The sequence below is a fragment of the Triticum aestivum genome, chromosome 4D (assembly GCF_018294505.1).
Source record: "Triticum aestivum cultivar Chinese Spring chromosome 4D, IWGSC CS RefSeq v2.1, whole genome shotgun sequence".
Classification (NCBI taxonomy): domain Eukaryota; kingdom Viridiplantae; phylum Streptophyta; class Magnoliopsida; order Poales; family Poaceae; genus Triticum; species Triticum aestivum.
In genome coordinates, this window is record NC_057805.1 from 499,496,535 (window position 1) to 499,639,043 (window position 142,509).

General features: G+C 48.0%; 9 protein-coding genes and 1 pseudogene across 10 annotated transcripts; 5 read left to right on the forward strand and 5 right to left on the reverse strand.

Moving 5' to 3' along the window:
• The first annotated feature begins 20,498 nt into the window (after nucleotides 1–20,498).
• On the forward strand, nucleotides 20,499–25,362 carry LOC123099018 (phenylacetaldehyde reductase). The gene is made up of 6 exons (XM_044521127.1): nucleotides 20,499–20,790; nucleotides 22,606–22,775; nucleotides 22,862–23,050; nucleotides 24,207–24,369; nucleotides 24,644–24,833; nucleotides 25,071–25,362. The coding sequence occupies exons 1-6, from the start codon at nucleotides 20,628–20,630 to the stop codon at nucleotides 25,213–25,215; spliced, it is 1,020 nt and encodes a 339-aa protein (XP_044377062.1). The 5' UTR covers nucleotides 20,499–20,627; the 3' UTR covers nucleotides 25,216–25,362.
• Nucleotides 25,363–30,288: 4,926 nt separating this feature from the next.
• On the reverse strand, nucleotides 30,289–31,398 carry LOC123100583 (uncharacterized). Its single transcript, XM_044522491.1, has one exon. The coding sequence runs from the start codon at nucleotides 31,396–31,398 to the stop codon at nucleotides 30,319–30,321; it is 1,080 nt and encodes a 359-aa protein (XP_044378426.1). The 3' UTR covers nucleotides 30,289–30,318.
• A 2,516-nt stretch (nucleotides 31,399–33,914) lies between these two features.
• On the reverse strand, nucleotides 33,915–35,679 carry LOC123100584 (GDSL esterase/lipase At5g37690-like). The gene is made up of 4 exons (XM_044522492.1): nucleotides 35,391–35,679; nucleotides 35,181–35,311; nucleotides 34,792–35,034; nucleotides 33,915–34,596 (listed from the first exon to the last, which is right to left on the reverse strand). Exons 1-4 carry the CDS (start codon nucleotides 35,644–35,646, stop codon nucleotides 34,102–34,104), a joined length of 1,125 nt encoding a protein of 374 aa, XP_044378427.1. The 5' UTR covers nucleotides 35,647–35,679; the 3' UTR covers nucleotides 33,915–34,101.
• Nucleotides 35,680–47,724: 12,045 nt separating this feature from the next.
• On the forward strand, nucleotides 47,725–48,329 carry LOC123100585 (uncharacterized). The gene has a single exon (XM_044522493.1). It carries the CDS (start codon nucleotides 47,778–47,780, stop codon nucleotides 48,210–48,212), a length of 435 nt encoding a protein of 144 aa, XP_044378428.1. The 5' UTR covers nucleotides 47,725–47,777; the 3' UTR covers nucleotides 48,213–48,329.
• A 17,111-nt stretch (nucleotides 48,330–65,440) lies between these two features.
• On the forward strand, nucleotides 65,441–69,080 carry LOC123099020 (uncharacterized). The gene is made up of 6 exons (XM_044521130.1): nucleotides 65,441–65,622; nucleotides 66,497–66,614; nucleotides 66,706–67,077; nucleotides 67,633–68,086; nucleotides 68,352–68,433; nucleotides 68,760–69,080. Exons 1-6 carry the CDS (start codon nucleotides 65,443–65,445, stop codon nucleotides 68,961–68,963), a joined length of 1,410 nt encoding a protein of 469 aa, XP_044377065.1. The 5' UTR covers nucleotides 65,441–65,442; the 3' UTR covers nucleotides 68,964–69,080.
• Nucleotides 69,081–69,518: 438 nt separating this feature from the next.
• Nucleotides 69,519–70,021, forward strand: LOC123099022 (uncharacterized). The gene has a single exon (XM_044521131.1). The coding sequence runs from the start codon at nucleotides 69,639–69,641 to the stop codon at nucleotides 69,894–69,896; it is 258 nt and encodes an 85-aa protein (XP_044377066.1). The 5' UTR covers nucleotides 69,519–69,638; the 3' UTR covers nucleotides 69,897–70,021.
• A 433-nt stretch (nucleotides 70,022–70,454) lies between these two features.
• Nucleotides 70,455–72,794, reverse strand: LOC123099019 (uncharacterized). 2 transcript variants are annotated; one of them, XM_044521129.1, is made up of 4 exons: nucleotides 72,363–72,794; nucleotides 71,975–72,260; nucleotides 71,118–71,795; nucleotides 70,455–71,047 (listed from the first exon to the last, which is right to left on the reverse strand). In XM_044521129.1, the coding sequence occupies exons 1-4, from the start codon at nucleotides 72,623–72,625 to the stop codon at nucleotides 70,712–70,714; spliced, it is 1,563 nt and encodes a 520-aa protein (XP_044377064.1). In that variant the 5' UTR covers nucleotides 72,626–72,794; the 3' UTR covers nucleotides 70,455–70,711. The 2 variants fall into 2 exon arrangements, with proteins under 2 accessions (XP_044377064.1, XP_044377063.1); XM_044521128.1 differs by having other exon boundaries at nucleotides 71,975–72,266; nucleotides 72,363–72,791.
• A 4,632-nt stretch (nucleotides 72,795–77,426) lies between these two features.
• LOC123097147 (uncharacterized) lies at nucleotides 77,427–79,407 on the reverse strand (annotated as a pseudogene).
• Nucleotides 79,408–95,749: 16,342 nt separating this feature from the next.
• Nucleotides 95,750–116,242, reverse strand: LOC123097148 (uncharacterized). Its single transcript, XM_044518895.1, has 5 exons — nucleotides 115,977–116,242; nucleotides 115,629–115,896; nucleotides 114,910–115,542; nucleotides 114,601–114,820; nucleotides 95,750–95,850 (listed from the first exon to the last, which is right to left on the reverse strand). The coding sequence occupies exons 1-5, from the start codon at nucleotides 116,240–116,242 to the stop codon at nucleotides 95,750–95,752; spliced, it is 1,488 nt and encodes a 495-aa protein (XP_044374830.1).
• Nucleotides 116,243–123,541: 7,299 nt separating this feature from the next.
• On the forward strand, nucleotides 123,542–124,567 carry LOC123100587 (uncharacterized). The gene has a single exon (XM_044522494.1). The coding sequence runs from the start codon at nucleotides 123,649–123,651 to the stop codon at nucleotides 124,324–124,326; it is 678 nt and encodes a 225-aa protein (XP_044378429.1). The 5' UTR covers nucleotides 123,542–123,648; the 3' UTR covers nucleotides 124,327–124,567.
• Nucleotides 124,568–142,509: the final 17,942 nt, after the last annotated feature.

Consider the following 142,509-nt stretch of genomic DNA (forward strand, 5'->3'; position numbering starts at 1 on the left):
GTTGAGGCGGAGGTGGAGCACTTGAGGAAGCACCTGCTGACTCAGAGGTGCGATAGCGCTTTGACGTTGGACGTCTGGGGTTGACACGACAGACTTGCTGCTCAGGATGTTCATCACCTGGAACCAAACACACGAGCAGAAGAAACAACACAAAAGAAAGAGCATAATCCTCCAAACAAAACAACATGGATCAAAAAGTGGTAGGAAATGATGGAATTGGGCATCCAACGGTAGTACCACGACCCAACCGCGGCAGTACCGCTCGAGCGGTAGTACCGCGCAAGATGAGCGGTAGTACCACTCTAGACAGGGAACGGCGGTTCCCTACTACCGTGGACAGATCCGGCACTACTGGGGATGCCAAATTCAAAAATAAACCTACCAAACATCAATCCAAAAGGCCTAGATGCCATATCCATCCTACTCAAGCCTCGACTTAGCCAAAAATCGAGAAAAGCAATGCATATTGCCCCCAACAACTAGATGTGAGACCTAGGCAAAGAGAGAACGGGAACGGGGGCAGTACCGGCATCCATGGCAAGAGGACGCGGTGGGGATCGACTCCACCGGAGGAACTGGAGAGGGACGACACGTAGACGGCGGCCGGCCGAAGCCCTCCTGCGGCGAGACATCGCTGGAGCGACGAAGAAGACGAGCAAGTGGAGCGAATGGGTATGAGGGAGAAAAGCAACTCCCCCTACCCCAACATAACCCCCCATCGCCTGCCCCGTAGCGGTAGTACCGCTGGGGTGGGAGGTAGTACCGCTTGACGATCATCAGCGGTAGTACCGCGCACCCAGCGGTAGTACCGCTCAGCCGCAAAAAGACTGGCCAACACGGCTTATCTCAAGAGAAGAAACCGACTAGAAAACGAGAGCAAACACACACGCAAAACCAACACAAAGAGGACGAGAAACACACACCTCTCCAAGAGAGGGCGGTGGCCGAGGCCACCTATGTTTGAGTCTGGAGGTATGGTGCCGCGAAGATTTTAACCTTGGGCCCATGACCAAAACTCATCTTTGAAGCACAAGTATCATAAAAAATGGCTAATGTGAAAGAGTTTGATTAGTTTATGCATAATGGGGGGAGGGAAAGTTCATTGAGAGAACAACACCCCCCCTATGTCCATGCCTACATCTAAACTAGACATCAAGTTGAGTGTGGTGGGGTGTGCAAGGGTTCAAGTCACATTGCTCGAATCAATGATATTTAGCTCATGCCTTAACTCGCGAAATCTTGCTTCATCCAAGGGCTTCGTGAAAATATCTGCAAGGTTATCATGAGTGTTGACATAGTTGAGCTCGATGTCCCCTCGCCTAATATGACCCCGAATGAAGTGATACCGAATCTCAATATGCTTCGTCTTGAAGTGTTGCACCGGGTTGAGAGAAATTTTGATGGCACTTTCATTGTCACACCAAAGAGGCACTTTGTCAGAAATGACACCGTAATCCTTTAAAGTTTGCCTCATCCATAGGAGTTGTGCACAACAACTACCGCCTGCCACATACTCCGCTTCGGTGGACGAGAGAGACACACAACTTTGCTTCTTGGAAGACCAACTCACCAAAGAGCAACCAAGAAATTGGCACCCTCCAGAAGTGGACTTCCTATCCACTTTGTCTCCCGCCCAATCAGAGTCCGAAAATCCTACCGGCTTGAAGTTTGCTCCTTTTGGGTACCATAAGCCAAAGTTTGGGGTATGAGCCAAATATCGAAAGATTCGCTTGACCGCCACAAAGTGGCTTTCCTTAGGTGCGGCTTGAAACCATGCACAAATCCCACACTCAACATGATATCCGGTCTAGATGCAGAAAGGTAAAGCAAGGAGCCAATCATGGAGCGATATACCTTTTGATCCACCGCTTTACCATTGGGATCAATGTCAAGTTGGCACTTGGTGGGCATTGGAGTGGAAGCCGGCTTGACATCACTTAGCTTGAATCTCTTTAGCATGTCTTGAGTGTATTTGGCTTGGTTGATGAAGGTTCCTTCTCTTCTTTGCTTGACTTCGAACCCGAGAAAGAACTTCAACTCTCCCATCGAAGACATCTTGAACTTTGAGGTCATGAGAGCGGCAAATTCCTCATTGAAAGCTTTGTTAGGGGAACCAAAGATAATATCATCAACATATAGTTGGCACACAAACAACTCCCCTTTGACCTTCTTAGTAAAAAGAGTGGGGTCGATTTGCCCAACTTCAAATCCACGATCTTGCAACAACTCGGTAAGGTGGTCATACCACGCACGTGGGGCTTGTTTAAGGCCATAGAGTGCCTTATCGAGTTGATACACATGATCGGGAAGTAGGGATCCTCGAACCCGGGGGGTTGCTTGACATATACCAACTCATTAATAGGACCATTAAGAAAAGCACTCTTCACATCCATTTGTTGCAACTTAAAGTTGTGATGAGAAGCATAAGCAATCAACAAACGAATGGATTCAAGGCGAGCAATGGGAGCAAAGGTTTCACCGTAGTCGATACCCTCGACTTGGGAGTAGCCTTGTGCCACCAATCTTGCCTTGTTGCGAACGATTGTCCCATGAGCATCTTGCTTGTTCTTGAATATCCACTTGGTTCCAATGACATTGTGGTTCCCCGTTGGCCTTGGCACCAATCTCCACACCTTGTTGTACTCGAAGTTGTTGAGTTCTTCATGCATGGCATTGAAGCCAATCCGGATCTTCGAGCGCCTCATAGACCTTTTGGGGTTCAACACAAGAGACAAACACGTGATGTTCACAATAGTTTGCCAATTGTCTACGAGTGCTTACCCCCTTTTGAATGCTTCCAAGCACATTCTTCATGAGATGACCCTTGGTAGAGAGCTTGGATGCAATCTTGGCGGCACGACGCTCCAATTCCTCCTCGGGGGTGAGTTGAGGAGCGGTCACTTGATCATCTTGAGCGCCGTCTTGAGCTTGTTCTTGATCTTGAGCTTGCTCTTGATCTTGAACTTGCTCGGAGGAGAGAACTTGACCTTGGGCATCACTTGGTGACAACACCGTCTTGAGGTTGATCTTGCCCTTGGTCTTGTTCATGAGGTTGAGGGCCTTCACTTTGTTCTTCGGAAGCGTGTGGGTCTTGGGTTGGTGATGGTTCCACTTGAGTGGAACATTGTCCTTCTCCTTCGGCCACAAGGGGTTCCTCAATGGGTAGGATGAACCAACACCCATTCTTCTTATGGCTTGGGGAGGAATTTCATCACCTACATCACAAGTACCACTTTGCTCCACTTGGGAGCCATTATTCTCATCAAACTCCACGTTACACGTCTCCTCAATAAGTCCCGTGGACTTATTGAGAACACGGTAAGCATGAGAGTTTGTAGCATAACCAACAAATATGCCCTCATAAGCTCTAGCCTCAAATTTAGACAAACGAACACCTTTCTTGAGAATGAAACACTTACACCCGAACACCCGGAAGTACTTGAGGTTGGGCTTGTTACTGGTGAGAATCTCATATGGAGTCTTGTTCAAGCCTTTGCGGAGATAGAGCCGATTGGATGCATGACATGCGGTGTTGATGGCTTTGTCCCAAAAGTTGTATGGAGACTTGAACTCCGCCATCATGGTCCTTGCCGCATCCATCAACGTCCGGTTCTTCCTCTCCGCTACACCATTTTGTTGAGGGGTGTATGGTGCGGAATATTGATGCTTGATCCCCTCATCACTAAGAAACTCATCCAAGGTGTAGTTCTTGAACTCGGTGCCGTTGTCGCTTCTTATAGTCAAGATCTTTGCATTGTGTTGACGTTGGGCTTCATTCGCAAAGTCAATGACGGTTTGTTGGGTCTCGCTCTTCCTCTTGAAGAAATATACCCAAGTGTATCTTGAATAGTCATCCACAATCACCAAGCAATACTTTCTACCCCCAAGACTATCAAAGGATGGAGGCCCAAAGAGATCCATGTGAAGGAGCTCCAGAGGCCTCTTCGAGTAAATGATAGTCGTGGGAGGGTGAGCCTTCTCATGTAGCTTTCCTTCGATACAAGCACTGCAAGCACGATCTTTAGCAAAACTAACATTTGTTAGTCCACGAACATGGTCCCCCTTGAGAAGACTTTGCAAAGATCTCATATTGACATGGGCTAGACGGCGATGCCAAAGCCATCCCACGTCAACTTTAGCCATTAGGCATGTCGCGGTCTTAGTGGGTCGCTCCGAAAAGTTAATCACATAGAGACCGTTCTCGACATGCCCAACAAAGGCTACTTTAAGAGTCTTGATCCACAAGAGGGCCACGGTATCAATATCAAAGAAGGTGGCAAATCCCATGAGTCCAAGTTGACGAACGGAAAGTAAATTGTATGCAAGGGACTCAACAAGCATGACCTTCTCGATCGTGAGATCATGAGAAATGACAACCTTGCCGAGTCCCAATACCTTGGACGACGAGGCATCACCCCACTCGACATTGGTGGGCATAGATGGAATCCTGTGCACGTCCACCACCAAGTCCTTGCTTCCGGTCATATGATTTGTGGCTCCACTATCGAGGAACCATGATCCCCCACCGGAAGCAAACACCTACAAGAGATCAATGCTTGGTTTAGGTACCCATTTTGTAATGGGTCCTTTGATATTAGTGACAAGGGTCTTAGGAACCCAAATAGACCATTCAATGTACTCATAAGGAGAACCAACAAATTTGGCATAAACATGCCCATCACTAGCACGGCACAACACATAAGAAGGGTTAAAGTCGCCGGCTTTGTTGGAAGGGGTGACATTGCTTCTCTTGGCACCACCACCCTTCAAATTATTCTTCTTCTCCTTGGAAGCACCCTCTCCCTCCTTCACAAAGGTTTGCTTGAGAGGGGGAGGTCGTTTGGTCTTGTCATTCTTCTTCTTGTTCTTGGGCATGGGTGCAAACCCAATCCCTTCCTTGGCCACAACTTCCTTTTGATTACTCAAAAGGTCGTTGAGGTTCTTCTCACCTTGTATGCACGACACAAGGCCTTTCTCAAGTTGCATCTTCAACTTGGCATTCTCCTCAATAAGATGCACATGCTCACAACATGGGTTAGTAGCATTTGCATTATCAATCAAAACCATATGAGGAAAGGTGGCTTTCTCCTTAGTTAGCTTCACTTAGAGTTGATCGTGAGACTCTTTAAGACTAGCATGAATACCTTTCAAGGCTTTATGGGCCTTGTCAAGTATATCAAACTCTTCCTTGAGTCTAGCAAGATCGACTTCAAGTTTGGCCTTCTCGGAATTTAGCACACGAGATAAGACACAAGCATGATCAAGATCTTTCTTTAATTTAGCATGATCATCGTTGTGTGACTCCTCAAGAGCCAAACAAAGACCACACTCTTCCTCAAGAGCATTAGAAAGATCCGATATCTCATCAGCATAATCACAACTATGCCCCTCCATCTTATAGATGGTCTCTTCGTGAGCCTCGATGGTGTCATTGGCTTCACCAAGTTGTTCCAAGAGAGCAACAAAGTGCTTCTTGGACTTACCCTTGAGCTTACTCATAAAGGAATCAAAATCATTTTCTTCCTCATTAGGCCCCACATTTTCATCAATGCAATTCGTCAAGGAAGGATTAGTAATGATGGTAGTTTTGATGTTGGGGGTTACCTTGTTGGTTGCTTTAGCCATGAGGCACTTGGCGATGATGTTCTCATTGGGTGAGTCGAAGAGGGATACCCGAGGAGTTGTTGCAATGGCCACGGATGCCATAGCAACCAAGTCACCGCCTTCATCATCATCGTCATCCTCATTGTACTCTTCTTGTGCAACCAATCCCTTGGGAGGAGTCCTCTTGGTGAAGTTGCTCTTGTTAGGGAAAGACTTGGCTTTGTCCTTTCGAATGAGCTTGCCACCATTGTCTTCTCTCTTCTCATAAGGGAATTCCGCAACAAAATGGCTCACATTTCCACAATTATAGCAAGTCCTCACGCGTTGCTTGACCTTGTTGCCACTTGAGTTGTTCTTATTGAAGTTGGGCCTTGAGTTCTTCTTACTCCAAAATTTCCGTGAAGCGAGAGCCATGTGCTCATGATAATCATACTTTGTGTCTTCGGGGTTGCTCTCCTCTTCTTCCTCTTCTTCTTCTTCTTCCACACTAACCTTGGCCTTTAATGCAAGGTTGGGCTTCTTTGCTCTTTGAGAACGTAGCACCGCATTGTCGGCGGTCTTGTCCAGGATGCTCATAGCCACAAACTCATCCAACACTTCACTTGAGGACAAGATGTGGAAGTCCGGCCTTTGACGAATGACGGAGGACATGGCCTTGTGGTAAGGCATCATTGCCTTGAGGAATTTGCGCTTGATCCAATTGTCATCCGTGTCCTTGCTCCCGTGATCTCAGAGTGAGACCGCGAGTTTGGTACTCTTCGATAAAGCTCACGAGGTTCTTAATCTTCTTTCATTGCAAACTCATCAGCTTCATCTTGCACCACTTCATAGTTGGAGTGTTGAATGCTTGCGCTACCCCGGTAGAGGGAGACAACACAAAGCCATGCATCTTTGGCCAAGGCGAAGGGCCGAAGATGAGGGAGATCTTCGGGTGGAATTGCATCTTGGATGATGAAGAGAGCATTCTCATTGAATTGATTATCCGTGGCTTCTCTAGGGGTGAAGTTGCTTGGGTCATGCGGATAGAAACCTTCTTCAATGATTCTCCAAATATTAGTATTCACATGATTTAAATGACACTTAAAGCAATAAACCCAAGAATCAAAGTCCTCATTTTTCACAATCTTAGGGGGAGAACCGGCATGATTCAAATGAGTAGAAGGAATCGGTCCACCATAAACAAGTGGAGGTTCCACATGGGCAAAGATGCTGGTGCCAATCTTACCACTAGAAGAAGGAGCTTTTTCACTAGTAGCTTCCCCCTTGTCGGAGTTAGCATCCGTCACCTTGTTAGTGGGATCACCCACTTTCAACGGTGCGGTGGATAGTTTAAGCCCTTCAATGAATTTATTAAACATGCTTTCAACCTCGGTCATCATGGAGGTTTTCAATGTGTCCAAGGCCACATTGAATTCCTCACGAGAGACCGAGGTTCCCCCATCGCCCGTAGATGAGACCGGATTCGCACCGGAGTGCTCCTCCACACCGTCTACGATGTCAACCATACTCTTCGGACGACAAAGTCCTTAATAAAGAGACGAGGCTCTAATACCAATTGAAAGGATCGATATAGTTGACTAGAGGGGGGTGAATAGGCAACTAACAATTTTTAGCCTTTTCTTTATCAATATAAAGTTTGCATCAAAGTAGGTTGTCTAGATATGCAACTAGGTGAGCAACCTATATGATGCAACAACAACAAGCACACAAGCAAGCAAGAGATGCAACACAATATAGGCTTGCACAAGTAAAGGTACGAAATAACCAAGAATGGAGCCGGTGAAGACGAGGATGTGTTACCGAAGTTCCTTCCCTTTGAGGGGAAGTACGTCTCCGTTGGAGCGGTGTGGAGGCACAATGCTCCCCAAGAAGCCACTAGGGCCACCGTATTCTCCTCACGCCCACACACAATGCGAGATGCCGTGATTCCACTATTGGTGCCCTTGGAGGCGGTGACCGAACCTTTACAAACAAGGTTGGGGCAATCTCCACAACTTAATTGGAGGCTCCCAACGACACCACGAAGCTTCACTACAATGGACTATGGCTCCGCGGTGACCTCAACCGTCTAGGGTGCTCAAACACCCAAGAGTAACAAGATCCGCTAGGGATTAGTGGGGGGAATCAAATTTCTTTTGGTGGAAGTGTAGATCGGGGCCTTCTCAACCAATCCCGAGCAAATCAACAAGTTTGATTGGCTAGGGAGAGAGATCGGGCGAAAATGGAGCTTGGAGCAACAATGGAGCTTTTGGGGGAAGAGGTAAGTCAACTTTGGAGAAGAAGACCCCCTTTTATAGAGGGGGGAACAATCCAACCGTTACCCCCAAAACAGCCCCGCAGAGGGCGGTACTACCACAGGGGGCAGCGGTACTACCGCTGGGAGTAGCGGTACTACCGCTACCCCTTGCGGTACTGCCGTGCAGTCTGGGAGGGCTAGCGAATGAGTAGGAGTCAGACCCAGTGCGGTACTGCCGCGGTGGTAAGGCGGTACTACTGCTCTCGGGCGGTACTACCGCTTCTACTGCCGCTGCTTAGTGCCGCACAATCCGACACGAGAGGCGACCCCCTCGAGTCGACGTGGTAGGAGCCCAGTACCGTAGCGGTACTACGGCTGAGGACCCATAGGCGGTACTGCCGCCTGTGGCTCTTGAGCGGTACTACCGCTGGGCACCGCGGCACTACCGCTGGGACCAAATCATACTCAAAAAGGAAAGGGAATGAAACCTCCATCGAAGCGGGAAGGCTCAGAGGGTGTGAAAAGGATGTGTACGTGTTGATTCCACCCTAGCCTTACCAAAGCGGACCCCCTCTTGATAGTATGGTGACTCCTACGAAACAAGTCCAGCAAAACAGAAACGAAAGAGCTACACCGTCTTGATTAAAACTCCGAGGGGAAAGAATCGTCTCGTGCCAAAGGATGAATCTCTGAAATGCTCAAAGCACACGATTAGTCCGCAAACATGTTGCCATCAATCACCAAAACTACATCGAGAGACATATGCCTTAACAGATAGTGCTAGGTGTGCCCACACAGAACACGCATCGCACGGACAAGGCGGCGGACGCCAGCGTGCGATCCGCCGGTTGAAGCCGAGCAGCTCCCATATATTTCTGGTATTGTAGATGTTGATATTTTCTAATATATATTTGGTCAAACTTTACAAAGAATAATCAGACACAAATTTAATACGCAGAGTAAGAAGGACCGAAGGGAGTATTCTTTACTATAAAATATATCATGGTATTGATTGTAAAAAAGGATGAGAGCCAGGGAGAGGATGGGGCTCCCAACGGCTCCTGTACGGTCAGGCGCTGCGGGCGTCCCTGGCGATGGTGGAGGCGAATCCGCGCCTGGCCTCGCTCCCCGTGACCACGGCGCCGGCGCTCTGGTCTCGGTGGGAGGATGGTTGGCGGCTTCCTCGACGGCGTCCAGGCGGGCCGCCGGCCCTTCCCAGGGAGCGGCAAGGTGGTCGGGGAGCCATTTCTGGGCTCTGGCAGATGAGGATTCTGGCGACGAAGAGGAGGTTGAGGCGTGCGACGAGGCGGGGTCAAAGGAGGGTGGCCATGCGGCCTGCTCCATTGGTGACTTCGTGTCGCGCACGGAGGAGCTTGGGGGATCCTTCAAGGTCGGGCACCGGCGTGCTTTTGCGCCCGGAGGCCGTGGTCCAAGGCGGACCGCGCTGGCCGCGGGCAGGGTGCCGCGCGCAACTCCTGGGCGTGAGGGCCGTGGCAGTCCTGAAGCCTCCGACGCGGGTCTGCTCCTGCTGCCTGCACAGGGCCAGCTCTGCCCGGTGCGGGCGGCCCCCGCGGCGGCGGTGGCGGCGCAGGCGGAACCTGGTGCTGTGCGGCCTAGGGTTGGGGATGACCCGCCTGGGGCTGTGCTGGGCCAGGCTGCTAGGGTGACAGGCGGCCCAACTTCGGGGCCAACGCGTGCAGCGGCCCAGTCTCGTGCAGAGCCAGTGGCGCAGGGGGACTCGCCCGCTCTCGGGGCCTAGCCCGGCCCACTGGTGGAAGCCCAGCCCACGCCTGCCCGTTCTGCGCAGCCATATAATGGCTCTGGCGACCCCATGGAACCCTAAACATCTCGCTAGGGTTTCCGGCCTCCAAATCGGAGGTGCGGCGCTTCGGCCACTCCGCTCGCTTTCTCTCACCCACTCCTTCCCCTCCTCCTTTGCTGCGCTCTTTCGCAGAAGTGGTGGCGATGGGATCCAAGCAAGACCGCCGGGGGGAGAAGCCGCCCATGGAGCCGCCGTGGGACCGCAACCGCGGGCGGGCCGATGACGAGGGCGGATGGGGGCCGCCGCCCGCTTGGTGGCTCAAGGAGCAGGAAAGAAAGAAGAAGAAGAAGGAAGAGTACAAGAAGCGAGGTCTCGAGCTCAAGCGCAAGGGGTAGCAGTCATCTCAGGGCGGCGACCGCGTCGGTGAACCTCATGCGAAGAAGTAGAAGTCCAAGTCTGCGGGGGCGGCGGCTTCCAAGCCGCCCCTCCCGCCCAGATCTGAGGCGCCTGCCTCGTCCAAGGGCACGGAGGAGGAGCCGATCCCCATTGAAGAAGCCGAGGCCCGGAGTGTTTCAAATGCGGCCGCACAGGTCACTTCCAGAACCTGTGCACCTTCAAGCCGTTGTGCATGGTGTGCACCAAGGAGGGGCACACTTCGGCGCAGTGCCCGACCAGCGGCAAGCCCCTGCTCCTCCAAACCATGGGGCACGCCATCTCCGGCGAGGGCTTCTTCTGCCTCCAGTACCCGGAAGATGCGCGGGAGGAGCCGCAGATCCTTCTGGGGTCCAACATGGCGGTGCTTTCCATGTCTTCTGGTGCGCTCACGCAGGAGATCTTGGAAGTGGAGCTGCCGCACCTATTTGAGAGAGCTTTGGACTGGCAGATCTCCCCTCTTGAAGGCGGGCGCGTTCACGGTGGTGTTCCCAGATCCAGCGATGCTCCGGATGGCTACGCGGAGCGGCAAGCTTTTCCTCTCCCTCAACAATCTCATGGTGGATATCCGTGATGCGGTCCTCGACGCACCCAAGGGATTGGAGATGCCGGAGGTGTACGTGGGTCAAGTTGGCGGCGTCCCACCCAAGCACAGGCGCTCCGACCGGCTCATGGCGGCCACCACTATGCTCGGCAGACCCCTGCTGGTCGATGAGGAGTCGCTGATCCATCCGGGGCCGGTCCGCATGCGTTTCGCCTGCCGCAACCCACGCAAGCTCCGCGGACTGGTTCAGATTTGGTTTAACGGTGAAGGTTTCAACATCTCAGTCGATCCTGAGCTTCCCCCGGAGCAACTCGCGGTGCCCGCCCTCCCTTCCCCACCCCTCCTCCTCCCAACCATAGCAAGGGCCCGGACGGGACGGGGCGTGACGATGACAAGGATGGCGACAAGGAGCTTGATGCTAGCATGGAGGACGACTCCATCGATATGGCGGCGTGGGAGAAGCTGGGCATCACCGACAAAGGCGGGGCGGTGAATCGTGTGCAGCAGCCTATGCTGGAGCAGTCACTTGCGGGGAGGTCAACGGAGATGGAGCTCTCAATCCCGAACCAATACGGCTCCAACCTGGGGTCGGTCACGTCCCCCCCGGTGAGGATGGTGGCGACGGTGGTCTCAGACCAGATGGAGGAGCCGCTGGACGACGCGCGCACCCCTATCGCGGTGTCTGTGGACTCGCTGCAGCTGCCTCTCTCCTCGCGCTCTCCGACCCAAGGCGGCCACAGCAGCAACAAGCTCGACGCGGTGAAGCAGCTCAAGAAGGTGGCGGTGCGCAAGGTCAGCGTGGAGGCCGGGCGTGCAGCGGAGCTCTTAGGGGCCTCGGCGATGCCGCGCCAGGCAGTGATGGCTCTGGCAGTGCCCGCCCCCGTCCTGCTTGCTCAGGAGACGTCCAAGACGGCGCCCTTCCCGAAGGCCAAGCGCTCCAAGGCCGTGGTGGAGGGGCAGGTGGCTTCAGTGCGGGTCAGTGCGCGTGCCAAGGGCGCCAAAGGAAACCTTCCGTCGCTCCAATGCGCCCAACTCCTACAAGCGCAGAAGAACCTGGAAACCTCAGGTAACCCCTTGCCCCGTTTTACGATTCTGGACTCCTTTTCAGACGATCATTTGAGTGAGGTATTGGGGGAGAGTGGGGTGGAACCGATGGGTGAGGGCTGGGTGAGTGAGCTCATCTCGTTGATTCGTGTGAAGGAGATGGCGCAGGCGGCGCTGGCAGCGGCGGCTGCTCAACATGCGGACCGTTTGGCAGTTGAGGCTGAGCCCTCGGCGTCACTAGCGATCCGGCCCGATGGGGAGACAGCAACAGAGGTTGCTGCTCCTCCCTTGCCTCGCTGCGGCAAGGTGAGGCGCGTGGCCAAGACGATCACCTCCAGGGGGTGCGCCTGCGAAACCGCGTCATTTAGATGCGTGCAGTTTTATGGAACATTCGTGGCTTCGGCCACTCGGGTCGGCGCATCCAATTAAGAGAATATATTAGGAAAGAAGCTATATATATCGTAGGGCTCCAGGAAACGATCAAGTCAGAGTTCCGGCATCAAGATATCTTAGCTATAGACCCCCTCAAGCGCTTTGTTTGGCACCATAGCCCGGCAAATGGCCATTCGGGTGGCATGCTGCTCGGTTTCTGCAGCTCCACGTTCGAGGTGTTGACCTGGGAGGTTGACACTTTCTTCATTGCTGCCAACATCCGCGTGCGAGCGTCGCTTCGCGAGCTCGTGATCGTGCAAGTCTATGGACCAGCAGATCACTCACGCTCGACCGAGTTCTTGGGAGAACTTGAAGCCAAGGTGATGGCGGTATCTACATCACAGATCCCTCTAATGGTGGGTGGTGACTTTAACCTGATTCGTTCGGGTGCAGATAAAAACAACGACAACATCAATTGGCCAAGGGTGGCCATGTTCAACAACGCTATAGCGTCTATGGCACTTAGGGAAGTGGCCAGAACTGGGGCGAGATATACTTGGACTAACAAGCAACTAGCCCCGGTGCGATCCGTCCTGGATCGTGCTTTCATGTCTCTGGACTGGGAAGTGGTGTTTCCCTTATGTTCGCTCCTTGTTGAAACAAGGATCAGATCGGACCATGTTCCCCTCATCTTATCTTCAGGGGAAGATAGGATTCACCGTAGCCCGTGTTTCTTCTTTGAAACCGCGTGGTTTGAGGTTCCTGATTTCGACACCATCTTTAGGGAGAGATGGATGCGACGTGTCCAACTCACAGGCCAGCAACGCGGCCCAATGGAGTTTTGGATCGCTGTTGGGGGTCGCCTCCTCGCAAGCCTAAAGGGGTGGGGCGCGAACCAGGGGTGTGACGACAAGGTCCTCAGGGCGAGGCTCCTCGACGAAATAGAAATGCTCGACAACCAAGCAGACACGCGACCATTCTCTGAGCAACAATGGGCGCATCGATATGCCTTGGAAGGGCAAGTCGAAGCACTGCTGCGATCCGAGGAGGAATATTGGAGGCGTACGGGAGGCCTCAAGTGGACGCTCAAAGGCGATGCGAACACTAAGTATTTCCACGAGTACGCGAACGGCCGGCGCAGGAAATGCTCAATTCTTAGGTTACAGACAGAGCAGGGGCTACTTCTATAGCAATCGGATATTACCCAGATATCTACGACTTTTATATTAGTCTGATGGGGACCGACGAGGCCCAACGCGCGCGTCTGAGAGCGGACGTCTGGCTCCCGTCTCAAAAGGTCCTAGATAGCGAGAACGAAGAGTTGGGGCTCGCGTTTCTCCCTAAGGAGATAGACGATGCACTCCTTAGCACGAAATCAGACACGGCTCCGGGGCTGGATGGGTGGCCGGTGGCGATGTTTAAACACTTTTGGCCATTGCTGCGCGACCCCATATACGATGTGTGTAACGGCTTCATGCGTGGTTTCGTGGACATCGCTAGGCTAAACTACGGCGTGCTCTCGTTAATCCCGAAAGTGTCTGGGCAGACAACATTCGCCAGTACAGACCCATCGCGCTCATTAACATACCGTTTAAAATCTGTGCCAAAGGCTGCGCCACAAGGCTCACGCCGATCGCACACCGCACCATAAGTCGTTCTCAATCTGCGTTCATACGTGGTAGACACATTTTTGAGGGCCGTTAGCTTTGCAAGAGACCCTTCACGAGCTTAAGCGCACGCACGAACCTGCGATTCTCCTCAAATTAGATTTCGAGAAGGCCTACGACCGCGTCAATTGGGATTTCCTCCGTCAGATTCTCACCAGTCGAGGCTTCTCGCCGGTGTGGGTGCATCGAGTCATGCAATTGGTCTCGGGGGGCCAAACTGCGGTCTCGGTGAATGGAGAAGTAGGGCACTTCTTCAGGAACAAGCGCGGCTTGCGCCAAGGCGATCCCATGTCACCGCTCTTGTTCAATTTTGTCGCCGACGCGTTGGCGGCTATGCTGCGGAAAGCCATGGAGGCAGGGTGTAACGCCCCGGATCCGATGCGCCAGGTGTCTGCCAGTTATTCGCTGTCCTTGCCTTGTCATCTGCTTGCGTGTTGCATTTTTGCCACGTCATCATCTGCATTTCATATCATGTCATCATGTGCATTGCATTTGCATACGTGTTCGTCTCATGCATCCGAGCATTTCCCCGTTGTCCGTTTTGCAATCCGACACTCATATGTTCCCCGGCGCCCCCTTTTGCCTCTTTTCGTGAGCGAGTGTCATACGTTCTCGGAATGGACCGAGTCTTGTCAAGTGGCCTTGGTATACCACCGGTAGACCACCGGTCAAGTTTCGTTCCATTTGGAGGTCGTTTGGTACTCTAACGGTTAACCGGGTAACCGCAAAGTCCGTTTGTGTGTTGCAGCAAAACCCCCTTTTCAAACAGCCCCAAAACACCTCTAAGTCTCCGCCATGCTCTCGGTCATTCGATCACGATCGCGTGGGCGAAAACCGCACCCCGTTTGGACTCTCCTAGCTCCCTCTGCCTATATATATGTGTGCCCTCCCGAAATTCGCGGATGAAACCCTAGCGTCTTCCACCTCGCGCCGCCGGACAAATTCGTCCGCGCCGGACATGTCCACCCGCCACCTCACTCCAGCCAATAGCAAGCTGCCACGTCGCCTTCTCCGCTGCCTCAGCCAACCGGCGCGCGCCACCTCACCCCGCCTCTCTCTCCTCCGCCGCCGCCGGCCCGCGCGGCCCGCAGCCGGCCCGTGGGGCCCGAGTCGCCGCCGCCGCCCGTGGCCGAGCTCCCCGCCGCCGCTCCAGCCCCACCGCCTCCTCGCGCCGTCGCGCCGCCGCCCGCCGGCACCGCCCCGCGCCGTGGCCGCCGCCGCCTCACCACCCACCTCGGCCGCCGCCGCCGCGGAGCCCGTCCCCGCCGCCCGCGACCGCCTCGACCCCGCCGCCGGCGCCCGCTCTGCCGCCGGCCATCGCCCCGCCGCCGCCTGGCCTGGCCTCCCCTCCACTCCGGCCGCCGCCGCTTCGGATCCGGCGAGCCGGCGCCCGATCCAGAACGACCCCGCGTTGACTTCGTCCCCCCCCCTCGAGGTCGTTATTATTTCTAAGTCCCAGATTCTTCACAATATGTGCACTTGTTTGACCTGGTGTAACTTTCTGCTCGTAGATCCATTATGCATGTATGATATGTCAAATTGTTCGTCTCATGATGCTCTTTATTTTGTTCAATTGCACCATGTTCATTAGAGGTCATCTTAATGCCCAAATCTCTGTTGCAAGAGGGCTAGTTGCTGTTATCTTCTGGTTCTTAGCAGAACTTGGTGATCTGTCATTTTTGTATCATTTAATTTGTGCATCTTATGGGCATGAGCTCTACATGTGTTTTGAAGTATGCTATGCCATATTCCAAGGGTGTATGACATGTATTTTTGTGGTCTCTGTGGTGACTAGCACAAGCATGCAAAGTAGGCTCCGTAATGTTTCTGATTTCAGAGACAGTAATTTCTCCAAGTCTGACTGCTGTTATTTTGTTGCCATGTAAACTCGATGCTACAGTGAGATCCATGCACATTCTGGAGATGTTCATTAAGGATGTTTTGTATCTATTATTGTAATTGATCCATTCCTGCCCTTGTTTGCAATTATGGAGTGCCATAGCATGACTCAATCTTGCTCTACTTTTGCTATAAAATATTTCTGGCAGATTCTTAACATGATATGAAATTTTGCCAAGCTTATTGTAGTTGATCCATTCATGCTATGTTCTCGCTCTTGCCATGGATAGCTTCATAAACATGCCATCTTGCTGTAGGTATGCTTGTTTTGTCATGCATTGCTTTGTGGTGAGTGCATCAAGCTCACCAACATGCCTTCATATTATTGTTTCTGCCATGCTCTGTTTTCTGCCAAGTCTGAAACCTGATAACGAAACTTGCTATGTTTACATGGTTGCCATCATATCTTCTGTTCCTTTTTGACTTATGGTCAGTAAGGGACATGTGTTATATGCTTTGAGTAGATTCATACCATGCCTTTTTTTGCTATGATCAGTTCCTGTAGCATGTTGATTTTGTGCTCTGAACATTGCTACCTGATGCTGTTTCTGTCATGTCCAGTAATTTCTATCAGTCTGTGAACCTGTTTTTTCTTTTGCAATCTTGCCATGTCCTTTTGAGCTTGTTCTAGTGATTTCTGGAGATAGCTCAGTGTTCATGTTTTGTTGTGCTTTACCTGTACATCATGTCCATGCCTTTTGTTTTCATGTTGAGTTGCGGTAGCATATTGTTTTGAGGCTTGCTTTATGCCTAGATGCTGTTTTGGACAGATTGTTGCTATGTCTTGTTTGGAGTGTGTGTTGCACCGTTGCTCCGTTTTGATCATGCTCTAAATGAAACTTGCTTAGTTTTGCATGTAGTCTCATATTATCATGTTGCATCCTTGTGTTGAGGTGTTTGCTTGATGTTTGTATGCATTTTGCATCAATGCCATGTTTATCTTGTTTTGCTCATATCTTTTTAGCCCGTAGCTCTGAATCTAATGAACTTTATATGTAACTTGACTAGAATTTCGTGTAGATCATCATGGTGCTGTTTAACTTGCCGTTTAACAACTTCAACTTAATGCTTGTTCAGTTCTGGACCAATTTCGAAATTTGCATATGAGAACTTACCGGATTTGTTATATGTTGTTTCCAGCCTCATTTAAACTTGCCTTGGTGTGTTAATCTTGTATGCATCATCCCTCGTCATGAGTAGCTTCATATAGCTTTGTCATGCATCTTTCTTGGTTGAGCATCATGCCTTGTTCATGTGTGGTGTGTTTACCTGGTTGTGTGCTTCTTCTCGATAGTTCCCGTGTCGTTGCGATCGTGAGGATTCGTTTGTCTTCGTGGCTTCATCTTCTTCATGGACTCGTTCTTCTTCCTAGCGGGATTTCAGGCAAGATGACCCTCACCTTGGATCTCATTACTATCATTGCTATACTAGTTGCTTCGTTCTATCACTTTGCTGCGCTACCTATTCACTTGCTCTTCAAGCCTCCCAAATTGCCATGAACCTCTAACCTTTGCCACCCTTCCTAGCAAACCATTGTTTGGCTATGTTACCGCTTTGCTCAGCCCCTCTTATAGCGTTGTTAGTTGCAGGTGAAGATGAAGATTGCTCCATGTTGGATTATGTTTATGTTGGGATATCACAATATCTCTTATATTATTAATGCATCTATATACTTGGTAAAGGGTGGAAGGCTCGGCCTTATGCCTGGTGTTTTGTTCCACTCTTGCCGCCCTAGTTTCCGTCATACCGATGTTATGTTCCCGGATTTTGCGTTCCTTACACGGTTGGGTGATTTATGGGACCCCCTTGATAGTTCGCTTTGAATAAAACTCTTCCAGCAAGGCCCAACCTTGGTTTTACATTTGCCTCACCACCACCTATTTTTCCCTTGGGAGTCGCTCTCTCGAGGGTCATCTTTATTTAGCCCCCCCGGGCCAATGCTTGTCTAAGTGTTGGTCCGAACTAGAGCCCCTTGCAGCGCCACCTCGGGGAAACTTGAGGTCTGGTTTTAGTTGTACGGATTGCTCATCCGGTGTTGCCCTGAGAACGAGATATGTGCAGCTCCTATCGGGATGTCGGCGCATCGGGCGGCTTTGCTGGTTTTGTTTTACCATTGTCGAAATGTCTTGTAACTGGGATTCCGAGACTGATCGGGTCTTCCCGGGAGAAGGAATATCCTTCGTTGACCGTGAGAGCTTATCATGGGCTAAGTTGGGACACCCCTGCAGGGTATTATCTTTCGAAAGCCGTGCCCGCGGTTATGTGGCAGATGGGAATTTGTTAATATCCGGTTGTAGATAACTTGACACTGGACCTTAATTAAAACGCATCAACCGCGTGTGTAGCCGTGATGGTCTCTTCTCGGCGGAGTCCGGGAAGTGCACACGGTTTATGGGTTATGTTTGACGTAAGTAGGAGTTCAGGATCACTTCTTGATCATTGCTAGTTTCACGACCGTTCCTTTGCTTCTCTTCTCGCTCTCATTTGCGTAAGTTAGCCACCATATCTTGCTTAGTCGCTGCTGCAACCTCACCACCTTATCCTTTTCTTTCCCATTAAGCTTTGCTAGTCTTGATACCCATGGTAATGGGATTGCTGAGTCCTCGTGGCTCACAGATTACTACACCACCAGTTGCAGGTACAGGTGTACGATGATCATGACGCGAGAGCGATGTTTACTTGTTTGGAGTTCTTCTTCTGTTTCTTCTTCGATCAGGGGATAGGTTCCAGGTCGGCAGCCTGGGCTAGCAGGGTGGATATCGTTTGAGTTTCTGTTTATGTTTCATCCGTAGTCGGATGTTGAGCTTATGTTTGATGTATTGATGTATTCTTGCGGAATGTGTATGCCTTTGTATGTATCCCCATATGTTATGTAATGTTGATGTAATGATATCCACCTTGCAAAAGCGTCTTCAAGATGCGCTTCTATCCTTGGTGGGACCTTCGTGTTCCTTTAGGATAGGGTCGCATCTTGGGCGTGACACATGGCACATAAAAGGGGTGTTGGGACACCTCATCCCAGGGGGGATATCACACATGCAATACGCGGACGATACGCTATTGTTGTTCCAACCCGACCTCCATAGTGTGGCCACGGTCAAAGCCCTGCTAATTAGCTTCGAACTCATGTCGGGGCTTAAAATTAACTTCCACAAGTGTGAAGTGATGCCTATGGGTCTGGAGGCGCAAGAAGGTAGGCGCATTGCGGACCTGCTCAATTGCAAACTAGGCAAACTCCCGTTTACCTACCTGGGTCTCCCGTTGGATGCCAAACGCATCACGATCGACAGGTGGGCTCCGCTCTGGACCAAGGTAGGAGGGCGGGTATGTCCGTGGAGGGGGAAGTTCCTATCCTCTGCAGCTAGGCTGGTTCTCACGAACGCGAGCCTCTCCTCGCTGCCGCAATTTGCTATGGGTTTGTTCCTCCTGGCAGAAGGGGTTCATGCCAAGATGGACACACCTCGGTCTCGTTTCTTTTGGGAAGGATCGGGACCCAAACGCAAGTACCACATGGTTAAATGGGCTGCGGTCTGCCGTCCCAAAGACCTGGGAGTCTCGGGATCACAAATACCAGAATCTTAAACATTGCACTTATGTGCAATGGATATGGAAGCTTTCGCAGGGGGCGACAGGTCTGTGGGTTGACCTGTTGCGTGCCAAGTACTTCCCGAATGGGAATTTTTTTGAGGGTGTGGCAAGGGGATCTCCTTTCTGGAACGATCTTCAAGCGGTCCGACCGTCCTTTGCACTGGGAGCCAAGTTCTCCATTGGCAACGGCCGTTCAGCCCGTTTCTGGCTAGACCATTGGGTGGGATCCCAACCCCTTTGGTCGGAATTCCACGACCTTTACGCTCTGGCTGTCAACCCGGAGCAAACTATTGCCACGGCACTTGCCTCTCTCCCCCCCCCCCCCAGCGATCCATTTCCGACGAGAGTTAACGGGGACAGAACAAGCACACCTAACAGAGTTGCTTGCTCTCACCGAGCCGGTGTCGTTGTCCACGTCCGCGGACACAGTGACCTGGGCCCTAACCCCGTCCGGCAAGTTTTCGGTCAAGTCACTTTACCGTAAGCTATGTCAGGGCCCGTCCTTTCAGGTGCCGAAGGGCTTGTGGAACTCGCGCCTCCCGCTGAATATTAAGGTGTTTTTTTGGCAACTGTTTCGCAATAGACTGCCCACTTCGGCTAACGTCGCCAAACGCAATGGCCCGTCGACCGGCCTATGTGCGATATGTAGCGTCACGGAGGATGCGAACCACGTATTCTTCCGCTGTCCGCTGGCACGTTTTGCTTGGAGCGCCGTTCGTGCAGCGGCCAATACTTCCTGGGACCCTCGGTCGGCCTCCGACCTCGCGGCCATAGTAGACTCTGTACAGGGAGGCAACAAACATGTGCTTTGGAGCTGCATCGGAGCCTTGGCCTGGGCTATCTGGCTCACTAGAAACAAACTAGCGATCGAGGGAATCTTCCCATCACACCCTGCTAACATAATTTACAAATGCAACCTTTTCCTGCAGCAGTGGAGTCCGTTGGGGAGGCGCAAGGATGCTGAGAAACTGAAGCAAGCGCAAAATCGTCTTCGCCATGTCTACGTTTTGGCTAGGGAGCCATCCGCCACTTCTATGCCGTGAAGTGGCCCTTTTGTCACGCGAGCGAGCCTGCGTACTCTATGCTCTGGCTTCGGGCCTTGTATCTGCCTCGCTGCGTGCTTTTTTTTGGCCTGTTTTAAAACTCTTGTGACTCCGCGTCGGCGTGGCCTGAGCCTCCGTGCTCGTATTCGATGTTCTATGACTCTGTTTGTTATGCTGCCTTAGTTGTGGGCTTTATTAATTTAAAGCCGGACGCTTCTAGTGTCTTCGTTCTAAAAAAGAAAATTGTAAAAAAAAAAAACCATCTTACTTCGGATGAGGCTGGCCCGGCTCGCGTTCAGGATTTCGAACGAGTGGTTGCTGCTGCTACTGGAGAGACTCTGCTAAACCGCTGCGTGGACATGGATGGCGCTTGCTTGGCACCAACAAAAACCTGCTCCTCCTCCTGTAGGTAAGGTATTCCGAAAGAGACTTGGCCATGGCAGAGAAGCAGCAACAAGGATCGAACGTGGAGGAGGGGAGCTCCAGGGCTGCGGGGAAGGTCGTCTGCGTCACCGGCGCCTCCGGGTATATCGCGTCCTGGATCGTCAAGCTCCTTCTCGATCGCGGCTACACCGTCCACGGCACCGTCCGGGACACCGGTGAGTCAAGTCTGGAGCATCTATCTATCTGTCCACTCATTCGTTGGAAAGCCTATCCTCCCACGTGCCCACACTTGCTCTCCCACGGTAGTACCTGTTTTTGCTAAAATATTTGCTAAACTTACGGTAAGATCAGAGATCCAACTCTGATCCTGAGCTCAGATGCTTTCGATAAACAGTACATTCGAATAGAATATTAAAAGATTTCTAAGAAATATTAAGAAAAGCGCACCAAAGAGGAGAGACTGCGGTGGCTTGCGCTGTCCGATGGCTGTGTGTCCGGAAGGCCATCGATGGATCTGTCGCCTCGTTCTGGTGGTTGGCCGCCGGTGGTCTCCCCGAGGTGCGGTTGACTGTGGTGGATCTGGCCTGCGGTGGTCCGGATTTGGTCACGTGCGGCGGCGGGCTGCAGTGACTCTTGCTCTGTGGTGGTGCAGGGAGCAGCGATTCACAGTCTACCGGTGCTCCTTGGAGGTGGTCTGCTCACTTGGGCGAAAGCCACTGCTCCTGCCAGAGCCGGCGATGGTGACGCCCGCGGGTGCCGCTTACCTCCTTGGGGGCATCGTTGTCATGGTGACTCCCCCTTCGAGGCTCCTGGGGAAACCCATGTTCCTGGTCTGTCCGGAACGGCCGATGGCGGCGCTTTTCGCGTCGCATTCCTTTCTGAAGGCATCAGCTTGGTCGATTGTGTGGTGGCTGCTCACTGCGGGTTGGACGGTGGTGGTGGCGCGGCCGGCTTGCGCTGGTGTGCTCGGAGAAGCAATCCGGGTGTAGACTCGGCTCCTTGATGCCCTTCGGCTTCGCCGGCGGTGCCGCTGTTGTGATGTAGACTCGGCTGCGTGTGACTCTTCGTCTGGGTGTGGACTCGGTCGCTCGTTGCCTTTCGGCTGCACCAATAGCTTTGAGGCGTCATGGATGGTCTCGGTTGATTGAAGCTCTTCGTCTACGGTGGTGTTCTCGTGCGGCTCAGGTTGATAATGGTTGCTCAAGACCCTCTCATGGTTACCGTTGTGTTGCGGCGAGCTTGGTGCTCTTTGTGTTATCTCGACCCATCTTTGCTCAAGGATGGCGCAAGATGCCTCTCAAACTGCTATTCGTTCCGTTTTTCTGTGACGGAGCCCCAGTCAAGGTTCGTGTCTGGGATGACACTCGTTGATTGTGGATGCTCCTGAGTTGTGCCATGGGGCCGGTATGCCCGCCGATGCGTTCGGCTGTTTGCAAAGTCCTGGTATTGTGATCTCTCGACGACCCCCACATCCACTTGTCTCTCATGGTGATGGTCTTATGTCTGCCAGCTAGGCCGTGCCTTGTACGGTTTTCGGCCCGGTTTCCCTTATAAACAGGGTCAATTTGTTAAGTTTTTTGATCCGGTTTTCCTTATAAACTGGATCACCACTCTGGTATTCTGCCCACTTTGAGTAATATATTCAGGTGGGGAACCCCTCCCCTCCCTGATTCTCACAAAAAAAAAGAGGAGAGACTCTGCTACGTGCTTGCAACTTTTCGTGCTTAGATGACATCCAAGGATCTCTGAGTTTTTTTTTGTACCGAGCTCTGAGCTCCACGGATGTCACACCTAGAACAATCTCTTATCTTTCATGCATAAAAAAAAAATCAGATTTTCAAATTGTTTTTCTTAATTCACCGTTCACGTGGATGCAAATGCACCAGAGCACCAAAACGCCGCTCTCCAGGAAGGTAGGGGCGAGACACATGGACAAGCTAGCTAGCTATATGTAGTGACGGTAGCAGGGATGAATTAACAGTCATATGCATTGCAGTCTACTAATATGATCTATCCATCACTTTTTTCAGCTGACCCAGATAAAACATGGCACCTGCGTGCTCTTGATGGAGCAAACGATAGGCTGCAGCTGTTCAATGCAAACTTGTTAGAAGAAGGCTCTTTCGATGCTGCCATTGACGGTTGCGAGTGTGTCTTCCATGCGGCTTCTCCAGTTTTCTTCACTATCAAAGATCCCAAGGTTAATTACTAATGTGATATTTCTTTGCATATTTAATAAACATATTTTCACTAATCATATTCTCTCATATATATTATAAATATCAGGCCGAGTTACTTGAAGCAGCAGTCAGTGGAACACTTGACGTTCTGCGTTCCTGCAAGAAAGCTTCTGTCAAAAGAGTGGTCATAACATCGTCCATGGCTGCTGTTACCTTTAACGGGAAACCAAGGACCCCTGATGTAATTGTTGACGAGACATGGTTTTCAGTTCCAGAGCTATGTGAAAAGCACCAGGTAACTACACGCCTTTATTAATTGTCCCAAAACTATTTGCGGTCTTGGTAATTCACTGCCAACTGATCTTGTTCTGCTAGTAGCATTTATGTCAGAGATCCATGTGGTTTCTTTTCTCCATAAAGGACGTTTTTATTTACTCTAATATCGTATCAAGATGATATAGTCAATGCGAGTTCACACCCAGCCTTTGCAGAAAGATGCACAACCGATACAACACACAAGGTAACATACAGAAAAATGGGTATAAAGCCGGCCGGAGCGCCCATTGATAGACTGCAAAGCCATGTAGGGTAAAAATGTTGTCGGACATCTTTCTCCCCACGCGCATAGGCCACCTAAATAGTTGGAATAGCAGACCATGCCCAGAGCCAATGTGCACATGCACTCATAGGTAACTTGCAACACAAACGAGGACTTTTTTGGGTTAAAATCCACATCATTTCTAGCCAAAGCGACCAAAGTAAAGCCGCAACCCCTCACTTAGATAAGGCTATAATGTTGTTACTAAGGCCACATAGTCAAGTGTCAAACATATTCAAGACAGTATGAGTGGATAAAACTTAGAGATCACCTCAATGATTGATCATGTAGCATGACCAAACATGCACTGAAGAAAGATATCTCTAATTGTTTCTTTTTTGACAGAGTCCTACGTGGTCAAGTAACATTTATATTATTATTTTTGTGAAAATTAATATTCATATAGTTGATTCCATCACTACTAAGCAACTGCAGTTGCGAAACAGCCTATGCACGGGTCCATTGGGGGCATGTCAAACTCGTTCTGAAGAATATATACAACTTTGTAATCAAATGAACGTTCCGATGGATACTTGTTCACTTCACTAAGAATCCCGCGCCTGCACTTATCAACATGAGCATATCATTTTACATCGGGATAAGCATTTGATTTCTTGTATCGAACATGTAAGTTTAATTAGTTGTGATTTTTGCCTTGTAGAAGAGATTTCGTGCTTTTGTCAATCTAGCTTGACAAAGTGGAGACAATACTCAAGTTTCTTGCTTTGCTTCATTTCATCATCTTTTATTTATCCTTCTCAAAATCTTCTTTTATTTATATTTGAAAATATGCATATGGGCCATATATAAGAGTTCTCACTAAAAAAAATTCCTCAACTTTGTTCTCCTTCAGCAATGGTATGTCTTGTCCAAGACCCTTGCAGAGGAGGCTGCGTGGAAGTTCTCCAAAGATAATGAACTTGAAATAGTTGTAATGCACCCAACAATGGTCATCGGTCCCCTGCTGCAGCCTACACTGAATGCTAGTGTTGAAGTAATCTTAAATCTAATCAATGGTACGTGGTTTGACCCATTTTTTGTGTTATTTTCAAAATAAAACACCAATAACTAATCTTGTGGTAACACAAACAAGATAAAATGCATTTAACGCATATTTATGTCAAGATAAAATGCATTTGACACATATTTTCAAAATAAAGCTGCCGTGTATTATGTCATGTTAATCCTATTAATTTTTTAATGGGGAATCTTTTAAGCACTTCGAATACGGGAAATACGTTCGATCTGTTTTGGTTACGGTACTCTTTTTTTCTTCTCATTTTCATGTAGGGTCATCTTCTACATACCCTAATATTGCCCATGGATGGGTAAATGTAAAAGATGTGGCACTGGCACATATCCTTGCATATGAAGTTCCTTCAGCAGATGGAAGATATTGCATTGTTGAAAGAGTTGCTCACTACTTGGAGCTTGTCAAGATCATAAGCAAGATGTATCCGAACATTCCACTCCCATACAAGTAAGTGGACATTCTTTGCAAGCAGTCTCTCAAATAATGCCCCCGTGCGTTGGTTAAGCGCCCCGGTTGTATGTTGTACAATGCTGGATATTCCTGTTGTTTATTTTAAATATTTTTTCAAGTGACTAAATATAATTAAAAAATGTCATTCCACAATACTACTATAACACCACCATAACTGCTAAAGTGGTTCATTTGCATAGCTCAGTAAATATTTTGTTTATTTCTTCTTCGCAGGCGTGGAGATGACGAGCCACTTTTTCCAACCTACCAAGTATCGACGGACAAGATAAGAAGCTTGGGTGTCGAACTGATTCCTCTCGAGACAACTATTAAAGAGACTATCGAGAGCTTAAAAGAAAGGGGTTTCTTTGAATTCTGAGTCGAGATATCAGTGGAAATATACAAATAAAATGCTTATGTTTATTTGATGAGGTTTAAATCCCTGCTATACCTACTCTCTACTAATTTAAATGTTACACTTGTTGTCTATGATGTCCCAGTTTATATTTACAATTCTATACCTCCACACTCTAGACCACCTTGGCTTGCTTTTCTCAACAACTTAATTGTGCATAACCGTATTTGATTTCCTCGATAACTGAATGTATGCATCAGAACACTTGTGCAAGTGCGTCGACCACGTCATGTGCACACACACAAGTTCTCTGACGAAGAAAAGCATGTGCACATAACGTCACCCAACTAATCACCTTATCTATGCTAGTCATCAACTCAAGTACATGCAAATGATATAATGTGTCCGATTGGTGTGATGATGCACTCAGAAGCATCCATGCTTAGAACAAAGAGTAGTGCTAGGCGCCCGACGTTTTTTCACAATACCTGGCTGACGCTAGTTAACCACCGTGGATCAAGTTGCCACTTGAAAAATGAGACACGGATCATAGTGTCGTGTGCAGGTTGGGCCTAAAAGGTTGTGTGCATAGACATTCCGTAGAACAAAATTACAGCATGCCATTGGATTGATTATCGGACATAAATTGTACTCCCTCCGTTCCAAAATAGATGACCTAACTTTGTATTAACTTTATACAATAGTTAGTACAAAGTTGAGTCATCTATTTTGGAACGGAGGGAGTACATAGAAGTATCATACGCACAGACGTTCTGATATATACTAGAAGTTGCTCCCTCCGTTCCTTTATGTAAAGTGCATTATTTTTGGCACGGTGATCAAGGCACATAATTATAGACATGTTACGATGAAATTACCCTTGGCAAATTTGTTTGTTAGTGGCAAGTAAATCAGTTAGTCCAGTAAAGTAAGCGATACATGCAATTGACGGAGAAATACTTTCTTTCTTTTGCTACAAGGAGAGATACATACAATCAGGAGAGAGATACTTTCCCTTTTTCTGGAGGGCTAACAAGGGATTATGAGGAATTAGAAGAAATGCACCTTACATTCTGGAATTTTATCAAAAAACAAATACACCTTATATAAAGGAACGGAGGGAGCAACTTCTAAAAGATGGCTGCAATATGATAGTTAGCGCAATAATTCATAAGGTTGTTGGATCAGTGTTAATTTATGATTCTTGGTTCTGTTAATATTGACAACCTTTGACTTGTGGCCCCTCATTAAACTTAACATCAACTGTCCCTTCGCAACAACACTAGTTGGGCGGGAGCTATTGCTAAAAGCGCATCCAAGACAACCATCTAAGGACAGAGAAAGCCAACCGCAGACGAGACCCAGGAGAGAGATAGAGGTAGGAGAAAGGGAAGGAGCGAAGGGGTGCGTTTAGGTGGGAGAAACGTGTGGCTAAGACAACGCTATTAGAGATAAGGAGAAGAGGGATCAAAACAGTGACGGGCCCACATAAATGTGGCGGTTACTCGAGGCGACCAACGAAACACGTGGATCGGCCAGATGATTGATACTCACTTTGTCCCGTAATGTAAGAAGTTTTTTGACACTAAAGGCGTGCACCGTCCAACCGATGCCCGAATGTACATGGTCTGTTGGAGCAACCCAAACGTCATCCATGCCATGTCAACGTTGAGAGGGCTCGAGGACGAGATGGACTACCCACAGTCAGTGAGTGGCTCATATTTGTACATTACGCTTTTGCCAGAACGAACGACCCCGGTGACCCGCCGCACTTCAACGAGACTATACTACTACTCATCTTCTCAGGCGGAGCATCTGCTGGATATCTTGTCCGAGCCTCATGACGTAGATTGGAGTTGTGGAGGGGATCGCCATGGAGTTTACGACGCGATGTCGTCCTGCTGTGAACCACAAAGTAGAACGTAAAACAGAGAAAGACACCCCCCCCCCCCCCTGCGCGCGCATATAGAGAGAGACTACGTACATCGATGGAAACTTGGGTTCAAACGGGTGTTTAAAGGAGATATACTGTATTAAAAAGTTAAGAGTGTGACTAGATCCCACTCGGCTGATACTTAACCAAGTCTCTCTGTGACATCATCATGTTTAAATACAAATAACATATAGAAAGAAAAAAAAACTAAAAAGAAATTTTCACAGATCTACATGTAAGATCTAAGGAATGTAGTAGCGACTGAGAGATAACTAAGTTTGAGTCAACTGAGATTTTGCCAAATAAAAAAACTTAAGGGTGTGACTAGATCTCAGTCGACTAATACTTAACCAAGTCTCAGTCTAGTGACATCATCTTGTTTAGATACAAATAACATATAAAATGAAAAAAGAACTAAATATAAAAAATGGCATGGATCTCTATGTAAGATCTAAGGAATATAGCATCGCCTCGGACATAACTAAATCCAAGTAAACTGAGATTTACCAAAATCAAAAAGTTAAAGGTGTGATTAGACTCAGTCAACTGATGATTGATACTTGACCATATCTCGGTCAAGTGACATCACCATGTTTAGATACAAATAACAAATGAAAAAGAAATGGGAGAAATAACAAAAAAAGAGTAAAATTTGCATGGATTTTTGTGTAAGATCTAAGGAATATAGCATCACCGAGACATAACAAAGTCTGAATCTATTGAGATTTAACAAAATTGAAAAGTTAAGGGTGTGACTAGATCTTAGTCGACCGATACTTTAACCAAGTCTCGGTCTAGTAACATCATCGTGTTTAGATACAGATAACATACAAAAAAGAAGAAAAAACTAAAACACGGATCTCCGTGTAAGATCCGAGGAGTATAGCATTAACTGATGCATAACCAAGTCTGAGTCAACTGAAATTTAGCAAATTAGAAAAATTAATTATTGCTAGACGACCGTGCCCTTCCATTTGAGGAGGTACATTCTAATCTTCACCGTTGATTCAACTTATGATGTAGTGAAGCAATAAAGCGAAAATAAACATGTCCCCAGAATTCCCTCCAACTAAAAGAAATGAACAATTGAATTGGATTGAGTTAATCAAAATTTACAAATACTTGTTCATTGCTCCACATACAAGACACATCAAATGGAACCTGTGGCGCACGCATTGGGAATCAAAAGAACGCAAACAAGCAAAGAAAACATAAACTAGGCATTCTCCATGCTGTCATGGCGGCTGGCCTGATCGGGATTCCTGGGCTGGGCCTCAACATCGTTGCCACCTCCAAAGTATTTCCTCGGCAGTAGCTTCCTGGCCTTGTTAAACACGATGTCGAACGACAACAGCACGTGCAGCGCAATGAAGACGACCACGACGGCTACGAGCGCGATGACGTAGGCAGACGTCTCCCAGTCCCTGCAGCTGCCGACGGCGTACGCGCCAAGCAGGCCGAGCAGGTCCAGCACCACGGCGGTCTGCAACGTCCGCAGCGGCGCGCCGGGCTGCTGCTTCTTCACGGTGCGCTGCAGCAGCAGCAGGATGACGACGACGGAGGCCACAAAGGAAGTCGCGTTGCAGTAGAAGAATGCTTGGTACCGTGCAGCGTTGAAGTCAAGCAGGATCGGGTTGCCGGCGACGGTGGGCGGGTGTGCCGACGGGGACGACGACGGGGACAACGACGGGGTGTCGTCGTCACCCCACGTGCCTCCGGGAGGCGCGAGACCCGCCTGGTACGTCACGCTGGCCGCGAGGATGCCGAGCAACATCAGGTACTTGCGCTTCAGGTACCTCTCGCTTTCCCGTTTATCTTCGGCGGTGATCTCCTTGCTTTTGTTCTTGCGGCCGCCACCGCCCGGCCCCGTCGACAGCGTCTCGAACAAGGACCACTTCGGAACCCATGGCAGCTCTGACGAACGGACTCGGTGTGCGGACACGTAAATTATGATCTGCAGGAAGAGGAAGGCGACCACGGCGGCCACGAGCGCAAAGACATAGATGGAGGTGCGCAGTTTCCGGCAGCTGCCTGCAGCATATGCGCCCATGAGGCCCAGCAGCCCGGTCATGATGCAGACATGGAGGGCGTTGCTCCGAATGCCCCCCTTGGACAGCGTCTGGTTCACCAAGAGGAGAATGACGGCGACGGACGCCATGAACCCCGTCGCGTTGCAATAGAAGAACCTGACCCCGTAGTAGTCGAGGAGGATTGGGTCGCCGGCAGTGACCAACTTGTTCCCGTTGCTCTTCGTCCAAAACCCACCCGGTGGGTTCAATCCGGTCTGGTACGTGACGGTGGCGGCGAGGATGGCAAGCTGCAGCAAGAACTTGCGCTTCCTCTCAAGGTCGTCAGGATTCCCGGACCCGGGCTGGGAAAGGTTGAGGCACCCAGCAACCTTCATGGACAGGCTTTGCACCCATTGAACCAGCTTGATTTGGCGCCGCTTAGCCGAGAACGCCACGACCTTGGCGATGGAGTAGACGAAGACGGCGACGGCGAGGGCGGCGACGTAGATGGTGGTGGTGGTATCCCGGCAGCTCCCGGCAACATAGGCGCCCATGAGGCCGAACAAGTCTAGTATCATGACCGTGTTGAGGGCGGCGCGCCTGACTACGGCGCCCGAGCTCAGCTCCTTGCTCTGGACGATGACGATGACCACCAGAGACGCGACGAAGGCCGCCGTGTTGCAGTGGTAGAACGCCTTGTACCTCTTGGGGTCCATGTCATGGAGAACTGGGTTCCCCGCGGTGTGCCCCGGACGCCCTTCCGGCCAGACGCCGCCGGGCGGGCTCAGCCCTGCCTGGTAGGTCACTGTCGCGGCCAGCGTCGCCAGCAGCAGCAGAAGCGACCGTGACTCCTCCACATTCTCTCCAGGCTTGGCAATGCCGGCGTCGGATGTCCCCGTTTCTCCTCCTTGTTCTTGCGGGGCATTAACAATAGCATTCTCCGGCAGCGTGTCCGGCTCCGGTGGCGGCTGGTTCTTTTCCCTATATATAGGGACAAAAAAAGGAATGCCTAGAACTCATTTAGATGACATATAATTTGGTCTCATTCACGTTGAAAAAAAACAGGTACAACCCACGTCAGCACACATTCAATGGCTATAAAAGGTGAATGAGTATCTCATCTAGATGAGTTCTAGCAAAACTGACAAAAAAAAGTGGAGATGAAGCTCGCACTGTATGTGTAGATCAACGGGGTGTGAGCTTGATTACATTTACGTACGTGTCTGGCGGCGGCAGGTCGGCGCAGGTCAGTATGCGGCAGATGCGTCGACGGCATTTCGTGAACATGCCCTTGGTGTGCCCGGCGATGACCACCTGCAGCAGAATGTAGAGGAAAACGGCGCCGACGAGGAATATGATGTACACGGTGGTGGTGATCCACCGGCAGCTCCCGGCGGCGTACGCGGCCATGAGGCCCAGCAGCTCCACCAGGACGCACACGGGCAGCGCGTAGGAGCTGGCGAGGAGCATGATGATGGCGAGGGAGGCGACGAAGGAGTTGGCGTTGGCGTAGAAGAAGGCGTGGTAGCGGATCTTGTAGGGTCCGTCGTGCAGCAGCGGGGCGCCGGCGCGATGCCCCGGCCTGGTCTCGCTCCAGAAGCCTCCCGGCGGCGCCAGCCCCGCGCCGTACGTCAGCGGCGTGGCGAAGGTGGCGAGCAGCAGGAGGAACTTGCGGCGCTCCTTGAGGCGCTTCTCCTCCTCGGGGCTCCGCCAAGCACACGAGTCCACCGGTATTTTCTTCCCACGCGTTTCCGCGTAGACGTGGACGGCGACGTAGGCGAAGACGAGGCCGAAGAGCGCGGAGACGTAGATGGAGGCGAACACGTTGCGGCAGCTCCCGGCGGCGAAGGCGGCCATGAGCGCGAGCAGGTCGAGCAGCATGGCGGAGCGGAGCACGGTGAGGCCCACGCGGTTGCCGCTGATGCGCCGGTCCAGCAGGAACATGATGACCACCAGCGACGCGACGAAGGCGGTCGCGTTGGAGTAGAAGAAAGCGGTGTACCGGCGCGAGTAGGTGTGCACGAGCACTGGATCGCCGACGCGGAACGGGTAGACCGCGGGCGCCGGGGCTGCCGGTGCCGGCGGATGCGGGTGGACGGCGCCGGCGCGGTACTCTGGCTCGTTGCCTCCATCCTCGGACCTGATGCCGCCCGGCGGGTTGAGGCCGGCCACGTAGGTGACGCTAGCGACCAGCGTGGCGAGCAGCAGCAGGTACTTGCGCCACTTCCAGAGGAACTCGATGTCCTCTGTCGGCTCCGTCGCCATGATTGCCGGTCGGGAATACAGTCACTAGGTAATGTATACTCCACTCCTATATGCTGTGCTCGTTCCGCGAATGGTGGGTTCATGGCGATGGAGTGTCCGTAGGTGTCTTCTTTTGGAAACGAATCACTGAAAGGCACAGGTTGCTTACACATTGTAGCTTCCCATAACTCCCTCTCCGCGCACAAAGAATGGGATGCTCACTCAGATAAAGCTCAATTTGGCGAGAAAGCTACATCTACAGGGGATTTGTAAGGGAATGTACGGACAATATGACATGGCAAGATTTGGTTAGAGAAGAAAAAGGAAGGGGCCCCACCCAGTGAAATCAGGGGGGGGGCATTTATGGAGTTAGAGCATCTCCAACAGCCGCGCCAAATTAGCGCCGCGCCGCAAAATTGCCCATTTTAGCACGTGCGCAATCGGTATGCTGGTTCCAGCGGGCGCGCAAAAACTGCGCGCGCGGCATATCTAGTTCAGCGCGCGGGTTGAAACTTCATCGCGCGCCGCTTATTTGCTGCGCCCGCTCCCGCGCGCTCGCTTGCAACTCTCCCCCCCCCCTCAGCCGCGGCGCCGCGCCGACCGCGCCATCCGGCGACCGTTCCGGCACTTCCCCGACCTATCCCCGCGCTGCGGCGGCTTCTCCGCCCCCCTCTAGTCACCGCCGCCCCTCGCGCGCGTCCGTCCTCCGACGAACAGCGCCCGGGTGCTCGCTGCCGCTCGGCGCCCGCAAGGTAAGAAAAATCTTGCAAGCCCAATTTTGATTTGCACAATGCTCAGGCGGCTGCTAGAAAAGATGTGGAGAGCGTTTTTAAGATTTTGCAAGCCCAATTTGCTATTGTGAGAGGACCGGCTAAATTTTGGGATCAGAAAATGCTTTGGTACATCATGCACGCTTGTGTGATCATGCATAACATGATAATCGAGAATGAGCGTGGCCAAGATGTAGACTACTCTCAGTATGAGCTCTTGGGACATCCCGTGCGAGTGCGACGGAGGGCTGAAAGGGTGGCCCGTTTTGTTGCCTCCTATCATGCCATTCGACATCCCGCAGCGCATAACGATCTTCAGAAGGATCTCATTGAGGAGTGGTGGGCATGGAATGGACGACAAAGAGCATCATGATTTATACGTTCGATATTGTATTGTTGAACTATTTGTTGTGTTTATTGCACTATTTGTTGTATTGAACGATAAACTGTTTGTTTGAGTTGTAATAACGAAATTGAACTATTTATTTTGATTTATTTTTGTTTGTGTTTGATCTTTTTGCTTCTGTTTTTGGAATGCATATGTTGTTTGTGCGAGAGTCGTGCGCGCTGCATTTTAGCACGGCTGCAGGAGCCAGCGCTGCACGCCGCGCCAAATCAGGCGATGGGCGCGCGGCAAAATAGTTTTTAGCGCGCGGCGCGTTCGACAGCTGTTGGAGATGCTCTTATTATGGAAGGCTCCGTACAATCTCTATAAACCAGATGTGGATGTAGCATTATGGCAATTTATCCTTCGGGAAATACTCTTTGATTTCTGGGTGTATATATACCTCATATGAGAAAAAAAATGAACAAATAAAATAAAAGACAAAAAAGTTTAGAAGTTTTTTTAGAATAAACTTAACTTTTTTTGCACCAATACTCCGCCCATTTACTTATACGAGGTCACTATGGAATATACATTTGCATCTATACAAGGACACCAACAGTAATTGAGGCAAAATTAATTATATTTTTCCGTATTAGCAACCTGTTTAATACTTGCATGCATGCAGTCATAATGACAATCAACTACTCCTCTACTCAGTTTCCTTGCATGCATGTGGCGTATTAATGATCCTAGTAAACGTAGAGAAAAACTAAATTGTAAAGCAGGCATTACCTTAAATTTTACATTGGTGCATGTAATATGAGTTTGTGGCCTTGTATATAAAAAAGGAGGGAATATGTAAAATTTCACGAATAAAAAACCTGCGTTGACTTCATGAAAAAAAAATGAAAATTATTGCTATTCTAGGCCTTCACACTATTTTGACCAGAAATTTTGTTTTTTCTAAAAGAAGTAAATGGGAGTATTTCTTTTTGTGGTTTTTTTCTACATGATTTTATTTTAGTATTTGTATAGGGAGAATAAGAAGGGGGTTGAGCCTTTGGATCTTCATCGGGTGGTGGAGAGCAATTTGACTTAATGCCCATTTTCCAAACGCATATCAAATAGTTGTAATCGTTTAATTTTTTTTCCTATGGTAGGATCATGTGACACTATTTAAGCATGTCACAATAGCTAGATGTACACGAAAGTAAAATAATTTCTAATCAGTTTAAACATTAAACAGTACAACCATGGATCTTGATGCAGGATGTGCTTAGGCTTATATATGCATGTAATTAAGATCGTTGCCAAGAGATGGTGTGTCAACTCCAATATGGTAGCCTGGGGGCGTGCAGCATGCATGCATGCAGCCTGGGTCTAGGTGTTGGGCATGTGTTCGTGAGCATGCACGCATGCAGCTTGTGTACGTACGTGAGTGCGGCGGTGAAAAAGTGAATGATCCCCAATTTTGTTCAGACAACTGGCACATAGCCAGTCTCATAGTATATAAGAAGAAAAAAGAAAAGAAATTACACAGATCTTCATGCAAGATCATACGAATATAATACCGACCGAGACATAACCAAGTCCTCTCTGAGCAAATTATACTAGAACACCGGATGTTTATTGTTCCATTAGGTCGGCCCCTTTCTTCTCTGCCAGCTGCTTGAAAGTAAGAGGCATGGTAAACTGCGCCGGGCCATGGAAGAACGCCTCGGCGGCCATCTTAGCGGCCCGCTGTGTCGCATGCACCCAGTCCCAGTAGACGTAGCCATCACGGTGGCGGCAGATGTTCGACGTCGGCAGGCAATCGCCCTCCCCACCGAGCCTCCCGCTCCCGCAGCACGCGCTGGTCGCGCTCACGAAGCCTGCAGCCTGCGGGTCGGCGATGAGGACTTGCCTGTGGGCGAAGCCGTCGGCGAGGGAGTAGGCCAGGCCCGGCAGCCTGGGCGCTAGGTCGGCGAGGAAGGACTCGAGGGCGCCATTGAACCCGGCCGCGAGCTCGTTTGTGCCGTCGTTGCATGCGCCGGTCGCGTCGTCCGCGCGGGCCATTGGGATACACCCAGACAGGCCCGCGTTGATGATGCCGACCTTCCTCGCGCCCATCATGTACAGATCCTGTGCATCGGAAATCAGAAATGGTTGGTGCCCATGATTAAGCATGTACTGATACCTAACGTAGCAGCTGGCTGATCTTGACATGTTGTCGCCTACGAGAGCTGGAGTGATAATGCAGCATCGATGGATGTTCAACGAGGTAAATAACTGTACTAGCAGGTTGCTCATGCCCGCTCATGCTTAATTACAAGTTACCGTGATGGTGGCGGAGTAGTTGGAGATGAGGCTGCCGTAGAGCGCGGCCACGTCGCTCTGTGTCGCCGACTTGTTCTTCGCCGTGACGAACTGTATCAGGTCGTTGCTGCCGATGCCGATGAGGAAGAAGGATTCCGCGAGCAGGTCGGTCACCACGCCGGAGCCCAGCTTGGCCTCCATCGCCGCTCTTGTCGAATGGAAGTATTCGACCTGCTTCGACAACGGGATGTTGTTTCCGGCGCCCTGCATCCGGCCGGCCACACGCACGGGCACGCCAAGTCAAATGATAATACATTGAAAGTTGCCAAAGGATAGCTTGGAAGTACGTATAAATCAATTAATCAAGGGATTAATTAGTACTCCTCCAAAGGATAGCCAGTAGTACTTACCGTTGAATCGAGAATCCCAGCTCCTCCAGATGCATAGCTTACGCCTCTGAGGAGAGCAGTCCGGATCAGACGACGATGCGATTTCAGCGACAGATAAGCCGGGGGGCTCCTCTCGAACCCCAGATTCTTGGCTGCATCCACGAGTAACATCACCAACTAACATGTCTTTGCTTTATACCAACAAATGATATGATCGATTGACGGACGTACCAATGAAGTCGGCCACATTGTAGCCATTGCTGAACCTTCCGGTGGGCCTTGGTCCTCCGGGTCCAGGGAAGTCGACGCCATGGAAGGGCTTGTTGGCCCTTGGGACACTGTTCCCCGGCAGGTAATTGTTGTTGCCCACGTCCAGAGACGAATCCCCGAGCACGTAGACCGCCGGCACAGCTCTCGTAGTCTTGCCAGGCCGGAGACCGGCGAGAGCACTGAGCACCATGACAAGGCCAGCAACAACACCCTTCATTGACTGCAATTAAGGTAGGTAATGGCAAGGGGAAACTGCTTATATTCCCAGACTAGTAGTGGTCAGCCCAACGTGCTTGTTTTGATAGCAAATCTTACCGTTGAGTGGATACACTGGTAGAAAAAAGCCCTTTAGTCCCGGTTCGCAAAGGCCTTTAGTCCCGGCTGTGCAACCGGCACTAAATATGCGCGACTAAAGACCCCCCTTTAGTCGCGTCTCTTACGAACCGCGACTAAAGGCTTTAGTCCCGGTTCTCGTGGCTAACCGGGACTAAAGGCCCGTCCACGTGGGCGCCAGGGGTCCGTCGGGGCGGAGGACCTTTAGTCCCGGTTCTCGTGGCTAACCGGGACTAAAGGCCTCCTCCGCAGGTTTAGGGTTTTAGCCCCCCTAAACCTGGTTTCTTTTTAATTTGTAGTGTTTTATTTCTTTTATATTTTATTTTGTGTTTTATTTTAATTTTGATGAAGTTTCAGTACACATATTCTACGCTATTATATACATGCATATGAAATTTCAAACAAGAAGAATTCAAGAGGAATATATAATATATATTCAATCTCGGGTGACCATATACAATTTCGAACAAGTTTCCATACACAATTAGGATGGATGACCATATACAACTTCGAACAAGTTTCAATCTCGGGTATGCATATAAATTTCTTCGTCCTCGGTATAGTGTTCTCCTTTAGGATTGATGACTTCCCTCATGAAAAATCCTGCTAATTCTTCTTGAATTGGTCGGAAGCGAGCTTCTGGACTAAGCCTCCTCCGCAAGTTATCCGTCGCGTTCCGCACGCTATCCGATGCCTTCCGCTCAGAGGTGTGTCTCCGGATGTTCTCACAAACATAGTATCCACATAGATTGGTCCCCGGTGGCTGCTTATCCACATTAACTAACCTTCTAAAATCTAGCTCATGTTTGAATTCACCGACAATTTCTTCTGAGAACCGTCTCCAAACCCTACAGGGCAAAGAAAATTAAATGAACAAGGGAGTTATTAGTTACTTGATATTAGGAAATGAACGAAAGAGACCGATCGATATAGAGCTCAAATGATTGAAAATAATTACTTTTGCAGCATTTTTTTCATGTCGGCCCAACGCTTTGGATCCGAATCCATAGAGTCCATGATTAGAACTCTGGAGGTGTGAAGTTCAATATTTAGCAGAATCCAGTGGAACCTGCGGACACGTTACATGCACAGTCATGCATAACTCATCGATTAGACATACCATGCATGGAGTAAACAAAAGAGAATGGGCACAAGAGAGAAACACTCACCCAAAATGGTAAGGAAATAGAATATGACTTTTGAGTTGATGCTTTCTAAGAAACTTGTACAAGTCTTTCTCCACGTCTTCAGGGTGATTTTGTAACACATGTCCATTAACGATATGTGGGTCAATGAACCCAACATCATGGATGTTTCTTATTTTGCATTCCCAAATCTTCAATATGCATAATAGCGTACGCAACAATATAGTTAGGACAATATATATATATATATATATATATATAGTGCAGGCAATGAAGAACGAGATGAGGTAGAAATAAATCACTTACAGAACGTAGCAACTCAGCATAGATTTGTCGAGGTCGCGCAGATTGAACAGCTGGAACAATTCACTCATATGAACTTGTACAGAGTACCGTTTGGTGTGATGCTCCTCTGTAACATCCGCATAAACATATTCTTTGCCGGCCCATGTTATGAATTGCTTGTACCAACGTAGCAGATTTCGCATTTGTGGTGGTAGACTCTTTTCCCGTGCAGGCTCGACGAGAGGCCCATTCCGCACATATTGTAATGCTATCTCACATACTGGCGCATCCTCAAGGCCTAAGAAGGCACGAAGAGTCAAACCCATCTCGGACGCTTGTTTCATGGCACTCGCTACAGTCAATCCAAGTGCTGCCGCAGCTGCTATGATCTCGGGGTCCTCTTCCGGACCGGCTTTCACTATGAGCGGGGGGATCGATTGTTTCTTCTGCATCCCGAGCTGGTCAACTTGTTTCCCGCTTTTTTTACGTTCTTCTTTCTCCTCCTTCAATATTTTTGCTTGCCTACGAAGTTCATGTCCATAGTCGTCAGGCATATTCAGCTCGGCTTGGGACGGTGTCGTCAAAAAATCCTTAGCCCACTTCTTTTGCTTCTCAGTGAATACTTGCTTGGGCTCAGGCTCTTTTATCGCCTTCATATCCGCCTTCCATTTCTCATAATCAGCAGACGCGGCCAATTTGGTTTCAGCTTCACTAAGTTCCCAAGGCCTTGGGAGGAGAGGCTTCAGTGATGGATCCGGTACCCTTGTGGTCTTAGGTACATAAGGGTCCGGGTTAATAGTCCAGGAGCGGGTTTCCTTGCTGTCCGCCTGCTTCTGCTTCTTCGCCGGAGGTGGATTGGGGGGCGTCGTACCCGCCGGAGGAGGATTGGGGGGCGTCGTACCCGCCGGAGGTTGTGGATCGGGGGACGGCGTCGAATGGCGTGAAGGAGGTGTAGGTGAACCACCACGACCACCACCACCGCCACCACCGCCACCACCACCACCACCACCACCATCGGAGGGGGGTGGACTTGCTAGCCTTGGCGCCTCGCCTGGAAACACTATGTACTTCTTTTTCCATAGAATGATCTGGCGCTTGACATCTCCAAGTCTTCTCTCCCCTTCGGGTGTAGGTTTGTCAATCTCCAGGTCCTCAAACCCTTGGACTATGTCTTCCACCGTGACACGAGCATAGCCATATGCAATGGGGTTGTTGTGGTGGAGTGCTCCAGGTGTACAGGGTAAAGCACTGCCGCTAGCTACCTTCGTGGAAACGTTCCCCACGGGATAATGCAGATCACATTCTTTCATCTCCTTTACATCATCCACGGGGTAGTGAGGCTCCGGTGCACGAATCTCGATCATCGGTGCACTAGCACCAGGCGGGGCATCCGTGGAAGCCACGCTGCTTCTCCGCTGCTGGCTTCCGCGATCCGCTTCATGATCTTCATGCGGCCCTGCAGCCGATTTTTCTTTTACTAGTTCATGCACGGTCTGCTTCAACTCATGGAGTTCCGATGCAAACTTCGCCATAAGATCTGCATCCCGGTCCGTCTTTCTCTTACGGCTTCTGTAACAGTACGGGTCATTGTCCTGGGAAAACCCTACTTTCCACGGAACTTTGCCTTTGCCTCGTACACGTCCTCCGTGTTCATCATTCCCGAGGGCTGTTGTCAGTGCGTCTTTCTCTCTGTTGACCTTGATCAAGCCCTCTTGAGCTTGGGTCATTGCGTCAATAAGGGCTTGGGTGGGAGCAAACTTTTTCTTCCTGTGAACACACACCCCTGTCTCCGGGTCTAGCGATCCCCCATGCCCGTACCACCAGCTTTTGGCCCTTGGGTCCCATCCCTCTGTACCTAGAGGGATTCCTCGCACCCTTAGGTCCTCCTCCATCTTCTGCCACCTAGGCTCCGAAAGGCGGTATACTCCTGGCCCCATAATATGATGGAACTTTTTCTTACTCGCATTATCCTTATTTTTTTCGATATTTCCTTGAAATGCTCCGATTGCTTTTGCCTCACAAATTCTGGCCAATCATCTTTCAGTTTCTCATGTTGTTCATTGAAATCCGGAGTCTTGCCCTTGTTGACATAGTCACGGGTAAAAAATTTCTTGAAGTTCCGGAATGCTTCGCCCATCTTCTGAAGAGCGAACTCTTTAACTAGCCTCCTCCTCTCACGTCCACCCGGAACCTCATTACCGAATTCATCGACTTTGTTGTATTCCGGAGGTAGAATGAAATGTTCCATAAGCTTTCTCCAGCAATCCTTTTTCGTTCTCTTGTCGACAAAACTGAAACCAAGACGTGCCTTCTTTGGCTCCTTCCATTCCTGGACGGTGATCGGGACGTTGTCTCTAACAACGACTCCGCATTGGTTGATAAACTTTGAGGTGTGCTTTAGGGGCTTGCCGGTTTCACTGACAAACTCAATGGCATATGTTTCTCCTGTTTTCATCGCCTTGGATTTGCCACGCTTTGTCGTACTCGATCCGGCCGAGGGCTAAAAAAAGAAAGAGAGTCGCGCGCGTTAATACATATGTATTCACATTTTAGTAAGTTTGTATCACGAGAGGCTCAATGTATATATATACCTCGTCGGAGGTGGTTGCTACTTGCAATTCGAGATCGTCGTTTGTTGACGGTTGACCTCCGTCGACAATGTCCGTTCCTTCACCTTCTTGATTATCGCCTTCTTGATCACCGTCAAGGTTCAGAAAAGAAGAGACTACATCCTCTTCTTGCTCATATTTTGAGCCCGGCACATAAGGAATCTCGTTGTTGATGATGCCCATTAAATAACGTTCAGCCTCCAGATCCCTAAGCGGCTCGGCTCTATCGTCCGCCATATGTCACTCCTGCATGTAGTAAAAATTCTTTAAGTATACAGGAATTAAAAAATAAGATTAAGGGGACATAGAGGAGGAGGAATTAAAAAATAAGATTATTGAGCACTCCTTTTCTTCTTCCTTTTCTTCTTCCTTTTCTTATTTTGTTTTTTCCTTTTCTTCTTCTTTTTCCTTTTCTTCTTCCTTTTCTTTTTCCTTTTCTTCTTCCTTTTCTTTTTCCTTTTATTCTTCCTTTTCTTCTTCCTTTTCTTTTTCCTTTTCTTCTTCCTTTTCTTCTTCCTTTTCTTTTTCCTTTTCTTCTTCCTTTTCTTCTTCCTTTTCTTTTTCCTTTTCTTCTTCCTTTTTCGGCGGCGGGAGGCGCGCGGAGGACGGCAGGCAGGGGCAGCGGGCGGCGGGCGCCGGGCAGGGGCAGGGCCAGGGGCGGCGGGCGGCGGGCAGGGGCAGGGCCAGGGGCGGCGGGCGGCGGGCGGTGGGCAGGGGCAGGGCAGGGCAGGGCGGCGGCGGCGCTCACTGGGGGCGGGGGCGGCGGCGCGCAGGGCAGGGGAAGTGGGGGGCGGCGGAGCTCACTGGGGGCAGGGCGTCGGCGTCGGGGCAGGGCTTCGGCGTCGATCGGCGTCGGGGCAGGGCTTCGGCGTCGAGAGGAGAATGGGAGGTGGCGGAAACTGCTAAGTGCTGTATATATAGACAGAGCTTTAGTCCCGGTTGGGGAGGCGGACCGCGACTAAAGGTACCCTTTAGTTGCGGTTGGCCACACCAACCGCGACTAAAGGGTACCTTTAGTCGTGGTCCGCCTCCCCAACCGGGACTAAAGGTTTTTGGCGCCGCTTTCGTTCCCGCGCAGAAAGAGCCTTTAGTCGCGGTTGGGGACACCAACCGTGACTAAAGGTTTTTGGCGCCGCTTTCGTTCCCGCGCAGAAAGAGCCTTTAGTCGCGGTTGGGGACACCAACCGTGACTAAAGGGTACATTTAGTCGCGGTCCGCCTCTCCAACTGCGATTAAAGGTCCTTTTTCATATAAAATAAAACTAATTCATTTCAAAATCTTAAAAATACAATTATATATCAAAAAAATCAGAAAAATAAAACTAATTCATTTTAAAATCTTGAAAATACAAATAATATATCAAAAAAATCAGAAAAATAAAACTAATTCATTTTAAAATCTTAAAAATACAATTATATATCAAAAAAATCAGAAAAATAAAACTGATTCATTTTAAAATCTTAAAAATACAATTATATATCAAAAAATCAGAAAAATAAAACTAATTCATTTTAAAATCTTGAAAATACAAATAATATATCAAAAAATCAGAAAAATAAAACTAATTCATTTTAAAATCTTAAAAATACAATTATATATCAAAAAAATCAGAAAAATAAAACTAATTCATTTTAAAATCTTAAAAATACAATTATATATCAAAAAAATCAGAAAAATAAAACTATTTCATTTTAAAATCTTGAAAAATACAAATAGTGTATCAAAAAATCAGAAAAATAAAACTAATTCATTTAAAAATCTTAAAAATACAATTATATATATCAAAAAAATCAGAAAAATAAAACTAATTCATTTTAAAATCTTAAAAATACAAATAATATATCAAAAAAATTCACATGATCCATTCAACAAAGTTTGGTACAATAAATTATTACACATCAATTCTTCCCTTGTGTCCCTGCTTGCTTACGATTGTGCCGTATCCATGGAGCATCCTCATCATTTAACTTAATGCTTGGGTCAGTGTTCACTTTGAAGGGCGGAATTTCACCAAACATATTATAATCTTCTGACATGTCTGTCTTGTCCTCCACTCCCACGATATTTCTTTTCCCTGAAAGAACAATGTGGCGCTTTGGATCATCGCATGATGTACTGATCGTTTTCTTATCTTTCCGTTTCCTCGGTTTGCTACTCATGTCCTTCAAATAAAAAACCTGAGCGACATCTTTGGCAAGGACGAATGGTTCGTCAAGGTAACCAAGATTGTTGAAATCCACCATTGTCATTCCGTATTGCTCGTCCACCTTTACCCCACCTCCTGTTAGCTTGAACCATTTGCACCGGAACAAAGGGACCTTAAAGGAGGGTCCATAGTCAAGTTCCCATATCTCCTCTATGTAACCATAATATGTGACCTTTCGCCCATTCTCGGTTGCTGCATCAAAGCGGACACCACTGTTTTGGTTGGTGCTCTTTTTATCTTGGGCGATGGTATAAAATGTATTCCCATTTATCTCGTACCCTTGGAAAATCGTTATAGTCGAAGATGGTTTCTTGGCCAACATGTACAGCTGATCTCCAACATCATCATTGTCATTCATTAAATGTTTTCGCAACCAACTGCCGAAAGTCTCCATGTGGGCCTTTCTAATCCAGGATTCAGGCTTCCCCGGGTTGTCCGAGCGTAAAATATTCTTGTGTTGCTCGAAGTACGGAGCCACCAAGCTGGAATTTTGCAGAACTGTGTGGTGTGCTTCAGTCATAGAATGACCGTCCATACATATCGTGGATTTCCTTCCGATCTTGCCTTTTCCACTTAGTCTCCCCTCGTGCCGCGATTGAGGAATACCAATCGGCTTAAGGTCAGGAACATAGTCAATACAGAACTCAATTACCTCCTCATTTCCATAGCCCTTGACGATGCTTCCTTCTGGCCTAGCACGGTTACGAACATATTTCTTTAATACTCCCATGAACCTCTCAAAGGGGAACATATTGTGTAGAAATACAGGACCGAGAATGGAAATCTCTTCGACTAGGTGGAGCAGGAGGTGCGTCATAATATCGAAGAAGGATGGTGGGAACACCAACTCGAAACTGACAAGGCATTGGACCACATCGTTCTGTAACCGTGGTAGATCTTCTGGATTGATTACCTTCTGAGAGATTGCATTGAGGAATGCACATAGCTTCACAATGGCTACTCGAACATTTTCCGGTAGGAGCCCCCTCAAAGCAATCGGAAGCAATTGCGTCATAATCACGTGGCAGTCGTGAGACTTCAGGTTTTGGAACTTTTTCTCCGCCATGTTTATTATTCCCTTTATATTCGACGAGAAGCCAGACGGGACCTTCATACTGCTCAGGCATTCAAAAAAAATGACCTTCTCTTCTTTGGTAAGAGCGTAGCTGGCACGACCTTGAAACCATTCCGGATGCCGGTCATCTGGGTCTTTCAAAAGTTGCTGGTCCTGCCGTGCTTCCTTTGTATCATTTGTCTTCCCATACACGCCCAAGAAGCTTAGCAGGTTCACGCAAATATTCTTCGTAACATGCATCACGTCGATTGCAGAGCGGACATCTAGGACTTTCCAATATTCTAGCTCCCAAAATATAGATTTCTTCTTCCACATGGGTGCGTGCCCGTCAACTCCCCGCGGAACTGATTGTCCGCCAGGACCCTTTCCAAAGATGACTTTCAAATCCTTGACCATATCAAATATCTCAGCACCAGTACGTTCCGCAGGCTTCGGCCGGTGATCTGCCTTGCCGTTGAAATGCTTGCCTTTCTTTCTTACGTTATGATTTCGGGGAAGAAATCGACGATGACCCAGGTACACGTTCTTCTTACAATTAACCAAACGTACACTTTCAGTCTCATGTAAGCAGTGCGTGCATGCATTGTATCCCTTATTTGTCTGTCCCGAAAGGTTACTGAGAGCAGGCCAATCGTTGATGGTTACAAAAAGCAACGCTCGTAGGTCAAATTCCTCTCCTTTGTGCTCATCCCAGACACGTACACCAGGTCTGGCCCACAACTGTAAAAGTTCATCAACTAATGGCCTTAGGTACACATCGATGTCGTTCCCGGGTTGCTTTGGACCTTGGATGAGCACTGGCATCATAATGAACTTCCGCTTCATGCACAACCAAGGAGGAAGGTTGTAGATGCATAGAGTCACGGGCCAGGTGCTATGGCTGGAGCTCTGCTCGCCAAAAGGATTCATGCCATCAGTACTTAGACCAAATCTTATGTTCCTTGCGTCAGCTGCAAAATCTTTGAACACTCTGTCGATCTTTCTCCATTGCGTTCCATCAGCGGTGTGTCTCAACTCCCCGTCGGACTTACGGTCCTCTTTGTGCCATCGCAACGACTTGGCATGCTTTTTGTTCATGAACAGACGTTTCAACCGTGGTATTATAGGAGCATACCACATCACCTTGGCGGGAACCCTCTTCCTGGGTTTCTCGCCCTCAACATCGTCACCAGGGTCATCGCCTCTGATCTTATAACGCAATGCAGTGCATACAGGGCATTCATTCAAATTCTCGTATTCACCGCGGTAGAGGATGCAGTCGTTAATGCATGCATGTATCTTCAGAACCTCTAAACCTAGAGGGCAGACAACCTTCTTTGCTTCGTACGTACTGGCGGGCAACTCGTTATTCTTCGGAAACATATTCTTCAACATTTTCAGCAAATTTTCAAATGATGAGTCACCTACACCTTCCTGTGCCTTCCATTTTAGCAAATCCAGTGTGCAGCCCAGCTTTTTCAGACTATTATCGCATCCTGGATACAACGACTTTTTGTGATCCTCTAACATGCGATCCAAATTCTCCCTATCCTTGTCAGTTTCGCAGCGTCTCCGTGCATCAGCAATGGTCCGACCAAGATCATCAGCGGGCTCATCATGTGCCTCTTCTTCACCTTCACCTAACCCTTCCCCACCTTCAGCATCATCCTCCATGAAAGTATCACCGAAATGATCATGATAGTTGTCATCGATATCATCCCCTTCTTCATCTTCTTCCATTCTAACCCCTCTTTCTCCATGCTTGGTCCAACAATTATAGCTTCGCATGAAACCGTGCCGAAGCAGGTGCATGTGAACGTCTCTTGAGGAGGAGTAACCCTTCTGATTCTTACAGACAGCACATGGACAGATAATAAAACCTTGCTGCTTGTTCGCATTTGCCACTACGAGGAAATCTTTCAAACCCGTAGTGAACTCGCCGGAGAGTCGGGGACCGTACATCCATTGCCGATTCATCTGCATTATTATTATATAAAGTATATAATTAACCATCATGCATTTGTTAAACTAACTAGCTAGAAATAATACAAATTAAACAATGAACTACACACATGCATATTTTATCAATGACACATGAAAGGTTCAAGTTGCTAACCGCGATCGCGGAGGAAAAATAAATGAGAAAGCTCAAGTGTGGCTCGGACACTTCATATCATGTTTGTTTTAGGCTCTCGGGCATTTCATCGAACACCTTGTGTGCATAGGAGGAACCAAAAGCAAACCCACCACCCCCTTCTGAAAATTGTGAAGTGAGCTGAGTGAAGTGAAGTGAGCTGAGTCCTATATATAGGGATGGGCCTTTAGTCCCGGTTGGCCTGGCCAACCGCGACTAAAGCCCCTCCCGTCCGCCAGCTGGATGGGCCTTTAGTCCCGGTTGGCCTGGCCAACCGCGACTAAAGGCCTTCGGGGACCTTTAGTCCCGGTTGGCCAGGCCAACCGCGACTAAAGCCCCTCCCGTCCGCCAGCTGTCGACCGAGCGCGCTGGGCCCAGATAGTTGGTCGCGGGTCTCCTCCCGAACCGCGACTAAAGACCCCTTTTGTCGCGGTTCGATTGTTTTGGGGACTAATGGGGGCGTATGGAAGCCTCTTTTTCTACTATTGATAGAAAACAAGTTTTTATCCCATTTTTGGTAAACCGGTTTAAATATGTTTTTTTGGAAACGAAACCAGTTTAAATATTTGAGCCAAATGGAAAGAAGGATCGGTGATACATAACTGACGACAAACATGGCAGTTCATCGTTGTCTGCAAGACTTCTTTAACTCAAAAGAGTTCAAATACACTGGAGGTGCTTCAACTTGTCATCCACGCTCACCTTAGTACCCAAAGTTGCAAAATGCACGAAACTAGTGCTCAGACTTGTTCAGGCATGCAAATACGGTGCCTCCATCCGTATCCAGACATACGTCCAGCCCGCGTGGCGTTGCCAGCATGGCAGTGGGACACCTGTCCATGGCTAAGAGCAGGGAAGGCGCTGGGTGGCTCGAGCGTGAGGAATTTTTTGTACAAAAACTCCCTCATATTTTATTTAATCATGCAGGAAAACCTCAACTTTTAAGTTTTATTTTCATTTTTTCAATTTCGTTATTTCTATTTTTCATATTATTTTCACCGTTGAAAACTAGAAATGCAAGAAAAAAATTACAACTTCCATAAACTTAAAGAAAGTGTTAGTGCATTTGAAAAATGTTTAGCATCAATTGGAAAATGTTTCACCTGTATTAAAAAATTATAACATGTATTTTTAAATGTTCATCTTGAATTAAAAAATTGGAAATGTGTATTTAAAAAAAGTTCGATGTGTATTCAAAAATTATTCTGTAACATTGTGAATAAATGTATTAAAAATCTCAACACAATACTTTTTAATGCATGTTGAATAGGTTACAAAATACAACGTTGTCAATTTATTAATAATTAGGTATTTTAGAAATACAATGAAGATTAAGAATAATAGTGTGCGCGTGTGGTCCTGAATGATGATACATAAATTTACACAATAATTTCTAATATAGGTTGAACTATTTCAATCCCCATAGGTTGAACTATTTCAATCCCCATAAATTTTTGGAAAAAGTTCATATATACCTCTTAAATGTACACAATAATGAAAATAGAAAAAATAACTAAAATGAAAAATAATTGCATTTAGTATTTTTTTATATGGAAAATTTGCGTCCCATGAAAATTAACAATAACTTGGAAAAAAAGATAGATAACGCATTAGGAAAATTACAGAGCGATACGTGAAAAGTGTTTATATAGCTTTCTAGCTAAGAGGTGAACGCAATGCATATTTTGGCCGAGTGGACAGATCAAGCCGTAGTAGACCAGGAGGTGCCAGGTTTTAAATCCCACCATGATGATTTTTTCCATGTTATTTCTCGTATTTGAGGTCTTTCCTATGTGATTAAATAAACATAAGGGATTTCTGTAAAAAAAAACTCACGCGCGGAGTACCCAGCACTTTCCCGCTCTCAACCACTTACAGGTGGGTCACCGCCACGCTAGCACGCCACGCGGGCTGGACGTTATGTTCGGATACGGAAGGAGGCACCGTATTTGCATGATCTAACAAGTTCAAGCATCAATTTTATGTTTTTATAGTTTTAGACATCAAACTGACCGTGTAGGACAATTCGAGACACCTCCCGTGTATTTAACTCAAAAATAAAAGTAAAAAGACATAATTGCGCCGGCAATGATGTTCCAAATAGAGATATAGTATAAATTCCCCTATTTTTCTGCGATGAATCCAGCATACATTTTCAATTGTGCTACATTGCATATTGCATACCCATTCAATTCAGCGGCTGGCGGGCTGTGCTATGCCGTCGCAACCCTTCTCCGGACTTGGTCAGAGAAGGCTGTGTGAGTATCACCATATCTTCCTTCTTCACCACTTAAGGGCTCAACAAAGCTCACATATGTTGACGAATTCAATCAAAAGATAAAGAAGTACGTAGTTCCAAACATATTGACACTCTAGAAGAAATCACCAATCTGTAGCTCTCAAACAGAAAATACTCTTATAGACGGTGATCAACATTGAAGCTTTCTCGCATCTACTACTACATGTAGCTAGCTATATATACCTTGGCCTGGCATATCGCATTCCATCACTCACGGCTAGGCAGCTCTTCCATTTCGCAAGATCGTCAACACCGCGTTACAGAAAATATAGCATCACCTGACATGGCATCCCAAGCCGTCGAGAGCCACCGTGTGGGTGCGGAGATATTCCGCGGCGACGACGCCATGTGCAGGAAGAAGTGCGTGGAGGTGCTGGAGGAGCTGGGCCTCCCCACGGGCCTGCTGCCCCTGGAGGACATGGAGGAGTTTGGGTACAACCGCGCGGCCGGCTTCATGTGGCTGCTGCAGAGGAAGAAGACGGAGCACACGTTCAAGAAGGTGAAGCAGACGGTGTCGTACGCCGGCGAGGTGACGGCCTTCGTGGAGCCGGGAAGGCTGAGGAAGATCGCCGGCGTGAAGACCAAGGAGCTGTTCCTGTGGCTCAGCGTGGTGGAGGTGTATGTTGAGAGCGTGACGGCCCCTGGTAAGGTCACCTTCAAGACCGGCACCGGTCTCTCCGATACCTTTGACGCAGCTGCTTTTGCACTTGGAGAATGAGTAGTTGTGTTGTGCTATATATAGTTGCACAAGTCTGTGCCAGATACTTATAAACCGTTGCGATGCTTGTAAGCTGTCCGTCTTGTTCCTTGCCTGAATGAATAAAAGTGTCCAGTTCCTGCCTGCCTCCTATGCAATTCAGCACTGCGAGACCAAAGGCAAATCCTATTCCCCCGAGCAAATGCACAGCACTGAGGAGCTCTCTGTGCCGGCCAGCTGTTGGGCTGCCGATTTTATTTTCATTTTATATTTCTTTTTCCCATTTTGGTTTTCTTCACAAAAAAAAAATATCCTTCCTGTCTTTTTCTTCCCGATTTCTATCGGTTAATTTCATTTCATTTTACACTATTCTTTTTTTCATTATTTTTTTATGTTCGGTATGTTCCCTTTTATTTTTTTTATATTCATGACCTTTTTAAAATACACGACGAACATTTTTTACAGTATGAGCTGAACATTTTTGTGATACAGGACGAACATGTTTCAATACACTATCCACGTTTTCCAAATACTCGACTAACATTTTTTTATTATGTGCAAAATTATTTCAAATACATAACAAAAAAAATTAGATATCAACGAACATTTTTAATACACTATTAACATTTTTCAAATATGTGATTAACATTTTTTTAAGTACATGATCAACATTTTTTCAAATACGTCATAAATATTTTTGTAAATATGCGGTGAATTTTTTTCTAAAATTTCTGACGAATATTTTCTCACTCACAAACATGCACATATTTTCATTTCTCGAAGCTGAATTCAAATTATTTATTTATTTATTAATAAAAATTGCAAACTTTTTCTCAACACGTGACATGGCCCCAGCTCTCAAACACTGCGGGGTGCACGTTGGCTCGCTATCCCCCGCCCCTATGCGGGGACTATGAGCTCTGGAGACGAGACCAAAGGTACCACCGTGCTCTTGTTTCGCAAAAAAAAAAAGACCAAAGGTGTCACCGTGCGATAAATTGGGCTCTAGTTGATCGCGAACGCTGCCGGCAGCAATGGCCGGATGTGCTTGCAGCCACTACCGCCCCCCCAAAAAAGTTGAAGAACGGCAACCTACTTTGGTACCCAGGAATTCCATTCTAACCATAAGGACAACTCTAACGGATTCCCTAAATATAGAGAAGTAAAACGGCAAAGTAAACCTTAGTGGAGTAAACCACTAAGTTTTGGTCGTTTCTAACTGATCCCCTAAACTTAGTGGAGTAAAAAAAGTTCATTTGCATTACATATTCGGCCACCGAAACATATTTCTCTACTTATTTATTCCATTCAACGACATTGGAGTACATAATTCACCAATTCTTCGCCACGAGAACAAGACCAAAGAAAATAAGAACCACAATTAGATATTTTAGAAGATTTTCAACTTCCCTAACTGCTCCCACTAGTTGGACTAATATCTTCTCTATGTCTTCATCCTTGACCTGCAGATTCTCGATCTTCAACACTTCATTCTTCTTCGATTCTAAAGAAGTAGATGTTGCTTCGCATCTAATTTGATCTCTAATCTCATGTCTAGTCTCATCTCTACCCTAATTCTAGCAACGAGTGCACGAACATTTAGTAATTTTCATGCTATTAATAGATCGATGTATTCTTCTTCACAATACCAAAACTTGCATCCATCATTCTACACACATAGATGAGCAACAATTAGCTGCCAAAATTGCGACGAATCCGGTGAAGAACCGAATCAAAACAAGCACATACCCCATCGTTTGTGCATCTGAAGAACATCATCTGGGATGTTGCGGCGTGGTAGAAACTCGGCGCACCACCTGCCGCGAGCAGGCACTATGCCAGCACCGAGCCCGGGCGACAGTCGGGCGTGTATTTGCCCGCGAACCTTCGATGGGAGAGATTTGAGTGGCTAGAGGAGGAGCCGGTACCTGCATGCGGTGTGGAGGGGTTGTCGGGGATGTGCGGTCCGCTTCTCGACCAATCCATGGCAAGGCGCAGCCCCAGGCGGCCGAAATCGCCAAATCCGGCGGCGATGGCAGCAGCCGCAGATCCACCGCTTTTCTGCCGGCCACGAGACGAGGCGGCGCAAATCCAAGCAGAAGGGGATAGCGGCGGAGCCTACTGAGTGTCCCCGACGGGGGGTGGGAGGGGCAGCGCTGGCACAGTTGCGGTGCTGGACGGGAGGGGGGCAGTGAAGAAGAGGTGCGGCTTTTAGTCAGCCGCCGAGTGGCGGAGTAAATATAACGAGATTTTATGGGTGAGGGGTACAATTTTATACCCTTACGACAAATAAGGGATCAGCTAGTCCTGTTTAGAGGAGTAAAACCGCTTTTTATTACTCTAACCGGTTATAAGGGACCGGCTAGTGTTGCCCTAAGACATATAAGTTTCCTAAATCTGAAATCACCACGAGCAGCAGCTCTTGTTTCTTTCTGGGCGGGACACGCAACATGAAGGAGCACCAGTCGCTATGCCCATAGGTGTAGAACCATGGAAGCAATCCCTCTGGATGGCAACAGATAAGGGCTCCTTTGATTCAAAGAAATTTTATAGGATTTCTAGAGGATTGAAATCCTTAGGATTTTCTCCTATGTTGGTCCTTTGATTCATAGGATTGAATCCCGTAGGAACTTTTCCTATGGAATCTTTTGTACTACATTTCATAGGAAATTTAACATCCACTCCAACCTTTTTCTATAGTTTCTTTGTTTTTCCTGTGCCATCAAACACTCATTGCTAATCCTATAGGATTCAAGTGGGCATGCCACTCCAATCCTATACTTTTTCTATTCCTACGTTTTCAAAATCCTACGAATCAAAGAGGCCCTAATGGATTCAGGGAGCTGATTGCAGAAAGGGCAAACTAGAAAATGGACCAGGCCTCCACTTGGAGGCGATCTGATGTAAAGCAACGATTAACACATTACCAACCGACAGTAAAACAGAGATGCTCCGCATAGTGTCTCTCCTCCATGCCAAGGAAAAACATCATGTAGGCCGGTCGGGACGACTAAGCACCGTTTGGTGTAAGTGTCCGTTGGTAAAGATTATTCTCATCAGTTCTGGCAAAGACAAGATCATTGATGAACAGGAGGCAAGTCATCTGAATTCCGTGGCAACGGGTTAAGAATTCAGCAATTGACTGCGTTTTACTGAATGAACATGGCCAGCAAGCACTTTCCTGTTCATCACGGACACATTCTACTGATTATGAACTCTTGCCTCCACGACCGAACGGATCATGGCACCATGGGCCCAACCTAAAGGGTGCAGATCAGGTGCAATTTCCACGGGGCTCCTGTTGTTGACACATCTGTCAGTATCAGAATGAGGCGCCATAGCCATTGCCAACGACACATCTTTTGGTTGCCAGAAAGAGGTTAAGCACTTTCGCAGGGATCAACATCGAGAGCCCCGACCAAGCTCTGATCAGGCCACTTTCTCTGGCCACCACCATCCGATTTCAAGGGCACCATTGAGAAATTTCAAATTGTGTATGCCTCATCCCCCAAGCTCAGTCGGGCGACTCACTTGATCCCAGGCGACTGAGGCAGTAGCCGTCATTTACAATGTTAAAACCCATGGAGGTAGATCCACCGAGAGCATGTGATAGATGGCAATGGACCGTTTTGATTAGAACAACCCGGTGGCTACATTCATGCCTAATTTGGGAATTTTTTCATGCAGGTTCATGTATGAACCTGACTAGTTTGTTTAGCAGGAATGAGAGACCACCCCCCCCCCCCCCCCCCCCCCCGCGCAGAAGAAAAGCAGGAATGACAGGGATGAAAATTAAGCAATGCATTGCCTTCCTCAGACTACTACCCCACCCCCTACCCCCCCCCCCCCCCCACACCCCATGTCTAGGGAATGCTTCGAGGCTCCTAACATTGGACTTACATGCACGCAAGGTCGGTATCACGAGCGAGACAGTGGTCGACCTTGGTTCCATTATGCAACACCAATAGGCCTATATTTTGAACCAGCTCGCTAGCTGGTACTCTTGTAAGTTTCAACTCCCCGTCGGCATCAGCAAGGACGTGGATTGTTATTCAGATTAGCTTCTAATCTGACAGCCAAGCAAATTACGAGCACCCGCGGACCGATCGACGTGGAGTACACGTTTAGTCAACGTCTTACGTGGCCAATCATCAAGCGATTGCACAATTACATGGACCTAAACCCACGAAAAAGATTCTTGAGGGGGCTAATCAGAGTTGAGAGAATGAAAAAGATAAGTTATGCATTAACTCTGAATATTTTTTTATGTTTAAGCCTAATAATTAGGTGTACACTCAAGAGTTTTCATAGAGTAGGGGGGCAATAGGCCCCATGAAGCCCCATGATAATGCTCGTACTCCCCTGGAGGCTGTCTTCACCGCTTGCTCGTTTATATTATATTGGGCAGGGTTGCTTAAGGAGGACGACAAGACGAAGTTTCAGGCTGGGGTGAGGAGGCTAACTCAAATAGTTCTTTGATAGTTTTTCAACTGAAAATTTTGTGAATATCTCCCTCTGTAATTGTATGAAATCATCCACACCTTTTCATTTTCCTTTTATCGCTACCATGCATACTTTCTGCACAACATAAATAGTATTCTCTTTGTCCCGAAATAAGTGTCTAAATCAAGGAACCTTATTTTGGGATGGAGGGAGTAACACATAATGCTGGGAAAAACTACATCAAATGTTGAATGGTTCAAGCAATAAATCATGTAGGGTAGAGATAAGGAAATGATAATATGATACCTCGGATTGGTCAAATCGGCGATTTACCTGTGTGTGCCTGAAGATGGAAGAGGACAGCAGTGTGGCGTATTGACTAGCGTCTCGCGATCGGGGGTCTGGGAACTGAAATCGACGAGACAACAAACTGACGATCGGAATTATAGGAGAGGCGGGTAGCCCCTTGGCCTCCGGCGGCGGCGGCGGCCACCTCGTCGGCGGCGCCTTGGGCGCTGCTCTCCTTCTTGAAGGCAGCGTTGAGGTTCACCTCCCCCTCCTCCCCCTTCCCCTGCACCCGGGTGAAAGCCCACAACTTTGGTTTGGGCGGCGGCGGCGCCATAGCGGCGTCGTTACCTTCTTGAAGGCGTCGCTTTGGGTCTGTGGGGAGGCGGGTAGGCTCCTGCGTGCTTCGGGTGCTCCCGGTGGCGGCGTCTTCTCCTTCCGGTGGTGACTCTTCCCATGGATGACCCTGTTCCCTCCTATGGCCGCCGTGCTCTCCCTCGTGTGGTCCTGTCTGTCCGGCGGATCGACGCCCACGGCCTGGGCGAGAGGGGATAGTGGTCCTCTCTTCGGCGACTAGGACGTGACGGTGGTTCTGAGATGGTGGTCGTGGCGAGCTCTGGTTCTTCATGGTGGCCGTGTTGCTCAATCAATGTCGTGCCTTCGTGGGACGCCCCTGGTCCTTGCCTTGCGTCAACGACTTGCTTCAATTGTGGGCGGCAGCTTGTGTTCGATGTTGCTTGCTGGGGTGGTCGTGCCCATTGCCTCCGCCGGCCTGACATATATGTCGAACTTGCTCTGGGGAGCAAGTTCCTCCTTGTCGACGGCGCCGCATCCCTCAAGCCTGTGCGTGAAGACTTGGCCCCGTGGTGGTGGCTTTCAATCTTGTTGGCTTCGGGTGCAAGTCGTTCCCTTTCGACTCCCCTCAAGAACTTAGATCTTCAAGCTGTAGCCTTCTTTTATGTTCGTTGCGTCTGTGCTTTCCTTTCACTCCTTGTATTGGCCGTTTCAGGGTTGCATCCCTGCTTTCTTTTTCTTTCCTTGTTGTTTGGTCTGTTGTCGTTGTAATCCTGGCCGGTTGATGGCTTTATTAATTCAAAACCGGGCTATGCTCGAACCCTGCTCGGGCTCAGGTTGTGCCTTCTCTCTAAAAAAAGAATTATAGGAGAGAGGGAGCGCGAACTCGCCAACATTATGGTGGTTGGCGGCCTGAGATGGGATCGCTGGCTCGGCTAAACGACGAACTGACGATCGTCGGAATTAGGAGAGAGCAAAGTCGCGAACAATATGGTTGTCAGCGGCAGCAGTTGGGGATCGCTAGCTCGCTGCATCTGCGTATGGAATAGCCGAATAGGAAGGACTCGGTCGCTTTCCTTTTTCTACGCAAAGGAATCAATAGCTTTTTTTACCACCTCGCAAAGCTTTATTATGTCGTCACAATGTTTACAGGGACGAATAAAATGCCATCGCACTGGCTTAACCGAACATGGCGGCCAGCACTCAGAGTTAAAGCATGCTTTGCTAAGTTGTGAGCATCAAAATTTGAGCTGCTAGACTGATGAACTACGTTACAAGAAATAAAAGAAGAAGCTTGTAACTCGATCTCCCTGACCACTGGTCCGTGTGCCGCAGTACTCCTCCTGCCGATCTCAGAAGCCACACCCTTGCAATCTGTAGCGGCCTGCACCTTTGATATGTTTAAATCTGCCGCAAGATCAAGGCCTTCTCTTACCGCCAAAGATTCTAGTGTAGCAGGATTTGTAATATGTTTGAAGATAAGAGTCGAAGCCCCGAGAGAACTACCATCTTGGTCCCTGCAGATTGCCGCAACAGCTCCATATCGGCTCCCGCGTCCAACAGCCGCATCCACGTCCAGCTTTGCATATCCTTCAGGAGGAGCGATCCAGGCCGGGTGGTGCGGGGTTTCACCCCCTGATCCTGCTCTCGTTGGGGCTATGACCTGAAATTCAAATATATAGGAGTTGATGAACCCATGCGTCGTTTGGGGCGACTTAAACAGGCCTTCATACAATGCTTTCCATCTTGCTCCCCACATGGCCCATAGTGATACTGAGAATGTTATAAAATCATCAGGTTTTAAAGCTCCCATCATCGCGAATAACCACAACTTGGGGCACACTTGTTGTTGAGAACTCAGCTGGTCCAGAATGGCCTCCGAAGAAAGCGCCCAAGTGCATCGCACCATCGGACAGTTCAGCAGTGCATGTCTCCAAGAGTCGGGTGACCCGCACAGCCTGCATGCCCCTGTCGTCGCCATGTTCCTCCTGCATAACACGTCACCCGAGGGTATAGAGTGGCGAGCAAGTCGCCATAGAAAAACCTTGATTTTGCTTGGTACCTCAACCTTCCAGATGGCTTTCCATTCCTTGCTATACCCCTCACTGGTAGATGGCGTCTCTCGTTCTTCAAGCCATCCTTCTCTATCATATTTAGTCTGAACTAGCATGCGGTATGCAGACCCTACTGAAAAATTTCCCCGAGGTTCTTCTCCCCAGGACTAGAAATCATCGATTCGTCTTGTGCATAGAGGTATTTTCAGGATTTCTTCCGCATCGAACTCAGTGAACACTGCTCGAATCATCCCCTCTCTCCATGAGGCCGTAGCCGTCTCAATAAGCTCCGACACCATTTGTGGTGGGGCTGGAACCAACGACGTGATTGGTCTCTTGTAGCTTGCTCGTGGGATCCAGTTATGGTCCCAGATCCTGGTAGAGGCTCTGTCACCAATACTTCTAATCACACCTTGAGCCAACACATCTCTACCCTCTAAAATCGCACGCCAAATCTGAGACGGATGCGACCCCAATTCTGCTTGAAGTAGTGATACTTCTGGATAGTAAGCAGCCTTCAGCAGCCTCGCACTCAATGATTCGGTCTCATTCAATAGTTTCCACGCCTGTCTCGAGAGCAATGCTAAGTTGAAAATCTCCAAGTCCCTAAACCCCATTCCTCCCATGTGCTTTGGTTTAGTCATGATATCCCACGCTACCCAAGCTGGTTTGCGTTTCCCCCTTCTGCTGCCCCACCAGAACTGACGAATCATAGATGTGATATTGTCACAAAGTCCCCTTGGCAGCCTGAAACAAGACATGGAGAATACTGGTATTGCTTGTGCTACTGATTTAATGAGGATTTCCTTCTCTGCCGCCGACAAAAGCTTCTGCATCCACCCTTTCACTTTCTCCCAAACTCTATCACGCAAGTATTTAAATGTGCCATTGTTTGACTGACCCACATCTGTCGGCATTCCAAGATATCGTTCATTGAGGGACTCATTATGAATGTTCAAATGGGTTTTCACTCCGTCTCTAATTCCCTGTGGGCATCCTTTACTGAAGAAAATTGATGATTTTTCAGTATTTATTTTCTGATCCGAAGCATTGCAATATATATTCAGTAGGTTTGGAACTCTGTCTGCAACCTCAACACTAGCCTTGAAAAGCAAGAAGCTATCATCCGCAAATAAAAGGTGGTTCGCGGCCAGGGCCGTTGGCGCCACTTTAATACCTGTGAGTAAGGATGACTGAGAACTAGATTTCAGGAGGCACGAAAGGCCCTCTGCTGCGATAAAAAATAGGTAAGGTGAGATAGGATCTCCCTGCCGAATACCTCTTGATGGATAAAAACGCTCGAGTCTTTCTCCATTAAACAACACCGAAAAAGAAACTGAAGAAACCATAGCCATTACTGTGTCAATCCAACTTGTTGCAAACCCCAATTTCTCCATTATAGCCTTCAAATAAGACCACTCCAACCTATCATAGGCCTTCATCATATCCAGCTTCAAAGCACAGAAGCTGTTATTTTTTGACCTGCTTCTCTTCATAAAATGTAAGCATTCATAGGCACATATTATGTTATCTGTGATTAGTCTGCCTGGCACAAACGCAGATCGCTCCTCTGAGACGATGTCCGGTAGAACAAGCTTTAGTCTGTTTGCAACTACCTTCGATGCAATCTTATAGAGCATATTGGATAAGCTAATCGGTCTGAACTGTGAGAGAAGGTTGGGATTAGTCACCTTGGGGATCAGCACTAACACTGTGTCATTGATACACTCCGGGCTCTCCTCCCCTTTAACAATTCTGAGAACCATTTTCGTCACATCCTCTCCGCATACATCCCAATGCTTCTGATAGAACAAGGCAGGGAAGCCATCTGGGCCAGGTGCTTTTGTGGGAAACATCTAAAAAAGCGATGTCTTTACCTCATCGCTAGTGTAAGGTGCACACAAATCTGCATTCATGGCATCGGTCGCCTTTCTAGGTACATGATCAATAACCTGCTGTATTCCTTGCACTCCTTCTGACGTATACAGATTCTGGTAAAAAGCATTCGCCATTGCCCTCAATTCAGCCGGATCATCCACCAGATGCAAACTGAGCCATCCATGGAGCATTGGCCAGCGCACGATCTAGTCTGCATCTAGTATATGTCCCTCCAACCACTCTCTTTTCAAATGTCCAAGGCCTGCCTTTGTATCCGATGTCAAGCAGCATGCATATATCAACTGTTTCCTTGAAAGCTTGTATTTGAGTATTACTCCTCATCCCAATTCCGACATGTTCACTTGCGCGTAAAACCTCGTTGAAGTCCCCTATGCACAACCAGGGTAGAGAGCTAGATGTGCTGGTGTTCTTTAGAACATCCCAAGTCCGATATCTCAGGTGTGTTTGAGCCTCGTCATATACACACGTCATTCTCCAAGCATCATGACCTTCTTCCTCTACAGACACATCCAGATGATAACAAGAATAACCCAAAATATCAATCTTTATTCCATTGTTCCAAAAGAGACCAATTCCACCACTTCTGCCTTCGCTATCAACGGCATACGCATTATCATATCCCAAAGTGCCAGCTAAATTCTCTACCCTAGATCCTCCTATCTGAGTTTCAACAATACATAAAAGGGTAGGGGCAAGCTTCCTCGCGAAATCGCGAAGTTCTTGGACTGTCGCGGTGTTGCCCACACCACGGCAGTTCCAACAGAAAGTACTCATTGGGCCCGGCGGCGGTCCTCGAAGGAGCCCGCCAAGTTCTTCACCGGGATGCTTGAGCTGTCCCTTTCATCACCTTCTGTCCTTGAACGCTTCGGGTCTCTGATCGGGGGAGGACTGACCATGCCAGCGCCCACCGGGACGATGGCGAGTGCTAACGCATTTTGCTCTCCCTTCTGCTTTTCCTTCAACAAATCGCTTTTTCCTGAGTCCTCCCTGTCAGCCCTCTTCCTACTTGGGTCATCCACAGACATATCATCCATGCTTGGTTGCAGCCCAGCTACATAATCCTCATCATTCCCGAAGTATTCCTCATCATCTCTTGGTGTCCCTCTGTTTCCTCCACCACGGCCGCCTTGCCGTCCTCCACGGCGACCTCTGTCACCTCCAGGGCCTCCTCCTCGCCTCATGGACCACGTGGCGCAGAGATCCTGGGCCATGCCCATCGGCCTTTTTTTCTTAGCACAAGCAGTATGACCGTAGCCTACCCGCTGCATAGCATACATCTGGGAGGGGACCCGGGGCGGCCGCCCCCTGCCCCCCTCACAGGGCCAGCCCTGGCACTGGCTTGATGTCCATGTCAGTACCGACGTATAGAATCAACATCCAATGTGGTTTAGACTAGTGTAGGGAACGTAAGTGATTTGATTTGCGGGCATGTTTTGTGGTTATTTCCCTGATATAAAATTCGAAATTCTTAGATCATCTACACCTTCAAAAACAAAACTGATACGAGCATTTTGGGTATTAGAGGTGAGAGATCTTTATTTTCTCTTGGAAATTTTGAGATTTTGATCAAGTGGGCAAAGGAGGATGAAATGGCAGAAACGATGCACATCATGTGAGCTTCCGTGCGTTTGATCTTGGATGAATAATGCATGACTACTTTGGAATCAGATAATGCTTTGACATATTACAATGTGAGACGAGCTATATAGAGTGTGCATTGGTGCTCTCTTACGATAACTAATAATGGAAAACACACAACTCGAGGAAAAACTATCATTTTGAACTGCACATAAATGGAACAGAAAATGTTGAGAACGAATTAGAAACAAACATGCACATGAGATGCTTGTGCTCAAAGCTTCATCTTCCCAAAGTCATAGAGACTTGCCTATGGTTTCCGACTACAAATAAATTGATTCGGTTGCATGTTTTTGGGCATAAGTTGCTCCACACGCTTATGATTTAAGACTCTCAATGTGGCATCTTGTGCTATCACAGGGGCAGGATCTCAGAGTTTCGATGTTTTGAGATCTGAATCATCTGGAAAGGGTCTATTTATTGATGGTGTTTCTGCACAGAGGGGTGAAGATTTTTGTAGGCTAGAGAGCGTGATGTCGATGGGAACTGTAGCGGAGATAATGTGGGGGCCAGTCCATCTGGATTGAAATGAAGTGATCTAATAACTGGCTAATGGGATCGATACAATACGGCTAATGTGGCGAATGGGTTTCTGCAACAACAGTACTCTCACACATCCTTTTCTCCACTCCCACCTCTACTTTATGGCGTAATCCTATTTGGCACTCCTGACTTGTCTTGTTCGAGCCGACTAGAGAGGGGGATTGGTTGCTATAAGAATGACACTCTTGCACATGTGCTCAGCTCTTCCCTGTCGGATGTATCATTTGGGCGGGATTTCATTGGTCTCCATCTTATGTTATGGTCTCATCTCTTAACCCATTTGTATTCAGTTAACCTGGCATAAAGACGGGTTGCCGGAATCTAATTACATCAAGGTCCTTCACAGTCGACTCTATGTATCATGCTCTTATGCAGTCAGAGATCCCAATGCAAAAAGAAAAATCGGAAATGAAAAATACAACTAAAAGTCAAGATCTTCATGTGGTATCTTTGGAGAAGAGTTATGCTAACTAAAGGCAACCTCGTCCTCAATTGGCATGGAAGCCAGAAGTGTAGTATTTTTACTTATGATGAGACAATCAGAGACCTCTTCTTCCTATGTAAGTTCACACGTTCTACGTGGCTAGCAATCCAAATAGCATCCAATTTATATCCTCCCTCAAGTGTTGTCGATATATATGTAGTCATTGACTTGATGGAATACCATATAGGTTTAGCACGCTTATAAGTGTCTGAGCATCTGTCTTATTATGGTCGCTTTAGTTTTATAGGAAACGATATTGTGTTTAATACCGAAAAAGGGTTTCCCCCCGCTTTGTATACAAAACAACCAACCGATACATCCAACGATAGGTGCTGGGGCGGAAGCAGCACAATCACGCCCAAAAGAAAAGAAAGAGAAAATACAAGAGAAACTAATGCCAACAACGGCGGATCGGCAGAAAAACGAAGAAGCCTCGTGGCCGCCGCACCCACCGGAGATCGCCCACCAAGCTCCGAGCCTCCGAAGCGCCTGTACCAATCAGCACCTCCAAGAAGGGACGCGGCGATGGCGACGCTGCTGCCAAGAGTTTCCCCCGGTACGCTGTGAGGAGAGAGGAAGGGTAGCCCCGACGCCCTTCAGGAAGGTCGGGCGGTACCCACAAGTGCCATCGCGTCAGTGTCGGCCAAGCCAACAGGGATTTCTCCCGATCCCAACCTCCACCTCAGGCACTCCAGAGCTCGCCACCAAACAGACCCTCACCCTGCGCCAACCCGGTCACGAAGCTTCTCACGCCGTCTCACCACGGCACCGTGAAGCATGGTCCGCACAAAAGGAGGAGAGGAGCCGGGACTAGGGCAGCCGCACCGTCGGCACGAGGGAGGGCCCCACCTCCACCGTCGAAGACAGTAGCTGACCGGACGCAATAGCAGGAACATACCAGGCCCGTGGCCGCACAGGCCCGGCCGGGATCTCCGAGGCCCGTAAAGTTCCCGCCTTCGCGCTGCAGCCGGCACGCCATCGACGCCGCCTCCCCTGTCCAAGCCGCTCCCCTGCCTCCCTGCACAGAGAGCCACCAAGTGGAAGCACCACCACCACGTGTGCCGCCGGCCACCACCACCAGGTCGCCGGACCGCCACCGGCCGAGCCGCACCACCACCGCACGCCCGCGACGGAGAGGAACCAACGCAGCCGCCGGGGGCCCGAAGCCGGACCCCAGCCGCCGCCCATGCCGCCCGCAGCCCGCGCCGCCTGCCGGACGGAACCGGCCGCCACGGCGAGGCGCACACCACCCGCAGCCGGCCACGCCGCGCCACGCCCGCCACGCCGCGGTGCCCCGCGTCAGCACCGCGCCCGCACCCGAAGAAGCGGCCCGCGCCGCCCCGTCGCGCCGGGGGAAGAGCAGGCCCCCCCGCCGCCGGCGCCGGTCGGGCTTCGCCCGGTTGAGCCCCCTGGCAGCGGCAAGGGAGGAGGGAGGAGGGGGGAGGCTCGCGGCGAGCGGATCTGGAGGCCCTCGCCGGCCGCCTCGCGGGTGGCAGCGCGGGGAGGGAAACCTAGCGCGGGCGCCTGATGCCCGTAGTAATCCGTGCGTCTCATTGTGTTTAATAGAAAATTATCTTCAGGTATTTAGGGCATCCATTGTATGCACTAGCTTCGTACATGGGATGTGCTCACTAAACATTGTTCCAACTGCTCTTCAAGGTGGTGTGTACGTGGTTGAAGTGAGTGGCCAGGTTTTTGCTCAATATGGGTGACAACATTATCTCCGGATCGTTCCACCACCTCCTTTGACTATGCATAATCGTTTTCATATGACTTTATTGTTGGATACTCATTTAGGAAACAAAATCGTCCGTACAGCCCTAAAGCGCTTTCCAGGCGACGCAAGGGGCTAAACCTAGGGTCGCCCCAGCCAACCATGACGTGGATCCTCCTCCCGCCGCTGTCGCCGGCTTGCGCCTCAGTGGCTACGGGCCCTACTACCAAACGGTGGTGGGGTCTTCTCGATGGTGATGGTCGCATTATGTGGGGCGACGGCGGCTTGGAACATGAAATTCATGGTGACGTGTTGCGGTCCTCTCCCCATGCGGCAAATGACGTATGGGTGGTGACCTAGCCCACAGCTGCGACGGTGGTAGTCTGGGGCGTGGCAGCGCTGCTCAGCCGTGTCCGATCTGGGCATGCATGGACCTCCTGCAGGCGCTGCCAGTGGGTTCTCTAGTTCTGGCAATGTCGTCCCTTGGGGGTCCACGGGCCTGGGAGATCTCTCTCCGATGAGGTGGTAGTCGGTGGTAATGTGCTCCGCCGTCGGTGTTGGTCGTTGTCGTTACAACTCTGGTGTGTGACGGCGACCTGCCCGCGGATTGCGCTGGCCATCGAAAGATCTTCGCGGGGGTTTCCCTCTCCAGATCCGGTTTCACTTCGTGACACCTTGACACAGAGGGATGGTTGTGCAGCGGTGGCTATCGCACATCACATGTAGCTGCTGGGATTACAGAAAGGTGGTGGCGACAACACCTGAGTAGCATTGATGGTGGTGCTACTTGGGCACCTGGTCTTGAGCTCCGGGTGAAAGCCTAGGTCTAATCCGAGTTGGTTATATCTAGCAATAACGATGTTTTTATGTTGTTAGCTTGTTGATTGCTTGGATATGTCTGGACTGATTCTTCAGGATGAAAACTTAGAATCTGCCTTTGGGTGGTTGGATCCGCGAGCGGTGCTTGAGCGTCGCTCCCTTCCCGAAGGCGTTAATGTCAAAGAACCTCGTCGAAAAAATTCACCCTTGGTCAAAAAATGTGACTTCATGGTTGTCAATATGTCCTTTTCTTTATTTGTGTCAGACTCTTGGTTTAGTCCTTGTGCATCTTATCTATGGAGAGGTTAGGTGTGCCTCATTTTGCATTATATATCCTCTTGATACTGAATTTTAAGCTAATAAAAATTGACCGGAAAGTAAACACAAATGAAAAAGATGGAAATCACGCAACGCTTATTTCTTCTTCATACTGTATTTCTTACATATGTTTACGAAACGGTCCTGGCAAATCTCCAGACAGAGAATGAGCCCCACAAGTACACAATCGTTAGTGCGGCAGCTGTTGGGAAATCGCTATCAAGGGAACGCTTTGAGCTCCTAACTTTGGACTTACACGCACGCAAGATCGCCATCAAGGGAATGCTTTGAGCGACGTAGCGGCCCGGCCTAGCCTTTGGCTCCATTACGCAACACCGACGGCCTATCTTCTGAACCCTAGCACTCTCTTTTAAATTTCAACCTCCGGTTGGCATCAGACTGCATGGAGATTAGCTGTTCAGATTAGTTTTTTTAACCTGACAGCCGAGCAAATTAAGCCTCTACACTACATCCATTTGCACATGCGCCCGCTTAGTCAGAGTCCTACGTGGCCAATCATCAAGTGATTGCACAATTACATGAACCTAACCCACCTAGTAGCATACATTCCTTATCCTGTTTAGCTATGCACTTATGCTTCTCCACCGTCAAATGATTAGGCATCTCTGTCGGAGCGAGTTTGTGGCTGTTTAGCTGCGTATGTCCTCGTTGTCAACTACTCCTATATATATTAGTGCTAGTATATAGTCTGTTCCCCTAAATGTCGTGCCTTCTACAACCAGAAAACATGGTCTTGTCTCCTGAAGGAGTTCATGACTGCATAGAAAAAGCGAACATCCACTAAAGTGTTGTTGTCATGGAGTTTGGAGGCAGCTTCTGGAAGTTGGGTCGATAGCCAAATTTCAGGTTAACTGCATTGCGTGTACGGCATTCGACATGGAACAGTTTAGGTCTCCTTTGGTTCAAAGGAAGAGCGGAGAAAACACATAGAAATGGATTTTTTTTTCCTATGATGGCAGTATTCAAGCCAGTTCGAAGGAATGCCGCAAAGGAAAAATAAAGAGAATATTTTTTGGTCTCGATTTCAAAGGAAAAACACATGAATTTTACAGTCCGTTTAGCCCTTTTCCTTTTCTTCAAATTTCTATGTGCGAAGAACGAGACTGACGTCCTTAGTGGCATAATGGCATGCTAATCGTACGTTTTTTATGCTGTTTGGCTCCGTTGAGTAAGATTCATGTGTTTTTCCTATTCCGATGAACCCAAACACCCGCCAAAGTCTGCAAAATTCACCCGTTTTCCAATCCTCTTTGCGCGTGCATATTCATATTCAGTTTCTTCCCTATCCAGCATTTTTAGAATCATGTAAAGCAGAGGAGAAGCCGTTTTAGTTCAGCTAAAACAGCAGTCAGTATATGCGCCAGCATGGACAAGAATAGACAAGTCGCGGTGACAGGAAATGGAACCGCACGATCTGGACCAGGAGCGTCTGAACCTGATCCAACTCTGCTGCTGCATGTGTGTGCCTGCCTGCTACAGCTACTGCATCCAGGTTCGTTCATGTGTGGTGATGCGTCTCACTTTGGCTTTGGCTTTGGTCCTCCTCCTCCTCCCGGCACGTCCCATCTGCAGGCTCGTTTCCCTCTCTCCCACTCAGAGCTACCGACCCGTCACAAACATTGCAACTCCCCCGACTAAAATAGGGTTTTCCCCAGCACAGTAGTACGTGTACGAACGAATTGATGAGCCCATCGATCAGATTCAGATTGTACCACCACCGCTCCACAGTGCACGTGCGGTCCCTGACACTCGCTCCCTCACTGTGCCGCACGACCTGGTATCACTCCGTAGTCCGTACCACAGCTGCTCGTTTAGTACAGTACCAAGTTCCAGCGACAGCGAGTGATTAGTACCATGCGAAGATAAGCAGTAAAAATACGTAGTAGGGTAGCCAGTGGAGTCTGACTTTCACCTTCTTGTTTAACTTGACTTTGTATGGAGTATGGAGCAGTTTCGAAACGGCAGAGTTTGAATAGTGGCTGTTGCGTCAGGGGAAGGGAGAGCAGACTGCGGCGCGCGTAACGTAACCTGCTGTGGCCGGCGCCGCGCGCGCTGCTGTCCCGTCCCTCTGCGTATGCGTACTGCAGTGGCAATGGTGAAGGGCTCGAGACGGCTTCAATTCGGACGGCATCCATCCTTTCCCCGCGTCCGTCGCGTCGCCGTGCGGCACTGATCTACTAGTAAGTACCATTTATAACGTGAGCCGGTACCGCTGATCCATGATCAGTAGTCCTGTACTGTACCAGTATCTGCATTTCAACTCAAAATGCACCTAGTACAGTGGTGTTTTTGTTCATGATTAGTTCTAGTATACTACATGCCAACTGGTAATAATGTTGTTGCCTAACCAAGCGCAGTCTTGAGAGAGTGCGGTGCGCTTGACTGACAAAGTCACTGGCAGAACAAACAAATGCAAATGCCCGGAGAAGAGGGAGTGGATGAGGAGGATCCGGCGAGCAAGTCGTGTTCGTGTGCGGACAGACACAAGCGCACGCGCAGATTGGTATAATTGTATTATCATCTTCTCGACTCACGAAAACGCGGGAGAAAAGGATCCAACCGGACCCGCACTCCCGATTCTCCTCGCAATCCTCCAAAATCCAAATGCAATTCCTCCCATTCTCCTCGCATGTCTTAATCGGCTGGGTTGATTAGCAATGGCATAGTGGGATGCATATTGTTTTGCTAATCAAGCAAGCAGGCTTGATTGACTAATCACCCCCACCGGCCACCACTCGGATGCTCGCACGTCCCCACTCCGCCCGCTCGCTAAGCTTCCCCTCCCCTTCTTCTCCCCACTCCTCCTCGCCCAGCCCAACCGGGACCCCCAACCAACCCCCCCACCGTTGCCGTTGCAGAGCCCGCCACGCCACGCCGCCCATGGACTACGAGCGCATCCACGACCCGCCCCACCGCCAGGTCCGTTCGCCGTCTATCCCCCCTCCCCGCCGCCGGTTCGCTTCATTCTCATTCGGATCGGATCTTCTCGTGCTGCTCGCCATGGTTTCTTGCGGTACTGCTTCCTCCCTGCTCCTCCCATGGCGGGAACGATTGGGTGCCTTGGCTGCCGCTTCTGGCGTTACGCGCGGTTTGCAGGGCACTGGCGGTTCGGCGCCGGCGATCTTGGCTCGATTCGGCGATTTCGCTCCTTATCCGCAGCATAGGATTCCCTCGTCGCGCAGTTCGTGGGTAGCCATCGTGAGGTTTCCGCTGCTAGCCCTACCCTCGTGAGATTCCTTCGTCGCGCAGTTCTGTATCCTTCTTGAGTTGTGCCCTCCATAATGACCAGTTCTTGGATGGAAAGCAGGCAGGCATATGCCTGCCGGCCGTCGCTGAATTCGATGCGCTGTCCAGCGACAGGTCCACATTTGACTCTTCCCCTGCGTCGCTCGGCTTCTCTTCTTCCCTTCTCCCCCCAAATCCGGCCTTCATTTTTGGTCCTGAATTCGACGCTCGCTTTGCTGAAAAGTTGCCGCTTTCGCTGTCCTCACCCAGTCGATGCCACTGCTCTGCTCTGCTATGTTTCGTGTTGAATTCGGCGACGATGTCAGTAATATGCGCCGTTGCTTTCACCGGGTGCCTCTGGAGGCACGGGATTGGGACGGGTCGGGTGTTTTGGGCGCACGATTTTCTAAAAAGCTGGGGATAGTTTTGTCCATTCTCCCGTGATTCCGTCAAATTTGGCAATTTCTCGGTTCAATTCGCCGCGGAAAGCGTTGCTCTACAAAACGTCCCGATCCCCTTCTTTCAGTCTCGCTGAATTCCTCTGCTCTTTCTGTCTTGTGCAATGCAGTCGGGCGGATTCTCGCCGGCCAAGCTGCGAGCGATGCTTCTCGGGCTCGAGAAGCACCAGCACTCCGGCGAGGACACCTCGCCCGAGGCCAACGACTCCGGCGAGCTCGACGACCGGAGTAAGTCCAACTGCCATACATACAGTTCATCAAATGCTATCATCTACAGTTTACTGAACACTAACACTTTTGGTACCAATCGTGTCCACAGGGAGCTTGGAATGCTCCACCTCCACCGAGATGTCCAGCAACAGCGGCCACAGATCAAGGAACCGGGCTCCGGAGGACGACAGCTTCGACTCCGAGAGCAGCTCTTCGGGGCCGACAACGGTTAAGAGGGCCGCGGCGGTGTCTGCTCTGCTGCCGCCGTTCTCTAGACCGACGCCGTCGAAATGGGACGACGCCGAGAAGTGGATTTCGAGCCCGACGGCGAACCGTACTGGCCGTGTGATGACCGCCGCAGGGTTTGCGCCGAAGAAGACGGCATTTGCTTTACCTGAGCACGGTGCCTGCCCGCCAGCCGCTGCTAAGGTGGTCGCCGAGGTGCCGAGAAACACCGGAACATTGACTGATAATTCAGTTGGTAAGTGATAACTTGCCATGCTTTTGATGTTTTTATGTTGTCTCACTCTGTTTTACTACTACTTGATAATGACTGCGATGTGATCATGAGCTGAAAAATGCTTCTGTGGGGGACTTGAGAGCAATATCTTTGCTTCATGTGTCTGGTATGTCCTAAGATGTGTGTCTGAACTTTTGAGGTTCAACTAGCATGTTTCATGATTGTTTATGATGCAGCATGCTGAATCGAGTCAAGGATTGTTTGCTAGTTCTTGGGCGGCAAATTTGAAGTTGTGGGTGCCAGCTGAATCGGGGACAAGTAGAGCATAACATCATGATACACTAGTTGGTGGTGCGAAAAGGCCCGACTCTGATGATATCATTGTAGTAGGCCTGATGTTTCCTTTACCAGAAAAGCCAATCTGCCATTATTCACCACTTATTTTCTCTTTATTCGGCAAACAGTTTCAAGTGGGGTTTCCAGCTAAACCAGAAAGGAAATTTGTTATCTCTGTTTTTGTTTTGTTGATACAGTTAATGTGCTGCTGACTTTGTTTTGGGTAATCTATATCTGCAGGTTCCACGCAGCCCGATTCAATCAAACCTGCAGAAACTGCCCCAATAGTCGACGAACCAGAACACGTAATTCGGTCTGTCTCGATGAGAGATATGGGAACAGAAATGACTCCGATTGCCAGCCAGGAGCCCTCTCGGACTGGGACTCCGATAATAGCATCCAGCCCTACCTCCACTAGGACGCCAACTCCTAACCGGAGCGTAGAATTTGGTGTTGGTACAATTGATTCCAGCAAGATGGGCATGTCTGAGGAGGAGCTACAGTTGAATACCAGGAAGGAAATCATGGATCTAGGCGAACGGCTAGGCAAGACGACCATAGCTGCATGGGCAAGCAAGGAAGAGAGAGCTACCGCAAATTTCGCAAATGTTCCAGCTGATAAGGCTGTAGAAATCGACAGAGAGACCCGTGCTGCAGATTGGCACGAGGCAGAGAAAGCAAAGTATCTTGCAAGGTATATTTTCTCATTCTTCACTATCTGCTATCGGATACTAGCGGAACTGTAATGTAACAATCCTCAAATCATTACTGAATTAAGCTTGCATTGATGACATTCTGGTCTCGTCATTTGGTAGAAATATACACGTGTGCAAAGAGATGGACACTATCTTGATTGGCCCATTTGAAGATGTGCACACTTGTGAATATGATCTTGATTGCGCATTCTCCCGCATAACGAGATTGATCATTAATCATCTATATTCATGCGATTCTTGTAGGTTTCAGAGGGAAGAGGTAAAGATCCAAGCTTGGGAAAATCACCAGAGAGCAAAAATTGAAGCTGAAATGAAGAGCATAGAGGTATATCATGAGATGTTGACTAAATATTGATATTAGCGATTGCGCTTGGAGTATAAATGTAAGGAGTGAAGTGAACTGTTACTTGATGATCTGATACCACTGAAACTTCTAATCTGAAGCACATCTTGAAATTTCGTAGGTCTGATCTGTAATCACTGGCACTGCAGCATAAGAAGCACAGCATAGTTTCTTTGAATTGCTCAAAAAACTGCTTAGTTCCTCTGAATTACCATATAAACCATCCCTAAATAAAATTGTACAGCTCATAGCTGAGAGAAAAGTCAAGCATTCAGCATCTAACGAAATAACTTTCCTCCGGATCGCAGGCGAAGATGGAAAGAAAGCGAGCTCGCGAGCACGACAGGCTTGCGAGGAAGCTGGCATCAGCGAGGAGCAGAGCAGAGGCGAAGAGGGAGGCCGCGGAGGCGAGGAGGAGCCAAGAAGCGGAGCGAACGGATGAGCAGGCGGCGCAGATCCGTAAGACCGGGCACATACCTTCCTCAATCTCCTGCTGGTGCTGGTGCCTATGATAAATCCCATGCCTCTGAGCATCGTAGAAATGTTTCTCCTGAAAACGACCATTGTAAAAATGCTACTGGCTCATCTTTTACCAGCAAGGAATGCAAAGTGTGTCGCCGTTTTCGTCCTCTCGAATTTGCCATATCGGATAATATCTGCGTATTCATCATTTACATCGCGAATTAAAACCTTGCCACGACCGTCTTTGGCGAGGAAATTCGACATTATTATATTTATTATAGCCGTAGGAAATCCAGTTTTAGTTAACACGGATAAAAATAATAAAAAATCCTGCATATAAAAAGGAAAATGAAATCCCTTGCATAATGGTAAAAATTGTACTACCAGCACGTTAATGTAGGGAAAAAAATAGCACGGCGCCATTAATTTCCTAGGCGGATCTGGATAATAATGGTGGAATTAGCGAGCGGTTCGTGATGCCACGTGCGTCCACAGCGGCCGTGCGATGCCGGATCCAACGGCTGGGAATCGCTCCGCGCCAAAATAGGATATATCCAAAAACATTCCCGTTCCGGCGTCGTCCACACGGGGTGTCCTGATCCGATCCAAAGTGTCCTGTATAAATGAAACGGCTACGAGAAATCTCTCGCTGACTCTGTCTCTCGCCACGATCCAAACCCTAACGCGAACGACCGGATCGACAGATCGAGCGAGGCAGGGTCGGGATGATGGAGGCGCCGTCGCTGGAGCACCGGGTGCCGGCGGAGGAGCGGCACCGGATCGAGCGGGTGGCGCGGTTCGTGGCGCGGGACCGGGACGGGGACCTGGCGGAGGCGCTGCTGCTGCGGCTGCTGCGGATCACGCGCAACGGCCGGCGATGGGGGTTCCTGGCCAACGACCACCCGCTCCACCCCTACTACCTCCAGCAGAAGGTCTCCGAGCAGTGCCGCATCCTCCGCCCCCGCCACGCCGCCGACCGCTGATCCTCCGCCCTCCTCCGTGCCGGGCGATCGCTTGGCATGCCGGCGCGCGCATGCATCTTGCCGTCTCTGCTCTGTTGTTAATTTTTTCTTTCTTGTTTCGTCGTCGCATCACATATTTTTTTTTGTAGGATCGTAGTGTGTGATTAATGACGTGCCGTTGTTGTGAGATCGGCTGAGGATTCAAAGGAGGCAGCCGCGGATTCTAATAAGAAATAAGAAACTGTAATAGGCCAGATGATTTCTTTTTTGGATAAGATTGATGATTGATTATGTGCTTAACTGTTTCCGAAAAAAAAGTGTGCTAACTTCGACTGGCTCTCTATGCTGGGAAAGGCTGGGATAATGTCAGTGGCCTGGGCTCCAAGCTTCACTGGGGTTTGCCTGAGCCCAGTTTCAATTTTTTTTTAATTTTTTTTGAGATGCTGAATTCTGTTTCTGCCTTTGCTAGTCCCCTTTTTGTCTTTGCAAATTGGATTAACATGACATAATGCGGTTTAATTTTTGTGTGTTCAATTATTATGTTCTATAATACCTCCAACATTGCTTGGTTGAGATGCATTTGCAGTCTTACTGACCAACATGCCGTACGGCTTCGCGGCGGTTCCGTCTTCCATCCGAAGGAGAAACCACCACGAACAGAAGTTCCCCTGCATTCAGGCAACTGATAAGTTTTTCAAGCAGACTGGACAGACAGATCATTACAGGAGAGCAAGGCACCATCCGACCACCACTGTCAAATTACAGGACAGACAGAACACACTGCTACCACCACCAGGCACCAGAACTTACTCAACAGCGGCAAAACGATTGCACGACTACCAAAGGCCAGTAGATAATTGACGAAATTCGAGGGTGATGCTACATTTGCTGACAAGATTGTATTCAGCAGCGGTGCACGAATCTTCCAAAATTTTGATACCGTAGAACAATTCATGACGAAGACCTGCTGGAATGGGCACCTGATCGTTGATCCTGCGCTTGACGGTGGCAATGGTGTCGAATCTCGAAACCTCCACGGTTATGATCTTACCTGCAGGGAACTCCACAGAGATCTGCATTTTTTGCAGGGAGGAGTGTTCCTCCAGCCTGTTATTGAACACGTCGGTCAGCGGTGTCCTCGAGGTAAGCATGGCTTGCAGCAGCTCAACAGCCTGCAAGACAACAAATTAAATCTGGATCTAGCAATTGTTCTGCACAATTCTAGGCTTCTAGCTACCTTACCTCTGGTTTCCCGATGGTGATCTCCATCTCGACAACGTTAGCCTTGTCTCTCCTGCACCAGTGCTTCGTCACGGACATCCCGGAGGCCTGGTGCATCAGTAGATCATCGCTCACCACATAGTTTCGGTCTTCGACCAGGTCAAGACAGCAGCCAGCACACCAGCTATATGATACCAGACCGTTGTAGTTTTCCGGTTCCTCTTGGTGTTCTTTGGGAGTGGCGCACTTAGGGCGAACGCTGAATGGGCTAAGGGGTGGATTCAGCAGCGTCTCAGTGGACTTGCCACCTGTTATGAAGCCTGCTGCGTCGAGTCCGACGACGCTGTTGTACAGATTGTCGAAGCCACCACCATTGCCCAGAGGAGAGGTGACGCCATTATCACGCATGTTCTTGATCACACAGCCCAGTGGGTAAGCCAAGAAACCGAGGAGCAGATCAACAAACTCATGCTTGCATTCAGCATACATCACCTTTTTCTCCTGCCCGTCATAGAAAAGCTTGATCTTGCACTCTAGTGGAGCATGAGGTCCCGAATCTTCATTGGGAGCTACTACGACTTTCTTGTTGATGCTCGGTTTCACAGGGGCAAGAGCATCCTGATCACCAGATCCCATGGGCAGAAAAATATCGGTGAATATCGTATCCGACGACAGAGAAGCCTTCAGCATGGCTACAACCTAAAATAAGGATCCAAGTTAGCGGAGGAAACGAATTGATGAGTGAACGGCCCTTTTTCTTTTCAAAAAGGAAAGTTTCACCCCCGGCCTCTGCATCATACGATGCACACAACTAAAGTTCAAAGCACGCAAAAATTACAACGAAAAAAGAGAGCGGAGCTCGAAATAAGCAGTGCTACCTCCGTCCAGCCGACGCACACCTCCAGCTCCTCAAAGTCAGGGAGGATCGCACCAGGGCCGAAGTTGCGAGCCAGCAACTGCATGGTCCTGGTGGATGCTGGCATGATTGTCAAGTCATCGCTGATCATAAACTGTTCTTTACACCTCACGAACATCACAGACCCAGAGCTCACTTTGTTGTAGACATGCACAAGTCTAGCCATGACTTGCCAACACCTGCAGTAATCGCCATCTACCTGTAGGTTCGGCTGGTTCTTGACAAACGCATCATGAGAATTCCAGAAACTGCTCCTGAGGATGGCACGGTAAGATGTACAAATTTTAACAAAATCAAGAATTCAAGGTCAAGAAAATGAATTAACAAGATCATCATGTACTAATTCGTACCCTCCAAACTCATGGGCGGTCGAAGGCGTGAGAAGCATGTCATGGCAGGCCTCAACCTTAAGCAGCCTACCTCCCGTGAGGCGGTTGACGCTGTCGCAGAGGTTGAAGAGGCATCCCGGTGATGTCGCCGCACAGAACTGGATTGCGGAGAGCGGGAGCGTGAGGAAGGAGAGGAGGACGTCGACGAAGTCGGAGCCGGCGTCAGCGAACAGCACGCGGTTGCGCGACCTGTCCACGGCGAGCTTGATCTTGATGGAGTCCATAGGTGCAGACTATTCGTACAAGTTCAGAGGACACCCGTCCAAGAACGACGCAATGGATTTGCAGGTGGTCGAAATCTGTGGAGACTTTGGATTTGGGTGTTGGGGATCGTAGATGGTACAGTAAAGCAGAGGGGCCAATTTGGAGGCTTTTGTCCCCAATTCCAGTGCTCCTTTACTCCGAGCGAGTGCGACTTTACTCCGAGCGAGTGCGATTACACTGAGGCTCCTTTACTCTTTATCCTTTACTGCTTTTCACTATTTTTGCTCTACTGTATGGTTTAGTCCATCGACAGCTATATCTTCACTTATTCACATATCACTACTATGAAAAACCTTATACACAAAACTTTAACAGTAGCGCTTGTTAAAAAAGGCGCTAGTGCTAAGTAGCAGTAGCGCGTGCAGGATAAACGCGTTACAGATACAAACATAGCAGTAGCGCGCCTCCCTTTAACCATGCTACTACTAAAATTCTCACTACTAACACTAGTAGAAAAAGGGGCTTTCGTTCGGGTCTGGCCAGCCCATTAGTCCCGGTTCTGTCACGAACCGGGACCAATGGAGGCATTTGTCCCGGTTCGAGAGCCCAGGGGGCCGGCAGGGGCCTCGTGGGCATTGGTCCCGGTTCGTCTGGGCCCATTTGTCCCGGTTCTTGGCATGAACCGGGACCAACGGGCCTCGCTCCTGGCCCACAACCATTGGTCCCGGTTCGTGGCAGGAGGAGGGCCTTTAGTCCCGGTTCCATCCACGAACCGGGACAAATGAGTTGCCTATATATATATACCCCATCGCCGGCAAGCAGAGCACTCCACGGTGCTCTGTTTTTTGCTGGCCGGCGAGGGGGAGGGCATTGGGTGCTCTAGCTCACCTCCTATGCACATGAGGTGTTCGATGAAATGCCCGAGCCACACTAGTTAAGCTTTCTCCTCTCGAAGCTCAACCTCTGAGCTCCATTTTTCCCGAGATTTGTCTAGGTTTATATTAGCGGTCTGTCACGTCCCGTCCCCGTCTTCACCGCCGTCGATCGCCCGCGCCGATCTCGTCGCCGGGACCACCGTGGTCACCCTCTTGTTCTTATCTTCTTTCTGAAGAAAAAAATTCTTACTTTACATTGATACTTGTCTAATTTTCTTACTTTTGACGCACATAATTATATATAATGCACGCAGATGAACCGGCAATAGATGTACGGTGACAGACACACCTCCGAGTACATTAAGGGCGTGCATAATTTTCTCGAAGTGGCTGAGGCAAACAAGCACTTAGGAAATTTCCCCCCACCTCCCATTCTCCTCTCGACGCCGACGCCGCCAGGCTACTGCTGCGCCGCCCTTCCCCGAGCCTGCACGCTCCCCCAGTGAGCTTCGCCGCCCCCCAGTGAGCTCTGCCCCCTCTTCCCCTGCCCTACGCCGCCACCCCTGCCCTGCGCTGCCGCCGCCACCGCCGCTGCCCCTGCGCGCTGCCGCCCCCGCACCCCAGTGAGCTCCGCTGCCCTTCCCCCTGCGCCGCCGCCCCTGCCCTGCGCTGCTACCGCCGCCGCCCTGCCCTGCAAGTTGCCGCCGCCACCGCCCCTGCCCCTACGCGTTGCCGCCGCCGCCCCTGCCCCTGCTTCCTAGAAATTTTTAGGTTCATATAATTTTTTTCTTTAATTTTTTTCATATATATAGATGGATGGATTGATGTATTTATATATATGGATGGATGGATGGATTGATGTGTATAGATTTTTTTATGTACATATGCAAAGAAAAAGGTCTATTTTTTGGTGATATGTATGTTCATATGCTCATTTAAGAAAATGTTCATATGTTACATTTAAGAAAAAAAAGTAAATGTATGTATGTTCATATGCAAAGAATGTGCAAAGAATTATTTTTGGATGAAATGAGATGAGATGAGATGTGTTTTGTGTAGACGAGATGAGATGTTTGTGGAATTTTTTTTGTTCATAGAATTTACTAAGTTAAAACTCATATTGAAATTGTGTATGATCAAAGTCTTTTATGTATATGTTCATATTTAGAAGAAAAAGAAGAGGAAAAAGAAGAAGAAAATGAAGAGGAAAAAGAAGGGAAAAAGAAGGAAAAAAAGAGGAGAAGAAGGAATAGAGGAGGAGGAGAAGAAAATTATTCTATTTTTTCTTCTTCTCCTCTATTCCTTCTTCTTCTCTTCTTTTTTTTTCTTTTTTTTTCTTTCTTCTTTTCCTTCTTCTTCCTCTTCTTATTTTTAGTAAGTACTACTTTATTTTATTTATAGTAAGTGCTTAATTAGTAGTTGAAATAGTTGATTTAATAAAACTACTTTATTTTACTATATATAGAAATAGTTTATTTTTAGTAAGTACTACTTTATTTTATTTATAGTAAGTGCTTAGTAGTTGAACTAGTTGATTTAATAAAACTACTTTATTTTACTATATATAGAAATAGTTTATTTTTAGTAAGTACTACTTTATTTTATTTATAGTAATTAAGTGCTTAGTAGTAGTTGAACTAGTTAATTTAAGAAAACTACTTTATTTTACTATATATAGAAGTAGTTTATTTTTAGCAAGAAAATTAATAGAACTAGTTTATTTTACTATATATGGTCGTCTGTGTTAGGGTTAGACGGGACAGGGTACCTAAGGCGGTAGCAATGCCGCCAGGTGTTGTGGTGGGCCCTCCTACGCTTGTGGAAGCGTGGTGGCAGGCGCAGGCAGCCGGCACGTGGCTCCGGGGTGTGCCCCCCCCCTCACGGGCGTCGCCGCCGCCGTGTCACAGAGGGGGAAACAGCCACGTCGGGCCGAAACGGAGGGAATCTTGGGGTGGGTTGGGCCGGGACGGTGTTCGAGGGTGTAGCTATGGGCTGGGCTATGACAACCCAGTGAAAAGGTCCACCGGTCAAACCCCGTCCGGTGAAAGTGAAAGGGCTAGATCCGGCGGTCGTCTGTGTCAGGGTTAGGCGGGACGGGGTACCTAGGGGGTAGCAATGCCGCCAGGTGTTGCGGTGGGCCCTCCTACGCTTGTGGAAGCGTGGTGGCAGGCGCAGGTAGCCGGCACGCGGCTTTGGGGTGTGCTCCCCCTCACGGGCGTCGTTGCCGCCGTGCCACGTTGGGGGGGAGGGAAACGACCACGTCGGGCCGACACGAAGGGTGGTGTTGGGCATGGGGCCCAAGGAGCACGGTCGGGAGGCGCTTCTGGATGATGTGATCACTCCTTCTATCTCCTACACACAGCTTCGAGCTACGGACCCGAGCTTGAGCCAGCGCACGAGCACGCCCTTGACCAGTTCGCAGTCACACTCCCTCTTTGCTGAGCGGCAATCTGTAAGTATTTTCCCTCTTATCTTCATTGCTCACTTTATTTTTCGCATTGAGATGTTTCGTGAGGTCCATCATGTCATACCGTAGGCCTACATGGAGTACACACGCCAGAAGACCATGGCGTGGCATGCGAGCCTTTTAGCATTTCATGAGCACAACTCTCGCATGATTGCGGTTAGGTTGACCCCTTTCATTTCACTTCTATATTTGCACTTGCATTTCTTCTGACATTCTTGTTTGCTTGGTCAATTAACATGCAGCACGTTGTTGAGTGCATGGCGGCCGGCAGGGTTCCTCAATTGCAACCAGCACCATCTCCTCCACCACAACCAGTGCTGCTTACCTTTGAGGAGTTTCTGGCACACCACCCTGGCCCCTCGCCGGTTAGTACATCAACTATTCACCCAAAGCATACCGTTTATTCAACACAATCATATATCCCCTTAACATGTCTTTTGAACATCCAGGGAACCGGTGGATCTACCGTTGGTGGTGGTGCTGGTCTTGGCACCACTCCGGAGTCACGGAGCCCGATCACTCCGATCCACGGAGGCGGAGGCGGTGGCGGTCTTGGCGGTAGCGCTGCCGCTAGCAGTGACGACCTGGGCTTCGGTGGACTTGGCGGTGACGACCTTGGCGGTGCTCGACGTCCTGGCGCTTAAGCCTTTGGGTGACGGTGGTGGTGATGATAAACTTGTGGTCTTTTATGGTCCTTTAGATGACTTGTGTGCTTCTTTATATGCTATTTCTTGTTTGTGATGATACTTATGCTTTGTGATGATGCTTATGCTTTGTGATGATGCCTATATTGTTGTGACGGTGCCGGATGATACTTATATGTGTTCTGTATGTCTATTTGCATCATATATTTCTGTTGTATATTTGAATTGAATTGAACTGAAAACAAACAGAAAAAAGAAAAAAAAAACAGACAGAAACTATGCCGACGGCAAGGCCGTCGGCATAGGGCTGGCACGAGCTACCAGTGGCGCCACGTGGCACCTATGGCCGTCGACATAGTTTCAAAACTACGCCGACGGCCTAGCTGTCGGCATAGGTGCCACATGGCACCCACTGATAGCTCCTGGGGTAGGGCTATGCCGCTGGCATAAACTACGCCAACGGCATAGCCGTCGGCATAGCCCTGAAGCTACCAAGAGAAGCCACGTGGCATATGTATGCCGTCGGCATAGTTTCAAACTACGCCGACGGCCTGGCCGTCGACATACATATGCTACGTGGCTACTCCTGGTTGGGTAGTACTTGACGGCGGCGCTTGACGGCGGGGTCCGACGACCGAGGCCGTCGGCATAGATGTACGGACGCCGTCGGGTTACGATCTATGCCGACGGCCTCTCGAGGTACGCCGACGCATATTTTGCCGACGGGGGCCGTCGGCATAGGCCTGTCCCGACGGGAATCAGGGCTAGGCCGTCGGCATAGGGGTTGATTCCGGTAGTGAGAGCCAAAACAATCATCACGATTACCGAAAAACAACTACCAGGCTTCGTCGCGACCGGCTGTATAATGTATCACTTCTTGTATAATTCGCAGGTGACGGTACATTCTCTGACGAGGTTGCATTCGGCAACGGTGCATGCGTCTTTCAGATATCTGCTACCATAGACCAACTCATGACGACAACCTGCTGGAATGAACACCTTATCCTTGATCCTGCTCTTGACAGTGGCAATGGTGTCTGCTCGCGCAACCTCCACGGTTATCGTCTTGCCCCTGGGGATCCTAGAGAATATCTGTATCTTCTTCTGGGAGAAATATTCCTCCAGCCTGTCGATGAATATGTCGGTGAGCACCGTCTTAGAAGTAAACACAGCTCGCAGCAGCGCAACTACCTACAATACCACCAAAATTATTAATAGAAACACTAGCAAACTGAATTACCAATTGTTAGTTCTGCAATACTACTCCCTCCGTCCGGAAATACTCCATTTCTAAGACAAGTATTTTCAGACGGAGGGAGTAGTTCACATGCTAGACTACCTCGGGCTTCCTGATGGAAATGTCCATCTCCAGTACCATATCCTTGTTTCTCCCGCACCAATGCTTCATCAGAGACATGGCAGATGCCTGATGTATAAGTAGATCATCGCCTACGACGTACTCCCTCTGTCCCATAATGTAAGGCGTTTTTTGACACTCTACACTAGTGTCAAAAAACGCCTTACATTATGGGACAGAGGGAGTACCTTCCATCTTCAACAAGCTCAGGATGGCAGCAAAAACATGCTAACTCTGGCATCGTGTCCTTCCGACACTGGCAATCTAGCGCCCGACACACGAGGTTGCTCAAAGCATCGAACGGTCTGACGCTTGGATTCAGCAACTTGGTCCTGGTGAGAGCACCTGTTAAGCACCCAGCCTCGTCGAGATCGGTAACACTTTTATAGAGATTGTTGAGGCACCTGCCAAGATGGGGAGTGCTAGCCCCTGTGTTCTTGATAACAGAGCTGATAGGGTAAGCCAGGAAACCGAGGAGCAGGTTGGCGAAGTCATGGTTGCATTCTGCATACATGACCTTCTTTTCGTCGGTGTGATAGAAGATCTTTATCTTGCTTTCTGGTGCAGAGCCTGCGGAGTATTGATCGGACGGTAGCGTTTTCTGATTGAAGATGATCTGTTTCACAGAAGCACCAGCAGCCTGATGATAGTCAGTTTCCTTTGGTAGTATGCATCAATAAGTACTGTATCTGAAGAAAGGGAGGCGTTGAACATGAATAAAACCTACACCAAAAACAAGTACAGACTATTAGAAAAAAAGTTGATTCTACTCTGATCCTAGCTTAGCAACGTTGTACTAAATCGATGATCTTATAGTCTCCCAGCTGACGCTCACTTGGACCTCCTCAAAGCCATGGGCGATCCCATCGGAACCGAACGCTTGAGGCAGCGACTGCAGGCTGCTGGTGGATGCCGGTTTGATCGTCATGGCATCACTGATAACAAACCGTTCTTTGCGGCTTACAAACGTCTCTGTGCTGCCTGCTTGGTTGTAGACATTCAGGAGTCTGGCCATGAGTATGCAACATTTGGAGCCCTTGATAAGGACTTCATTGCAGCAACTGTTGGCTGACTTGCAGAGCCTGACAATGGTATTTTGTCAGGTAAATCGTACCTGAAAGAGTACTCTATCTGAAAGCACACTTAGATCATAGTAGCATATACTCCAAGAGGATATGTATATGTATACGTACTCGAACTCGTCGGTGTGAGTGGGCATGAGAAGCATGCCATGACAGGCCTCAACCTTGAGCAGCCTGAGGTCCCTGAGGCGGTCGACGCTGGCGCAGAGGTTGGAGAGGCATCCTGGCGATGTCGCGCCTGCCAAGCAGGACTGGACGGCGGAGAGCGGCAGTGTGAGGAAGGTGAGGAGGACATCGACGAAGTCGGAGCCCGCGTCGGCGAACAGCACGCGGTTCCGGGACCTGTCCACGGCGAGGTTGATCTTGATGGAGGCCATAGTCAAGGTGGAGTACAGGTGGCCCACGGCGTGTTTTAACTTTTATTATAAGTACCGGAGAGGAAGAAAAAGCGTAACGCACGGGGAACTTGAGCAAAATAAAGCGTGATGCCTTGTAACTTTGGAGTGGTACTACTAATTTTAGGACAGGATATATGTCGGAACGTTCGATCTGGAGAAACTAACGAACTCGTCAGATTTGAGGCTACCCGTCGAGACGTTCGCTATCGATTCGATCGATGGAAACAATTTTGGCCGAATTCACTGTTCTGACATTGTTAGAATTGTACTCTTTTTAGATTGAAAAGGTCAAATCCACCGCTACTTAAAAAGGTCAAATCCACCGTTAATTTTTTTAAATAATACATTTTTTATTAAATTACAGAAATAATACGTCGAAATTATTATTTTCAAAAATAATACACCGTCGGCCCGCTGCAGGCCGACTGGGCCTAATCGGCCCACAGCAAGCCGATCGGCTAGCAGCAGGCCGACTGCAGGCCCGGCTGGCACGCGGCGGCCTGTGGTTGGTCGGGCCACGTCGCGCGAGGGGGAGGGAGTGGGCTGTCGGCTTGTGCGCCCCTGTCGGCCTACCGCCCGCCGATCGGCCAGCTGCTGGCCGACAGGGTGCTGTACCTGACGCGCTGGCCGGCCCGGCCTTATCCTCCCCTTCCTCCATTCTTCTTCTCGCCTTGCTCGTTTCTTCTGTGTTCTTCCCTTCTCCTCTCTCTACAGAAAAATGGCACCCATTTATACACCTAAATGAGCAAGATTTTCGTGATTTTGGCACCGTGAATGGGTTCAACTCATTTAGGGCAGCCAAAAGAGGTGTCGATCTACTGATGGGGTAGCTCGTGGTGGTCGTGGTGAGATTTTGGTGGAGGTGGTGGTGGTGAAGTTGGGGCAGTGTGGTGGTGGTGAAGTTGGGGTAGTGTGGTGGAGGTGAAGCTGTTGTTCGTCGTTCTTCGTTGGAGCCGGAGCACCGGCAGTTTTTCGTTCGTCGTTCGTCGTTCGTCGTTCTTCGTTCGCACGCACGCTTCAAGGGTATATTTCAGCCCACATTTTATTTTTCGTAGGTGCTCCGGTAGTATACGTAAATATTGTTATTTGCCCCGGTAGTATACGTAAATATTTGTGTGCGATTATTGTTATTTGCCCCGGTAGTATACGTAAATATTCTTCGTTCGCACGCACGCTTCGTTCGATGTGAAATTAAATTTGTGTGCGATTATTGTTATTTGCCCCGATAGTATACGTAAATATTTGTAGTTGCTACGGCAAATATTCGTAATATAGTTGTAGGTGTGTGAATTGTATTAGTTGTTAGTGGGGATAATAAGTTGTTGCTTAATACTTGACACGTACACAGGTGCATGATAAGAAGTTGGAAACATGAATAAAAAGTTCGAAAGAAGAGACAAGTTTTTTTTAAAGAGTTCGGGTGGGCATGTGCATAGCATGTCAGTGTGATGGAAATTTAACAAGCAAACAAAAAATGGGTGCTGATTATTCTTAAAAAACGTTAAAGAGTTCGGGTCGGCAAGTTAAAAAACGTTTCAGTCCGTATCCGATGCCACACTGTTTTTTTTAAACTGCCACGCTGTAGTTTAACCCATAACAAGCAATAGCACCCCGCTAATGCCTCAACGTGGGCCTACTAACAAAAAAACTTTGGATAAAAACTTCTTTGCAAGGAAGAATTTTACATGATCGTAGAAAAAAGACGCATGCCTTTTTCTAAATTATTCTTAAAATAGATTAAAATAAAAAATACATCAACATGGGCCATATAATTCAAATAAACTGAATTATCATATTTGTCGGTTATATTATTATTATTATTTGAGGCCTATTTATTATTAGTAAACATGGGCCTATTTATTATATTATTATTAAAACAAGAGTCAAGCAACTCATCATAATCGTCCACATAGATTAAATTATATTGATCGTGAAATTTACTATGGTCCTGGTAATATATAGACATGTCTAATACTTGTATTTCGTTGTTGAAACAAAATAGGTGAGTCGAGATGTCCGATGTAGTGAAGTTGAGATTTTACTATGGTCCTGGTACTGTCCAAACAAATGAGTTGGGAGCAGATCTGAGTGAATTTACTCACATAGAGGTGGCAATGAGCGCACCACAAACATGGTCTGTTAGTCAGTTGAAAGAATGGATTGCGGCAAGTTTAGGCCTTGATACTGAAACACACACCGTCGGTGTTCATGCATTGTGGACACGGTCAAGTTCAAAAATTTACTTTTATTTGAGGCCAATAGAGGGAGACTCCGATTGGGTCCGGTGGTTACAAGGTTGTGAACGAAGGGGATGCAATCCTGTTGCTTTAGTGCTTCTCGTCGTGAAGGAGGTCACTGCACATGAAGGCGAGGGTGGCTACGACGGACAGAGCAGTCAGGTAGAAGGAGGAAATGCTTATGGTTACGAACAAGGACAGAGCAGTCAGGTAGAAGGAGGAAATGCTTATGGTTATGAACCAGGGCAGAGTAGTCAGGTAGAAGGAGGAAATGCCGATGGTGATTACAATGGCGAGGTGGACGCTGACGAGGTAGATGGGCACATGCAGAACCAGATGGAAGAAGAAGACACCGATGTTGAAAGGGGTCATGCCGATGATTCTGACGAGTCAGATGAAGAAGAAAATGCAGAGGAGGTCCCGAATCCTGCATGGTGGAATCATGACTTATCATCTGCAATGACCTTGAATGATGGACATGATTCAGCCTGGCAATATCACCAGAACAATATTGCGACGGGTGCTATGTATCCGAACATGCAAGCCCTGAAGGATGCAATAATTAATTGGGCAATGTCCACGCAAAGGGTTTTCACAGCTCAGGTGTCCAGTCAGAAATTCCTGACAATGGTATGCAAGAACGCAGATTGTCCCGCCAGGGTGCACGGCTTTCTCCCTAAGTATGGCACAAGTTGGGTGATAAGTGACTTAGTTAATCACACTTGTCTTATTCCCTGCATCCCTCAAGATCATGCCAACCTTTCATCCACGCTTATTGCTCGATTGTTTTACGATGAGATAGTGCAGGGCAAAGCTATGGAAGTGAAGGCAGTCTAGACAAAAGTCTTCGCCAGGTTCAAGTACAGAATTTCTTATGGCAAGGCTTGGAGGGCTAAGCATGCAGCGCTTGAGAGGAGATTTGGTTCTTATTTTGATGCATATGAATCTGTTGTCCACCTCCTCCACACCCTGCAGCAGCGGAATCCAGGCACCTATATCGATATCCAAGACATGTTCATGCCAGAGTTCCCAACTGTGAGGGTGTTGCATCGTCTCTTCTTCTCTTTCGGTGTATGCATCGAAGCTTTCAGGCATTGCCGACCGGTGATATGTGTTGACGGTTCTTTTCTCACAGGCAAGTACAAGGGTCAGATCCTGACAGCCATAGGTCAAGACGGCCAAAATCAAGTCGTCCCACTGGCATTTGCTTTTGTGGAGAGTGAGAACATTGAAAGTTGGACATGGTTCTTCAGGCAGTTGAAAATATCAGTTGTGAAGGAGAAGCCCAATGTGTGCATCCTTCATGACAGGCATGCAGGTATACTCAGTGCGATAAGGACACTGACACACCCAGGCCCTGAGGAACAAGTTCCATGGTAGGACTTGCAGAGCCGTTGGTGCATGCGCCATCTCGGAGCTAATTTCTTCTCGCAGTTTAGAAATAAGAACCTGATGAATCTGTTCAAAAAACTCAGCAAGCAGAACCAATTATGGAAGTACAATTTGATACGCGACAGACTTAATGTGTGCACGCAGAGACACGTGAGAGACAGGAAAGCTGCAAGAGATGCAGCGGTGAGGGCACATGTTGAAGCAGTAGCTGCACAGTTGGCAACAGGAACAGCGGCCGTGGAGGAGGAGGCTGTTGGGCTATGTGACCTGCCAGGCTTTGACCCACCTGGTACTAGGAGAAGGCTCGGGAGGTCGATTAAAACCGTCGAGCAGTGGATAGAGCATGAGCCTCTGGAGAGGTGGTCTTTGCTACATGACACACATGGAGCAAGGTACGGTGTCATGACAACGAACCTCGCGGAAACATACAACTTTGTCCTCAGAGGAAACCGGGCATTGCCACTTACAGCCATCGTTGAGGGTATTTTCTATGGCACCGTCAAGTATTTCAGATACAGACGTCAAATAGCAGAGCAGCATATCTTGAACAACCCAAATACACGGTACTGTGAAAGAGTCACGAAGTACATGGACAACAAGATGCAAAAAGCTAGGTCACACACTGTAGTCGCCATCGGTAATCAAGAAAGAAGGTTTGAGGTCCGCTTAGCCAACAACAAATTCGGATGTGCAAATGAGTTGAGGACGCATGAGGTGAAAATTGGCAATGAAGCCTGGCCAACGTGTGAGTGCACATGCAATAAACCGAAATTGCTTCACCTACCTTGCTCACATGTACTTGCTGCTTGCGGGCAGCTTGGAATGGACGCAATATCGTTTGTGTCTTCATATTTTCTGAAAGAGGTTGTCCTCAATACCTGGACAGGTGAGCTGATGGGTTTTCGATCAATGGGTAATTTCAACAGCGTCAACCCCGCCGAAAGGCGTTACATTCCAAACCCAGAGCATATGCGTACAAGTAGAGGCAGACGGCAGTGTCAGCGCATCCGAAATGATATGGATGAATCTGAAGCAGGAGGTCCGACTAGGCAATGCATTCTATGCAATGAATTTGGCCATAGGGACACTAATTGTCCCACTTTCGTCACTGGGCGTGGACGAGGCAACCGGGGAAGAAGAGGAGGTAGAGGCAGTAGAGGAGTAAGGGCGAGAGGAAGAAGCTAAGCTAGCACTAGTTTGTTCTGAATTTGTATTAAGTGTGGTGTGGCACTATGTTCTGAATTTGTATTGAGTGTGCCACTATGTTCTGAATTTTTATTAAGTGTGGCACTATGTTCTGAATTTTTATTAAGTGTGGCACTATGTTCTGAATTTTTATTAAGTGTGGCACTATGTTCTGAATTTTTATTAAGTGTGGCACTATGTTCTGAATTTTTATTAAGTGTGGCACTATGTTCTGAATTTTTATTAAGTGTGGCACTATGTTCTGAATTTTTATTAAGTGTGGCACTATGTTCTGAATTTTGTATGTGCAGGAATGTCGGGATTGTGGTTGCTGAATGGGGACATTGATAGGGGTCATCGTGCTGCGATATGGTTTGAGCGCAAGCTTGAGCCTCTGATCACTCGCACTCCTAAGGAAAACTGGAAGATACACTCAGGATGGCTTCAGCGGTACGTGCTTTATTAATTTGCACATTGACATGCATATTAATGGTTGAAATGGGAGACACTAACTGAAAAGTTCTCTGATGAAGGTTGAAATGGGCCGGCCTTTTACCTTTCACGCGTCTGGTTGAGTCTATCCCGGGTGAGAAACGCCTCGCCATCGATGGGTCTTTGCTGAGCTGCTTAGTGGACCGTTGGAGGCCAGAGACCCACACGTTTCACTTCAGATGGGGAGACATGGCTCCTACGCTGGAGGATGTGTCACTTTTGCTCGGACTACCGTTGGCAGGTCATGCCTTAGGACCGTTGGACGCACCGGCTGGTTGGGAGCGAGCTCTTACAGAACGTTTTCATGGTGTTTTTCCGGATGCTCCGGATCCGGTATGGGAGCATCACGGACCTAAGTATGAGTGGTTGCTAAAATTTCCGGGTAATTTCCCCTACCTAGTATCTACAAGTTATCGTGCATAAAGTTTTACAGAAAATAATTGCGGCTTACTAAAACTTTCTCTTCGCTTAATGCAGATCCAGAACTTCCGGGCGCCGTTGACTGCGGAACAGATCACTCGGAGCCTGGAGGCCTACTTACTGTGGCTTTTCGGCAAGGTGATGTTCACGGAAAACCATGTCACCACTATTAGCGCCCTCTACATCCCTATGGCACTCGAGATAGCGAGCGCTCAGACGGCGGATCAGATCAGATAGAGGAGTTGGGGTTCGGCGGTCTTAGCGGCTACATACCGAGGTATGTGCAACGGTTGCCAGCTTACATCGAGAAAGCCAGCCCTTCTTGGATGCCCTCTATTCCTACAGCTGTGGTCGTGCGAGAGGTTCTCTATAGGGTGACCAGATGTACGTGTTCATGAGCGTATAGACGCCATGTTTGATGTTGACGGCATCGACATGCCTACTTTCGGTCTGTGTTGGACTTGTCGCGAGGTATGCACCGTGTTGTAGTTTAATGCAACTTTTTCTGCACAAGAGATAGTTCGATGCTAGCGGCTACTAACTTTTCTTCTCTGCAGAGACGCTTTGCTAGTGATCAGACCAGGAAGGCATACACAGCATTCAACGAGCAGTTCGATGCGTACACCGGGGTCATCGGCAGCCCTACACGGAAGCAGCCATACAAGCGAGATACCCTACTGGTATGTCTGTGCTATGCACAAGGGACCGAGATTACTGGATGACAAAATATAAGATCATCTTCGATGTCTTCGTCGAGGAGATGGCACAACAGAGGGTTATGAGGCAATTTGGTCTTCTGCAGTTGGAGCTACCTCCCCCTATAGAGAACCCGGTGCCAGCACACATCCACAGGTATTAACCAGTTTTTCAATGTTGCATTATCTTTCATAGTAATCCATTCGAAGCTTTAGGTAATTGTTGAACACACACCACAATTTTAGGACGACAAGGAAGGGCATGAACAGGACAACTGCTGACTGGCTAGTTAGACTAGAGCCGTATGTTATAGAATGGGAGACAGCAAACACAAATCTATGGCACGAGAATCACAATTTCGATCTCGATGAATTCAATCTCTATTTGCGACGCTACATGACCGGAACACGGTTACGCATTGTTGAGTACTCCCACCCAGAGGAGATACCGGATCCTACTCCGTCGGATATGTACCCGAGCTATGATACTTCGGGCTCTAGGCAGTACGCGGTAAGATATATTTTCTTTACATAATGTTGTCACATACTTTGACGTGCAAGAGACAGACATTATTAATCGTCATGGAAATTTGCAGGCTACCTTGACACGCGAACTCTACGACGACGTGACCACCTTTGGACGATCACTATCGTCTGGACCTCTTCTTCAGCATCGTCCAGTGGTACAGCCCTTCTTGGAAAGAATTCAGCATAAGATACGGACTGTGTACGAGGCTATCACGTGCACCCGGAGAACCGATGTTGTTCAGCACCAGCAGGAGCAGCCGCGTCACTCCATGCACCGACATCAACCACGTCCACGTCTAGCACATCAGCCGACAACCAGGCCACCCCGTCCTGACCAACCTGGCAGTTTTACGTGGCACCCGCAGCACTATGGTCCCACGTCGAGCTTCGTGTTTTCTCCACAGCCACAGCAACACGGTCCCTCGTCGAGCTTCATGTTTTCTCCACAGCCACAGCAGCACGGTCCCTCGTCGAGCTTCATGTTTTCTCCACAGCCACAGCAGCACGGTCCCTCGTCCAGTTTCGTGTTTGAGCCAGAGCAGACGTCACACCCAGCAGGTATGTGTCTTCATATTTATTGTTTTCAATATTAATTGACGCGACCTCATTCTTCATGATGAAACGTTCCATCGCGTAGGAGCCTATGGATATCAGGCGTCTATGTCGGCATCACATGATACGTGGGGGAGTGATCAACATCCCGAGGACAACATACAGGCTCAGATGTCGCAGCACACCCAGTGGATGAACATGTTTTCGACTCCTCCACCAGGCCCGACACAGGATACACAGCATGACCAGGGAGAGTCTGAGATTCCTCCTCGTCACGTTAGGGCACCCGACAGGTTGGGATGGTCCCCGATTCCAGATCCACCTCCCCGCCAGGCCAGACGTCGTCACTGACGCTCCTATCTATCAGTAGAGACATTACCATCTATTTCTGTGTGAGACTTATGTCTATTCTATGTATGAGACAAATGACTATGTACTTATGTACGAGACATATGCCTACTCTATTTTAGTACTCTGTTATCGGAACTACAAGATCATATTTAGATAGAACATAATATTCATACAACGAGACATTACAAATAACTAGATAGAACTACATCTAAATTAAATGGCACGTAACTGAACTCACAACATACAGCATAAAAACTACATGAAGTCATCATCGTCATCCTCGATCGATGCAGAAACCTTGCCCTTCGATGATGAAGAACCCTTTCCCGCCATATGTTCGCGCCAACTTTTTCCCGCCACCCGTTTCCCGCCACCCCTTTCCCGCCTTACCGCAGTCGTTCTTTACCGCCATTTTCTCCTCTCTACCTATAAAACCCCCTTCAGACGGAGCTGGATAAGCATTGCAGTGTGGTGGTGGTGAAGTTGGGGCAGTGTGGTGGAGGTGAAGCTGTTGTTCGTCGTTCTTCGTTGGAGCCGGAGCACCGGCAGTTTGGTGGCCGCCGTTCGTCGTTCTTCGTTCGCACGCACGCTTCAAGGGTATATTTCAGCCCAGATTTTATTTTTCGTAGGTGCTCCGGTAGTATTTGTTAATATATTTAGATGTCAACTAATTAGTTGTGTAAAAATGTGTAGTTGCTCCGGTAATAATCCGTCCTATATGTGGATGTCAAGTATTTAGGAGCGTCAGTATATGTAGTAGTCCAGAAAAAAGGTCCGTAATATAGGCAGTCCAGTCAAATATATTAATCTGTCAATATTTGTAGTTGCTACGGCAAATATTCGTAATATACTTGTAGGTGGGTGAATTGTATTAGTTGCTCCGTTAATATTCTGTAATATATATAGCTTGGTAATATATAGACATGTCTAATATTTGTTAGTGGGGATATTAAGGGGTAGGTTAGGTACTCAATGCGATTTGTGTGTTGCAGATGGCTAAGGGTACTCAGTGGGTGCTTAGCCCTATTGTTCATGTCAAGGCTTTTCTCCAACTGTTGTGCAAGTTAGTGAAGTGGACCTCACTTTTGATTGGTTGAAGACTAAATTCATGTTGAAGCAAGGGTTGAAGGAAGACGATTTTGTGTACTACGTCAGCAGGAAGCAGTCAGATGGCCCTGGGGAAAGAAAATTGATTGACATAACTGATGATGGCAAGATTCAAGAAATGCTGAGCGAATGGGAATGGAAAAGGGTTGTTGAGTTGCATTGCTACAGGAAACCGAGTTATATGTGATGAATTTGTCATTCGAGATCTGCCTCCCCGCCAGGCCAGACGTCGTCACTAACGCTCCTATCTATCAGTAGAGACATTACCATCTATTTCTGTGTGAGACTTATGTCTATTCTATGTATGAGACAAATGACTATGTACTTATGTACGAGACATATGCCTACTCTATTTTAGTACTCTGTTATCGGAACTACAAGATCATATTTAGATAGAACATAATATTCATACAACGAGACATTACAAATAACTAGATAGAACTACATCTAAATTAAATGGCACGTAACTGAACTCACAACATACAGCATAAAAACTACATGAAGTCATCATCGTCATCCTCGATCGATGCAGAAACCTTGCCCTTCGATGATGAAGAACCCTTTCCCGCCATATGTTCGCGCCAACTTTTTCCCGCCACCCGTTTCCCGCCACCCCTTTCCCGCCTTACCGCAGTCGTTCTTTACCGCCATTTTCTCCTCTCTACCTATAAAACCCCCTTCAGACGGAGCTGGATAAGCATTGCAGTGTGGTGGTGGTGAAGTTGGGGCAGTGTGGTGGAGGTGAAGCTGTTGTTCGTCGTTCTTCGTTGGAGCCGGAGCACCGGCAGTTTGGTGGCCGCCGTTCGTCGTTCTTCGTTCGCACGCACGCTTCAAGGGTATATTTCAGCCCAGATTTTATTTTTCGTAGGTGCTCCGGTAGTATTTGTTAATATATTTAGATGTCAACTAATTAGTTGTGTAAAAATGTGTAGTTGCTCCGGTAATAATCCGTCCTATATGTGGATGTCAAGTATTTAGGAGCGTCAGTATATGTAGTAGTCCAGAAAAAAGGTCCGTAATATAGGCAGTCCAGTCAAATATATTAATCTGTCAATATTTGTAGTTGCTACGGCAAATATTCGTAATATACTTGTAGGTGGGTGAATTGTATTAGTTGCTCCGTTAATATTCTGTAATATATATAGCTTGGTAATATATAGACATGTCTAATATTTGTTAGTGGGGATATTAAGGGGTAGGTTAGGTACTCAATGCGATTTGTGTGTTGCAGATGGCTAAGGGTACTCAGTGGGTGCTTAGCCCTATTGTTCATGTCAAGGCTTTTCTCCAACTGTTGTGCAAGTTAGTGAAGTGGACCTCACTTTTGATTGGTTGAAGACTAAATTCATGTTGAAGCAAGGGTTGAAGGAAGACGATTTTGTGTACTACGTCAGCAGGAAGCAGTCAGATGGCCCTGGGGAAAGAAAATTGATTGACATAACTGATGATGGCAAGATTCAAGAAATGCTGAGCGAATGGGAATGGAAAAGGGTTGTTGAGTTGCATTGCTACAGGAAACCGAGTTATATGTGATGAATTTGTCATTGGAGATCTGCCTCCCCGCCAGGCCAGACGTCGTCACTGACGCTCCTATCTATCAGTAGAGACATTACCATCTATTTCTGTGTGAGACTTATGTCTATTCTATGTATGAGACAAATGACTATGTACTTATGTACGAGACATATGCCTACTCTATTTTAGTACTCTGTTATCGGAACTACAAGATCATATTTAGATAGAACATAATATTCATACAACGAGACATTACAAATAACTAGATAGAACTACATCTAAATTAAATGGCACGTAACTGAACTCACAACATACAGCATAAAAACTACATGAAGTCATCATCGTCATCCTCGATCGATGCAGAACTCTTGCCCTTCGACGATGAAGAACTCTTGCCCTTCGACGATGCAGAAACCTTGCCCTTCGATGATGAAGAACTCTTGCCCTTCGACGATGCAGAACCCAGAAGCGGCGGCATGAAGATATCATCTTCGTCCTCGCTCTCCTCAGTCCATAAACATGGATTATTTGCTGCAATCCTTCTGAAAGTTTCACTCTTCGGCACCACTACCTTCTTCCACCTGTCATGCAACCTAAGAAGTTCTTTACGTACCTCCTCATAGGTCCTTTCAGGCCACCCAGACCTACGTAATTGGTGAGCCAACTCATTCATTATGGTGTCACTACCGGTGAGTTCGTCCCATGGAACTATCCTATTATCCATCCTGAAATCGGTAGCTAGCCCCAGAAGAGTCCTGCTCATCCCAGGGTGAAAACTACGATCGAAAGGATAATGGGACATCTCAACTACACTACACTGCAATGCTTATCCACCTCCGTCTGAAGGGGGTTTTATAGTTAGACAGGAGAAAATGGCGGGAAAGCGAGCTCCAGTATGGCGGAAAATGGGTGGCGGGAAACGGGTGGCGAGAAAGGGTTGGCGGGAAATGGGTGGCGGAAAACGGGTGGCGGGAAAGGGTTGACGGGAAATGGGTGGCGGGAAACGGGTGGCGGGAAACGGGTGGCGGGAAATGGGTGGCGGGAAAGGGTTGTGCGGAATACGTCAGAGTTTTAAAAAAAATCAGCGATCATTTGGAAAAAAAATGCTGGCATGCACCAGTCGGCCCACAGCAAGCCTAGTCGGCGCACTGCAGGCCGACTGGACCCTGTCGGCCAACTGCAGGTCGACTGGGCCTGATCTGGTCGCCGACAGCCCAATCGGCCAGCAGCAAGCTGTTGGGCCACCAGTCGGCCTGCTGTGGGCTGACTGGGCTCAGTCGGCCTGCAGCGGGCCGACGGTGTATTATTTTTGAAAATTCTTTTGTCAGCGTAATATTTCTGTAATTTAAAAAAAAATAGCAAATCCACCGGCGTTGCTGGCCTAGCCTCGCTGGCGTCGTTTGCTTACGTGGCGGCTAGCAACGCCAAACCCAGCAACGTCAGGATCCTGGGCATCTCTTGCTTGAATATAGTGGTCATGTTGTAGTGCGTTCGACCGGATTTCACTCACATGCATGATGAGTAAAGTACATGTATGTTAATTACGAAGCGGAGTCATCTACGTATGTAGGTGCATGATGAGTAACCTATATGTATTCGTACTTGGCGCTGTCGTGAGATCACGCATGCAGGAGAAGGGCGTCTGAGCCTGGTTCAACAATCAACTAGGCTGTCGTCATGAACGTAGCCAAAATCGAGGGCATCTTCTTTAATGTGCCAAAACTTTTGTTTTTAGCATGCCAAAACTGTTAAGTGCTAACTATTTTTATCACATACAAACTATTATTTTAAATACATCCTTGAAGGTGTAATTTTACTTTTATTTTTCATAGGAGTGTGTTGATAATACATCGGAAAAAATGAATCATAATATATATATGGATGGTGATATTTGGCACATGTGTGCCGGACAGCTAAAATATTAGGATGAATCACTCTTCCTTCACGTGCATTCCTTTCTCTAATTACACGAGTGCACTAGAGGACAAAAATAACTGATGTCATTTTAAATTCTTCGTATTTAAAAAATTCAAAATGTTTTGTAGTTCAAACCATCAGTCTAATGCGAAAACCGTTTTCATATGGTACATTCATGCCAATGAGACCTTCAAACTAGATCCCGTGTCAGTATGTTCCGACGATTTTTTTGGGTCAAAAAACATAAGTTAGAGCAACTCTAGCAGACTCCGCATCACGCCGGCCCGCAAAACGCGTTTGCAGTTCGCGCAAAACGGCTTTTGCGGGCCGGCGCGGGCTGGCACAGATGCAGGCCCCATATAATGGACCCGTAAAAAAGCATATTCGCGGAATATGCTTTTTTACGGGTCGGCCTCTGCGGGTTCTGATCTGGCGCAGCACCTCCCGGCCCGCAAAACTTAGATTTGCAACTTAAATTGATCTAGCATAATGCTTTTCTTTGCTTTTGCAACAACACTAGATACAAAAGATATCACCAAATCTTGGCTAGAATAGCAAAACCAAAGAAAACAAGAACCACAAGTATGCATTTAAGAAGATTTCCAACTTCCATAACTGCTCCCACTAGTTGAAGCAATATCTTCTCCATGCACTCATTGTTGATTTGCGGATTCTTGATCTTGCTTTCTTCATTCTTCATCTTTGGTTCCAAAGAAGTAGACGTTGCTTCCCCTCTAGTTGCACATGCAGCCACATCATTGCCTTCGATTTTACTAAGGAGTGCACTAACATCTATTAAGTTTCTTTCTATCAACAAATCAATGTATTGGCCTTCCCAAAACTAAAATGAGCATCCATTGTCCTACACAAAACATTGAGCAAGCTCGAAGTGAGCTGCCGCAATTGAACTAAAGAATGAGCTATGGAACGAGCTACCACAAGTGCACGTACCCCGTCGTTTTCGCATTTGTAGAACACCCATCTGGGGTGCTTCGGCGTGCCCGAAGTGAGCCGCAGCACTTGGCACGGGTAGTCGTCGCACTCTATGAGCGGCATCGGTGGGCCACAAAGACGATGCGAGAGCGCCGAGCCCGGTGGACGGCCGGACGAGTCCATGCCCGCAAACCGTCGGCGGCGGCGGGCGGACGAACCCGTGCCTGCATGCGGCGATGCGCCCTTGCCTGGGGTGCGGGAGAGGCTCCCCGACCAGTCCATCGCCTGGGGCAGCAACCGGCGGCCGGAAAAAGACAAATCCGGCGGCCCGCGATGAAGTGCCGCAGATCTGCAAATCTGGCGGGCCGCCGACGCAGGGGGGAAGGGAGGGGAGGCCTCGTGCGCGTGGCGGCCTTCCGGCGTGCTCCTGCCGGCTGCTGTCGCCGGAATCTTGGGCGGCGGCCGGCGGCGGCGCGCGGGTGGAGAGGAGAGGTGGTTGGTGGGAGAAAGCGCGGGATGAAATGTCCCCCACCAACCGCTTCCGCTTATATGCAGGGCACCGAAGCCGCGAGGGGGAAACCCGTGTTTTCCCGGGTTGCGGTCGGGATTTTGCCGCGCCCCCTAAAATTTTTTGCGGCCGGGGCGGAATGCGGGGTCTGATCGGGCTGGTTTTTCCGTCCCGCCCCGCATTTTGGCGGTTATTTTGCGGGTCGGAGCGGGATGCGGGGTCTGCTAGAGTTGCTCTTACCACCCCTGTGATATGCAAGTTACCGTGCTATTTTCACATAAGTTACCAGGAGCATTAAAATTGTTCTCCCACCCTTCTCCACATGCACAAGCATGTATGAACTAGAGGACAAAAATAGCTGATGTCATCCTAGATTCTCTTTATTCCGAAAATTCAAAATGGTTTGTAACTCAAATCGTTGGTCCGATGCACAAATCGTTTTCGTATAAAAAATTTGTCGCGACGAGATCTTCAAAATTAGATCCCATGCTGGTACATTTCTACGCCTTTCTTTGGGGTCAAAAGTTACCACACATGGGCTATATAAGTTACTACGCCTGTGTTATGCAAGTTATCGTGTTATTTTCACATAAGTTACCGGAGTTATGTTTTTCAACTAATTTTTTCCTCCTTGGTCAAAGGTACAAGTTATGCAGTATGATCAGAATCATATTCATATTGTTTGCATATTAGAAATAAAATCGTCCCATGCATGTATGATCCGATATGATTTTGTCCGTTTCGGTCTGAATCCGTGGTACGATAAAATCCACGTAAAAATATGGTAAATGATATGAGAAAGGCGTTATCCGGTCCGATCCTATCCGTTTACAACCAAGATCAAATGGGCGCTTTTATTGGCTGGCCCACTTGACAACTGGCAAAACAACACGTAGGCGCAGCATATGAGATAGCCCATATGCGGCACCTTAAGCGCAGAATAGGATTTGGCCCTGAAATGTTAGCCTTTTTCTTGGCAGTGGAATTCAACTGTGTCCGCTAGTTGGCCTACCAGCGCGTGGGAGAACGGACTAGGCCCGGTTGACTATTTTTATAGAAAAAAAATCAAAAAAATCTGATATAGAAAAAATACAAGGAAGCATGAATTTAAAACTCGCCGTGCTCTAAATTATAAAAATTGTTATGATGTATTACATGAAACTAGCCAAAATTCATCAAGTGGCAAAACATATAAAGAAGTGACACAAATGGGATGATACATGTAACTGGTAAAAATTTATGAATTTTTAGACATGTGACATGGAAAAATTCACACATTTTCGTAATGGGAACACGGCAAAAAAAGTTTATTTAGATGCCAAACTTCTCATTTTGGTGTATAAGACATGGAAAGTTTTGGAAAATTTTATAGTCAAATGGCATATTGTTTTAAAAAATTTAATAAAAATTAGTTTGTACACATGGAAAATTTAGAAGTTTCTTTCCATCATAATGCAAAAATTCAAGGCAAATTTTAGTAAAAAAATAGGCTCATGAAAACAAAAAACACAAAAAAGTCTGATGAAAACAAAATTTGCCAAGGGATGTTCAAAAATCAAATTGGCATGGTGTAGAAGGAAAAACTTTAGAATGGTTTGTTTCAACAAATGTGCTATTTTCCAAAACAAATTGACCATGGTGCAAAAAATAAATTTGCCATGGTATCAAAAATAAATTTGATATGCCTAAATATATAATTTTCGAAGGATTGTTCAATAAAATTGTGGTGATCCAAAAATACAATAATTGCAATGGTTCAAAAAGTAAATTTTCCATGGTTAAGGTTATTAAATTTGCCATGTTGCAAAATAAATTGCACGGTCCATAAAGTAAATTTGTCATGGTCTTTAAAAGTAAATTTGCCAAGGTCCCATGGCAAATGTAAGGTACATTTATCATCGTCGTAAAGTATAATTTACCATGGCCCTTAAAGTAAATTACCATGTTGCGGAAAAAATAGTGGCATGAAAGTGATTTCTATTTGCACGGTTTCGAGATGCACGAACAATGGCCGAGATGCGATTATTTTGTTTGCCAACATGAATTCTAGCTTCATTTTGCAATCTACTAGCTATGTTTGATGATGAAAATATGTTCATTGAAAAAACTGGTGAAACGAATCAAATGGATCAGCTGGTTGGGCGCCACTACGGCCAAACCAAACGGACAAATAGCAAACAAAATCCACGTCCGTTTGCATCGGCGTGTTGGAGTTGCCCTCACAGCTAGCTATGACCTGATCGTTTGCAAGCGCACTGGCCGACAAGACCCTTACAGGAGGGCACTCGCCAGAAATGCACTCCCCTTTTCGAAATCTAGGAACTACTGAACAGCAACAAAATGAACGCATGACCAGGCATTAAAATAAAACCAGTTTCCAGCCACTAAAAACACCAGTTGAAGGAAAAGTATGTCTCTTCCAACCCCAAAAACAACAAAACGATTGCACAACCAGCAGACTTCGTCGCGACCGGCAGCTGTATAATGTATCACTTCTTGTAGAATTCGCAGGTGACGGTACATTCTCTGACGAGGTTGCATTCGGCAACGGTGCACGAGTCTTTCAGATATCTGCTACCGTAGACCAACTCTGTTATGGCCCCGCTATCACTTCACTCGAATTCACCACGGGATACAGGATTTGAGAAGCAGAATTAGGGTTCTAGAGGAAGGAAATGGGGATAAGAGGAGGAGCCGCCGCCGTCCAGTGTCTAGTTTCTCCACACCCCGCACCCAAGGAGAGGGCGCAGTACTTAACCCTACTTGTTGGTGTTCCATTCTGGGCCTGTATAGCGCTTGTTGGGCTGGGCCTGGCGACGCGGTCGTTCCAGCCCAGTCGCCTTGGTCGTGGCGGTGTCATCCTGGTCTTCTGCTGCTGGGGCCTGAGGGCCATGGGCCGTAACATCCCTCCCTCCTTCAAACACAGCTTGTCCCCAAGCTGGAGCATTCGGGAAATGTTGCTGAAGCTTGATGCGGTCCTCCCAGGTTGCAAATTCCGCCGGTTGGTCCGTCCAGCGAACAAGGACCTGTGGGACTCCGGAATTGCCTCGCTGCACCATTCTACTGTCCAGAACCTCCTCGGGAACGGGGCTTGTCGCTGCTGCTGCTGGAAGTTGCTGGTGGACTTGCTCCGTTGGTGGAAGGGCTTGACGCAGCTGCGAGATGTGGAAGACCGGATGCACAGTGCTGGTCGGTGGAAGCTGGAGCTTGTATGCAACCGCACCAATGCGCTGCAACACCTTGTACGGCCCGAAGTACCGGAAAGATAGCTTCTGGTTGCTCCTTGTCGCCACCGAACGCTGGACATACGGTTGGAGCTTGAGGAAGACCCAATCGTCCACCGCGAACGTGCGATCTGAGCGACGCTTGTCCGCCGAGTCCTTCATTTGCTGGCGTGCGCGCAACAGGTGTTGCCGAATGAGCGCTACCATTTGCGCCCTGTCTTGGAGCCAGTCCGCCAGGTCCGGTGACGCGCACGCCACGGGGTCGATGATGCCGAAGTGTCTTGGCGCATGTCCGTAGAGGACCTCGAAGGGAGTGGTGCCCAGCGCGGAGTGCGGCGAGGTGTTGTACCAGAATTCCGCGAGAGGCAGCCAGGTGTACCACTTGGTTGGCGTAGCATTGACGAAGCAGCGCAGGAAGGTCTCCATGCATTGATTCACGCGCTCTGTCTGCCCGTCCGTCTGCGGGTGTCGTGCGGTACTCATGCGCAGCTTGGTATGAGTTAACCGGAACAGCTCCTTCCATAAGACGCTAGTGAAGATCGGGTCGCGATCCGATACGATCGACTCCGGCAGCCCATGCAATTTGTAGATGTTAGCCACGAAAGCTTGAGCAACTTGGAAGGCTGTGAATGGATGTGACATGGCGACGAAATGGGCGTACCGTGAAAATTTATCGACGACCACTAGAATGGAGTTGTATCCTGATGAACGAGGCAAACCCATCGACGAAGTCCAATGACACCATCTGCCAAGCTTGAGTGGGAACCGGCAGTGGCTCGAGGAGACCTGGGTATCGAACTCGCTCATGCTTCGCTTGTTTGCAGGTCTGGCATGCGTCCACGAAGAGCTTGATGTGGTGCTTGAGTCCCGTCCATGTAAACAGTCGCCGCACTCTGCGGTATGTGGCGTTGAACCCTGAGTGACCACCAATCGCTCCGGTGTGGAGAGCCTCGAGAATCTGCTTTTGTAACGCCACATTGTCGCCCAACCAAACTCGGCCGTGCTGCTTGATAACCCCCTGGCTGAGTTGAAAACCATCCTGCTCTCCTGGCACTGTGGCCCGCCGGGCGAGCAAATGTTGCGCTGCCGGGTCCTCAGCATAACCTTTTTGCACCTTCTCCAGCCAGGCCGGTACTACTGATGTAATAGTGGCGAGGTCCCCTTGAGGGACAGGCGGCCGGCGCGATAAGGCATCAGCGGCACGGTTATCCACTCCTTTTTTGTAGACGATGCGGTAGCGGAGCCCGAGCAGCTTGGCCATGATCTTCTGCTGCCATGGTGTCGCTAGTCGCTGGTCCTCCAAGTGAATGAGACTGTGCTGGTCTGTGTGTACTATGAATTTGTCATTCTGGAGATACGCACGCCAGTGGTCTACTGCCAAGAGAATGGCCAGGCCTTCCTTTTCATAGGTGGAGAGCATGCGATTGCGCGGTCCCAATGCGCGACTAAGGAAACCAATCGGGTGCTTCTCCTGTGAGAGGACTACGCCAATTCCTTGGTCGCAAGCATCAGTTTCCAGCTCGAATGTTTTAGTGAAATCCGGCAGGGCGAGCACCGGGGCTGTGACCAACGCCTGTTAGAGTTCTCTGAATGAGGCCTCTTCGAGTTGAGTCCATCTGAACACCACATTCTTCTTCAAGAGATCTGTGAGGGGGCGACTGATGATTGCAAATCCTCGGACAAACCTCCGATAATAGCCCGCAAGGCCCAAGAAACCGCGCACCTCTTTCACACACGTGGGTACTGGCCAAGTCTGAACCGCGCTGATGTTTCTGTTATCCGTCCACACACCTTCCCCGCTGATTTCATGTCCCAGGTATAAGAGCCTGGGGCGAGCAAAGAAGCATTTTCTTCGCTTGAGCTTGAACTGATGCTCTTGGAGACGCTGGAACACTTGTCGTAGCAGGGTCACATGTGTCTTCTTGTCTTTGCTGTGCACTAAGATATCATCGATGAACACGAGGACTCCATGGCGCAGTAAGGGTGACAGTACCGTGTGCATCCCGCCCTGAAAAGTAGTTGGCCTTCCCGTCAAGCCGTATGGCAGCACTTTGAACTCGAAATGACCATGATGTGTTTTGAAGGCTGTTTTGTGGGCATCTTCTGGTTTCATGCGAATCTGATGATAGCCAGAGCGCAAGTCGAGGGTAGTGAACCAGCACAACCCTGCCAGCTCGTCGAGAAGTTCCTCAATCACTGGTAAGGGAAGCCTATTCTTGATTGTGATTGCGTTGAGGTGCCGGTAATCAATGCAGAATCGCCAAGTCAAGTCCTTCTTCTGAACCAATAGGACCGGTGACGCAAACGGGCTGGAGCTTGGCTGAATTATTCCTTGAGCTAGCATCTCAGTGACTTGCCGTTCCACCTCATCTTTCTGGGCCGGGCTGTGCCGATAGGGTCGTATGTTGACTGGTCGAGCTCCCGGCACCAAGGGAATGGAATGATCAAACGAACGTTTTGGTGGCAGACCTTTGGGTTCCTCGAACAGTGCGGCATACTGTTCCAAGAGTTCAGCCACCTCCGGAGGAATTGGAGGATCGTTCGTGTCTTCTGCCACGGTACATAATTTGACCACTCTGGCCACCGCTGTCTGTTGCAGTAATTCGTGTAGTTCCGCTCCCGAGATCATTTGACACTGGGTGACATCTGCTCGAGCCCCACAGAGTTGCACTTCTCGTCCATCATGCTGAAACACCATGGTCTTCTCCAGCCAGTGTACCTTCATCGGGCTATGGTGAGCCAGCCAGTCAATTCCCAGAATTAAATCATAACTGCCCAGCGGAAGAACCCTGAGATTGGTGGTGAAATCGCCCCCCCTGCGAATTCCACTTGCACGCTGGGATCTCTTGGTCAGACTGCAGAATACCGCCATTTGCCACCCGCACAGATAGAGCACGTTGAGCGGGCTTAACTCCTTGGAGATGAGTGGCCAGAGCAGTGCTCACGAAGCTGTGGGATGAACCGGAGTCCACAAGCATGAGGACCTCCTTGCCTTGCACCCAGCCATGTAAGCGCATGGTCGTTGGCGCTTCAGCACCGTCTACTGCTGCTTGCGAGAGCACACAACAGTCAGCTTCACTTGGTGTGGACTCTGTGGATGGTGTCGGTTGTGCTGGCCCTTGCAACATCTCGATCAGCTCTTCCACTACATGAAGTTGCACAGTTGGCGCGCAACGATGCTCGCGGCTCCAGCGTTCGCCGCAAGTGAAACAGAGCCCTTTGGCGCGACGGTAGGCCCGAAGGGTCGCCAGCTTGTCGTCGTTCGGTGGAGTTCGAGTCGTCTCCGGTGGGCGTGACTCTGATGCAGTACCCCCTTGCCGAGCGGTTGCTGATGGTGGTGGGGGTAAGGGCAGGGCCATATGAGGGATTGCCCGGCCCCCTTGAGAGCTTGGCGGCAGCGCGGGGTGGCGCCTCTCGTCCCGCCGAAGAGCCTCCACCACTTCTTCCTGCAAACACGCGAGATCCACAGCAGTATCCAGAGTTTGGGGTCGATGTAAAACAACTGCAGCACGTATATCACGTTGCAATCCATCCATGAATTGGGTGACAAAAATGCAGGATCCCAAGAGCTATGATGAGCTAATAAGTTATGCATCAACTGAGTGAATTGCTCTGCGTATTCTGTGACAGTGCCCGTTTGTCGCAAGCGATTGAACTGGCGCAACAAATTCTGAAACTCTTCCCTACCAAACTGTGCACAAATAACAGATGCAAACTCCCCCCACTCCTAGTAATGCAAATGAGCTTGCGACGACTGCAGCCATGACAGTGCGCTGTCGGTGAAATACATCGCAGCACAACTAACCCATGTGTCCGCACTCAAGGTGCACACCCGAAAGTATGCCTCACATTTGAGACGCCAGGCACGCGGATTGGATCCATCGAACAATGGAAAATCAAACCGCGGCGGTGGTGGCAATCTAAAGTACCCACTATACCCAGCAAATGATTGCTCGCCATGGTGATAGAAGTCGGACGTACCAGTGGCCGGAGGTAATCGCGGGGTGCGGATCTCCCCTGACGATTTCCCCCGAAGATCAGTGAAAACGCAGTGGCCATCGGGCCCGTGACTGGTGTCACCACGAGCTAAGATGTCGATGGCGCGCAGATGAGGTGCGTCGGCCGTCGGTGGTGGCAATCGGGGCCGCGATCCTTCCGTGATGTGAGGGAGTAGCGGCGGAAGCTCGCTGAGCCGCGGAAAAGGAGGTGGTGGAGCGGTCGTCGTGGCCTTGTCCACCGGCGATGGGAGCGTGGCCTTGTCGATCCGAGTCCGCAAGTGACCCACCTCCGATCGGATCTCCTCCACGGACTGCTCGATCTGGGGCCGCCATCCTTGCAGCTCGTGGACGACGGGGTGGATGTCCTCGATCTTGGTGGTGAGGGCCGCGATTGCCGCGGTCAGATCCGCGATTGCCTTGGTGTGCTCCTCCATTGTCGTGGCCTTGCCCCTTCTTGTCTGGATGATGGATGGAAATCTCCCCGCCAGATTGGGGAGGGTGGAGAAAAAAATTTGGCTGGATCTAGTGGCTCTGAGTACCAATTGTTATGGCCCCGCTATCACTTCACTCGAATTCACCACGGGATACAAGATTTGAGTAGCAGAATTAGGGTTTTAGAGGAAGGAAATGGGGATAAGAGGAGGAGCCGCCGCCGTCCAGTGTCTAGTTTCTCCACACCCCGCACCCAGGGAGAGGGCGCAGTACTTAACCCTACTTGCTGGTGTTCCATTCTGGGCCTGTATAGCGCTTGTTGGGCTGGGCCTGGCGACGCGGTCGTTCCAGCCCACTAGTAGGAAAAGGGGCTTTTACCCCGGTTTGTAAGGGCCTTTTGTCCCGGTTTTCGAACCGGGACTAAAGGGTCGTTACTAAAGCCCTAACCCTTTAGTCACGGTTCTTAGACGAACCGGGACAGAAGGTCCTCCACGTGGCCGCTGCTGCCAGCCCAGGCAGGGGGGCCTTTGGTCCCGGTCGGTGCCACCAACCGGGACCAATAGGCAGGGCCTTTTGTCCCGGTTGGTGTCACCAACCGAGACCAATAGGCATCCACGCGTCAGCATTTCAGGGGCTGGGGTTTTTGTTTTTTTTTTGAAAGGGGGGGTGTTGGGGGGTTAATTTAGGTGTTTCATATATTGTGTTAGCTAGCTAATTAATAGAGAGAAGTGTCCTCTCTTATCTCCGTGCTTGGTCGACGCTACGTACTATATACGTATGGAGAGGACTAGACACGCTAGCTAGTAATCAAATGAAGGAAAGAGAAGATCGTCATGAACATATGCATACAAAGAGAAGTGATATCGACCACCTCTCCTTCTCCGAGAGATTGGTCGAACAACAAGTTCTCGTATATCTATCCGACACTACCGGCTACATATATACAATAATTATCTCTTACAATACAATCTCCTAATTAAATTGTAAGAACACAGGGTCCACATAGTATTCTCCGTTTTCAGCGATCACGTGGTCAAGGAAGAATGCCGCCAATTCCTCTTGAATTCCTCGCATACGATCTGGTGCTAGGAGTTCATCCCGCTTCCGAAACATCTAATTTGAAGAAGGGGGTCAATACATATATATATGGATAAATGAAACTCAACACAAATGATGGTAATAAAATAAAATTGTGAATATTATTGCTTACGCACTTCATATTGTTCTTCAGAGTAGCCCCGCTCACAGGTCGTGTAGCGGATGGACTCGCAAACGTAGTATCCAGAGTAATTATTCCCGGGTTCCTGCCACAACCACTTTACAAGAAATAGAGGTCAATCAAACTGATAAGCAAGCATGCTAAATGGTATTGATGAAACTAGCGCTTGAATCACTAGGAGATGCGCGGAACATGCTACTATAGTACTTACTTTCGGGTGTTTAAATTGCAGCTTCTTCGGCAGTCCCGGAGCTTTTGTGGTGAATTTTCTCCAAACCCTGCCAGACAAAGAAAACAATTACTTGATATCAGGAAATGAACAAAGTTGCTGATATGGTGGATAATGATCGATTTAACTTACTTCTCGAGCATTTGAGTCATGTTCGCATAGTCCTGGGGATCTTTTCGTCTCGAGTCTAAGACGGTTACTACTCCCTGCTCAAGCTTAATCTCTAGAAGAATATAGTGGAAGCTGCGCATTAATGCATAAGTCATCAATTACATTACCATAACCTGGACTAATAAGGAAACCGAATATGCACAAGACAGTAACACTCACTTGAAGTTGTAAGGAAAGAGTATTATATCTTTGTTTTGATTTAATACCAACGATTGTAGCAAGTTGGCCTCGGCTTCTTTGGGATGTTTTTCAATCGTATATGCATCTATGAGATTTGTGTTAATGAACCCAATATCACCGATTTGTATTTTCTTCAATTCGGCGATCTTCAATCTGCATAATATAGTGAGGATAATTATAAATACATGCAATGAAAGAGCTGACCTATATAGAGAGACTTAATGACAGAAGTAGTACTACTTACAGACAGTAGCAAGTGATCGTTGTTTTATCGAGGGCCTTTTGATTGTAAAACTGGAAGAAATCCTCAAATGGAACATTCAGCAGTTCAATTCCAACGAGGTCATGCTCCGGTTTAACTCTCAGCGTCAAAGTACTCGTCCCATCAGACTCTCTGCAGGTTTTCATGTACCAATCATGTAATCTTCGCATCATCGTTGTTAGAGATCTTTCATCTTTGACGAGAGGCTTCCCGTAATGGTATTTGTGTTCGTCCACCTCCATGATTTCATAATGTACATCGTCGGGCAGGTAATATCCAAGATTGCTATAACCGGGCACCATCCTCGGATCATTAGCGACGATGTCTTTTGACACCTTGAGCGGGGGGCACGACTGGTTCGCTTGTTCGCCGAGCTGGGCAATTTTTTTCCCAGCTCGTCGTTCTTTTAACCTTTGATCACTGACGGTACTTCCCGACCGCTCCGCTTCGGCATATGTTTTTGCAAGAATGCGCTCATAGTTGCCTCTCGGCGGAGACTTTGGTGGTTTTATCAGGGCAGCCAGAGTGCGCTTTGCTTTCACCGGATCTACCTTCTCCTCCGGAGGTGGATGTTTCTTTGCTTTCACCCCTTCAAAGAAGTTTGTCACTTCGGCTCGCACGATCTTCCTGGTTTCCTCCTTGGTCCTCTCGTATGGTAACTTCTCTGGAGTCTCCAGAGAAGGACCGAATCTGTATTGCCTCCCGCCTCTGGCAGCTGTACTGCTAGACGCCGACAGAGCAGATGGAGCGGCTGCGGCTGTCTTCTTTCCTTGCTTACGAGGCGGAGGAGAAGGACTACGACGCGCCGGAGCAGCCGCAGCGGTGGCGGGTCTCTTCCGCCCTTGCTGACGAGGCGGAGAAGGAGGAGGCTGGCTGCTCTGGCGCGCCGGCGCAGGCGGAGAAGGAGGCGGAGTGCCGCCACGCGCGGGAGAAGGAGGCTGAGTGCCCTGATCACTCGCCGGAGGAGGAGGCGGAGGAGGAGGCGGAGTGCCTCCACGCGCCGGAGAAGGAGGCTGAGTGCCCTGATCACTCGCCGGAGGAGGAGGCGGAGGAGGAGGCGGACTGCCCTTGCTCGCCGGAGCCGTCCAGTTCAGAAGGTTGATGAGCTCCTTCCGCCATAGGCAAGGAGTCTTCAGAGCTAAACCCAGCCGAGTCTCCCCTTCACCGGTAGGGTGGTCAAGCTGGAGGTCCTCAAATCCCTCCGTTATTTCATCCACCATCACCCTAGCATATCCTTCTAGAATCGGCCGGCAATGGTAGGTTGCGCCGGGTTCAGGAGGTATAACAGAGCCAACAGCCGGCTTGACTTTGAAGTTCTGCCATTGCGCCATAAGGTGGCAATGTTGAGACTCCGTGATAGCATCCATGGGGTAGCTAGCAGGAGCCGTCAAGACATGCTCCAGCTGAAGCAGCTCGGTGGAAGCCACGCTGCTTCTCCGCTGAGATGGCGGGGTAGTTTCGGCATGTCGATTGCTGTCTCGTTCCTCTAGCGCTTGAACCCTTTCGTGCAGCTTCTGAATTTGGGTCTGCTCCATTTTTTTCCTCCTCTCCTGGCTTTTGTAACCGCCTGCGTCCGGAAAACCAGCCTTCCACGGAACGGAGCCTGGCGTGCCTCGTGTCCGTCCAGGGTGCTCAGGATTCCCGAGGGCCATTGTGAGCTCATCGTTCTCTCTGTCTGGAACGAACGTCCCTTCCTGCGCTGCATCGATATATTGCTGAATCTTCTTGATTGGTATTCTCAAAAGCTCGTTCGTCCAAACGCACCTCCCTGATACAGGGTCCAAGGTTTCGCCAGCCCCGAAGAACCAAGTCCGGCAACGGTTTGTCCAGTTCATTGTCTGTGGTTCAATCCCTTTTTCAAGCAGATCATTCTCAGCCTTGGCCCACTTAGGCCGGGCTTTGAGGTAGCCACCTGACCCCGTGCGATGGTGAAGCTTCTTCTTCGCAGCATTCTTCTTGTTTGTCGCTGACATCTTCTTACTCTTTTCCGATGTCTTGTGGGCCACAAATGCGGGCCAGTGATCTCTGATCTTCTCATACCGGCCGATGAATTCTGGTGTCTCTTCTTTGTCGACAAACGTTTTCAGCTCATTCTTCCACCTCCTGAATAGGTCTGCCATCTTCTTAAGAGCATGAGACTTGATTAATTGCTCTTTAACTAGCTTCTCCGGATCCTCCTCTGCGGTAGGGTGAAATTTGCCTTCAGCTCAGTCCAAAGATCATCTTTTTGCATATCATTGACATAAGACACCTCAGGGTCTTCCTTCTTAGGCTTATACCATTGGTGGATGCTGATCGGGATCTTGTCCCTAACTAGAACCCCGCACTGAGCAGCAAATGCATCCTTTGTCCGGATGGGTTCAATCGGTTGGCCGTCGCGCGCGATTGCTGTGATCTCAAACCTTTCATCCGAGCGCAACTTTCTCTTCGGGCCTCGTCTCTTTACCGCAGTTGTGCTCGATCCGGAGGGCTAGAAAAAAGAAGAAAGACGAGTGTTAATTAATATGTGTACATACCAAAACAATGAATGCATCAATTAGCTAGTCAACACAGGCTTAACTAATATATTTACCTGGCCGGACTCTGTTCGGTCACCGGAGCCGTCACCACGGGCTCCTTCTTGCACCAGCATTGGGTCACCGGAGCCATCATAATCATGTCTTTCCTCCTCCACTCTTCGATCACTGTAGCCTGCTTCTTCACCCTGTTCTTCCAGACCATCATTGTCGTTAAGATATGACAAGATATCACCTCCGGCTAAGATTATGTCCCCCAACACCTCTTATGCTTGCTCGTCTCGTCCGTGCTCCATTGTTTCTGCAAATGTTACAACATGGCAATTATTACACAAACATGACAGTAGGTGGTTAGTGCAAACGTAGACCTAACTTATTCCGGGTTTGGGGTGGCCTCAGCAACGCTTCAAGGGTAGGGGCGCGGCGGGAGGGGGTAGGAGACCGACATCGTTTTTTCTACGGTTTGGGTGTGATCGAGAGTTTTGGTCGAGCGAGAGGGCCGGGGGGTGCTCCCGTGGTATAAGTTATCACGGTCGAGAGGGGGTATAAATATTGACCGTCCATCATGTCGAAGTTATCTGGGAGGGAGTTATATATATCGACAACGACGACATACATACATGGGAAAATAATGTTATCGGGGAGGGGGTATATCGACCCCCCCCCCCACGTGTTGAAGTTATCAGGAGGGGGTTATATCGACAACGACAATGAACGTACATGGGAAAATAATATTATCGAGGAGGGGGTATATCGACCCCCCCTCGTGTTGAAGTTATCGGGAGAGGGGTATATCGACGACGACAGACCCGATAAAACATAAGAAAACGAAGAAGAAACAAAAAGAGGAGAAGAAGAAAAGAAATAGAGGAGAAGATCGAAGAAAAAAAAGAAGAAAAAAAAGAGGAGAAGAAGAAAGGAATAGAAGAGAAGAAGAAAAATAGAAAAAAAAATTTCCTCTTCTTATTTATTTCTCCTCTTCTTCCTCTCCTCTTCTTCTCCTTTCTTCCTCTTCTTATTTTCCTTTTTCCTCTCATTCATAAAAAAATGTTAAAATAGAAAATTTCAAAAAAATAAAGGTTTTGCCTAATGCATTGTTCATATGAATATACAAACATTTGCATATTCTACAATAATTAATATCACCAAAAAAATCTATGAACAGAAAAAAATCCTAACTTTTCTAAAAATCTATCTTTTGCATATATACATGAACATATATATACACAGAGAACATATATACATACATATACACAGAGAAAATGCAAAAAAAAGATCTAAAAAAAGGACATATAAACAGATATACACACATACATATACTCATACATATACATATAATTAAGCATATAAATGTGCAGAAAAAACATGGAGGAATTAGGGGGCAGTGCCGGCCCTGACCAAGGCGACGGCGGCGTGGTCGGGGCAGGGGCAGAGGCGTCGGCGGCGAAGGGCGGGGCAGGGCGACGGCGACGACGGGGACGGGCCGGGGCGGCGCGCGTCGGGGCAGGTGCGCGGCTGACGGCGAGGGAGCGGGCAACGGCGACGGCGACGACGGGCACGGGCGACGGCGACGGCGACGGCGGCAGGCGGCGTCGGGGCAGCCTGGCGGCGTCGGGGCGGCGGGCGGCGTCGGCGTCGTCGGGGCGGCAACTACTAGGTAACTCTGAAAATTTCCTAAGTGTGAACTTATATAGCAAAGCCTTTAGTCCCGGTTCGTGGCACCAACCGGGACTAAAGGTAGGCATTAGTCCCGGTTGGTGCCACCAACCGGGACCAAAGGCCGCCGCTTCCCGCCCTTTGCGCTGCTGAAAAGAGGGTTTTGGTCCCGGTTGGTGGCACCAACCGGGACTAAAGGGGGGCATTGGTCCCGGTTGGTGCCACGAACCGGTACTAGTGCACCCCTTTAGTCCCGGTTGGTGGCATCAACCGGGACCAAAGGCCTCTTGCTGCCCGCGTCGCGGCCAAAAGTATAGTCCCACCTCGCTAGTTGAGAAGGGCTCGGAGTGGTTTATAAGCCCCGCTACGGCTGCTGTCTCGAACTCCTCTCTATAGCAGGCTTCTGGGCCTAACTTTGGCGCGCTGCCCGTTGAGCCCTCTAGCCCTTCTGGGCCTGTATTTGCAAACCCGAGGGTTGGAGGGCCCAGCGAATAGCGCCCCAACAATTTTTTTTTGCTGTATTTAGTTTTTTTTGCTTTATTTATTTTGTTTTGTTTCTACTTACAACACAAAACTTATTTATTTTATTTTATTTTGTTTCTAATTACTTATTTATTTTACTTTATGATAATTCTTTTTGCTATTAAAGTTTCTATCAAAAAAAGTTCTTTATGAAAATTCTTTTTGCTGTATTTAGTTTTTTTGTTTTCTTTTTTGCTTTATTTATTTTGTTTTGTTTCTACTTACAACAAAAAACTTATTTATTTTATTTTATTTTGTTTCTAATTACTTATTTATTTTACTTTATGATAATTCTTTTTGCTATTAAAGTTTCAATCAAAAAAAGTTCTTTAAGAAAATCCTTTTTGCTTTTAATGATTTTGAACAGAAAATACTTCGATAATTTTAGTTGCATCAATTTTATATGATTTTAGTTTCAATAATACTAGAGGTTTCTTATAATGTTTTGAACAGAAAATACTTTGTTAATTTTAGTTTCATAAATTTTATTAAAGTTTATTTTATTTTGTCGGAACACAAGAAGTCTGGAGTTGTAATAAGTTATTAAAAATAAAAAAGAGGCGCAATGCTCGTTGATTTGCTTCAAGCCTTTCGGAATAGTGTAGACTGCACTGCACATACCTCCATGCAGTCTACCTTATTCCTCAAGGCTTGAAGCTAAGCAACGTGAGCATTGCGCCTCTTCTTCATCGTCTCTGCACTCAGGGCTTATAAACCGCTCCTAGTGCCTCTCAGCTAGCGAGGTGGGACTAAAAAACTGCTTAGTAAGAAACTCTAGTACCGGTTCGTGCCACGAACCGGTACTAAAGGTGCTCGTGGGGCCACAGCCTCATTAGTACCGGTTTGTGGCACCAACCGGGACCAAAGGGTGGAATTGGTCCCGGTTCGTGCCACCAACCGGGACCAATGGCCTTGCACAACAGCGTGGTGGTGAGTTTAGTCACACCTCGCTAGCTGAGAGAGAGCCGCACCTGTTTATAAGGTGCGGTGCGCCTGAGCTGTCGAGCTCCTCTCTAAAGCAGGCTTACGGGCCTAACCTCTCTGTACATGCCTGTGGGCCTACTGGGCCTTCTGCGGGCCTGAATCCTGGCCCATGGATGGGTTTCTAATCGTATTCAGGTCGTGGTGACCCAGTAGGTGGCATAATTTTTAATTTTTGGCCTGTTATTTTTCATGCATTTACTAATTATTTTGAGCTATAAGACCCTAAAATTGAAAAGCATTTCAAATGAACTCTGAAAAGGTTGAAATTTGGCATGGTATCATCATTTCATCCACATAGCATGTGCAAGAAAGTTGAGAGGGTTACGACAAAAACTAGATGCACTTCGTGTACAAAACGGACAATGGTATCATACTCGTCTGTTACAAAGTTGGCATGGTATCATCATAATAGTTGCGGGAGAAAGTCTTCACTTTTTCTTCGCTTGTGTCATTTGCTTATTGCGCCGTAACCATGGATAATCTTCATCGTTTATCAGGATGCTTGGGTCAGCCTTGACTTTGAAGGGAGGAATTTCATGAAACTTTTCATAATCTTCAGACATGTCTGTCTTGCCCTCCACTCCCACAATGTCCCTTTTTCCTGAAAGAACTATGTGGCGCTTTGGCTCATCGTATGATGTATTCGCTTCCTTATCTTTTCTTTTTCTCGGTCTGGTAGACATGTCCTTCACATAGATAACCTGTGCCACATCATTGGCTAGGACGAACGGTTCCTCAGTGTACCCAAGATTGTTCAGATCCACTGTTGTCATTCCGTACTGTGGGTCTACCTGTACCCCGCCTCCTGACAGATTGACCCATTTGCACTTAAACAAAGGGACCTTTAAAATCATGTCCGTAGTCAAGTTCCCATATGTCCATTATGTATCCATAATATGTGTCCTTTCCCCTCTCGGTTGCTGCATCAAAGCGGACACCGCTGTTTTGGTTGGTGCTCTTTTGATCTTGGGCGATCGTGTAAAATGTATTCCCATTTATCTCATATCCTTTGTAAGTCAATACAGTCGAAGATGGTCCCCTGGACAACTAGTACAACTCATCACAAACAATGGTGTCACCTCTGAGACGTGTTCCCAACCAACTGCTGAAAGTCTTGATGTGTTCACATGTAATCCAGTCGTCACACTGCTCCGGGTGTTTGGAGCGCAGACTGTTCTTGTGTTCATCGACATACGGGGTCACCAAGGTAGAGTTTTGTAGAACTGTGTAGTGTGCTCGAGACCAAGAATATCCGTCCCTGCATATTATTGAGTCCCCTCCAAGCGTGCCTTTTCCAGTCAGTCTCCCCTCATACCGCGATTTAGGGAGACCTATCTTCTTAAGGCCAGGAATGAAGTCAACACAAAACCCAATGACATCCTATGTTTGATGGCCCATGGAGATGCTTCCTTCTGGCCTAGCGCGGTTACAGACATATTTCTTTAGGACTCCCATGAACCTCTCAAAGGGGAACATATTGTGTAGAAATACGGGCCCCAAAATGACAATCTCGTCGACTAGATGAACTAGGACGTGCGTCATGATATTGAAGAAGGATGGTGGGAACACCAGCTCGAAACTGACAAGACATTGCGCCACATCACTCCTTAGCCTTGGTATGATTTATGGATCGATCACCTTCTGAGAGATTGCATTGAGGAATGCACATAGCTTCACAATGGCTAATCGGACGTTTTCCGGTAGAAGCCCCCTCAATGCAACCGGAAGCAGTTGCGTCATAATCACGTGGCAGTCATGAGACTTTAGGTTCTGGAACTTTTTCTCTGGCAAATTTATTATTCCCTTTATATTCGACGAGAAGCCAATCGGGACCTTCATACTGAGCAGGCATTCAAAGAAGATTTATTTCTCTTCTTTCGTAAGTGCGTAGCTGGCAGGGCCTTCATACTGCTTCGGAGGCATGCCGTCTTTTTCGTGCAAACGTTGCAGGTCCTCCCGTGCCTCAGGTGTATCTTTTGTCTTCCCATACACGCCCAAGAAGCCTAGCAGGTTCACGCAAAGGTTCTTCGTCACGTGCATCACGTCGATTGAAGAGCGGACCTCTAGCTCTTTCCAGTAGGGTAGGTCCCAAAATATAGATTTCTTCTTCCACATGGGTGCGTGTCCCTCAGCGTCATTCGGAACAGCTAGTCCGTCGGGACCCTTTCCAAAGATTACGTGTAAATCATTGACCATAGCAAGTACGTGATCACCGGTACGCATGGCGGGCTTCTTCCGGTGATCTGCCTCGCCTTTGAAATGCTTGCCTTTCTTTCGACATTGATGGTTGGTCGGAAGAAATCGACGATGGCCCAGGTACACATTCTTCCTGCATTTGTCCAGGTATATACTTTCAGTGTCATCTAAACAGTGCGTGCATGCGTGGTATCCCTTGTTTGTCTGTCCTGAAAGGTTACTGAGAGCGGGCCAATCGTTGATGGTTACAAACAGCAACGCGTGCAGGTTAAATTCCTCCTGTTTGTGCTCATCCCACGTACGTACACCGTTTCCATTCCACAGCTGTAAAAGTTCTTCAACTAATGGCCTTAGGTACACATCAATGTCGTTGTCGGGTTGCTTAGGGCCTTGGATGAGAATTGGCATCATAATGAACTTCCGCTTCATGTACATCCAAGGAGGAAGGTTATACATACATAGAGTCACGGGCCAGGTGCTGTGATTGCTGCTCTGCTCCCCGAAAGGATTAATGCCATCCGCGCTTAAACCAAACCATACGTTCCTTGGGTCAGCTGCAAACTCAGCCCAGTACTTTCTCTCGATTTTTCTCCACTGCGACCCGTCAGTGGGTGCTCTCAACTTCCCGTCTTTCTTACGGTCCTCACTGTGCCATCGCATCAACTTGGCATGCTCTTCGTTTCTGAACAGACGTTTCAACCGTCGAATTATAGGAGCATACCACATCACCTTCGCAGGAACCCTCTTCCTGGGGGGCTCGCCATCAACATCACCAGGGTCATCTCGTCTGATCTTATACCGCAATGCACCGCATACCGGGCATGCGTTCAGATCCTTGTACGCACCGCGGTAGAGGATGCAGTCATTAGGGCATGCATGTATCTTCTGCACCTCCAATCCTAGAGGGCATACGACCTTCTTTGCTGCATATGTACTGTCGGGCAATTCGTTATCCTTTGGAAGCTTCTTCTTCAATATTTTCAATAGCTTCTCAAATCCTTTGTCAGGCACAGCATTCTCTGCCTTCCACTGCAGCAATTCCAGTACGGTACCGAGCTTTGTGTTGCCATCTTCGCAATTGGGGTACAACCCATTTTTGTGATCCTCTAACATGCGATCGAACTTCAGCTTCTCCTTTTGACTTTCGCATTGCGTCCTTGCATCGACAATGACCCGGCGGAGATCATCATCATCGGGCACTGGTTCCTCTTGATCTTCAGCAGCTTCCCCCCTTGCAGCATCATTGGGCACATCGTCTGGTTCCTCTTGATCTTCAGCAGCTTCCCCCGTTGCAGCATCACCGTATTCAGGGGGCACATAGTTGTCATCGTCCTCTTCTTCTTCGTCGTCTTCCATCATAACCCCTATTTCTCTGTGCCTCGTCCAAACATTATAGTGTGGCATGAAACCCTTGTAAAGCAGGTGGGTGTGAAGGATTTTTCGGTCAGAGTAAGACTTCGTATTCCCACATATAGGGCATGGACAACACATAAAACCATTCTGCTTGTTTGCCTCAGCCACTTCAAGAAAATCATGCACGCCCTTAATGTATTCGGAGGTGTGTCTATCACCGTACATCCATTGTCGGTTCATCTGCGTGCATTATATATAATTAAGTGTGTCAAAAACCATTACAGAACATCATGAATAGATAATTAAGTGACCAAATTAATAGAAGTTCATCATCACATTAAAACCAAAGTACATACATAGTTCTCATCTAACAACATAAATATAGCTCTCCAGAGCATCTAATTAATTAAACCATACATTGAAACTATGTAAAATATTTTAATGCGAAAATAAATGCGATCATAATCGCAACCAAGGTAACAATTGATCCAACGGCATAATGATACCAAGCCTCGGTATGAATGGCATATTTTCTAATCTTTCTAATCCTCAAGCGCATTGCATCCATCTTGATCTTGTGATCATCGACGACATCCGCAACATGCAACTCCAATATCATCTTCTCCTCCTCAATTTTTTTTATTTTTTCCTTCAAGTAATTGTTTTCTTCTTCAACTAAATTTAACCTCTCGACAATAGGGTCGGTTAGAATTTCCGGTTCAACCACCTCCTAGATAAATAAAATCTATGTCACGTTGGTCGGTATATTTATCATAAACAATAAATGAACCAAATAATTATAAAAAGATAATATATACCACATCCGAATCATAAACAGGACGAGGGCCGACGGGGGCGGATACCAAAACCATCGCACTATGTAATAAGAAGGAATAATAAAATGAATAAAATTAGACAAGTAACTATCTAAAGTAAGAATTTTTTCCTTTCAGAAAGAAGATAAGAACAAGAGGCTCACCATGGTGGTGCTGGCGACGAGATCGGCGCAGGCGATCGACGGCGGTGAAGACGGGGACGGGACGTGACGGGCCGCTAAACCTAGACAAATCTCGGGGAAAATGGAGCTCGGAGGTCGAGTTTCGAGAGAAGAAAGATTAACTAGTGTGGCTCAGACATTTCATCGAACACCTCATGTGCATAGGAGGTGAGCTAGAGCACCCAAATGCCCTCCCCTCGCCGGCCAGAAAAAACAGAGCACTGTGCAGTGCTCTGCTGTGGCGATGGGGTATATATAGGGAACTCTTTGGTCCCGGTTCGTGGTACCAACCGGGACCAAAGGCCAGGTCCCGGTTGGTGCCACGAACCGGGACCAATGGCCCCTTTAGTCCCGGTTGGTGGCACCAACCGGGACCAAAGGCCTTGTGTTGCCCCGCGTGAAAAGTTTAGTCCCACCTCGCTAGTTGAGAGGGCTCGAGAGTGGTTTATAAGCGCTGTTGCGCCCACCCTCTCGAGCTCCTCTCAACTGCAGGCTTTCGGGCCTAACCGTTCTCTTTGCCTGTGGGGCCTACTGGGCCTTCTGCGGGCCTGAATCCTGGCCCACGGATGGGTTTCAAGTCGTATTCAGGCCGTGGTGGCCCAGTAGGTGGCATAAATTTTTTCTCTGTTTTTTGTTTTCTCTTTTGCTTTATTTGTTTTGTTTTGTTTCTACTTACAACAAAAAACGTATTTATTTTATTTCTAATTACTTCTGTATTTTACTTTAATTATTTTATTTTTATTTATTTTACTGCTGCTAGTTTTATTTATTTTACTGCTGCTATTTTTATTTAATTTATTAAGGTTTATTTATTTTAGTTACTATAGTTTATTTTATTTTATTTTATTAAGGTTTATTTATTTTTATTTACTATAAAAAAAATGAACATAGATGCGCTTATAGAGAAAATTCAACCTAAATTCATAATAAATTTCTATGAAATTCAAAGAAATTTACTGTAAATTTAGGTCAAATTCCCTGTATAAGGGCATCTATTTTCACTTTGAGAGGAGCTCAACAAGGCAGAGAGGGACGGGGTTTACAAACTGGTGTGAGCGCCCTTCGGTTGACGAGGTGGGACTAAACACTGGCCGCAACTAGGACCAGCCCTTTAGTCCCGGTTTGTGGTATGAACCGGGACTAAAGGGTGGTGGGCCAGGAGCGCGGCCCATTGTGGGACGAACCGGGACCAATGCCCCCACGAGGCCCGGCAGGCCCCTGGCCGCACGAACCGGGACCAATGCTCACATTAGTCCCGGTTCGTGACTGAACCGGGACTAATGTGAATATTGCCCTGTGACCAAAGCCCAGTTTTCTACTAGTGGCCCAGTCGCCTTGGTCGTGGCGGTGTCATCCTGGTCTTCTGCTGCTGGGGCCTGAGGGCCATGGGCCGTAACAAACTCATGACGACATCCTGCTGGAATGATACCTTATCCTTGATCTTGCTCTTGACAGTGGCAATGGTGTCGACTCTCGCAACCTCCACGGTTATGGTCTTACCCTTGGGGATCCTAGCGAATATCTGTATCTTCTTCTGGGAGAAATGTTCCTCCAGCCTGTCGATGAATACGCCGGTGAGCACCGACTTCGAAGTAAGCACGGCTCGCAGCAGCGCAATTGCCTGCAAGACGACCCAAATTATTGACAAAAGGCCCAGCAAACTGAATTGCTAATTGTTAGTTCAGCAGTAGTTCACAAGCTAGACTGTACCTCCGGCTTCCCGATGGTAATGTCCATCTCCAGCACCATAGCCTTGTTTCTCCCACACCAATGCTTCATCAGAGACACGGCAGAGGCCTGATGTATAAGTAGAGCATCGCCTACGACATACTTCCGGTCCTCCACAAGCTCAGGATGGCAGCAAAAACGTGTGTGCTCTGGCACCGTGTCCTTCCGACACTGGCAATCTAGCGGCCGACACGTGACGTTTCTGAGAATGTTGAACGGTCTAAGGCTTGGATCCAGCAAATTCATCTTGGGGATGATACCTGTTAAGCACCCAGCGTCGTCGAGATCGATGGCGTTGCGGTAAAGACTGCCCAAGAACCTGCCAAGATGGCAAGTGCCGACTCCCGTGTGCTTGATCACACAACTCACTGGGTAAGTCAAGAAACCGAGGAGCAGGTCCACGAACCCATGGTTGCATTCAGCATACACGACCTTCTTCTCACTGGTGTCGTAGAAGATCTTGGTCTTGCTTTCTGGTGAAGAACCTGCAGAATCTTGATCGGACGGTAGAATTTTCTGACAGATGATCGGTTTCAAATTATCAGTCCTCTTTGATAGGAATGCATCAGTGAGTACGGTATCTGAAGAAAGGGAGGCCTTCAGCATGAATAAAACCTAAATCAAAAGCAAGTCCAAAGTATTAGAAAATAAATGACTCTACTACAATCCTAACAATGGCAAGTGCCGAGTGATCATCTTACCCTCTGCCAGCCGACGCTAGCTAGGACCACCTCAAAGTCATGGCCGATCCCATCAGAATCGAACGCTTGAGCCAGTGAATGCATGCTGCTGGTGGATGCCGGCTTGATTGTCATGTCATCACTGATCACAAACCGTTCTTTGCCACTTACAAACGTCTCTCTGATGCCTGCTTGGTTGTAGACATGCAGGAGTCTGGCCATGGCTACGCAACATTTGGAGCCCTTGATAAAGACTTCGTTGCAGTAACTGTTAGCTGACTTACAGAGCCTGACAATGAGATTTAGTCAAGTACAGTTAAAATCAAGAAGAATAACTGAAAGCGTACTTAGACAAACATTGAAACATACTTGAACTCATCGGAATGAGCAGGGGTGAGAAGCATGCCATGGCAGGCCTCAACCTTCAGCAGCCTACTGTTCCTGAGGCGCTCTACGCTGTCGCAGAGGTTGGAGAGGCATCCTGGCGATGGCGCGCCTGCTGAGCAGGACTGGATGGCGGCGAGGGGAAACGTGAGGAAGCTAAGGAGCACGTCGACGAAGTCGGAGCCGGCGTCGGCGAACAACACACTGTAGCAGGACCTGTCCACGGCGAGCTTGACGTTGATGGCGGCCATAGTTCAGGTGGAGTCCAAGGGGCGAGGTGAGGATATTCCGGTGGCCTACTGCGGCTTGTTTTTAAAACCGAGGAGGAGGAAAATCTCGCACGCACGCACGCATGGGGAACTGATCAACAAGTGATTAAAGTGCCTTGGGAATATGGAGAGGCAGTAATTCACGGTGGTCGTCGAATCAGATGAGGCCAAAGCTTTAAAATGCGAACAAATCGACCGTTGTACACACTTGGCTCTAGCGTCCTAACCGTCTCGCGGCACGGTCTCGCCACACTTATTTCCTTCTTTCGATCCATTTGATGGAGTATATGCACGTGTCGGTCAGCCATTGTCATGGGATGTACCACAAACTTCACAATGTTTGTAGCACAAAGATGCGATGGAACTTGGTGCCATGAGGCTGGTCATAGTGGGGAGTAACATATATTAGTATCATGCATATGATACTAGTGTATGATACTACCTCCATAATGCATAGTAACATAAAGTAGTATCATAGATGATCATATTTATTGACATGCATGACACAAAGTAGCATAGCATTTAACATGATATGGTATCTACCTATGTTACTCTAATCCTCTCTCTCCTCTTTAATTATGTGCCACATAAGCATGTTTACTAGTCCCAAGTGCATGTTACAGGTTATGTTACCTCCACTATGGCCAGCCTGAGGCCACAATGCAGTACAATATGTCTCAGCTTTTTTTAGAGAAAAGACTAGGCCGCGCCGGAGAAAGGCCCAAACCAAGTCCGAGTTTGAATTAACAAAGTCATCAACCGGTCAAAATTACAAGGGCAGTGACATTACAATAGTAAGAAAGGGAGAAAACGGCGCAAGATACAAGGTGTTGGGTCAGCTTACAACTAAACGGCAAGACAAGCAGAACAAGAAAATAGAGGAAGGAGTCGCCAACATCGGAGGGCAGCCTCAAAGCCCACTCCACGAAGATCAAAGCACGATCGCCATGCCATCCATCGACCATTGAAGAGGGCCACTACCCTCTTGCCCTGGCTCGAAGGGCGCCGAACTGTCGGAAGGCAAAGCACTCACCACGAGCTTGGATGAGCAACGGCGACCGAGTTGGCAAAGTGGAGGAGACCGGAGCGCCGCAAGCATATGCATAGCCTTCCACAACCTCTCGGACCACCACAGCCAGACCGCACAAGCGCAAGCAGAAACGCGTCACTGTACGACAAAGATCGGCATAGAAGATCATATTGCCGACGAAGACGAAGAAGAGCATGAAACGCCATTAGTCGTCCCAATCCCTGCAACAGAGTGCCCACCTCACACCTGCGTCCCCTAGATGATGCCTCCAAGAAGGGTAGCGACGAGGCAACGACGCCGCCGTCCAAAAGCGGAACAGAGTTTTCACCCACAACAAAGTACGAGGGTAGAAGGTAGGAGGGGACCTCGACGAGGCCTCAAAGGCGGGAAACAGCGCCAAAGGCGTCGCCAACATCGTGGCCTCTGCCGCCAGCCAAGGGTTTCCCCCGGTCGCCCTGCACAACACCTAACTCCCAGGCTGAAGAGATCCACTTGGACCAGATCCGACCAGGAGGGCACACAACTGAGAAGGGACGACAGTCATCGACGCACTGGTGCACAAGGCCACAGGGAACCTAGCACACCACGGCACACGAACACCGCAACCTCGTCGCCCGTGCGGCCGAAGTCACAGGACAGCACCCTCCGACGCCAAATGCCGCCAAGCCGACGCCGTCCACCAAGTCCGGGGCCGCCACCCCGTCATCCACCCACCACACACATCCCATCCACAGGTAGCCACCACGCTCGCCACCATCAATAGGAGCACGTCCGTACTCACCACAAAGCACCATGAAGGAGGAGGAGGCGCTTGCAATCGTCCCCCCATGCAGATCCGGCCGAAATTTTTGGTCAACAACCGACGTGGCGCTAGATCCGGCGACACGGGGCGGGTGCGACAACTTGAGAAGGCGCAGGGCCACGTCCTTGTCCCGGCGCGAGGTGGCTGGATCGAGAGGCCCGCCAATACCAGATCTGGCGGGTAGAGTAACAACTGGAGCCAGCCACCGAGCAGAAAGGCTCAGGCCAGCACTGGCGGCTACGGCAGGCACCGTGACGGGCCGGCAGCAGGGGAGGGCGTCGCTGTGGGGTAGGGTTCATAGGAGGACCAAAAGTAGTGACCAGGGGCGGGGGCGGCGGGGGCCAAACCAGCTGATGGCATGTGGGAAGCCCCGCCGCCGCCTACCACAGCGAGGGCCAGACCCGGTGGCAGCCACTAGCCACGGCGGGGGAGAGAGGTCAGGAAGTGGGGGTCGGAGGCAGCGCTAGGGTTTCTCCCCCGAGTTGCCTGAGCGGACGATGCGGGGGATGGGGAACACATGTCTCTGCTTTTTTTCTTGAATACAATAACAAGTTTGTTACAACTTATACGACAACAAAGGATGCGTTTGGTTGCTCGCATCGTTTTTTGCCACTTTGCATACTTGTCCTAGTTGGGCCTGATTGAGGTAATGTAGTCAAATTACCAACATCTGCATATTGTTTGGTTGCTGTTGTCCCCTCTCCCCGCATTGTTGCAGCACCTTTACGCACTGTGTTTGGTTGCTTGCATAGGTTGTGCTCATACTGGTGCACGGTGTTTGGTTGCATACGAGAAGAGAGGTGTAGTCACCCTATACCCTATGTGGTGAGCTTACTCGCTACTACACCTTACACACGATCACACTGATCACACCAATAAAACATCACTACAATCATGACAAACTGGCCGAAGATGATGAAGTTCTTCAGCCCAAAGTGTCGATCCGCCTTGCGAAGTTCAACATTGCATGCCTATTTTAGCACGGCCTTGGAGTAAGCATCCCCTATCGCCTGCCTAGTCTTAAACCCTCGGTGGCAGCTATTCTTGTAACCTAACGCTTGTGCAATGCATGCTTCCCATGAACTGTAAACCCCTGGAACCCTCCCGTGGAAGACCTGTACCACTTCTACTAGCATTGCAGAAGAGAAATATATCTAGCACCAAGCAATAGAGCACACTTAAGGATGGCAATTTTACCCATGGGTACGGGTACCCACGGGTACCGTACTCGCATGGGCAGGGTATGGGCACACTTTTATACCCACGGGTAGTACCCATATCCTACCCATTAAGTCATGGGTAGGGTACGGGTATAGTCTTGTACCCACGGGTTTACCCATACCCTGCCCGTTTGTGAAGTAATGTTAAGTTGTCGTCTTCATTAGTTTGTCATGTAACTCGTCTACTCCTATTGACTTAAGAGTATGTTGTGATTTCTAAATTTTGATATTGGTTAATTACTCATCTATCTGTTATTGCGCTGAGATAATTGATTTTTTTGTCAAATGGGCTACCAATGAGCGTAAAATTGTGAACAACTTGTGTACTATCTGTTCTACCCGCTGGGTACCCGTCGGGTATGGGTATGGGTAAAGTTTCATACCCATGGGTACGGGTATGGGTAGAATTTTGTACCCACTGACTATACGGGTATGGGTATGGTATTGCTCTACCCTGCCCATACCCTACCAATTGCCATCCTTAAGCACACTAGACATGAAACATTAGTAAGCATGCATAATCATACGGCATAGCAAGTTCATCCTACCACCACATCCAAAAGAGGGTGTTGTCCTACCATGGCAAGTTCTCCATCAGCGTGAGGGGTTACTATACCACCTCATCAAAATATACATGTCAGCATGAAGAGTTTATCAAAGCCTAGCTACCAAAAATATACATTGTCATCGCATCGCCACCGTCATCCCCATCGACGTCGAGGATCATGCACGCAGTCACCACCAACAAAAGCAACACTAGTAGTAGTTCTTGCCCAGCCAGGTCCTCAGGCAAAGCACCCTGTGGGTGTCTCCCATGGCAACAAACCTAACATCTTGGGCTTTGTTGTCCAGCAGGTGGCTGAGAGCCCCCATGAGAGCCTCTGGGTTAAAGCCCCCTTGGTCCATGACGACGCTGTAGAGGTCACGGTGGACGTCGACTGGCTTGCTCTCCCTGATGGAACTGCCAACCTCGTTGACGGCCCGAGTCATGCTGGTGATCAAGTCTCCCCTCTTCCTCTTCCTATCAAGCACAAGAACACGATCACCATCCTTCTCAAGAGGACCATCAATGTTGATGGTATTTGGCTCCTGGGTGTCTGGATACTCGAGCATAGGTGAGCCCAACGGCTGACCGGAGCCCAGGGCATGCTTGTCGATTGCCAGCTCAAAGGGGAAGATCTGCTTCATTTGGTGGTAGTTCTGGATGGATGTGTTGAGGAACTCTGCTTTTGGGGTGAGCCTGAAACAAAGCAGAGTGGTTAGTTAGAATGGCATGCTAATAGGCTTAAACAGGTGGTTAGTTAGAATGGCATGGTTCCTGAGCCAACCGCGATGTGGCCTTGGTAGTGCTCTGCCTCCAAAAGGATCGAGCAAGTGTCTTGACCCCATGAAGCCCCGCTCAGGTCTCTGAGCTTGGACACTGTGATCCACCTCGGTCTCCATTTCCTCAGGTGGTTGCAGACCTTGGTGGAGGTGGCCTCCTATCCACAAAACTCGAACACCTGCTTTGCAACAACGTTCAAGTTCACGTCCTTGAAACCCTTGCCAGTCCTCACCCCACTAGCTATATTTCTGCAGCAAAGTGTTTAGTAGCACACTAATATGATAGTTTTTATGGTAGTCACAACAGTAGCAATGGTAATCGGAGCAGTAAGAGTAGCAATTTGTGATGATTGTAACAGCGGTAGCAACGAAAGTAACTTAGCAAAGACCAATATGAGAAAAGCGTAGGCATTGGATCAACGATAGATATTTGCTTTGAATGATATTCATCATATAATAGTCACAACCTAGAGCGATACACAATAGCTCCAATCCATCATTGTAATGTAGGCATGTATTCCGTATATAGTCATACGTGCTTATAATAAGAACTTGCATGACATCTTTGGTCCTACCCTCCTGTGGGAGCAGGGCACATAAGGAAATCTAAGAGATATTAAGGCCTCATTTTAATAATGTATTGGAACAAAGCATTAATACATGGTGAATACAAGAGCTCCTCATACTACTGTCATCACCGGAGTGAATCTCAATTATTGTCACCTTGGGGTCTACGGATCATAACACATAATAGGTGCATACAACTTGCAAGATAGGATACAAAACACACTTATATTCATGAAAATATAATAGGTTCAGATCTGAAATCATGGCACTCGGGCCCTAGTGACAAGCATTAGACATAGCAAAGTCATAGCAACATCAATCTCAGAACATAGTGGATACTAGGGATCAAACCCTAACAAATTGACTCAATTACATGAAAAATCTCATCCAACTCCATCACCGTCCAGCAAGGCTACGAAGGGATTACTCACCCCCGGCGGTGAGCATCATGGAATTGTTGATGGAGAAGGGTTGATGATGACGATGGTGACGAATCCCCCTCTCTGGAATCCTGAACGGATTCCAGATCAGCCCTCTCGATGAAGAATAGGAGGTGACGGCAGCTCCGTATAATAAAATGCGATGAAACTTTCTCTTTGATTTTTTTTCTCCGCGAAACGGTTTTTTTGGACTTGGAGGTAGGGTAAACAGAGTCCCGAGGGTCCCACAAGCCTGGTTGGCGCGCCCTAGGGGGCACCACCTGAGCTTGTGTCTCTCTAGTGCCCGCCCCCTCCGGTAGACCTTTTCACCGATATTTTTATATATTCCAGAAAAATTCTTGATACGTCCATTTTGCATGCTCCAGCCTCACCCATGGATTTAGCGGGGTGTGTAGATGATTGGCCTAATCAAGTGTAGGAAATGGCAGGTGTACATTCTCGACCTCACCAACCCTTTTCTTTGTGGTATTGGTCCATCCAGAGCGGAGCTTTAAATAACTTCCCACTAACTGGAAGCAAATATCCAGTGTGCCATCACCTCATTCTAGAGGTAGAAGACGTAGGGCTACCCAAGGACTTCAATGCATTTTTTCCTTTCGGATGTGTATTGTCGAAGTGGATATGTTCTAATTTAGAGTTTTATGCTTTTTCCACAAAAAATATGTCATGGATAACGTTTTCAACATAAACGGTTTGGTAAAAGGTCATTTACATGTTTTCCGGGACGCACATCCGATGTCTTGCACTTAGCTTTGTTTTGCCCCTAAAACGTTAGGGGCTCTTTATGGTTTTGCCCATCCATTTGTTTCCATCCAGCCAGGGTCCTCTGACCATGAGTGCATGAAGGGCTGGTTCATTTTCCCCTCAGTGCATAGTCATTGACTCATGTAGCCCACTCGATAGAAAATCTCTCTCTCCCTCTCTCTCTCTCTCTCAAACTATAATAAGGCTCATTTGGTTTACATGAATTCCAAATCAAATGAATAGGAAGAGTAAAGGGTTAGGGCCTCTTTGATTCTCGGAATTCTAAAAACACGCGAATAGAAAAAATATAGGATTAGAATGTCATAGTCATCTCAATCCTACATGATTTTTGGGTTGTTTGATTGTATCGTAGAAAAAATAAAGGATCCTTTCAAAGAGGTTTGAGTGGATTAATTCAATCCTATAAATACCAACATAGGGAAACAATCATAAGGATTCTAATGTTAAGAATCTTTAGAAATAAAGCCAATGTAGACATGATTCTAGAAAATCTAGAGCATGTTCGGTAATCCACTGGTTTCACAAAATCCTACGCTCCGGCTCCTCCAAGCGAGCTCGGGCTCCTCCATCAATCATGAGACCGAGGAAACTGTTCGGCTTGATCGCTCCGCTCTGGTTCATGAGATAGGCTGAAAGCCCAATCTGGTTTGGGGCCCATACATAGAGGAGGTGGTAGGATAAAAAGGCACAAGAGACATAACGCCAACGAATCAGTACGCCACTTATCGGTGGCAGTCTACCGTAAATTTGACAAAGTCATTCGTTTCTAGGAGGAGCACCTCATTCCTCGCTCTACGATTTTCATCTGCGGAGCTCTCCGCTCCGCTCTCTCGACTCCAAAGAGTTGCAGCGTTCGGGTCGGCTCTGCCCACTTCCGGAGCAGAGTTGTGGAGTGGATATGATCCAAACAGGCCCCTAGTACCTCCATTCCTATGAAACAAATCACCTTGTAAGAAAATATAAGCGTCAAAATCACACACTCCATCGGATGAGCCCTGGCCAACAGAGCTTCGGCCGATTGGTGGCTTTACCAGATGATCCATCCGCCGGCCAGGCCGTCCCCACGCCATCACGGTCACAAAAGATCACGCCGCACCTAATCCACTACCGACCCTCTTCCCTTGCGCATAAAACAGTCGACCCCACCTGAATGAGCCCAAAAGTCGCTTAACATCGAAGCAATCTCACCAGAAAAGAAAAAGAAAAACATCGAGAGGCTTTCGGGAGACAATCTCCAAGAAATGGGCAAGGGCAAGGTCCACCCGTCGCCGTCGCCGCCGGCGGCCGGCGGCGAGACGGCGGAGGGGGTGCTCCTCCGGCTGCTCCCCGCGGTCGTGCTCGCCATGGCGGCGCCGCTGGGGCCCGAGGGGAAGGAGGTGCTCGCGTACCTCGTCCTCGCCTCGCTGCGCTCCTCGGCGCCGCCCACGCCGGCGAGGGAGGAGCCCTCCGCGGCCGGGGAGGGGTGCGGGAGGAAGCCCCACCGCCCGGAGCTCGCGTGCGGCTGCTTCGGGTGCTACACGGCGTACTGGTCGCGCTGGGACGGGTCCCCGGAGCGCGACCGCGAGGCGATTCACCGGGCCATAGAGGCCTTCGACGAGCACCTGGCCCGGCAGGAGGAGGGGAAGGGTGGCCGCCGCCGCAAGAAGCGAGCTGCCTCCTCCAAGGGCAAGGCCAAGGCGTCGGCCGCCGTTGACCCTACGCTGCCGGAGCAGGGGGAGACCTCGGCCGCCGCGGCTCCTGTGCTGGCGGAGGTGGTTGAAGGCGGGGAGGAGGAAGTGAAGAAGACGGTGGAGGAGGAGGGAGCCACCACCGCGGCTTGCGCCCGCGACGACGCTCCGGAGGAGCGCAGGCGGCGCGTGTGGGGCGCGGTCGCCGGCGTGTTCAACTGGAGGGGATGGGGCCTGTGGGGGTCCCACTAGTCGGTGACGCCAGCCGATATTCCTCGTCAGTGAGATCTTTAGTTCGTTTAGCCGGTTGGTGGGCTTGATGTTCTGTTGGGGTTTTAGGTTTGATTAGTCAGCCAAATCGGTATTGGATTTTTTTTTTCATGTACACTACTACTTGTATGTTACACTAGCACAATGATAATAATGGTGTGTGTATACATTATGCAAATGGTGTGAATGTCCATTTAATGGCAAGTGTTGAAGGGTTCAAGAATTTCACAGTATTTTTGTACTCCCTCCATTCCTAAATATAAGTCTTTTTAGAGATTACACTGCGAACTACATATACGGAGCAAAATGAGTGAATCTACACTCTAAAGTTTTGCTCTGTATGTAGTCCGTAATGGAATCTCTAAAAGGACTTATATTTAGGAACTGAGGAAGTAGGGGTTTTTTCTATGTAGAATGTTTGATTTACATGACTAGAAGCCGAATGGTTTTTGTCTAGGTACTACGTTGTGTGCAAATTCTATACGAACATTTTATTGAGTTCAACTTTATGAAAATTTTACTTTCATTAAATGATCTACATGATGTACACAATAGTTGTGCCATGGGGAAAATGCGGGATTTTTTTAGGGGAATAGGTGTATGCCACAGTTTTTACTGAAAGAAAAGAATTTTTTTCATGAGGATGAACTCAATGAAATTTTTCTATAGGATTCAAAATAGGCCAGAGGAAAAATTCCTATGATCTATATTCGTAGAAACCAAACATGCCAAAACAAACAACATGAGCCTTTTATACCTACATAGAAGGTATACGTATGGAAAATTCGGAAGGAATAGAATCCTACAAAATTCCTTTGAACAAAAGAAGCCCTAAGTAATTTATGATTCATCTCTAACTATAATTAGATAGGGTATCACACTTATGAAAGTAACTTGGTGCTAGCGAGTCCAAGCATAGTTGTATGCTAATATATGCATAAGACTTGGGCCTTCTAGGGTGACCTCAAATCATTTTAGGTTGACGGTTGACCACGACATGCCAACGAATGGTCAAGCAAGGATTACACATAAGCAGGGTCTAAGCAAATGTATTTAGAATCATGAGGCCTTACAGATTCGTACAACCAACAAATATATGTTCTACCACAATAAGGAATCATATGTGTTTGTCTTATTTTATAGTACCCCAGAAGGGAGCTCCGGTTTTAAAATGTGTTAAGTATCGCAAAATGTGATGTGTACATATGAAATGACATGTATGATAATTAATAGAAAATATAGGTGCACAAATGAGCATGTCACTCCACTAGCTACATGTTATCACCATTATTAGAATATGTAGGAAGCTTATTTGTAGTACTACGATTCTTTGTTATGTGGTCATTGTGAGGACTCGCCTCAAGACTATATTTACTGAAGGGAAATCAAATTGCAATGAAAAAACATGTGTTTGCATTTCAATTTGAGGTCAAATATTTCATACTTGTATATAATCCACTATTGATTTTCATTGAAATTAAATCCAAATTTTAGGCATTTAGGGAAATTGGGTCATATTTGTTATCCACATCATATATAAATCTAACTTGTGTTTTCATTTAAATTAATCCCAAATTTAAATTGGAGAAATCGATAGATTTCTTTGTTCTTTGTACGCTGCAATTAAAAATATTTAGTGTAATATTATGTAAAACGGTTTAGACTTCTATAGACAACCAAATATATGTATGTTAGTATAACTAGTAAACATGCCCGTGTTGCAATGGGAGAGAAAAAAAACTATCTCACGATGTCTGAAAAGAGAAAACTCCCATTGGCTTTGAATTCAAAGCAGAGCTTACTATAGGATGTTATTCAAAAGTAGCACCCAGATTGAAAGACTATGCACTGATAGAAGTACACTTGAAACTATAAATCTGTAGGGGCAAGCAACATGAAGATAGCAAAGAAGACACGTCTTTGTCAGCTCAACATTTCTTCCCTCTGCTTCAGTTATCTATTCTTTAACATGTATTGTTTGTCGTCCTCCCTGTGAAGTGCTTCCTCTAGTTCTTCTTTCTCATCCTTAAAAGTTGCCAAAAGTTGTCCATTTGCTTCATTATCTATGTTTTTTTTTCAGAAACACATCTCATGATATATAGTCAGTTTTGAGTATGTCTTCCAAATAACTGAAAGCATCATTATCAATAAGTTACTGTCATCAGGATCTTTGTGTGAAATAATGTTGTATGAAAAGTAAAAAATATGGAAGACAAGCAGAATGCAATCTTCTAACTATAATAACTATATAATCTAGGTAAAATGACCCGTATTGGAAAGTTGTAGCAAATTGAAAGGAAGAAACAAAATTTGTAACCAACATTATTAGTGCGGGATCTGAATTTAAATGAAATCAAAATAATGGCATCCATGTATATAACCTAAATTTGCATATCGATGTTGAACTGAAAGACAAACATTTATGCATCGAGGTTTTTAAAGTACACGACAAACATGTTTAAATACATGGTGAATATTTGTTTAATATGCACCGAACGGTTTTTAGAAACACAATTTGAGCTGTTTCAATACACAAGGAATATTTATAAAACCTTATGAACTTTTTATTATACATGATGGACAACAAAGAATGTAAGGAAATAGAAATAATCAAAAATAAAAAATAAAATAAATAGAAAGAAAAATACACAAAAAATAACAAGAAAATTAAAAGGAAAACAGAAAAAGAGAACAACAGAAAAGAAAACATGTAAATGAAGAAAAAAAAGACAAAGAAAATAAACAAACATACACACGTAATTTTTTTTAGGGGTACACACGTAATATAGATGAATAAGCGTGGGGACAAACCTACGTTGGTACCTATACAAGTTTTTTTAGGGTATAACGATTCTTTATTCAAGCAAGTTCAATGGAATCGTTACAGTGTCATTTGGTTGAAGGAACCACACATGCCTTCCAACATCTAAAGACAAAGCAAATTTAGCTAAACTATCAGCCTCAAAGTTTCGAGACCTATTCTCGTGCATGAAATCACACTTGAAAATATTCTAGCTAAAGAACATTTTTTTTATCGTGCCACAGCCTGGATCAGTTGTTGTGGGCGAGATCTATACCGGGCTCACAAGGGCTCTCCTATTTCTTATTTAACCGAGCCAGGGATAGCTCTGGGAGCTCCTAGTCGGCGCTGAGACCTCCTAGCTGACGCTCCGCTCTGAATTGGCCGGCCCATTTGTGTCGTCATAAAAATATCAGAAAAAGACGTCCAAAGGACGACTCGAACTGACAACCACACGGTCGCGAGTACCTGATCTTTGCCACTACAGCAGCTAACAGTTTGTTATTTAATGCCGCGCGAACTGTTAAGAACTATTAAGGCAGCAAGGGAAAACAAACAAAAATTTCCACCATTGAACATTTTTCTAATTTATGCTGGATACTTTTTAAATACATTTTGAACATTTTTGTGATATATGCTGAATAGATTTATATACACATTGAACATTTTTATGATATACGATGAATAATTTTTAAATACACATTGAACAATTTCATTATATACGCTGAACACTTTTTAAGTACACAATGAACATTTTTCAAAATACGTTGAACATTTCCTTAATATATGGTGAACATTTTGTTACATGTATGATGAACATTTTTGTAATACACAATGAACATTTTCTAATGCGTGGTGCCTATTTCATAAATACAATGAAGATTTTCTTAATATACATTGAACATTTTTTTAGTACACAGTGAACTTTTTATATAACACACAAAAAAGAGAAGAAGAAAATAAACGAAAAAGGGAAAACCAAAGGAAAATGGAACCAAAACAAAAAACCCAGAACAAAAACTATGAAAACCGGAAAAAACCATTGAAAAAACGGAAACAAAAAACCACAGAAGAAAAACGAAAAAAATACGGCAGGAAACAGCTCCGCCCGCCTCTGAGGCTTCGTCCGCCAGCGCGGCAGCGTCCACTATCGTGGCTCCGTCCGCCGCTACGGCAGCATGCGCCAGGTCTGCAAATTTGAGGAGATCTCCACAGGAGGTGGATGAGATCAGGGGATACCAATTCCAGTCAGAGGGAAGTGACCATCCAGATGGAGCAGAGTTGGGAACAGAGTTGGGAAGGGCTCGCAGCAGTTTATGTGTAGAAGGTGTGCAGTTTGATCCCGATGGCTCAGTCAGGACTCCTTGTGCCTTACTGACGCCACCGTCGCATAGGACGACATTTGCAGCAGCAATGAACGGATTGGTGTGGAATTGTCGGGGAATCGGCGGCTCCCGGACAGTTCGTGACCTTGTGACCCTCAATCAAGTACACCATCCTCGCTTTATCTTCTTATGTGAGACTAGACAAAGCAAAGATAGAGTTCAGCAACTGCACAACCGGCTTGGTCTGAAAGGCTTTGCTGGTGTGAGTAGTGAAGGGCTAAGTGGAGGATTAGCCCTCTTCTGGGATGAGCACTTGTATGTGGATATAAAAGAGGCTAATCAGAGATACATTGACGCACACATTGGTACAGCTCCGGGCAATGTGACATGGCGATTAACTTGTGTGTATGGCGAGCCCAGGGTGGAGAATAGATACCTTATGTGGGATAAAATGCGGGAGCTTAAAGCAAAGTCAGACTTACCATGGACTGTTGTTGGCGATTTCAACGAGGCTATCTGGCAGTTTGAGCACTTCTCCCTCACTCGCCGCGCCGAGAGCCAGATGGAGGCCTTTCGTGGAGCTCTGGATGATTGTGCACTCACTGATCTTGGATTTAGAGCCGTCCCTTTCACTTATGATAACAAACATGCCGGCAGAAAGAATGTCAGAGTACGACTCGATCGGGTCGTCGCGAATGATGTTTGGCGGGATATTTTTCCGGATGCCTCAGTGGAACATATTGTAACATCTTGCTCTGATCATTGCCTCCTGCTAGTCCGGTTCCATGCTGAACAATTGGTACAGAACAAGAAAAGATGCAGGCAATATGAGATCTTTTGGGAGAGAGCTTCAGAACTACCCGAGATAATTGAACAGGCGTGGGCTGCTGCTGGTGATAAAAGCGACCTAGAGGCCATACAAAATTGTCTCAGCAACGTCATGAAGTCATTACAAGGTTGGAGCAGCCGCAAATTTGGCAATATTTTAAAACAGCTAAAGGAGGTGCGCACTGAATTGGAAGAGCTATTAAGCAGTGGTGCTGATAGTGCCAAGGTTCGTGTGGTGCAAGATAAGCTGAATGAGCTGCTGTACAAAGAAGAGATGTTGTGGCTTCAAAGGTCAAGAATTAATTGGCTTAGAGAAGGCGACCGGAACACTAAGTTCTTCCATGGGAAAGCTGTATGGCGAGCTAAGAAAAATAAAATCACAAAGCTAAAAGATGCAAACGGGAATTGGATATCTTCCCCAGCCGAGCTGGAATCTTTGGCTACCGCTTATTTCCATGACCTCTTTACTCGTGATGCCAACCTTAATTCGGAGGAAATTGTCGCATTATTTGAGAACAAGGTCTCGGTGGAGATGAATGAGATGCTATGCCAGGAGTTCACGGACAGAGAGATTTCAGATGCGCTGTTTCAAATAGGGCCCTTAAAGGCACCTGGCACAGATGGTTTTCCTGCGAGGTTCTATCAACGAAACTGGGGCATTATGAAAGAACAAGTTATCGCAGCAGTAAAGATTTTCTTCGCCACAGGAAAGATGCCAGCTAATATTAATCACACTGCCATTGTCCTAATACCCAAAGTGGATCAACCAATGACACTCAAAGAGTTCCGGCCCATAAGTCTTTGCACAGTGCTATATAAAGTGATTGCTAAGTGTTTGGCAAACAGATTGAGACCCATTTTGGGAGAGATTATTTCCATCAACCAAAGTGGATTCGTTCCTGGGAGATTGATCACGGACAACGCGCTAGTGGCTTTCGAGTGTTTCCACTTCATTGAGCAAAATAAAAATCCGGAGAAAAACTTCTGTGCATATAAGATTGACCTCTCAAAGGCGTATGACCGTGTGGACTGGGGTTTCTTGGAGAATGTGATGAAAGGCCTAGGTTTCGCTCACCGGTGGATCGAGTGGATCATGTCATGTGTGACCTCGGTGAGTTATTCTGTCAAACTTAATGGAACCTTGCTGGATTCGTTCCTCCCGACCTGTGGTCTGCGCCAAGGAGATCCCCTCTCTCCCTTTTTATTCCTATTTGTGGCAGATGGATTGTCTGCGCTGCTCCAAAGAGAGATCAATAATAGTCAGATAGTTCCATTGAAAGTGTGCCGTAGTGCCCCTGGAATATCACATTTGCTCTTCGCCGATGATACACTGCTATTGTTCAAGGCAGAGGTGGATCAAGCAGTACGCGTGCAACAAGTTATTAATTCATATGCTCAAGGGACGGGTCAGCTTGTTAACCTCGACAAGTGCTCTCTAATGTTTGGAAAATCATGCCCGGCTGATGCTCAGGAAGGAATTAAAGCAGCGTTGCAGGTTACCCAGGTGGAGTTTGAGCCTAAGTACCTAGGCTTGCCGACACCGGAGGGGAGAATGACTCGAGGTAAATTCCAAAGCATACAAGAGAAAATGGTGAAGAGGATAGTGTTATGGGGCAAGGGCTCTCAGGGAGGGAAAGAAGTGCTAATTAAGGCAGTCGCCCAAGCACTTCCCACGTTTCTAATGGGTGTTTTCAAGCTTCCTGGCGGCTTATGCGAGGATTTAACAAAGATGATACGAAACTTTTGGTGGGGGGCAGCATAAGGACAGTGGCGTACTCACTGGGTGTCATGGGACATTATGCTAAGGCCCAAATCACATGGCGGCATGGGATTCCGAGATATGAAACTTTTTAATCAAGCGCTGCTAGCCAAGCAGGCATGGAGGCTAATTGAGAACCCCCAGAGCTTATGTGCGCAGGTGCTCAAGGCGAAATACTACCCTAACGGGTTCTTGGTGGATACGGTCTTCACCGGCAATGCGTCCTCAACCTGGCAAGCCATTGAATATGGGCTGGAGCTCCTTAAGAAAGGGATTATCTGGCGTATCGGTAACGGCTCCCAAGTCCGTATATGGCGTGATCCTTGGATCCCTCGTGATCAGTCCCGGCGACCAATGACTCCGAAGCGACGCTGCCGACTCAAGTGGGTTTCTGATCTCCTCAATACAGATGGTACTGTTGGGGAACGTAGCAGAAATTCAAAATTTTCTACGCATCACCAAGATCAATCTATGGAGTAATCTAGCAACGAGGGGAAGGGGAGTGCATCTACATACCCTTGTAGATCGCGATGCGGAAGCGTTGCAAGAACGCGGATGATGGAGTCGTACTCGTAGTGACTCAGATCGCGGTTGATTCCGATCTAAGCGCCGAACCACGACGCCTCCGCGTTCAACACACATGCAGCCCGGTGACGTCTCCCACGCCTTGATCCAGCAAGGAGAGAGGGAGAGGTTGGGGAAGACTCCGTCCAGCAGCAGCACGACGGCGTGGTGGTGGAGGAGCGTGGTACTCCAGCAGGGCTTCGCCAAGCACTACGAGAGACGAGGAGGGAGGGAGGTAGGGCTGCGCCAAGAGGGAGAGCAAATCATGTGTTGGGCAGCCCCCATACCTCAAGTATATATAGGGGAAGAGGAGGGGCTGCGCCCCCACCTAGGGTTCCCTCCCCAGGGGTGGCGGCAGCCCCAGATCCCATCTGGGTGGCGACCAAGGGGGGAGAGAGGGGGGGCGCACCTAGGGTAGGCCTTAGGGCCCATCTGCTCCTAGGGTTTGCCCCCTCTCATCTTGAGGGCGCCTTGGGCCTTGGTGGGAGGCGCCCCAGCCCACCTAGGGGCTGGTCCCTTCCCACTATTGGCCCACGTAGGCCTCTGTGGCTGGTGGCCCCACCTGGTGGACCCCCGGAACCCCCCCGGTGGTCCCGGTACGTTACCGATAGCACCCGAAACTTTTTCGGTGACCAAAACAGGACTTCCCATATATAAATCTTTACCTCCGGACCATTCCGGAACTCCTCGTGACGTCCGGGATCTCATCCGGGACTCCGAACAACATTCGGTAACCACGTATATCTATTCCCTATAACCCTAGCGTCATCGAACCTTAAGTGTGTAGACCCTACGGGTTCGAGAACCATGCAGACATGACCGAGACGTTCTCCGGCCAATAACCAACAGCGGGATCTGGATACCCATGTTGGCTCCCACATGTTCCACGATGATCTCATCGGATGAACCACGATGTCGGGGATTCAATCAATCCCGTATACAATTCCCTTTGTCAATCGGTATGTTACTTGCCCGAGATTCGATCGTCGGTATCCCGATACCTTGTTCAATCTCGTTACCGGCAAGTCTCTTTACTCGTTCCGTAACACATCATCCCGTGATCAACTCCTTGGTCACATTGTGCACATTATGATGATGTCCTACCGAGTGGGCCCAGAGATACCTCTCCGTTTACACGGAGTGACAAATCCCAGTCTCGATTCGTGCCAACCCAACAGACACTTTCGGAGATACCTGTAGTGCACCTTTATAGCCACCCAGTTACGTTGTGACGTTTGGTACACCCAAAGAATTCCTACGGTATCCGGGAGTTGCACAATCTCATGGTCTAAGGAAATGATACTTGACATTAGAAAAGCTCTTAGCAAACGAACTACACGATCTTGTGCTAGGCTTAGGATTGGGTCTTGTCCATCACATCATTCTCCTAATGATGTGATCCCATTATCAACGACATCCAATGTCCATGGTCAGGAAACCGTAACCATCTATTGATCAACGAGCTAGTCAACTAGAGGCTTACTAGGGACATGGTGTTGTCTATGTATCCACACATGTATCTGAGTTTCCTATCAATACAATTTTAGCATGGATAATAAACGATTATCATGAACAAGGAAATATAATAATAACCAATTTATTATTGCCTCTAGGGCATATTTCCAACAGTCTCCCACTTGCACTAGAGTCAATAATCTAGTTCACATCGCCATGTGATTAACACTCACAGGTCACATCACCATGTGACCAACATCCAAAGAGTTTACTAGAGTCAATAATCTAGTTCACATCACTATGTGATTAACACTCAATGAGTTCTGGTTTGATCATGTTATGCTTGTTAGAGAGGTTATTAGTCAACGGGTCTGAACCTTTCAGATCCGTGTGTGCTTTACGAATATCTATGTCATCTTGTGGATGCTACCACGCGCTACTTGGAGCCATTTCAAATAACTGCTCTACTATACGAATCCGGTTTACTACTCAGAGTCATCCGGATTAGTGTCAAAGTTCGCATCGACGTAACCCTTTACGACGAACTCCTTTTCACCTCCATAATCGAGAAAATTCCTTAGTCCACTAGATACTAAGGATAAGTTCGACCGCTGTCATGTGATCCATTCCCGGATCACTATTGTACCCCTTGACCAACTCATGGCAAGGCACACTTCATGTGCGGTACACAGCATAGCATACTGTAGAGCCTACGTCTAAAACATAGGGGACGACCTTCGTCCTTTCTCTCTCTTCTGCTGTGGTCAGGTCTTGAGTCCTACTCAATACTCACACCTTGTAACACAGCCAAGAACTCCTTCTTTGATGATCTATTTTGAACTCTTTCAAAATCATGTCAAGGTGTGCGTTCTTTGAAAAATATCATCAGGCGTCTTGATCTATCTCTATAGATCTTGATGCCCAATATGTAAGCAGCTTTATCCAGGTCTTCCTTTGAAAAACTCCTTTCAAACAACCCTTTATGCTTTCCAGAAATTTTACATCATTTTGGATCAACAATATGTCATTCACATATACTTATCAGAAATGTTGTAGCGCTCCCACTCACTTTATTGTAAATACAAGTTTCTAACAAACTTTGTATAAACCCAAAAACTTTGATCACTCCATCAAAGCGTATATTCTGACTCCGAGATGCTTGCTCTAGTCCATGGAAGGATCGCTGGAGCTAGCATACCTTTTAGCATCCTTAGGATCGACAAAACCTTTCTGATTGTATCACATACAACCTTTCTTACGAAAACTGGTTAGGAAACTTGTTTTTTTTATATCCATCTGCCAGATTTCATAAATGCAGCTAATGCTAACATGATTCCGACGGACTTAAGCATCGCTACGGATGAGAAAATCTCATCGTTGTCAACTCCTTGAACTTGTGAAAATACTCTTTGCCACAAGTCGAGCTTCATAGACGGTAACATTACCGTCCATGTCCGTCTTCTTCTTAAAGATCCATTTATCTCAATGGCTTGCCGATCATCGGGCAAGTTCACCAAAGTCCATGCTTTGTTCTGATACATGGATCCTATCTCAGATTTCATGGCTTCTAACCATTTGTCGGAATATGGGCCCACCATCGCTTCTCCATAGCTCGTAGGTTCAGTATTGTCTAACAACATGATATCTAAGACAGGATCACGTACCACTCTGAAGTAGCACGCATCCTCGTCGTCCTACGAGGTTTGGTAGTGATCACTATCATAAGCTTCCACTTCAATTGGTGTAGGTGCCACAGGAATAACTTCCTGTGCCCTGCTACACACTAGTTGAAGTGACGGTTCAATAACCTTATCAAGTCTCCACCATCCTCCCACTCAATTCTTTCGAGAGAAACTTTTCCTCGAGAAAGGACCCGTTTCTAGAAACAATCACTTTTGCTTCCAGATCTGAAATAGGAGGTATACCCAACTGTTTTGGGTATTCTATGAAGATGCATTTATCCGCTTTGGGTTCGAGCTTATCAGCCTGAAAATTTTTCACATAAGCGTCGCAGCCCCAAACTTTTAAGAAACGACAGCTTAGGTTTCTCTAAACCATAGTTCATACGGTGTCGTCTCAACGGAATTGCGTGGTGCCCTATTTAAAGTGAATGCGGTTGTCTCTAATGCCTAACCCATAAACGATAGTGGTAATTCGATAAGAGACATCATGGTATGCACCACATCCAATAGGGTGCAGTTATGATGTTCGGACACACCATCACGCTGTGGTGTTCCAGGCGGTATTAATTGTGAAACACTTTCCACAATGTCTTAATTGTGTGCCAAGCTCGTAACTCAGATACTCATCTCTATGATCATATCACAGACATTTTATCCTCTTGTCACGACGATCTTCAACTTCACTCTGAAATTACTTGAACCTTTCAATAATTCAGACTTGTGTTTCATCAAGTAAATACACTCATCATCTACTCAAATCATCCGTGAAGTAAGAACATAACGATATCCACTGCATGCCTCAGCACTCATTGGACTGCATACATCAAAATGTATTACTTCCAACAAGTTGCTCTCTTGTTCCATCTTACTGAAAAAGAGGCCGTTCAGTCATCTTGCCCATGTGGTATGATTTGCATGTCTCAAGTGATTCAAAATCAAGTGAGTCCAAACGATCCATCTGCATGGAGTTTCTTCATACCAATAGACATGGTTCGCATGTCTCAATCTTTTCAAAAACGAGTGAGTCCAAAGATCCATCTACATGGAGCTTCTTCATGCGTTCTATACCAATATGACTCAAATGGCAGTGCCACAAGTATGTGGTACTATCATTACTATTTTATATCTTTTGGCACGAACATGTGTATCACTGCGATCGAGATTCATTTTAGGTGCAAGACCATTGAAGGTATTATTCAAATAAACAGAGTAACCATTATTCTCCTTAAATGAATAACCGTATTGCGATAAACATAATCCAATCATGTTTATGCTCAACGCAAACACCAAATAACAATTATTTAGGTTTAACACTAATCTCGATGGTAGAGGGAGCATGCGACGCTTGATCACATCAACCTTGGAAACACTTCCAACACATATCGTCATCTCACCTTTAGCTAGTCTTCGTTTATTCCGCAGCTTTTATTTCGAGTTACTAACACTTAGCAACCGAACCGGTATCTAATACCCTGGTGCTGCTAGGAGTACTAGTAAAATACACATTCATATAATGTATATCCAATATACTTCTGTCGACCTTGCCTGCCTTCTCATCTACCAAGTATCTAGGGTAGTTCTGCTTCAGCGACCGTTCCCCTCATTACAGAAGCACTTAGTCTCGGGTTTGGGTTCAACCTTGGGATTCTACAATAGAACAGCAAATGATTTGCTGTTTCATGAAGTATCCCTTTTGCCCTTGCCCTTCTTGAAACTAGTGGTTTTATTAACCATCAACAATTGATGCTCCTATTTGATTTCTACTTTCGCGGTGTCAAACATCGCGAATAGCTCAAGGATCATCATATCTATCCCTGATATGTTATAGTTCATCACGAAGCTCTGATAGCTTGGTGGCAGTGACTATGGAGAACCATCACTATCTCATCTGGAAGATTAACTCCCACTCGATTCAAGCGATTGTGGCACTCAGACAATCTGAGCACATGCTTAACGATTGAGCTTTTCTCCCTTAGTGTTGCAGGCTTAAGAAACTTGTCAGAGGTCTCATACCTCTTGACATGGGCACTAGTCTGAAATCCCAATTTCAGTCTTCGGAACATCTCATATGTTCTGCGACGTTTCAAAACGTCTTTGGTGCCACAATTCTAAACCGTTAGCATTACGCACTGAACTATCACGTAGTCATCAAAACGTGTATGTCAGATGTTTCGCAACATCTATAGACGACGCTGAGGTTCAGCACACCGAGCGGTGCATTAAGGACATAAGCCTTCTGTGCAGCAATGAGGACAATCCTCAGTTTACGGACCCAGTCCGCATAATTGCTACTATCAACTTTGAACTAAATTTTCTCTAGGAACATATCTTAAATAGTAGAACTAAAGCGTAAGCTATGACATAATTTGCAAAGACCTTTTGACTATGTTCATGATAATTAAGTTCATCTGATTATTTAATGAACTCCCACTCAGATAGACATCCCTCTAGTCATCTAAGTGATACATGATCCGAGTCAAACTAGGCCGTGTCCGATCATCACGTGAGACGGACTAGTCATCATCGGTGAATATCTCCATGTTGATCGCATCTACTATACGACTCATGTTCAACCTTTTGATCTCTTGTGTTCCGAGGCCATGTCTGTACATGCTAGGCTCATCAAGTCAACCTAAGTGTTTCGCATGTGTTTCGAGGCCATGTCTGTACATGCTAGGCTCGTCAACACCCGTTGTATTCGAACGTTAGAATCTATCACACCCGATCATCACGTGGTGCTTCGAAATAACGAACCTTCGCAACGGTGCACAGTTAGGGGGAACACGTCTCTTGAAATTTTAGTGAGGGATCATCTTATTTATGCTACCGTCGTTCTAAGCAAATAAGATGTAAACATGACAAACATCACATGCAAATCATAAAGTGACGTGATATGGCCAATATCATCTTGCGCCTTTGATCTCCATCTTTGAGGCGCGACATGATCACCTTCGTCACCGGCATGACACCATGATCTCCATCATCATGATCTCCATCATCATGTCTTCATGAAGTTGTCTCGCCAACTATTACTTCTACTACTATGGCTAACGGTTAGCAATAAAGTAAAGTAATTACATGGCGTTTTTATTGACAAGCAGGTCATACAATAAATTAAGACAAGTCCTATGGCTCCTGCCGGTTGTCATACTCATCGACATGCAAGTCGTGATTCCTATTACAAGAACATGATCAATCTCATACATCACATATATCATTCATCACATCCTTTTGGCCATATCACATCACATAGCATACCCTGCAAAAACAAGTTAGACGTCCTCTAATTGTTGTTGCATGTTTTACGTGGCTGCTATGGGATTCTAGCAAGAACGTTTCTTACCTACGCAAAAGCCACAACGTGATATGCCAATTTCTATTTACCCTTCATAAGGACCCTTTTCATCGAATCCGATCCGACTAAAGTGGGAGAGACAGACACCCGCTAGCCACCTTATGCAACTAGTGCATGTCAGTCGGTGGAACCTGTCTCACGTAAGTGTACGTGTAAGGTCGGTCCGGGCCGCTTCATCCCACGATGCCGCCGAATCAAGATAAGACTAGTAACGGCAAGTAAATTGACAAAATCGACGCCCACAACTACTTTGTGTTCTACTCGTGCATAGAAACTACGCATAGACCTAGCTCATGATGCCACTGTTGGGGAACGTAGCAGAAATTCAAAATTTTCTACGCATCACCAAGATCAATCTATGGAGTAATCTAGCAACGAGGGGAAGGGGAGTGCATCTACATACCCTTGCAGATCGCGATGCAGAAGCGTTGCAAGAACGCGGATGAAGGAGTCGTACTCGTAGCGATTCAGATCGCGGTTGATTCCGATCTAAGCGCCGAACCACGGCGCCTCCGCGTTCAACACACGTGCAGCCCGGTGACGTCTCCCACGCCTTGATCCAGCAAGGAGAGAGGGAGAGGTTGGGGAAGACTCCGTCCAGCAGCAGCACGACGGCGTGGTGGTGGTGGAGGAGCGCGGTACTCCAGCAGGGCTTCGCCAAGCACTACGAGAGACGAGGAGGGAGGGAGGTAGGGCTGCGCCAAGAGGGAGAGCAAATCATGTGTTGGGCAGCCCCCATACCTCAAGTATATATAGGGGAAGAGGAGGGGCTGCGCCCCCACCTAGGGTTCCCTCCCCAGGGGTGGCGGCAGCCCCAGATCCCATCTGGGTGGCGGCCAAGGGGGGAGAGAGGGGGGCGCACCTAGGGTGGGCCTTAGGGCCCATCTACTCCTAGGGTTTGCCCCCTCTCCTCTTGAGGGCGCCTTGGGCCTTGGTGGGAGGCGCCCCAGCCCACCTAGGGGCTGGTCCCTTCCCACTATTGGCCCATGTAGGCCTCTGTGGCTGGTGGCCCCACCTGGTGGACCCCCGGGACCCCCCCGGTGGTCCCGGTACGTTACCGATAGCACCCGAAACTTTTCCGGTGACCAAAACAGGACTTCCCATATATAATTCTTTACCTCCGGACCATTCCGGAACTCCTCGTGACGTCCGGGATCTCATCCGGGACTCCGAACAACATTCGGTAACCACGTATATCTATTCCCTATAACCCTAGCATCATCGAACCTTAAGTGTGTAGACCCTACGGGTTCGGGAACCATGCAGACATGACCGAGACGTTCTCCGGCCAATAACCAACAGCGGGATCTGGATACCCATGTTGGCTCCCACATGTTCCACGATGATCTCATCGGATGAACCACGATGTCGGGGATTCAATCAATCCCGTATACAATTCCCTTTGTCAATCGGTATGTTACTTGCCCGAGATTCGATCGTCGGTATCCCGATACCTTGTTCAATCTCGTTACCGGCAAGTCTCTTTACTCGTTCCGTAACACATCATCCCGTGATCAACTCCTTGGTCACATTGTGCACATTATGATGATGTCCTACCGAGTGGGCCCAGAGATACCTCTCCGTTTACACGGAGTGACAAACTCCAGTCTCGATTCGTCCCAACCCAACAGACACTTTCGGAGATACCTGTAGTGCACCTTTATAGCCACCCAGTTACGTTGTGACGTTTGGTACACCCAAAGCATTCCTACGGTATCCGGGAGTTGCACAATCTCATGGTCTAAGGAAATGATACTTGACATTAGAAAAGCTCTTAGCAAACGAACTACACGATCTTGTGCTAGGCTTAGGATTGGGTCTTGTCCATCACATCATTCTCCTAATGATGTGATCCCGTTATCAACGACATCCAATGTCCATGGTCAGGAAACCGTAACCATCTATTGATCAACGAGCTAGTCAACTAGAGGCTTACTAGGGACATGGTGTTGTCTATGTATCCACACATGTATCTGAGTTTCCTATCAATACAATTTTAGCATGGATAATAAACGTTATCATGAACAAGGAAATATAACAATAACCAATTTATTATTGCCTCTAGGGCATATTTCCAACAGGTACATGGAACAATGACCTCCTGCGGCAGCATTTTTATCAGCCAGATATATATAGCATCCTTCAGATCAAGACCTCGAACAGGCTAGAAGCTGACTTCCTTGCGTGGCATCCGGACAAACATGGCTGCTTTTCTGTACGGAGTGCCTATTACCTGAGGCTTCACGAACGCATGGAGGCGCAGGACTGTGGTGCGTCGAGTATTCGGCCGGACGGACGGCGGCCAGTCTGGGACCTAATCTGGAAGAACGGGGCACCAGCGAAAGTACGTGTATTTGCATGGAGTGCTGCTCGTGAGTCCCTAGCGACTCAAGCTACCAAGAACCGCATGCATATGGAGCAAGATCCTACATGTGTACTATGCGGCCATGCGGTGGAGGATGTACATCATGCCCTGATACAATGCCCCCATGCAGCGGCACTCTGGGCAGCCATGAGAGACTACTGGGACCTCCCGACCATAGAAGACCTGCGTGATGCCGAGCCCGAATGGTTGTTTCGTCTGCTTGACAACCTGTCTGATGTACAGAGGTTGGCTTCCCTGATGATCATGTGGAGGATTTGGTACGTGAGGAATGAGATCACTCATAATAAACCACCGGTTCCGATCGAGGCTTCGCGCAGATTTCTCACGAGCTATATCACGTCTTTGCTTGCGATACAGCAGCACCCGGAGGCGGATTTGACAAAAGGAAAGCAGGTGATTGACCTCTCAGGAAGCATGCCGAAGAGCACACATGCAATAACAGTAGCGCCGCGCTGGGAGGTTCCCGATGCAAACCATGCAAAACTTAATATTGATGGCGCTTTTGTTAAGGAAAATGGCACGGCTGGGGCTGGCATGATTTTACGTGATCATGAAGGTGATGTCATCTTTGCCGCGATACGGGTCCTTTTTAACTGTGGTGATCCCTTGGAAGCCGAGATGGCGGCGCTGGATGAAGGACTACAACTTGCTCTCCACTGGACTAACCTGCCGCTGCTTGTTGAAACGGATTGTGGCGAGCTGTTAAAGATGGTGCAGTCGAAAGATAAAAACCGGTCGAGGTATGCGTACCGGGTTAATGAGATCAGAAGAGTTCTGGCTCAAGAAAGGAACATTAGTCTAGCTAAGATCAGCAGGCACGCAAATCTGGCGAGCCACACCCTAGCTTGTATGGGTCGCTCGCATCAGCGCACGGCATGCTGGCTCCGGAGTTTCCCTAGGGAGATAGCTAGCATTGTCGAATCTGAATGTAATCATCATAGTTGATCAATGAAAAGTTCCCTTCCCGCAAAAAAAACAGCGAAGGAAGAGACGGCGAACGAGGAACACACGAAACCCGTACATGGGCCGGCCCAACTAGATGTTCCCCTCAGCGAAGGGACGACCTTTTGACGCTAACGTGCGTCAAATAGGATCTGCCGTCGGCGCTGTTAGCGCCGATTAGAGAAGCCAGCGCTCGCAGGGGCGCGTAGCAGGCCGGCCCATTTGTTGTTTCTCTTTCTGTTAGAAAGAGCAAAAACGTTACACGGGAGAAGTGGGATTTGATCTCGGGACCTAACCTACACAAAGCAGTGCGCCAATCAATACGCCATCAAACAATGCATGCTGATTAACTTCCTTTGCTCTCTTTTATTCTTTCTCCACCTCGCAAAGCCCCCGTTTTACTGTAATGGGTTTTTTCTTTTTTTTTTCTCTTTTTTGTAACGGTTATGTTTTCCTTTTTTCTTTCCTATTTTTTTGCTAAATGCGTGCACTTCTATAAAATATGAAAAAAATCAAAATGCACGAACTTTTCTCAAATTTGAAAAAAATTCACTGGTTTTTTTATAAGTTCATCAAATTGAAGAAAGTTCATCAAATATAAAAAAGTTCATCGAATCTAAGAAAAGTTCTTCGAGTTTGACAAAACTTCATCATAATTAAAAAAAGTTCATCAAATCCGAGAAAAGTTCATCGATCTCAAAAAAAGTTCTACAGATTTCAAAAATAGTTCACGAGTTTGAAAAATAGTTCATCAGAAAAATGAAAAGAAAAGTTCATGGATATTAAAAAAATTACACAAAAAATTGAAAAAAAGTTCATCAATTTGAAAAATAGTTCACTGAATTTGAAATAGTTCATCAAATTTCAAAATAAGTTCATAAATTTGGAGAAAAGGATCACGTATTTGCAAGACAATTCATTAACCCAGGAAGAAGAAAAAAAAGCAAAACGAAATAATGGAAAAAAGAAGAAAACAAAAAAGAAAGAATAAAAGGTGAGAACATTTCTTATTAACCAGATCTGGCTTGTTAGTAGTTTCGAACAGGGACGTGTTAGGTTCGAATCGCCA

Coding starts and splice junctions, on each gene's coding strand:
- LOC123099018 (XM_044521127.1), top strand. CDS start 20,628: ATGGCAGAGAAGCAGCAACAAGGATCGAACGTGGAGGAGGGGAGCTCC. Junction 22,776..22,861: donor TCACTATCAAAGATCCCAAG/GTTAATTACTAA, acceptor TATAAATATCAG/GCCGAGTTACTTGAAGCAGC. Junction 23,051..24,206: donor AGCTATGTGAAAAGCACCAG/GTAACTACACGC, acceptor GTTCTCCTTCAG/CAATGGTATGTCTTGTCCAA.
- LOC123100583 (XM_044522491.1), bottom strand. CDS start 31,398: ATGGCGACGGAGCCGACAGAGGACATCGAGTTCCTCTGGAAGTGGCGC.
- LOC123100584 (XM_044522492.1), bottom strand. CDS start 35,646: ATGAAGGGTGTTGTTGCTGGCCTTGTCATGGTGCTCAGTGCTCTCGCC. Junction 35,035..35,180: donor CTGGGATTCTCGATTCAACG/GTAAGTACTACT, acceptor GGCCGGATGCAG/GGCGCCGGAAACAACATCCC. Junction 34,597..34,791: donor ACTACTCCGCCACCATCACG/GTAACTTGTAAT, acceptor TCCGATGCACAG/GATCTGTACATGATGGGCGC.
- LOC123100585 (XM_044522493.1), top strand. CDS start 47,778: ATGGCATCCCAAGCCGTCGAGAGCCACCGTGTGGGTGCGGAGATATTC.
- LOC123099020 (XM_044521130.1), top strand. CDS start 65,443: ATGCTCGCACGTCCCCACTCCGCCCGCTCGCTAAGCTTCCCCTCCCCT. Junction 67,078..67,632: donor ATTGACTGATAATTCAGTTG/GTAAGTGATAAC, acceptor CTATATCTGCAG/GTTCCACGCAGCCCGATTCA. Junction 68,434..68,759: donor CTGAAATGAAGAGCATAGAG/GTATATCATGAG, acceptor TCCGGATCGCAG/GCGAAGATGGAAAGAAAGCG.
- LOC123099022 (XM_044521131.1), top strand. CDS start 69,639: ATGATGGAGGCGCCGTCGCTGGAGCACCGGGTGCCGGCGGAGGAGCGG.
- LOC123099019 (XM_044521128.1), bottom strand. CDS start 72,625: ATGGACTCCATCAAGATCAAGCTCGCCGTGGACAGGTCGCGCAACCGC. Junction 71,796..71,974: donor TGTGCGTCGGCTGGACGGAG/GTAGCACTGCTT, acceptor TCCTTATTTTAG/GTTGTAGCCATGCTGAAGGC. Junction 71,048..71,117: donor TCACCATCGGGAAACCAGAG/GTAAGGTAGCTA, acceptor GTTGTCTTGCAG/GCTGTTGAGCTGCTGCAAGC.
- LOC123097148 (XM_044518895.1), bottom strand. CDS start 116,242: ATGGCCGCCATCAACGTCAAGCTCGCCGTGGACAGGTCCTGCTACAGT. Junction 115,897..115,976: donor GCTCATTCCGATGAGTTCAA/GTATGTTTCAAT, acceptor TCTCATTGTCAG/GCTCTGTAAGTCAGCTAACA. Junction 115,543..115,628: donor CTAGCGTCGGCTGGCAGAGG/GTAAGATGATCA, acceptor CTTTTGATTTAG/GTTTTATTCATGCTGAAGGC.
- LOC123100587 (XM_044522494.1), top strand. CDS start 123,649: ATGGGCAAGGGCAAGGTCCACCCGTCGCCGTCGCCGCCGGCGGCCGGC.